The sequence below is a fragment of the Caretta caretta genome, chromosome 4, assembly GCF_965140235.1.
Source record: "Caretta caretta isolate rCarCar2 chromosome 4, rCarCar1.hap1, whole genome shotgun sequence".
Classification (NCBI taxonomy): domain Eukaryota; kingdom Metazoa; phylum Chordata; order Testudines; family Cheloniidae; genus Caretta; species Caretta caretta.
In genome coordinates, this window is record NC_134209.1 from 117,544,779 (window position 1) to 117,683,481 (window position 138,703).

At 42.2% G+C, this 138,703-nt stretch overlaps 2 protein-coding genes across 5 annotated transcripts; both read right to left on the reverse strand.

The window, feature by feature from the left end:
* Nucleotides 1-5,900: 5,900 nt before the first annotated feature.
* SLC34A2 (solute carrier family 34 member 2) lies at nucleotides 5,901-59,096 on the reverse strand. 4 transcript variants are annotated; one of them, XM_075127993.1, is made up of 14 exons: nucleotides 59,075-59,096; nucleotides 58,927-58,982; nucleotides 34,438-34,546; nucleotides 34,204-34,326; nucleotides 33,461-33,589; nucleotides 29,708-29,851; nucleotides 28,941-29,052; nucleotides 26,689-26,884; nucleotides 25,756-25,851; nucleotides 22,145-22,265; nucleotides 20,125-20,292; nucleotides 18,602-18,718; nucleotides 18,393-18,517; nucleotides 5,901-8,996 (listed from the first exon to the last, which is right to left on the reverse strand). In XM_075127993.1, the coding sequence occupies exons 3-14, from the start codon at nucleotides 34,541-34,543 to the stop codon at nucleotides 8,415-8,417; spliced, it is 2,019 nt and encodes a 672-aa protein (XP_074984094.1). In that variant the 5' UTR covers nucleotides 34,544-34,546; nucleotides 58,927-58,982; nucleotides 59,075-59,096; the 3' UTR covers nucleotides 5,901-8,414. The 4 variants fall into 4 exon arrangements, with proteins under 4 accessions (XP_074984094.1, XP_074984093.1, XP_048704644.1 ...); XM_075127992.1 differs by lacking the exon at nucleotides 59,075-59,096 and adding an exon at nucleotides 43,737-43,963 and having other exon boundaries at nucleotides 58,927-59,019; XM_048848687.2 differs by lacking the exon at nucleotides 59,075-59,096 and having other exon boundaries at nucleotides 58,927-59,024.
* LOC125636102 (uncharacterized) lies at nucleotides 48,582-50,838 on the reverse strand. Its single transcript, XM_048848688.2, has 2 exons — nucleotides 49,728-50,838; nucleotides 48,582-49,140 (listed from the first exon to the last, which is right to left on the reverse strand). Exons 1-2 carry the CDS (start codon nucleotides 50,308-50,310, stop codon nucleotides 48,599-48,601), a joined length of 1,125 nt encoding a protein of 374 aa, XP_048704645.2. The 5' UTR covers nucleotides 50,311-50,838; the 3' UTR covers nucleotides 48,582-48,598.
* Nucleotides 59,097-138,703: the final 79,607 nt, after the last annotated feature.

Consider the following 138,703-nt stretch of genomic DNA (forward strand, 5'->3'; position numbering starts at 1 on the left):
AACACCATTAATTTGAGTTTGAATAGGGACTGGGAGTGGCTGGCTCACTACAAAAGCAGCTTTGCCTCTCCTGGAATTGACACCTCTTCATCTATTGTTGGGAGTGGACTACATCCACCCTGATCAAATTGGCCCTGTCAACACTGGTTCTCCACTTGTGAGGTGTCTCTTCATGTGTCAGTATATAATGCCTCCATTTGTAATTTTCACTTCATGCATCTGAAGAAGTGTTTATTTTATCCACGAAAGCCTATGCCCAAATAAATCTGTTAGTCTTTAAAGTGCCACCGGACTCCTCTTTGTTTCTGTTTACGTTGACTGTTCGCAGGCACGGCCCTCCACAGCTTCCATTGGCTGGGAACGTTGCTCCTGAGGCAAGGGTGGCCCTGCTGTTGCTCCTAAGAGGAAGAAGATGCCCCATGCTGCCTCTCTGGAAGGGGATCCCTATGCCACCACAATTCCAAGTGCAGGAGGGGGCAAAACCAAGGTCCCAGATTGCTTTAATCTGGCCTTGCCTTCCCTACAAACCTCAGTAGCTTTACTGAACAAGCTAGACCTGATTTTTTTTGGACTGCTCCCTCTGTGAGCATGGTGGTTAGTAATGCTTTTATATTGTCTTTTGGTTCATGTTCTATAAATTGTGCTGAGGAACAACCACCGCTGGGGCAAAGGGTGAGGGAGGGAATCGCTTATGATCATATAAATCACCTACTCTTCCATCTGGGATCATACAATATTCCTGTGGCAACTACAGCAACTTCTTCCATGGAAAAGTACTGGGAAAATACTTCATGCATTTTTAGCCTCTTTTCATGCAAAGTAGCAACCAGCAACAAGAAGGAGCCAGCACCAGGGACTAGATACACAAAGGCAGTTAGACGTTACAACACCCCACCAAGGAGTAGAATTCTCAGCTCTGAGTTAAGTTCCCAGGCTCCCTGCACAATGCATGGAGAAAATTAGGCTTGTGAGGAAGGAATCCTTAGAAACCCGCAATCCAACAGGGAAGCCACCAAAGCTAGCCAGGAATGAAATGCAAAGGAAAGGGGAGTGGCTTATAGCCCAAACTCAAATGGTATTTAGGCTTCTAACTTCCATTGATCAGGGCCTCAAGGTGACTAAATTGACAGGCAGAGGAAGGTGCTTCCCTCTGCTCAAGATAGTTGGGGTTGGTCCTGCTTTGAGCAGGGTCTAGGACTAGATGACCTCCTGAGGTCTCTTCCAACCCTAATCTTCTATGATTCTATGAGATCCTCAGCCATGAACCATCTCCTGGTGTTAAACACATATGCCAGGTCAGCTGCTTAAGTAACCCATGTCCTAGCAACTGAAAATCAGCAAGAGACACCTACTCTGTTATAGCCAGCAGGCCAGTAGTTAGGCCACTCACTCAGGATGTGAGAAACCTGGCTTCAAGCCTGATTTGGAACATGGACTTGACCACGCATCTGAGGTGAGTGCCCTACCGAGCAGGCTATTGGCTATTCTGGGGTAGGTCTCCCAGCTATTCACTGGGGCAGAGACTTGAACCTGGGTCTCTGTGAACAGGTTTCCCCTTCAGCTCCTAGAAACACTGGCTAGTAAGCCCTCTTTGTGAATTAAGCAGCACATAGAGTCTTGATTATTGTTTATGCGCCAGGCACAGCCCAGCATAGCAGCAGTTATGTAGAACCTCCCTCGCCTGCTCCCAGGCTCTGCCTTTTACACTGCTTGCTTTTTTCTCAGAGCTATCCAGCAAGTGAGCTAATTACTTCATTAGCTCCCCAGGCCCCCTACAGGTGCAAGTGATCCCTTCTGCCTTTCCAGACCCAAGCTACCTAAGTCCCTCATACACTAACTACACCTAGTACCCTGGCTGTTCTAAGTGACCAGGGTGCTTCCAAAGGGCTCAGTTTATAGCTGATAACAGCACCCTGTCACAGTCTCTCACGTACTAGCTGAGTGTTCTAACTACTGGGCTATAAAGCTGTGTCTGGTCATTTGATTATTTATACAAAGCGAAGTAACTTTAACAGGAGAGATTGAGCACCTTTCTGGCGCTAGCCCCTTACGACCAACTAGCTCTCCGTGGACAACAGCTTGAGAACTGATGCTCTGGGTCATAGTCAAATAGTAGAGGACTGAATTCTATCCTCAGTTACATGTGCACAGCTCCTGCTAAAGCCTATAGGAGTTGCACATTGCATAACCAAGGGCAGAATCTGGCCCATAAATTGTCCAGCTTGTAATTTATGCTTCTTGCATAGTGTAAACTAGCAGTAGTTACATGCTACTGTCATCTACTTTCAAAATATTATCTACTGCTGTAATTAAGTTGCTTGTTTATATACAGTGCAGGGCACTAATATATTAACTAGTGTATAGTGATTGGTGCCTGCAAGAAGTGTAAAAGATAATTATGAAAGTTTCACAAGGGCATGAGTAAAATTGAATGGTTTCAATATTGTCCTCCCTTCTGGTGTTCTGCTGTGTTGTAATACTGGGGTCTGATCTGCATTGTAAATCTACTTAGTCACTGCTCTAGTGAAAATCAGCATAATTACTATCCATGTGAGAAAAACACACCTTAGCTTCCCTGGTTATGGAGCATGTATTCCCCTTCAGAGTAAAGTGATGAAGGGAAGGCTACAATTCACAGAATATTCCCTATAAAAATACATTGCATGAGTTGATATGTACAGTAAAATGCCAGCCGGTCACATGGACAAAAATATTTATAGCAGTTGGCATTTGGTATGTCTAGAAATGCCCGCTGATAGAAACAAATCCCTATCAATGACATATTGAGGATGATATGGAGCACAGCATTGCTGCTTACTTACAGTACCTATATGGAAATGTGGACGGAGATTTTCTTCTGGTCTCCTTATGCTCTTAAATGTTGGCCGTGCCATCTGCAATATTCATATTTAGCACCCTTTGCTTACACACCTACCAAATCATGTGGATTTGTTCTCAGTATTATTCATTAACCATTCATTTTTTGTAGTAACGTAGAGTCAAATTTTCTGCTTTATAAATTGTCCCAGCTGTATTGACTTCAGTGGTCCTATATATTGTGCACATTTATTTTTACAAATATTCATTTCTTGCATGGTGCTTTACACATTTTTAATGTGAGTGTTTTGGGAGTTTTAAAATCGTATTCTAGCTGCACCTCCTACAGAAAACAATGACCTTGACCTTGGGTCACTTCTTTGGCCTTGCCTTCTCTAATATAACGTTAGAGCTGACTGAAAAACAGAAGTTCCATTTCTCAGGAAATTTCAACTTATCAAAACCTGTTTTGGTTCTGAATTGGCATAAGTCAACATTTCAAAATTTTCTGTGGTACAGAAATTCTGAAAAAAGTCAATTCAGAAATGGCAAAACACACAGTTTCAATAATGGCAAAACAACATAAAATAGTAAATTATACATTTAAATTCATGTTTAATAATAAAAATATAAACTAATCAAACTGAGATGGCTGAAGTGAATCATTTCAACACTTCCCCATCAAAAATGTTGTCAAATGCTAATCCTGCCCATGAATGTTTTGATTTCAACACAACTGCATTTTCCAGAAAACTCTCCAGTCAAAATTTTTTTTGACCAGCTCTAATAAACACATAGAAAGCATGTATATTTAAAAACAAAAAAAGTCTTCCAAAACAAAACACTGCACTGCAAGCACTATTTCCCCCAGGGAAAGGATGAGAAAGAGAATGAATGAGAATGCGACAGATAGTCACGTTGCTTAATGCACTTCTGGAAAGTGCTCTGATACTACTGTGATGAGTGCAGTATAAGAACAGATCTAGATTAGACTAAAAACAGTCATTTAACTATTTCCTTCCATGGTTGCCAATATGGAAATCAAGGAGAGAAATTAAGTAGTGGAGTGTTTAACCAGCAGTAGTGATAGTAGTGTGTTTAATTTCCCCTGGATTTTAAAATGTACTCAGTTTAATGCTCTGTTCTAGATATGAATACATTGTCAGGACACACTGGAAACTGAAGAAAGGGAAGGTAAACCTCCCAAATAATCCTGGTGAGAAGAAGGGTCCACTTGAAAGTGACAGCAAAGGAGCCAAAAGCTTAGAGATGAATGATGAACACTGTGGTCCAGATGCGGAGACAGATGAAAGAGGAGTACAGCAATGTGCAGAGATAAGAGCAGCAATGAGGAGTCCCTTGATGAACTTCATTCTAAGAGTCTTTAGATCCCTCTGCAGCACCTGCCTGAAGTTAAGTGTTTGCTTAAATGCTTTGCCAAAGTGAGGCTTCAGTGAACTTCCAGAATGGATTTGAAAATTGTTCACATAAGGTGGACAGCACAGGGATGGGCTTTACAAACCCCACGCTAAAGCAGAGACAAAGGAAGGGATGGAGCAATACTGGCCCAGAGAGGCCTTTCCCCCTCAGGCACTGTTGAGCATGCTCCAGGGAGAATACCAGGATAAAGAGCGTCAGCAGCCCCAGGTGGGGGGCCATTTCCTGGAGGAGCACTGCCCTGCAGCAACAGGAGAGGAAAGTTCTCCTAGGTGAACCTGACTGTGAATCTCCCCCCACCTCCCCAGCTGCTCTCCAGGAGGGAGGAGGAACCGTGGGCTAGGATTTGAGCAGGCGACAGGCATCAGCCCTAGACTGTGTGGGTTTGGAAATAAAGACTAATGCCACTGTGCCCATGCCCCAGACTGAGATGCAGTGGTAGTAGGAAGTGGCCCAGGGGAAAGCAAGCAAACAGGCTGGCCAAACTTAGGCCAGTGCATGCTGTTTAACTTTCAGGGCCCAGGGCATGGATCTGCTCCAGGGAAGGACTCAGGTCCCCTTTCCCACCCCAGAGCTATGCCTATAGCCTCAAGGAGGACAGGACGAGGGGTTACCATCAAAGGTCATTCCAGCTAACACCTCATCCAATGGCCAGGGATACCTGGAACAGGCAAAAAGGCTTAGGGTTGCCAACTTTCTAAAATTGAACAAAACCGAACACCCTTGCCCCACCCCTCCTCCTCCTCTTCCCCGAGGCCCCGCCCCTACCCCACCCCTTCTGAGGCCCTGTTCCCCACTCACTACATCCCCCCTCCCTCTGTCGCTCATTCTCCCCCACCCTCACTCACTCACTTTCACTGGGCAGGGGATTGGGGTGCAGGAGGGGGTGAGGGCTTCAGCTGGGGTGCAGGCTCTGGGGTGGGGTTGGCGATGAGAGATTTGAGTGCAAGAGGGGGCTCATGGCTGGGGCAGGGGGTTGGGGTGCGGACTCTGGGGTGGGGTCAGGGATGAGGGGCTTGGGGTGCGGGGGGGGCTCAGGGCTGGGACAAGGGGCTGGGGTGCAGGATGTGGGCTCCAGCCAGGCAGTGCTTACCTCAGGCAGCTCCCAGTCAGCGGCACAATGGGGCTAAGGCAGGCTCCCTGACTGCCCTGGCTCTGTGCACTCATGGAACTGGTGGCATGTCCTCTGGCCCTTTCACCTGGGGGCCACAGAGGCTCTGCACGCTGCCTACGTCCACAGGCTCCGCCCCCACAGCTCCCATTGGCCGCAGTTCCAGGCCAGTGGGAGCTGCGGTGCTGGCTCACTGGGTGGGGACCGCGCACAAAGCCCCCTGGCTGCCCCTGCACCTAGAAAGCACAGAGACATGCTGGCTGCTTCTGGGAGCTGCACTCTACTAGAGCAAGATGAACACTCATGCCCAGGTTACAAAGCCAATGGTACAGAATCCCAAAAGGTTGTATAATTGTATACAATATATATATATAATTGTATACAATGTATATATAAGTTGTATAATTTCCTCTAATTTAAAAAAATGATTTTTAGAAACCTTGTGGCTCAACAGTTACTCCTCACAGAAAATTCATAACTGGTTAGAAAAATAGATTTCAACATCCTTCTGTATTATAGACATAATATGAAGATATTTAGCTACACTGTAATCTTTATTTTAAGAACTCACCTCCTGCATTAGCAGCAAATCACAATGTAACTTAAACAATGGAGCCACTAACATGGCTCCACAATATGTAGTATACATAGTTACAAATACAATTTTTAAAAGCTATGTTATAAAATATACAGTGTGTCCTTTTTACATTATAGATAAACATTGCATAGTTTTCAAATATGGCATGTAAACAACTCAATCACATAAAGACATTTACGATATAACTTATGAAAATGCTGTACACTAGAACAATTATAAATTAAGTGTAAATAGCAATTATTAGAGTCTGGGAATGAATATGCTGGGACATGTGCTATCAGTTTTTAAGTAAATATCTCCACTGAAATCCATGAGTTCTGCTTAAAAATAAAGGCATGTGACACAACGTATATGAAGAGTGAAGAAGGATAAACAAGAACTGAATGTAGGACAGGAGAATAGTTACAACAAAGGAGCCTAGAGCGCTCATATGCCTAAACATAATTCCTCCAGTTCCTTTGTAGCAACTGCTTTCCCTAACCTACCCCTGGTGTTTTGATAGAGGGCTTGTTTAAGCTTTTATTTAAAACAAAGTGCCACTCTGTTAACTGACTAAGGAAAAGCAAGAAACTTCTTCTATTTTAAAGTTAGTCAATCAAAAATCTGACAGAATTTCACAAGAACATCTAGATATTATTCTAATGAGTCAAAAAGCTGAGAGTAGGAAATGCACATAAGCCGATAAAGACATGTGAGAGCACATCAGAAATATCAGCGGCAGAATAGAGATCTTGTTCATCTGAGAAGAGTGGTTCAAAGACAACAAAGTTCAACAAACATTAACATCAAGAAAACAGAAAAAGGAATGGGGTGGCTGGTCCTAACTCTGAGCTCTCTATTGAGATCCAGAGAAGCAGAGTTAGGCCTACATTGAGTCCTTTTGAAAATCCTATCTGGGCTAATAGATACAAATCGCAACTATGCTTAGCATCTTGTCATTGGCTCACAGTTACAGAAAAAATCAAAAGCTCAGCCTGAATAAAATTTAATATAGTATGAAAAAGCAGACTTTACACAACTTGTAAACATGTTAATTTAAAAATGTGAAGAACTTATTTTCACCCTCAAAATGTACATATTTACATAATAACTGAGTTCCACCTATTAAATTACATAACATTAAGAAAATAGGAAACTTGTTTCAGAAGTAAATCTATTTTAGCAGCACTGAGTAGCTATGCTACAATGAAAGGGTCTTGTCAGCATTTCCATTATAAGTCTCATTTATAACTCAGCTATAAAAACTAAAAATTAGCATAGAGCCAGGGTTGTAATTTTTCCATCCCTCATAACTGTCAACCTTCACACATTCCAACCCTCACCCACTGCATCTCCCATGATTTGGTCATTTTTAAATTACATAAAGCCAACAAAAGCGTACTGATTTTTGAAGGCTTTGCAGTACTCAGAATGGCTCATTCTGAAATGTTGCAGTTTGTCAGTCCATGATGTTGACTAGTCTTCACAGGCATTTACTAAAACATTAATACCCACAGAGAGTGAGGACAAGGGACTTCCCAGCATGTGCTGTATGATTACTTTACCTATGGATTTTTATTAGAGATTTGGATTCCTAATATGCACATGCATAATACCGATAGTACAAATTCACATCAGGCACTATGTTGATTCCAACTAAGTTGACACAGGCCATGCTGTAAATGGTTACAGTTAACACAGATTTTCTCTGCAGTAGATGTTAAAAGATTTCTTCAAGAACGTGTGATCTTAGCATAAACCCCACAGTAGGCATAATGCTGAAGTCCAAATTTCCTTGGACTTTTATTGCTCTAAATCCAATCTTTACCGCTATTTTAAAAGGCTGTTTTATGGTTTAGTAAAGAGGTTCCAGCAAGCCCTTCAGTAGGCACCCAATCCTTAACCGATTTATACTTTCAAAAGGCAAGTGCACCAGCAATTTAAAATTGTTACATGTTAGCCTTTAGCTGGAAGTCACAAAATACAGCATCTTAGCTCTCTAACATTACAGGAAATGAATATATGAAAACATTTTCATTCTTCTGATTTTTTGCCTCTTCCAGAAACTTTGTGGGATCATCGGGTGAGTGTGGTTTAATATCCCTGTAATTTGGAGAAAATGTTCTGCACATTCCAGAGTGGTTTTTTTAAGTTCATATCTCTCAACTCATTGGAGCCATTCTGCTAATGGGACTGCATAGCAATGTTTATTTGTTTGGTACTGCTGACCTTGAATTAATGTATCATATAGTAGATCCTCCAGATAAAAATCCAGCCTTAGCTTTTTACCTGATCTTAGACTTTCTGGGAACCCTGTAGAATTTGTTCTACTGCATTCCTTGATGAGTAGTATACCACTGGATACAAGAACCTAACAGAGATTTCATTCATTCCTCAGTATACTGCCCAAGCTGATTTTCAAGAGATTGATTGTCTTATACTGTATCTTTTCTATTACAGATTGATCCCCTCCTAGAAGGCTGTGTTGTCTGAGTAGGTTTTCTCATCACCAGCTGCTGGTTCTGTCTTTGTAACACAATTTTCTTCATCAGCCAATTCAACTGCGTTATCATAAACTGCCATAGCCTTTCCCTGCTTGTCTCTGGCCAGCTCATCTTCCGTCTTGTCTTTGCAGCATTTGCAGCACTTGTTGCAGAAGCAGTATCTCCCACAGAAGGAGAGTGCAGAAGTTATCACATTATCCCATGGCTTCAAAGAGTGTAACCACCTGGGAAGGAAATCCCAGTTTTGGAGCTTTGTAGGCAGTATATTTGGCCGTTTGGACTGCAGAACATTAATCACAATCACCACAATCAAAGCGAGTAGGATGGGACCACAAACACCCAGAAGGACCTGCCAGCCAGCTACCGACAAACCAAACACAGCCAACGGGATCAGGAAGAAGCAGAGGATTAGATAAAAAACAGCAAACCATCTGTACTTGGCTGTTATGTTCCCCAAGCTCTTTGCGAGGCGGATTGGTACCCGGGTGAAAGGTATTGGGTACCACAGAATAATCCCGGAAATATTGAAAAAAAAGTGACACAAAGCAATCTGAAAGCAAGCATATTTTGAACAGTTAGTTAGAGTGCCTTTAAATACTGTGTCCCAAATATCAACAAACCTATGATCTTCCTCAGAGTCTGTGTTCTGTCTTCCCTTGCTCCCCTCTTACTCTATTATCACACTTAGAGTTATGATTAGATTTAGGTTATAAGGTCTTGTCTATGCTCTGGGAAGCACTATGCACACTGTGGGTACTACATAATTAATAATAATGATTAAAAATCAAGATAATGTTTGGAAAATATCCAGCCTTCTGTGTGTTTTTGATGAGTCATCAACATAAGACAGCTAAGTTACATCTGACTTGGCCTAAGGGTCTAATTCCTTCCTCTCACACTAGCAAAATTCCCAATGAAATCAGGGCACCTACAACAAGAGTATGGGGTCAGGTCATTACAAGTGTACAATGGACAGCACATCCACATGCACAATGAGACACAGAGCTGGTCAGAGAAGCTCTGAGAGAACCAGATTCTGTTGGAATATGTGGTTTCATCAGCATCAAAATGCTTAATGAAACTGGGTCCATTTTGCCAGAATATCATTGCGGGGAGGGGGAGAAAGGTTTCAACAAATGTCCCATTTTGACATTTTTGGAACAAAACATTTTGATTTTTTGCTTTCAAACCACTTTTCATATCTAATTTTTTTTACTTTAATAAAAAATGCAAAAAGTTAAAATCAAAAAGAAACATTTCAAATGACCCAATATATTATTTTTCATTTCCCATTGTGGAGAATTTGGAAATTTTGGGTGTTTGCTCCGATTTGGAACAAAGCCAAAACTCAATATCTCGAAATCCTTCACAAAACAGAACTCTCATCCTCCACGCAGCTCTGCTGAGTAGTTCTACCATGCAGCCCTTCACCCCAGTGCTGCATGCTGGGGACAAAGCCAGTCAATTCAAACAACAAGCAATTTCTTTTTCAACTAAAAAAGATAAAAGTACAAATCAATGAGAAGGGCACACAAGTCTAATTTTTTAATGTGAAAAATGTGTGGCTTATAAGGAAATAAGGTGCTGCCTTTAGACTCCAGCAGTCTAATAAGTCAATTAGGACAAATGCAGAGTCCTCCACTTAGGAAGGAACAATCAGTTGCACACATACAAAATGGGAAATGACTGCCTCAGAAGGAGTACTGCAGAAAGGGATCTGGGGGTCATCGTGAATCACAAGTTAAATATGAGTCAACAGTGTAACGCTGTTGCAAAAAAAGCAAACATCCTTCTGGGATGTATTAGCAGGAGTACTGTAAGCAAGACCCAAGAAGTAATTATTCCGCTCTACTCCGCGCTGATTAGGCCTCAGCTGGAGTATTGTGTCCAGTTCTGGGCACCACATTTCAGCAAAGATGTGGACAAATTGGAGAAAGTCCCGAGAAGAGCGACAAAAATGATTCAAGGTCTAGAAAACATGACCTACAAGGGAAGATTGAAAAAATTGGGTTTGTTTAGTCTGGAGAAGAGAAGACTGAGAGGGGACATGATAACAGTTTTCAAGTACCTAAAAGGTTGCTATAAGGAGGAGGGAGAAAAATTGTTCCTCTTAACCTCTGAGGGTAAGACAAGAAGCAATGGGCTTAAATTGCAGCAAGGGCAGTTTAGGTTGGACATTAGGAAAAACTTCCTAAAATACAAAGGTTAAAGAAATTCTTGAGTGAACAGTTAGCAGCAGGTTTTGTGGGAGTGTGGCCTGAGAGGAGGCAATTTTGTGGTCTGGAGATGTAGTCTTGATTTTTGAATGTTTTGTTCCAGGCTTGTGGCGTGAGCCAGTGCTCATTCATATCCCTTAACAAAGGGATGGTGATGATCTAGTGGGCAAGGTTTAAAAGTCAGTCACTAGCTAACATTGGTAGAGCCCTGTGCAGATACAAAATTTATATCCCCAGATGTGGATATCCACGGATATAAAGCAGATATCCGCAGAGCTGCAGAGCTCTACCAGGAACTGCAGCGGCAAAAGCAGTAGCATGTCAGGCCGCCGCTCACAGGAGACAGTGCCCAGCCCCGGCAACTCCTCCAGCATGGCTGTACCACCCCCAACCCTGCCCATTGGGGTGGGCACCAGGCTCCCCAGCAGCTGTTCCTGATCATGCTAGTGTGTGCTAGCGGCTCACACACTTCCAAACAGGAGTCCCTTCCACACAGCAGTCTGCGTCTCTATAGATATCCATCCCCAGACATAAATTTTATATGGAATGGATCAAGGACAATTATGCTCAGCTCAGTAAGACACTTAATGAAGTGGAAACTCAGGTGATCTTCAGTGGAATACTTCCAGTCCCTAGAGAAGGCGAGTGAAGGCATGAAAAATAATGAAGATCAGCAGATGGCTCAAGGATTGGTATTATGAGGAAATTTGGGGATAACTGACCAGTAAGAGGCATTCACAGAAAGAAGACTCTTCTTGACTGATGAAATCCCCTTGAGTCCTGGGATATTAACATTCTGAGATCAAAACTGGCATGACTGATAAGAAGGGTTTTCAACTAGGAGAGAAGGTTGGAAGATACTCATTCAATCTCCACGCCTGGTTTCAATACACAGGACGAGGAAAATCAGCTAAATGAAGATATAGTCAGGGTTAAAGGAACACTAGAAAGTAAGAGTAGGGACAGCGAGGAGAAAGAAAGTACAAATGTTGATTGGAGTAGTAGTCAGGTAGGGGATACAGTTAGTTAAAGGACTATACCTAATCCAGCCAGAAAACTGGGTAAGGTCTGAAGAAAACAACTGAGATGCATCTACACAAATGCAATGAGTCTGGGTAATAAAATGGGAGGAACTGGCACGAGTGGTGCAAGAGGTCAAACTGAATATTATAGGGATTACAAAAACATGGTGGAATAGCACTCATCCCTGGAATACAGATATTGAAAGGTATGTGCTGTTTAGGAGAGAGAGAAATAAAGGTAAATGGAGAGGGGGGTAATGTACATAAATGATGCAGAAAACTGTAAAGGAATAAGTGACAATATGGATAAAACAAACTGGGTCAAAATCACTTGGGGGAAGGATTATAAAAGAGGTTCTATTGGGATAGTTTTATGGGTCTGCAATAGACCCCTTGTTTCAGACTTGGTTATGGACAGCAATATATTGAATAATGTAAGAGATAAATATTACTAAGAATTGTGTCATAAAGGGAGACTTTCAGTTCCCAGGTATAGATTGGAGAATAAATGCTATTAATATTGGTAGGGCCCACTTATTGCTGGATGTGATAGACGACAGTTTTCTTCAATAAATAGTTACTGAAATAACATGAGGTGATGCAATTTTAGACTTGGTTTTGGTAAGCAGTGAGGACATCTTGGTCATAGTGTTGGTCATAGAAAATAACCTTGGATGGAGTGATCATGAGTTGATTCGGTTTAAACTAAAAGAAAGGACAATCAAAACCAGGTAATCAGCTATGGTTTATGATTTCAAAAAGACAGTAAAGTAAGAAAATCCATTTATTCATGTCTGAATATCGGTGACATCATAGCAGAACTTTTAGAAGCCTTCATCATCCACTGCTGTCTTTGCACATTCAGAAACTGACCTTCCAGTGATCTGTCACATACCATGTATTCATCTCCTCACTGGTAGTTCCCTACTACGATGACCCTCCACTATTTCTTCCGCAACAACTTTTTCAAGGTTATTTCCATCTGCACGCCTAATGTGACCAAAGCACATAATTGTGCATCTGCTGATTTCCGACGTCTCCAATAAACATTTCCAACATAGACATTTGTCAAAGGACAGACTTTGGGAAATTAAGGGAATTAGTTAGAGAAGTCAACTGGACTGAAGAGCTCAAGGACTTAAATGTGGAGGAAGTTTTTGTATTCTTTAAATCAAGTAGACAAAAACTATCTGCAATTTGCATCCCAAGCAAGGGGGGAAAAGCAAGGGAAAGGCTCCAGGCACAACTGGATAAAAAACCACCTCAAAAAGCTTATAAGGAGTAAGCAGAGAGCCTACAGGGAATGGAAAAAAGGATTTATCAGCAAAGAAAACTATATTTTTGAGGTTAGAAAAATGTAGGGTAAAGTGTCAGTTGCTAAAAATCAAGTTGAATTAGCTCATCAAGAAAATTAAAATAAATAGTAAAAGGGTTTTTTAGTTATGAAAATAAAAGGAAAGATGAGGCTGGGCCACTATGCGGTGTGGAGGGGGTGGGGAGATTAAAAATCTAGGCATGGCCCAAAAACTAAATGAATATGTTGCCTCAGTTTTCAATAAGGATGATAATACAGAACAGGGACATGAAGGCAGTACGGCTGATGGAAATGAGCATATGGAATGGAGACTGTCACATTGCAGGTGAAAGAAAAACTTTAAGAGTTTAATGATCTAAAATTAGGGAGACAAGATAATTTCTATCCCAGAATACTGAAAAAACTGGCACATGAAATTGCTAGTCCAGTAGCAAAGATTTTAAATAAATCTATCTATTTGGCAGTAGTACCGTATGACTGGAGAATAGCTAGCATTGTTCCGATATTTAAGAAAGGGAAAATAAGTGATCCAGGAAATTACAGAGCTATTAGTCTGACCTATATGGTATGCAAGGTTTTAGAACAAACTGTGAAGGAAAGAATAATTAAATTCATGGAGGTAAATGGAAAAGGGGATGTAATGCAACATGGGTTTACCAAAAATAAAGTGTGCCAGACTAACCTGATTTATTTCTTTGAGAAGAGAACTGATTTTTTAGGTAAGGGAAATGCAACAGATCTAATACACTTGGACATCAGTAAAGCATCTGACATGGTACCACATGGAAAATTATTAGTTAAATTAGAGGTTTCAGAGTAACAGCCGTGTTAGTCTGTCTTTGCAAAAAGAAAAGGAGTACTTGTGGCACCTTAGAGACTAACCAATTTATCTGAGCATGAGCTTTCGTGAGCTACAGCTCACTTCATCGGATGCATCCGATGAAGTGAGCTGTAGCTCACGAAAGCTCATGCTCAAATAAATTGGTTAGTCTCTAAGGTGCCACAAGTACTCCTTTTCTTTTAGTTAAATTAGAGAAGATGAAGATTAGTACAAGGAACTGGCTAAAGGGGAGAAGGCAATAGGTTGTGCTGAAAGGTGAAATATCAGACTGCAGAGAGGTTACTAGTGGAGTTCCTCAAGGATTGGTGTTCAGGCCAATATTATTTAATATTTTTATTAATGACTTTGGCACAAAAAGTAGGAGTATGCTAATAAAATTTGCTGTTGATACAAAGGTGGGAGGTATTGGCAATACAGAGGAGGATCTGAATATTATGCAGGAAAACCTTGAAGACTGGAGTGATAGAAGTGGGATGGAATTCAATAGTACAAAGTGCAAAGTAGGGTCCAATAATAAGAATTTATGTTATAAATTCAGAGCTTATCAGTTAGAAGCAACAGAGACTAAGTGTATTGGTTGATCACAGGATAACTATGAGCCACCACCATGTATGTGGCTGCGAAAAAGGCAGATGCAATCCTAGGATGTATTAGGCAAGACTTTTCCAGTAGAGATAGAGAAGTATTAATGTCATTGTACAAAGTACTGGTAAAAACTCATCTGGAATACTGTGTAAAACTCTGGTCACCCATGTTCAAGAAAAATTAATTCAAACTGGAACAGGTGCAGAGAAGAGCTACTAGGATGACTGGAATATGGAGGGTCTATTTTATGAGAGGAGAATGGAAGAGCTTGTCTTGCGTGGCCTAGCAAAATGAAGTCTGAGAGGACATAAACACCAGGGAGGGTGAAGAGCTATTAAGTTTAAAGGACAGTGCTGGCACAAGAACATACGGGTATAAGCTGGCCATGAACAAATTAAGGCCAGAAATTTAAAGAAGGTTTCTAACTATCAAAGAGGTGAAATTCTGAAACAGCCTCGCAATAGGAGTTATGGAGCAAATAAGTTAATTAGTTTTGAGAGATGGATAAATTTATGAGTAGGATTGTATGATGGGGTTGCTCATGATGGCGGGGGGCCAAACTCAACAGCCCTGGGGGTCCCTTCCAGTTTATGTCTTCCGTCGGTCACCTGAAGGGGTGACCCCGACATATTCAGGGTTTTGTTTCTCCTTCCTCTGAAGCATCAGAGATGGGACACTGGACAGCTTATAGGTTTAAAAAAAAAAGTAAAAACTTTAGCCTGGTCAATTTACTCAATCAAAATCAGAAGTCTCTGGTGCTCACTACTTTGAACACCTTTTGCTTTAAGGTGGCACTGAGCATTCTCTCACTCGGGTGCTTGCTCACATGCTCAGCCTCTAGCTGATTGCCATACGTGAGGTTGGGAAGGAATTTTCTCCAAGGTTAGAGTGTGACTTTGGGTGGGTTTCCTTTGCAGGATGGAGTGCAGTTAACTTGCTGGGATCATCTCAATATGTTTCACTCAATCAATCCCTACTATGGCAAGGGCTTCCGGCATTGGTACACCTCAGTCTCCCCACTTCTCTGCCTGTGCCAGATACTAATTTAGTTTCTTGTGGGCTACAGAACTTTCATCTAATTTTGATTGTTGGGTTTAGCGTGGGGGTGTTGGGTGATGTTGGTGGCCTGTGATATACAGGAAGTCACACGACGAGGGCCAGGTCTACACTAAAAAGTTAAGTCAACCCATTTGTGTCACTCAGGAGTGTGAAAAAGCCACACGTAAGTCAGCCTAACCACCCCCTGTGGACAGTGTTAGGTTGACAGAATAATTCTTCTGTTAACCAAATTAATACCCCTCAGGGAGGTAGATTAACTACAGCAATGGGAGAAACCCTCCCATTGCCACAGCAAGTGTGTATGCTGCAGTGCTACGGCTGCTGTAGCGATTTAAGAGTGACATAGCCTAGATGATCTGGTGGTCCCTTCTGGCCTTAAACCCTACGACCTGCTTTCTAAAGCCTCAAGAAGGGGCTTGGGCAAAATAAGCCCAGTGTCTGCTGACCAAATCTGTAGATCCCTGCCCTTATCTTATTTCCCTTCAGTAATTGTTATTTGATTAAAACTAACACTTAAACTAGGGCTGTAGATTAATCACAGTTAACTCATGCAATTAACTAAAAAAATTAATTGTGATTAATCAGTTTTAATTGTACTGTTAAACAATAGAATACCAATTGAAATATATTAAATATTTTGGATGTTTTTCTACATTTTCATATAGTATTCTCTGTTGTAATTGAAATCAAAGTGTATATTGTTTATTACAAGTATTTGCACTGTAAAAATGATAAACAAAAGAAATAGCATTTTTCAATTCACCTCATACAAGCACTGTAGTGCAATCTCTTTGTTGTGAAAGTGCAACTTACAAATGTAGATTTTTTTTGTTACATAACTTCACTCAAAAACAAAAAAAATGTAAAACTTCAGAGCCTACAAGTCCATTCAGTCCTACTTCTTGTTTGTTTATATTTGCAAAAGATAATGCTGTCCACTTCTTGTTTACTACGTCACCTGAAAGTGAGAACAGGCATTTTCATGGCACTGTTGTAGCCGGTGTCAAAAGATATTTACATGCCAGATATGCTAAACATTCATATGTCCTTTCATGTTTCAGCCACCTTTCCAGAGGACATGCTTCCATGCTGATGACAGTCGTTAAAAAAAAATGCGTTAATTAAATTTGTTGCTGAACTCCGTGGGGGAGAATTGTATGTCCCCTGTTCTATTTTACCTGCATTCTGCCACATATTTCATGTTATAGCAATCTCCAATGATCACCCAACACATGTTGTTCATTTTAAGAACACTTTCACAGCAGATTTGACAAAACGCAAAGATAGCTACAGCACTCGAGCCAAGGTTTAAGAATCTGAAGTGCCTTCCAAAATCTGAGCGGGACGAAGTGTGGAGCATGCTTTCAGAAGTCTTAAAAGAGCACACTCTGATGCAGAAACTACAGAACCCGAACCACCAAAAAGAAAATCAACCTTCTGCTGGTGGCATCTGATTTAGATAATGAAAATGAACATGCGTCGCTCCACATTGCTTTGGATTGTTATCAAGCAGAAACCGTCATCAGCATGGATACATGTCCCCTGGAATGGTGGTTGAAGCATGAAGGGACATATGAATCTTTAGCACATCTGGCACGTAAATATCTTGCGAAGCTGGCTACCACAGTGCCATGAGAATGCTTATTCTCACTTTCAGGGGACATTATAAACAAGAAGCGGGCAGCATTATTTTCTGAAAATGTATATAAACTTGTCTGAGCGATTGGCTGAACAAGAAGTAGGACTGAGTGGATTTGCAGGCTCTAAAATTTGACATTGTTTTATTTTTGAATGCAGGTTTTTTATACATAATTCTACATTTGTAAATTCAACTTTCAAGATAAAGAGATTGTGCTACAGTACTTGTATTAGGTGAACTGAAAAATACTATTTCTTTTGGTTTTTTTACAGTGCAAATACTTGTAATTAATAATACATATAAAGTGAGCACTGTACACTTTGTATTCTGTGTGGTAGTTGAAATCAATAAATTTGAAAATGTAAGAAACTTCCAAAAATATTTAAATAAATGGTATTCTATTATTGCTTACCAGTGCGATTAATCGTGAGATTAATCACAATTAATTTTTTTAATTGCACCATTAATTGTGATTAATTTTTTAATCTCTTGACAGCCCTAATTCATACACATGGTTTTGTTTTTTAAAGGCTGTCATAAAATGATTAATTAACATGAGATCAACTTAACTGGACTTAGCCCAACTTGAGATTGCCGCTGCTTAATCTTGTGTGGAGGTAATAAAATGACTACTGTGGTTATTTCCCTGTTTTATATGTATGTCAATAACCCAGTCAGTTTATTAATTAGAGTTATTGAAATGCATTGATACTGGTTATAGAGAAGACCTCATTACCATTTTCCCCCTTGACGTAGAAAGGTAAATTCAGACATCACCATATACGTGGAAAATCATTTACCATTTTAAAATATAGGTTTCCAAACCTAGGCTCCTAAAATCAGCAGTGTGCTTTTCACAAGGGCTGAGCCAACAATGAAGTCAATGGGAGCTATGTGGTGTTCTGCATTTTTGAAAATAGGCCATCAGTGTAGATGTCTACATTCTGACTTCGGGAACCTAACTTCAGACTTTCATTTCTGAAAATCTATAAACAGAATCAAGACAATCTCAGGAAAGCCATTATATAACAGAATTCTGTGAACATTTAATGTACCTTTTTGCTCTGGCCTCAGTATGAGAGACTGATGAGTGACCCTTAATAACCTGAAGAGCTCAGGTTTGAAAGGCAATAGTCTGCTACTAGTATGGGATATTTGTACACCAGCATCATTAGAGCTAAATCCTCCTTATGCCTTAATCCTCCTTATTCTGGCAAAATTCTCACTGACTTCAATCTGTAAGTAATAATAAGCATGATTTATACTGACCTGTAATGAATATCTTAATGTACTGCCTGGACTTGCTAAAGCAGCAAGTATAGCCGTCGTGGTCGTACCAATGTTAGACCCCAACGTAAGGGGGTACGCTCGCTCGATGCTTACAACACCAATACCTAGAAGAAGAAAATAGGACTGAATATTTTGGACTGAAAAACATAAAATATGAGGCTTTCGAAATAAAAGACCAAAGAACTTACCAACAAGTGGCGTAATAGCAGATGTGAAAACAGAACTGCTTTGAACAACGAACGTCATACCAGCTCCAACAAGCATTGCCAGGTATCCGGTTACCCAAGAAAAAGGATATGGGAAATCTGAAAAATAAAAAAGGGAGGGCACGACTTTTAGAGTCACAAAATATTTGATGCTATATGTAATACAGATGTGAAAATATTATTATTATTATTTATTATTTATTAGATGTTAGAGCTATTTGGGGCAAGGACCATTTTTTGTTCTGTTAGTACAGCACCTAGGACAGCAAAGCCGTGGTCTTTGACTAGGGCTCCTAGGTGCTACCACAGTGCATATAATAATAGAAGCATTTCAATGGAGATCAACACAACATATAGGTGCCTTTCAAGTTATAAACTGAAACAACAAGGCCTACGGTTTCCAAATTTCAGTTGCCTCAATTTTGGCAGCTTTTCAAAAAGCACTGAGAACCCATTCTGTGAAAAATCAGGTCTCTTTAATGTGTCTCAAGTTGGAAACCCAAAAATCACTAATAACTTTCGAAAATATAGGCCTAAAGATCCTAATTAGAGAGATGATGCACCATGTTTCCCTGAAGCCTGCAGCTTTGCCAGTCAACTAAGAAATCAGGACTTCATCAGTTGTGAAGAGGTGAAATAAGAAACCCAGGAAACTGACCAGTTCCAAATTAGATGTAAACATGGGAACTGACTAATTTTTTTCCTGAGCTACTGGTGCCTTGTGCCCCAGAGGAAGGAAGGGCCAGCAGCAAGTCCTGTTTGTTTAACCTTCTCCCCATGCAGAGCACCATCTCTTCTTCCTCACTCAGACCTCTTTCAGGGCTGTGTCCCACTGCTAGTGGGGCCCACCCCGCTCCTCAGTCTAGAAAGCGAAAGGGGATGGTGGCAAAAGCTGCACCTGAGCGAATGTCCTAGCGCAAAGTGACTCCGTGCTAGAAATGCAGCTGGCTTTTTAATGAGACAGGTGGTCATAGGGATTGAAGCTGGCTGCTCAGTCAGGAGAGAGAGTGGTTCTTTTGGCTGTCATACCTCACTTAAGAAAAGGCTAGAGGGGTGTAGCAGGGCAAGGGAAAGAATGGTAGGAACTGGGGAGGGAAGGGAAAGCACCAAAAAAATTGTCCCTTTTTTCAACTAGCTCTAGCAGTAACATGAGGTGCAGGCCCCATGCCAGAGCAAGCAGTCAGCACTTCAGTGGTATTTACTGAGGATATATATCTACTAACCCCTAGGATTCTAACAGCTAATGATTATACAGTACATCAAAAACAGAGTCTGGACTTTGGTTTCTACAACTTAATCAGCCACACTTCACAAGTGAAACATTCACTCACCAATTTATAAAAAGAAACAAAAGAAACACACTGACAAGATGAAATATTATTCTAGAATTTCAGCTTCATATTGCTTTACTCATGCCATCACTTTGGATTGGCCAGTGCAAAGCGTCAGTACAGATGCTTATTGCCACAGTTATTCATAGTTATACAGAAACAACACATAGTTACCGGTATTGAGCGTCTTCTTGATAACTGAGGCCACTTGTCCTTTAAGCACAGAATTCAGTAACTTAACTATCAGCACCAAACAGATGCACAAAATTATCAAAGACCCTGCAAGCAGGATGAGACCGACAGCAAGATCAGCAAGATTTGTTCCTGCAAAGAGATGCTGGCCTAAAAAGGAAAAAGAAAGTCAAAGTCAGACTAGCCAGAATTTTATTTCTGTCACTAGGCCATACAGCTGTTCTTCCATAAATAGGCATGATGGCATCAATGTCAAAGGTAGCAAAGGTTTCAGAGTAACAGCCATGTTAGTCTGTATTCGCAAAAAGAAAAGGAGTACTTGTGGCACCTTAGAGACTAACCAATTTATTTGAGCATAAGCTTTCGTGAGCTACAGTTCACTTCATCGGATGCATGGTAGCAAAAAATCCTTACCTCACTGGCTGCCCAGTATAGGTGTTTTAGGGGTGGGGGGGGTGCGGATCTTCTATGGACAGGGCTATAAGATACACAGCATCCCCACACAAAGGGGCAGACACAGACAGAAACATACCCATGCATGGGTAGAGTATCTCCAGGCAACTTTGCGCAAGGGAGCGGTATGCAAAGGCAGGAGCAAATCTTAGTGTGTTCTCCATGGCAGGATGAGTGTGTCACCCCTTCTCTGCCAACTGGTACTCATATGCCAATGAAGATGATCAATCAAAATATCCAAGAAATCAGTCTTATAAAATAACCATAGGACCCTGTCACTGGACTAGTAAGGGGTGACATGACCTGGAAGACCTTCCGTGCTGATTTTAGGGCTCCTGGCAAGAGAGCTACGTGGGGTCTGAATGATGCGATGCTACCAAAAGTAAATTGGTCAATAACTCCAGAGGAGCTGGTCTGAATGTATGCAGCAGTCAAACTTCATTTTGCTTGTATCCCTTTATAATGATCTGTTGTTCACTTCACACAAAATAATCATAGAATCATAGAATATCAGGGTTGGAAGGGACCTCAGGAGGTCATCTAGTCCAACCCCCTGCTCAAAAGCAGGACCAATCCCCAATTAAATCATCCCAGCCAGGGCTTTGTCAAGCCTGACCTTAAAAACTTCTAAGGAAGGAGATTCCACCACCTCCCTAGGTAACGCATTCCAGTGTTTCACCACCCTCCTAGTGAAAAAGTTTTCCCTAATATCCAACCTAAACCTCCCCCACTGCAACTTGAGACCATTACTCCTTGTCCTGTCCTCATCTACCACTGAGAATAGTCTAGAACCATCCTCTCTGGAACCCCCTTTCAGGTAGTTGAAAGCAGCTATCAAATCTCCCCTCATTCTTCTCTTCTGCAGACTAAACAATCCCAGTTCCCTCAGCCTCTCCTCATAACTCATGTGTTCCAGACCCCTAATCATTTTTGTTGCCCTTCGCTGGACTCTTTCCAATTTCTCCACATCCTTCTTGTAGTGTGGGGCCCAAAACTGGACACAGTACTCCAGATGAGGCCTCACCAATGTCGAATAGAGGGGGACGATCACGTCCCTCGATCTGCTCGCTATGCCCCTACTTATACATCCCAAAATGCCATTGGCCTTCTTGGCAACAAGGGCACACTGCTGACTCATATCCAGCTTCTCGTCCACTGTCACCCTTAGGTCCTTTTCCGCAGAACTGCTGCCTAGCCATTCGGTCCCTAGTCTGTAGCTGTGCATTGGGTTCTTCCGTCCTAAGTGCAGGATCCTGCACTTATCCTTATTGAACCTCATCAGATTTCTTTTGGCCCAATCCTCCAATTTGTCTAGGTCCCTCTGTATCCTATCCCTGCCCTCCAGCGTATCTACCACTCCTCCCAGTTTAGTATCATCCGCAAATTTTCTGAGAGTGCAATCCACACCATCCTCCAGATCATTTATGAAGATATTGAATAAAACCGGCCCCAGGACCGACCCCTGGGGCACTCCACTTGACACCGGCTAAGTGTCAAGATAAGTGTATCTGAAACCCATAACTTACAAATAAGTGGTATTTCTACTTACATTTTTTAATATTTTCTGTGTCAGACACATTTTTGATGGTCCATGTCATGTTTCTGTCAGTCCAGCAAAGGTCAGGGGATGTACAGTTTTCTGAGGCCGGAATGGTGACATTCTGCATAGTCTAGATATTGCCATGCAAAACAGACAATTTAATCCTTTGCATTAAAAACTAACGTGCATGGGTTTTCAAGAACTGCAACAAAGCATTCCTATAATAAATTAGGAGCGGTGAACAGGGCTAAGCTCAGTCTGTAAGTAATGGCATCCCACGAAGGAAGAGGCAGACTTGCTTGTATTTTGAAAAAAGGCTGAAACTTTATTCAAGTTAATTAAAGTAATATGGTGGGTGGGAGGGCTGTGGAATTCCTTGACAATCCCTACCCACCTCACTGTTTCCTTGAACCAAATAAACTTATCTCCGCTGAGGTCCTTAATTGAAATTAGTGGAGGCAGTACTTCCTAGTGGGTAGAGCATTTGACTAGGACCCAGGACACCTGGTTCTACTGCCAGCTCTTCTTGTTGGGTGACCTTGGGCAAGTCACTGCACCTCTCTATGACTCAGCTTCCTCATCTGCAGAATGGAGACAATGCTACTGACGTCCTTTATAAAGCACTTTGAGATCTAGTGACAACAAGTTCTATAGAAGAGCTAATTACTATTAGTGGGGGACCTGTACTGGACCCTTCACCTGTTCACCAACCATAACCACACCCGTGAGGAGGGAAGTGACCAGTCCAGACTCTTGCTGTGCTGGCTGTGATTTGCCAAGCCAGTCATGTTCTGCTCTTTCAAAGCAGTTGTCTCGAGTAGATCAGACTCAGCTCTAGTGGATGCAAACAGGATTCTTCATTCAGGGTGGCAGACACACACAGACCCTGACTCTTCAGTTCACAGAGAAACAGGGTTATATAATACAAGGTCTGGACATCCTAGCCAGATTAAGAACGCATGGAATGGATTGTTTGTTGAACTGTACAGTCCAAGAAAGTGGTTACCAGCCAGTTAGACTTTGAACTCTGACTCTCTGAGCCATTGACATTGTGACTGTCACTAGTCCACGGACAAGTTTTTCCTTTTCTGTTATCTCTCACTTTGTTGCCCTTACAGCCAGTGACAGGTTGTCTGTGCCTACGCTTGTAAGGGGCTTATTAAAACAATTTTCTAATATTGTGTGTTTAAATGCACCAATTTAACAATATTTTTGAATGACAACGCAGTAGGGGTTCTACACATCTCTTCTCCTTTCCTTTCCTTCACATGAATTTTTATTCATCAGAGACACGGGACTAAGCATACAATTTAATAAACACAAGAGAACTGATTGTCTAGGATTCATAGTAGACTCTGAAACCAGGGGTTATTGTAAGTAAATCATGAAATCTTACAATGTTTAATGACTCTTCTGCAAATTCAGCAGCAATTACTGCCCATTTATTGCCAAATGTTACTTACTGTATTATTACAACATTACCACTCTCATCAGAGCTTCTGAAATAGCCACTAGCAGCAGCAAAGCCAACCAGTTAGTATTAGAGCCAAGCAATATGCTGTTGTTGTAGGACCTGATTCTAATATCCTTACTTTCATTGAGTAGAACCTTATTTCCCATCCCATCCCACTGGTTTCAATGAGATTACTCAAAGAGTAATCAGAATCTAGCCTTTAGAATATACGTTTAAAGAGGTGTGCATGGTCACATTTTTAATGGACCAGAACCTGCTCCTCTTATTCATGCTGACAGTAGCTTACTCTGAAAGTAGTCTTACTGAAATCTAGTAAGGTAGTTTTCAAAGGAAGTAAGGGTGACAGAATCTAGCCCATCATAAACTGATATTGGGCTTCAGAGTAGCAGGCTGTATTCTATTAAATAAATGGGACTTGAGTGCAAAAAATCAAAGGGGAAATATGACCTACGGGTTTTTACGGGGTCATTGCTGTGCAGGAGGGACTACAGAGAATCTAACATGACTCCTATCTTAAGAACTATTTTTCGTGCATTTTGTACTCCTGAAAGATGGTAGGTTGATAGTCCTGCTGAGTAACATTTTGTGTTTGTCGACAGAAAAGGTACTATATGGGCAGGGGCAGTGCAAGCTTTCCATACTGCCTGCTAATATACCTCAACCCTGACCTGGAGTTATCAAATTTGTTCCCATAGCTATTCAATATTTGGCCTCTCTGCTGAGACTATTTGTTTAGTTGTTTTTAAATTTAACTATTTCCTTGAGTGGCAGTTCTAGAACAACAAATGTATACATGCACATAAAATTGTATGTATTTGATTATATCCCTCTTCCCAAACGCTCCATGTAATCACTTATCTTCTTAGGCTGGGATTTTCAAAGACGTGTTTGAGAGTTGGGTGGCCAAAGCTCATTGAATATTAATGGCAGGTGAGTGACTAACTGCATTAGGCTCATCTGAAAATTTGAGCACTAGATTTTAAATTCTTCAGAGCAGGAATTGTATCTTTTTATGCATTTGGGGCCGCTGACTTGGAGACTTTGAACGTAACTGTAATACATATGAGAAATGATAACATTCTCATTAAGAGCACCAAGGAATCTTTAACAAACCAGTTTTTATTTAGATGAAGCACTGAACAAGATCCAAATCCTGCAGTCTTTAATCTAGCAAAATATATATTGAAGTTAACTACTGAAAGAAATACCTTTAATTGGGAGTTTTGCCTGAGTTATGAATTCAGTTTAAGCTCCAAGTCAGGTTGGTCACAAAGCAGTTTTCCAAGAATACTAAAATAGGCAACTGCCAAAAGACTAATGCACATCAGAATAAACTAGTTCTGTTTTGGTTTGTCAGATCAACTCACTGGAATGCTGCTATACTGCATTGGTCTCCTGCTTGAATATTTGGCTTTGCTGTTTGTACCTTCACCTCAGCATTTATAGTCACAGTCAGAGACTACTGTCAGGGGCACTTTTCTGTTCTGCTGAAATTCATGCTTCATTGCAGATGACTTTCACCTCTTTTTGTTAATTATTTTTATGCAATAGCACCAAAAGTCCCCAGTCACAGGGACCTATGGTGCTTGGCATTCTACAAACACATAGTAAAAGACAGACCATGCCCTGAAGAGCTTACAATATAAATGGACAAGACAGGAAAATGGTAGGGGGAAGGTGGTATTATTATTGCTGAGTTGCAGATATTTTCCACATGCAGGAAGTCTGCAGCAGCACCAGAAATTTAAAATAATTGTGGATTTAGGAGATTTTTCTTTTTCTTTTTGATTCAAGACAAATGACAAATGACAAATCAAAAGATGTACAGCATTGTTCAGTGTCAGACACAGTAGGCCAAATTCATACTTGGTACAACTCCTTTGACTTCAGTAGAGGTACAAGAGTGTTACACTTTGTTCATTTATTTTATGCAACAAATAAAACTAATCTCAAAATAATCTCACAAACTGTATATATTAGAATACCCTGCCTAACTACTGTAATTAGTAGTAATAGAAAAATATCTTTTTGTGCTGTGGATGTATTTATAATACTGTCAAACTATTTCCTTCTATATGAAGGAATGATAGTTAGGTGGCAATATCTTTCCTTAAGAGCACAAAAGCCGGTTTAACACAATACTCACCACATTTGTTTTAGTTTTGCACCAAGTCTTTACCAGGGATTTGTTTTTTGCTCCTTCCTCATTTGTAGCAATTGCATTTATTACTGATTTATCAAGCTAAAAGAGAAGAAACAAATAGAACACAGTCATTCCGGTCTGTAGTTTGCATCTGCAAATTAAAGCCAAGCCTGCTCATCTAACTCCTCCAAGTAGTCCCACTGAAATCAATAGGTCTGCTAACATGAGTAAAGCAAACATGATCTTGGAAAGTATCAGAGGGGTAGCCGTGTTTGCTGCTTTTACAGATCGAGACTAAGAGTCCTGTGGCACCTTATAGACTAACAGATGTATTGGAGCATAAGCTTTCATATTCACCCACGAAAGCTTATGCTCCAATACATCTGTTGATCTATAAGGTGCCACAGGACTCTTTGCTGCTTTTACATGATCTTGGAAGTGGCCTGATCTCCGGCCCAACAAGAAATTTAAACAGGGGTTTAACTCCTGGAAAAATAATCTTCCTTTCTTGTTTTTATATATCTATAAAAAAATGAAACATACATCCTTTTCCCCATGTACTAGACCAAATCAGCCATCACCTATCCCTCATTTAAACAAACACGCATAGTTGATTTCATATAAAATCAACTTCTCCATGTATCAATTTCCCTGTTCACTCTATTTTTCACCAACCGCCTAACTCCCAACCAACCCTCCCACAAGCGCCTGGCTGGAGTGTCAGCATTAAATTGACAATTTTTTTGAAATATTTGAAACATGCATCTAATACATAAGATTTCAGGAAATGTGAAACAATAAAATAAAATAAAATGAAATAAAATGAGCTTTTCTGTCATGAGTACAGTAATACTAACAGGCAGCCCAGCAGCCTGAGAGCAGTTTGATTAACTGAAGATGAATCAAGCAAGTGGCCTCATTAAAGTGAGAGCTTACCTGGATGATAAGCTTTGTAAAAGGATCTGTGATGACTTTTAGCAGCTCAGGGGCATCTTTGCCACTCTCGAGATTAAAGGATTCAACTATAACATTAGTAAGACGATAAAGATAACCAGACACTACTTCAAGGGGCAACAACACAAACACTGAGAGCCAGTTAAAGAAATCATGGACTGTAGCTCCAGCAAAGGCCCTGCAAAAAGAGATTCAAAAAGATGATTTGCTGTTTGAATAACATGTATAACATAGATAAAGGATGTAATCATATGGGTTAGAAAGGAGCCTGCACTGAGGCAGGAATGATTTCATTTTTAGGGCCACAACCTGCCATCCTGTCTCTCAGTGCACAGAATCTTACATGCAATTGGCAAAACGGGCCCTGAGGGATTAAAACGTCAAACAAGAACAGACATATGAAGCAATTCTCCCTGAAAGAGGGGTGTCATGTCTTGCCTTAACTATTTCCAGTGAAAGCCACTGCATAATCTCCATTAGCTTGTTCCATCGCTCAACTGTAGTTATACTGTTCTCCCCTAATACTTAGCCTGACTTTTCCCTGCTGTAGCTAAAACCGTTTTTTTCCCTGTCCTTACCGACTAACATGAATTATTTATCCCTATCCTCTTTATAGCAATCCTGTGTATATTTACAAACAATTATTGTAGATCTCCCTTCCAGCTTTCTTTTCTGCAGACTGAACATTCACAGTTGTTTCCTCATAGGTCTTCTTTTCCAAGTCTTTAATCACTTATTAATCTCCTTTTAATTCTCTCCAATTTAGCTATATATATTTTAAAATGTAGTTCCTAAAACTAAAAACCTAATGCTGTGAGCCGAGGAAACACATTTTCTAAATGTTAATCTGTTGGATACCTTAGGTTTGCAATATTGCTTGAGGATAGAATATTAGTGGAAGTTGGAACATTAGAATTGGACAATGGAAATGACGATGCAGTCACATAATCAGTATTATTTTGACTGCTAGCAGGCACTTGTCATTTTTTATTCTTTCTTTGAAATATGAATATATTGATGCATTTCAACCACCACAAGAGCGATGCGAACAGTACAGGTTAACAACAGATAGATATGATTATTAATAATTATATTACAAAGCAACTTTTTCATTTTACTTTAGTAATTAAAGTTTCTCCCTTCTATACATTATTTAGCTCTAACAAATTATTTGGTAGGTCATGTGTATGTCATTGACAAAGACTGGTAAGATTCAGAGGGACAACAAACACACTGAGATATGTTTTGGGTAAATGCATTTCACGCACCTGGTTATGTGCACATATTCTTTATTATTTGTACTGAATGACAAGGTGCCAAAGTCTCACTCCCATCCCATTTTTACTGCTCTCTATCAGTAAGCTAGCAGTGTACCTTTGTAGTGTCAAGTTAGTAATCCATCAACTCGTAATGGAGACAGTCAATTGTTAGAATGTTTCACTTTCCTCATCTTACCATATCTTACTTACTGTGGAATTGACAGACTTGAAAAAAATCATAAGGAGAGTAAACAATAGGTAGAAAACACTTTATTTAGTGTAACATTAACCTCTCCTGTGCAGACAAAGTTTTTCTTTGCCTTTTATAGAAATATGGTGAAATGTGGGTAGAAAAGCAGGCACTCTTCAAATTCCACTGGTTAGAAAGATTCTACTAGCTCCTGTGACATGCCTTATCTTCAAAAAGGAGGATTTTATTAAGCAAGAGTAGAATCTCTTAGAACTGTGGAACTTTTCAATGGAACCACTATGCCTTTTTTCAGATGTATTTTCAATTATACTACATTAAGTCTAGGTTGTACTGTACTTTATAGTGGCACATAGCTCATGAACAAAGGCAACATGGTACTTACAGTACTACCAAAGCTGACAGCTTTATGAAGCAGAAAGCTACAGAATTGCCATGTAATTATGTATGATGACTAAGCAGGACAGAGCCTATTGAGGTCAATCACAAAATTCCCCTTGATTTAAGTGAGACAGGATTGCATATTTTTTCATGATTGTGGACTAAACATTGACTTATTTTAATTAGTTTATATCCAAGTATATAACTGAAAATGCACAACAAATTCATTAAATGCTTTAGAAAATGGACTTTCACCTTTCCAAATGATAAAACATCCCTTTGGACAATTAAACTGTAAAGTGGCTACTGTGATGATAAGAACACAAAAGAAAGCCTGCTAGAGGAGTTGAAAATAGCTCTTAAGGGCTAAGATTAAAGCACAATACCTTCTAAATTCATTCCTGTCTCCAGCTTGCATGAGCGCCACAATTGTGTTTGTGACGGAGGTACCAATATTTGCCCCCATTATGATAGGAATAGCAGACTTTACACTCAACACTATAAAGTAAAAAAGGAGTATTAGGAGAAAATCAAATCCTTGGCACACATTTTACATTGGACCTAATCATCCTCCCACTGAAATCAATGGGAGCTTTGCCATTGACTTCAGTGGGATCGGGATTTGTCCTGTTAAGTAAGTAACTGTAATCAAGCACTATAATCTAAACAAGTTTATTTTAACAAAGCACCTTGAGAACATGCTACATGATTAATCTGATTATTTGAAGGTCATGGTCTGCATCTGAAGCATACTGGTTTTCTGCCACTGCCACAAGATGTGAAAGTAGTAGAAATTCTGTCTTATACTAAGCATTATCCTGCATGCAACTCTCACAGAACTCAACCACAGAAGCAAATCAGTTACAATAACTTTGTTGGTAGGATGAAGTATGCAAGTGCGGCTGAAGTTAACAAATCTAGTGTCAGTGTACCAAACAGATTTCACACAGTTAAGGGGTGGCTGGTTATCTATGCTATGTGTCCATTTTTAATTGCTGTTCATTTCTTGTTTTATACCAGGATGAAATAACTGTGAGGTTGTTTTCCTGCAATCCCTTTCCTCATTCTCAGTGTTTCCATACCTGGAGGTAAAAGGTGGTGAATGTAAAGGGTCTGAGGGTGATCTGCACTAGCTTATTGTAAGCAGACTTACATGTAGAAGACACCATGCTGACTATAATGGATGAGGAAGTGCTAGAGCTCTGCACCATGACTGTCACCAGAACTCCAATCACCAGACCAGCAACAGGATTTGACAGCACAGAACCATCTCGAAAAATGTCCCCTGCTGCTTTACCTATGTAAAGGAATTATTTTAGTGAGAAAGTGCCTTGTATAGTCAATAGTAAATAAGACAGCATTTTGTGAAAGATCATAAAAACAATATGCATGTGGCCATGCCTGTCAGTCTAAAGGTGATACAACCAAGGGATCCAAGTTCAGATCCCGAACATAGTCTCTAGCCTTCTGAGTGATCAGGGAACACCTTACATTTTTCTCTTTCCTTTGGTTGACTGAAAAATCAGCAACGGTGATGGTGTTATTCCAATACAATAAAAACCAGAAGGATCTTATTAAAGGGGAAAAGGCAAAATGACACATTTATTGTGAATACAGAAAGAATCATAGTAAGCAGTTAGTTGTAGATATAACATTCCATTCAATTTCATATTTATTCACACATTCATTCACACACACACACAGGTTCTGCAAGGTGGTTATCATAGTTACCAGCCTTAGAGTTGCTCCTGCCAAGCCACTGGCCAGATGGCCTGGACATGAGGAGGGAGCAGGGCCTTGTCAGATGCTCATCTGACGCTCCTGGAAGTTGGTTTGCAGAATCAGACCCCAAAGTTCTCACTTTCTAGAGTCTATTTTTATAGGAATTTCTTCCTATGCCAGTCTATGGGCATTGCTTCATCATGCTGTTGCTGAATCAGTCAGCAGATAGCACATTCCTGATGGCTCTGTGCTGCCAGATGTTATCTTGTTCTTTGGTTCTCTCATCCTTGAGGCTGTTGGGGGATTCCAGTCTGCCCTCCGGGGGTCCTCTGGTTATTTCCACTTGACGTCTTCTTCGGCCGATAGACACTGGATTCTTAGGCTGGCACCTCCCTGATCATTCAGTTATTAGCCACACCAAGCGTCCATCCACATACATCCTCTATCTCTATTTTAATCACAATTGTTAACAAAGCGAGATGAATACAACAAAAAGGCAGGGAGTCTCTAGGTGCTGTTTCTGTTGTTAGAGTATTGCTTTGAGTCTCTCTCTGTGTGAGTAGTTGTTGTTACAAAGAATTGCTTTGAGAACAGACTCTGTCTTAGAATGTACTAACACAATTAGCAGCTTGCAAGTTTCACACATAGAGGGAGAGAAACAGTACCAAAAATCAAGAGACCAAGCTGCTAAGACAGAGTCTATTCTCAAAGCAATTCTTTGTAACAACAACTACTCACTCAGAGAGAGACTCAAAGCAATACTCTGTAACAACAGAAACAGCACCCAGAGACTCCCCCCCTTTTGTTGTATTCATCTCGCTTTGTTAACAATTGTGATTAAAATAGAGATAGAGGATGTATGTGGATGGACGCTTGGTGTGGCTAATAACTGAATGATCAGGGAGGTGCCAGCCTAAGAATCCAGTGTCCATTGGCTGAAGAAGGCGTCAAGTGGAAATAACCAAGGGACCCCTGCAGGGCAGACTGGAATCCACCCAACAGCCTCAAGGATGGGAGAACCAAAGAACAAGATAACATCTGGCAGCACAGAGCCATCAGGAATGTGCTATCTGCTGATTGATTCAGCAACAGCATGATGAAGCAATGCCCATAGACTGGCATAGGAAGAAATTCCTATAAAAATAGACTCTAGAAAGTGAGAACTTTGGGGTCTGATTCTGCAAACCAACTTCCAGGAGCGTCAGATGAGCATCTGACAAGGCCCTGCTCCCTCTTCATGTCCAGGCCATCTGGCCAGTGGCTTGGCATGAGCAACTCTAAGGCTGGTAACTATGATAACCACCTTGCAGAACCTGTGTGTGTGTGTGAATGAATGTGTGAATAAATATGAAATTGAATGGAATCTTATAGCTATAACTAACTGCTTACTATGATTCTTTCTCTATTCACAATAAATGTGTCATTTTGCCTTTTCCCCTTTGATAAGATCCTGCTGGTGTTTATTTTATTGGTATAACAATGGGCTCCAGAGAGAACTGTATCTAACCTACTTTGTCTGAGGGAAGGCCATCAAAATTGGGGAAGGGGTTGAGGTTTGAGGGAGAAACCCCTGAGGGGAAAAAAGATTAATAGATTTATAGACTCTAAGGTCAGAAGGGACCATTATGATTGTTGTACAAAGATGTACTTAGTCTTAGGGGATCAGCAAAGGAAACAACTGTCTGAGGCGTAGACATGGGTAGTGCATTGATAGGTCCAAATCCTTCTATATTTTGCCTTACTTTCAGCATGACCCTGTGGTCTAATCCCACATGGGGCATTCACTCATTTAAGCATTTTTCTGCTGAGTGGTTTTATGCTTGATCAACTAAATGACTGATTCAGACATCAATAAAATGGTGTGAAAGTTGGATATGAATAAAAGCAACCATTTTCCAGCTATTATCCTAGATTTAAATAAGATCATATTGTTAATATTTCTGGTTTACAGTGTGAATAATCATGAATAATTCAGGGTTAATTTCTACTTTCCGTTACACTGGTGTAAATTCAGAGTAACTCCACAGAAGCCAACAGATTTATCCTGGAGCTACACCAATTTAACTATGAGCAGAATCTGGCCTTTATGTATTTAGATAACACCTTGCATCCTGAAAGGATCTTAGTTGTATGCTTTTATGGAGAATTTAAGGTAATGTGGTGAGTTAATGTTATTTTGTGTATGGGTTGGAGGGAAGTAAAACCTAGGGTGGACATGAGACAGTGATTTAACATCTGAGGACTCGGTAAAGGCCCATTTGGTTGCTAAGCACCACCTTTCACTCAAAAGACAGCAATTGGGAGAGGACTGGGGTAACGGAGAGTGGAGCCTGGTTGGCTGGAAGTGTTTTCTTCTGGGACCTGGTTGAAGGTGCCAGGAATGGACTCTCATGACACCAGACACTAGTCCATTGGGAACTGTAGGAGTCCACACTACCAGGAAGGTGGCACGGAGACCAGGTTAGGAGGACATGAACCTAGCAGCTTCTGAGAAAGAAGCCTGAAAATTGGGATCTGTAATAACATTTTCCTAAGCTTGAGAGGGTAAAGGGCACCTCTAGATGAAGTGGAAATTAGATCATTCATGGGTTTACTTGTAAGTAATAAAGTAAGAGTTTGTTAACCAAGTCTGGAGCTGTGGTGAATGGATTTTCCTGCATTAGCGTTGAGATAGCACCTACTGTTTTTATCAGCAAGAGCCCTGCTCCAGGGGACTAGATCCTAGAAATAAGGGAGCAGAGCAAAGGGTGACATGATATAACATTTCTATCTGCAAGGCTTGGTGTTGGCAGCAGTTACCTGAGCATGGGGCACAGGAAACCTGGGATCATGAGAGCTTTCAATAAGCATCCAGTTTTAAGTCTCTCCACGGTAAAAACATTTTCACATATTGAAGAAAATACAAATACACCTGTGTATTTAACAGTCACTAAAATAAAAGGGACTTCCAAAATAAACTGGGGTCACTAATCTCTAATGTCAACACTACTCTGGAATTCTGGAAACAAAGGCATCCTGCAAACAAAGGGAGATCAACATTCAATCACAGAGGCCTCCCTCTGTATATTTAAATGAAAGGGGTTCTCAAGGTTAATATTCTTTGATTAGTTAATTTATTTTGAATTGAACTAGATTCAACAGCCCACCCAAAGCCTAACCTGATACTTCATAAGAGTTTTCATACCTCCTACCAACTGGAAGGCAGAGCTCAGTATATCCAAGGAGCACACAAAGAAGTAGAGTAGTCCAAGCAAGACAATAAACTTCGCTATCCCTGTGAGTACACAGATGATTTTTCCTTTGTTATCCAGGTCTGCAAAACATAAGGTAAGTTTTTATGTATCACATATTGATGTGTTTGGCATTTCTTTTTGAACAGTTTAGCATTTCTAGCAAGTCTCCCATCCATAGTCCATGGAGTCAAGGACAGTATTGTGAGCTTTGTGGATGATAAACCCAAAGGAATGCTCTTGTTAATAAAATTTTAACTACAGCATCATTGCACATAAAAGCTTTTCATAAAAACTTTAAAGACTCAGGAAGTTTGAAATTCATTCTTTTTTTTTTTTTTTTAACTGTTCACTTTTAGGTTTTTACCACATATAGTGGGGTTAATGAAAGGTTGAAATTAACATACTGCTTGACAGCTTTCATCCACAGCTCTCACAGTGCTTTAAAATGGTGGGTAAACGTATTGTAATCTCAACACCCACAGGATCTGAGGAAATATTATAGCCCCATTTTACCAATGGGGAAACTGAAGCAGAGTGGTTAATGCCAACATTTTAAAACCTGTGTGCCTAAGAGGAGGATCTTAAGTTCATTTCTACAGAAACTAACATTTGAGAAGAAATGCCTAAGATAAAGAGCGCAGAAGATGAGAAGAAATAAAGACATGTAAATAAGTTGTGTATTGACAGGTTGTACCTGCCCACTTGACCCCAGTGTCCTGAAGCACTGGCATACTCCACGGGTCTTCTTGCCCTGGCTCATCTATCAAGGAAATGTTGGAATGTGCAGGCTGAAGTCCACCTTTACTTTGAACATTGTCTGTTGAAATAAAAACACAAACAAACCAAACTGATTACTTGCCATCTTTCCCCGTAGCACAAATGTAAGGTTTTTATAGCCATGTAAATTATACGGGAGCAGATAATTTACCTTTGTGATTTTCTCCATCTTTTTCAGACATGGCCTTGTCTTGCTTGGAGGAGTCTTCAGTATAGTTATTGGGTTGAGAGTTTTCCAACTCAGGCCAAGGAGCCATGGTCTGACATTAAGAAAATACATTGATTAATGTTAGAGTCTGATGAAAACACTCTTCGGTGTATGACAAGAGAAAGGATTACCTCTAAAACCAACAGATCCTTGAACTCTGTTCTTTTTAACCTTATTGAATTAATGCATTTTCTTTGTGAACCCATATTGTAGCTTTACTTGTGAAACTTAGGCCAATACAAGCTATACTGTTATGAGCTGCATAAAAGCTTGTTATGATTTGAATTAAAACCTCATTCAAGCTGATGTGTGAACATGCCCATCATTTAAGAGACTTTTAAGAGACAGTTAAGAAGTCACACCTAAAACAAGGTCTAACAGAGTCTGCCCAGAAACTAACACCATGGGGGCAAGGGGTTCCACTGGGTATTGTGACTGGGGGGAGGTATGGGAGGATGAGGGAAGGGAGAACATACAGAAACTGAGAACACACAACAACGGAGAGAGGCAGAGGCAAAAAGCAAGAAAGCCAAGCAGTAGCCTGTGAGCATAGTGTGACCCTGGGTAAAGCTAGAGATAGAGCTTTTGGATCTGTTGGCTAAAGAGGCTTGGGGCTGTAATCTAAGAAACTGCTCCTTTTGTTCTTGGTTCCTCCTGTGTTTGGAGAAATAGGACTTAGTACATTACTTGTAAATAAACAAGATTGGGTAAAAGAGACAATCAGACTCCATCAATTTCTGGAAAATCCCCAGGGCCCCAAAATTTGACTAGCCACTTGGCTCAAAAAGGGGCAACACTGGTGTCCGCCTTGGGATCCAGTTTCCAAGGAGAAAGATTGTGAGCTGGCATTTCTGCTGAACCAAGATGGAACAAATAATGAGGATGCTTGCAAAAATCAGAAGTAGCCAGAAGAACTTAAAACAAGACCCGAAACAGGAGCTGGAAGCTTCACAAATGGAATTGAAGCAGCACCCGGAGGTTTGCCAGAAAGAAATGAAATCTCTGTGGGAGCAACAACTACAAAGCATCCAGACAGATTGGTCTGGACATGTCCGTGCTGGAATAGTGATGAGGTGACCAGCAATCTGACTGGCATAGACCAGCATTTCTTCTATGAAATAGTGGAGGCTAAGCAAGCTTTAGCCAAGCTTCAATTTGCCAACCAAGATGAGCTGCAGCAAGGACTTATGGAGCTAAAAATTCACCTCTGGAAGTAAATCAAAGGGTCACAGACCAGTGGAAGGCAGCAACCTGGAGAGAATTGAGCTACCTAGCACACTTGGTTAAGATTGGACATTTACAACAGCTTTCTACCCCATTTGTAACCTACAGAGACCTAGGGGGAGAGGTCAGGCTGTCTCAGCTCAAATAAGGCAAAATCTTTGAGGAAAAAAAACTCCCGGGGAAGCTTTTTTGGCCCAGTTCAACCTTGTAGCTGAATGGCTGGGAGGAAGGATAGAAAGGAGGGTTACTAGCAGCAAACTTGAGAGACCCAGCTCTGATTGTGCTTTAGAACTTACTGTAACAATGCTGGTTCTAGCAGGACCCAACTGAGAGTGCCAATTCAGGACAAATTGCTTAAAACAGGGCAGTTACAGCCCAAGGCTAGGGTTTCTATGCACACCAAGGCAAACCAAACCAGCCAAACAGAGAAGACTTTGATTTTACCCCACTGGCTAACCACAAGTCACACAAGCAATTCCCTTAGACACTCCAGTTTCCCAGTATCACCACCAGTGCCACTCGTTACGGGAACAAATGGTTATGAAAACCAATACCCCAGGAAAAGAAAAAAGGTTCTCTCGAACCCAAAGGACAAAGCCCCAGACCCAGGTCAATATACAATCAGATCTGACCCACAAATCATGCTGTTGCCAATCCTTTAGAATCTAAAATCTAAAGGTTTATTCATAAAAGGAGAAAGATACAGATGAGAGCTAGAATTGGTTAAATGGAATCAATTATATACAGTAATGGCAAAGTTCTTGGTTCAGGCTTGCAGCAGAGATAGAATAAACTGCAGGTTCAAATCAAGTCTCTGGAGTACATCCAGTGCTGGGATGGGTCATCAGTACTTTGTTCAGTGACTTCAGCGTAGCAAAGTTCTCCAGAGGTAAGAAGCAGGATTGAAGACAAGATGGAGGAGCTGCAGCAGCTTTTTATATTCTCATGCCGTGTGGTCTTTCTTTCTTTGTTCCAAAGACAAGCAGTCCATCAAATGGCCTGGAAAAACCTCAGAGTTCTGTCCATAGGCATGTCCCTGCATACCTTGCTGAGTTACAAGGCATGTCTGCCTTCTCTCAATGGGTCAATTGTATAGTTGATGGTCCTTAATGGGCCATCAATCAGGCTAGGCAGAGCTGACACCAACTTATCTGGGGTGTCACCGAGAAGCATAGCATAAGTTTGAAATACAGTCAGTATTCATATCTTTACCTACAAAAATGATACACACATATAGACAGCATAATCATAACCAGCAAACCATAACCTTGTCTTAGACACCTTATTTGACTCCCTTTATACAAGCTTTGGTGCCACTACAGGACTTTGGTTGCAACAATGATCTATACGGTCCCAGCTTATGTCAATAGCCCCAACGCAAAATTGATTCAGAAAGGGATGACACAAACATCACTGACTGCATCCCAAGAGCTTCCTATCCTTGGTTCTGTCTTACTACAGCGAGTATTGGTGTATAAGAGAAGTGGTTTATCAAAGTCATGTTCAATAACATGATTGACCAATTTATTTGAGCATGAGCTTTCGTGAGCTACCGCTCACTTCATCAGATGCATACCGTGGAAACTGCAGCAGACTTTATATATACACAGAGAATATGAAACAATACCTCCTCCCACCCCACTGTCCTGCTGGTAATAGCTTATCTAAAGTGATCAACAGGTGGGCCATTTCCAGCACAAATCCAGGTTTTCTCACCCTCCACCCCCCCACACAAATTCACTCTCCTGCTGGTGCTAGCCCATCCAAAGTGACAACTCTTTACATAATCAAGTCGGGCTATTTCCTGCATAAATCCAGGTTTTCTCACATCTCCCCCCACCCCCATACACACACAAACTCACTCTCCTGCTGGTAATAGCTCATCTAAACTGACCACTCTCCAAGTTTAAATCCAAGTTAAACTAGAACATCTGGGGGGGGGGGGTAGGAAAAAACTGTGTATATATAAAGTCTGCTGCAGTTTCCACGGTATGCATCTGATGAAGTGAGCTGTAGCTCAAGAAAGCTCATGCTCAAATAAATTGGTTAGTCTCTAAGGTGCCACAAGTACTCCTTTTCTTTTTGCGACTACAGACTAACACGGCTGTTCCTCTGAAATAACATGATTGAATCTCTTTACAAATTCAAGGTAAAACTTGGTTAGAACAATAGTAGATTGGATCTGCTTTTGCAGCATGGTTCCTGTCAGTCTCGTGTGATCTTGCCAAGAGCTAAAGAACATAGCTACTTTATTCATACAAAAAGAAAAGGAGTACTTGTGGCACCTTAGAGACTAACCAATTTATTTGAGCATAAGCTTTCGTGAGCTACAGCTCACTTCATCGGATGCATACTGTGGAAACTGCAGAAACATTATATACACAAATATAATTAGATTAGACAGATAAAATGTTTCTGCAGTTTCCACAGTATGCATCGGATGAAGTGAGCTGTAGCTCACGAAAGCTTATGCTCAAATAAGTTGGTTAGTCTCTAAGGTGCCACAAGTACTCCTTTTCTTTTTGCGAATACAGACTAACATGGCTGTTACTCTGAAACCTGTCTTTATTCATACAAACTCTGGCAAATGTTTGGAACCCAATTAACATCAAGTCAATGTAGCTATTAATGTTGTCCATAGTACAGGAATCTTGGCATTTAGCCGTGAAAGCAATGTGGTACTGTGCCTCAGTTTCCCCTTTCATACAGCACATCAGGTTTGGAATGTCTTTTCCCCTGTGAAAAGTGTCAATACAGTTTATAGGCATTAACTTTGCATCATCAGTATTACAAGGCCTTTTAACATAAAGTGTGTTCTTATGTATCACTTTTAACGTATTCAAGGGTTTTTTCAAAAGATTAGGCACATTGTACATCTTTACAGTTCTTGGTAATAGCGACACATTAGTTACAAAAATTACCATAAGCAATAACAACAAATTCAAGTCCATCTACAGTCAGGTTTGACTTGCCACACCTCTGGCTCAATACCATTGGGGTTTGGGCCTTTTAGGGTCAGCCTGTGGCTTCCCTTTGCAAAATTAACGTCTCTCTTTCCTCCTTGACCTGAAGGATCAAGCCCTGATTTCCCTTGCTTAACAGAATTCACCGGCTGATTGGGTGTGCTCTCTCTGCTAAGGGCTATTAGCAAGTCTTTATTCTCCCAGTCAGTCAGGTAATTTGCATTCAAACAGACAGGAGCCTGTTCACCAGTGTTCAGATCCTTCACTGCTACCAATTCCAAGGCTGGACTCTGTCTTAAAGAGAAATCATCCATTTTCACTGACAAGCTAGACTCAACGTTCTGTTGTCCTTCCCTTACCAACCTCTGATTCCACATGGAATTAGATGTTAAGTTCACTGAGAGACGACAAGTCATATCCAAAGTGTCTAGAGATGAGAGTTTACCTGCCATCCCCTGCATTCTCGAGAGATTAACTGCACAGCTGTTCTGCTCTGCAGACTCAGCAACCCAGTCTTCCCTCTAAACCTGAGACACAGACTGTCCACTTACAGAATCAGCATGGAGACATTCCTCTCTCCACAACCTTGTCTCCCCAACAAGCTGGCCAAACACAGCCACTTCCTTATAGGACTGTTCAACTTTCTTAACAGCTTTCACTCCATCTGAGACCTTCTCAAAGATCCACACTGGATCTTTCAAAAGGAAAGTCATTCACACATGTGGATCCATTCACAACAGAAAATTTCTGGCTGTTAGGAACTGAAACTTTCTTGATCACATCACTTTCACACCCTTCAGTTGCAGTAAACTGCTTGCACAGACTACCATGAGGATTCCTTTCCCCAGGAGCTTTTCTAAGCAGCAATTCAACCCTCACAGAAATTCTGCCTTTACCCTCTTCACCTAGGGCTTGCTCTAAAGGAACACTTCTCTGAGCAACAACAGACTCTTTCTGGGTCTCACTTACATCCAGAATCAACTCTGGCCCATCAGGCGGATTCCTTCACAATCCCCTTTCAGGCAAACTTCTAGACTTCCTAGATAAAAGGTTAGAGGCATTCTCCTTCCCTTTGCCACACACAAGCTCAGGAATCTTTTCCTTCTTGCTACCAGTTTCCACACCATCAGTAGGTAACACAATTAAATCACCTTTCTGACCTCCTTGTGCCCTGGTTAGGGTATTACCCTGATTAAACAGAGTTGCTACACCCTTTCCCAGCCACACATTAGCAACAGGCAAAATACAAGCACCAGAATTGTCTGGTTTCTGGGATTTTGCATAGACACTAACTGGATGCAACCGAGTTGCATGCCATTTTCCCGAGGGGACACAAACTTAGGACCATTCCCTTCCTGGGCTTTAGTTGAATCCAGAACTAACTCTGAGACAACTGCACTATTCTCAGCAATCACAGGCTGAAAGGCACCTTCTGTCTGCTCCACAGACAAAGAAGAGCCAGAGACACATTCTCCTTTACCAAAAAGAAAAGGAGTACTTGTGGCACCTTAGAGACTAACCAATTTATTTGAGCATGAGCTTTCGTGAGCTACAGCTCACTTCATCAGATGTTTACAGTTTCCACGGTAAACATCTGATGAAGTGAGCTGTAGCTCACGAAAGCTCATGCTCAAATAAATTGGTTAGTCTCTAAGGTGCCACAAGTACTCCTTTTCTTTTTGCGAATACAGACTAACACGGCTGTTCCTCTGAAACCTGTCATTCTCCTTTACCAGACACACAGCCTGGGATCTCATTTCCCTTGTCCCAGCACACAGGGCTGTTCACAGACAACTGCTTGGAGACCGGGGTAGCTCCCTCCATAAGCAAGTCAATACCCCTGACAGACACAGGCACATATCCTTCACTGTCACAATTCTCCACACAGGTAACAGGTAAATTATAGGGACACTCATCTTCCACTATCCTTGCCTTCCCAAACTGCTGACTGGACAAAGCCATCAGCTCACAAGGCTGCCTAGGCTCATCCAAACTTTCCTTACCAGGCACATTGCCACTCCCAACAGATAAACTGCTGCTCTTCTCACTACACTCAGCTACTTCCAGCAAATCATAGAAACATAGAATCATAGAATATCAGGGTTGGAAGGGACCTCAGGAGGTCATCTAGTCCAACCCCCTGCTCAAAGCAGGACCAATCCCCAATTAAATCATCCCAGCCAGGGCTTTGTCAAGCCTGACCTTAAAAACTTCTAAGGAAGGAGACTTCCTAGGTAACGCATTCTAGTGTTTCACCACCCTCCTAGTGAAAAAGTTTTTCCTAATATCCAACCTAAATCTCCCCCACTGCAACTTGAGACCATTACTCCTTGTTCTGTCATCTGCTACCACCGGGAACAGTCTAGAGCCATCCTCTTTGGAACCCCCTTTCAGGTAGTTAAAAGCAGCTATCAAATCCCCTCTCATTCTTCTCTTACGTAGACTAAACATCCCCAGTTCCCTCAGCCTCTCCTCATAAGTCATGTGTTCCAGTCCCCTAATCATTTTTGTTGCCCTCCGCTGGACTCTTTCCAATTTTTCCACATCCTTCTTGTAGTGTGGGGCCCAAAACTGGACACAGTACTCCAGATGAGGCCTCACCAGTGTCGAATAGAGGGGAACTATCACGTCCCTCGATCTGCTGGCAATGCCCCTACTTATACATCCCAAAATGCCATTGGCCTTCTTGACAACAAGGGCACACTGTTGACTCATATCCAGCTTCTCATCCACAGCTTCTCGACCCCTAGGTCCTTTTCTGCAGAACTGCTGCCGAGCCATTCGATCCCTAGTCTGTAGCGGTGCATTGGATTCTTCTGTCCTAAGTGCAGGACTCTGCACTTGTCCTTGTTGAACCTCATCAGATTTCTTTTGACCCAATCCTCCAATTTGTCTAGGGCCCTCTGTATCCTATCCCTACCCTCCAGCGTATCTATCTCTCCTCCCAGTTTAGTGTCATCGGCAAACTTGCTGAGGGTGCAATCCACACCATCCTCCAGATCATTTATGAAGATATTGAACAAAACCGGCCCCAGGACCAACCCTTGGGGCACTCCTCTTGATACCGGCTGCCAACTAGACATGGAGCCATTGATCATTACCCATTGAGCCCGACAATCTAGCCAGCTTTCTATCCACCTTATAGTCCAGTTACCCTTTTCAGGTTTACTTTTATAAGCTGTACTAGCCTATAATACATTACCCATCAAAAATCTACCCTTTCCTTCCTCAGTTGAGCTTCCACTTGACCATCCACTTTAATGTGCTCCTGAGAAACATTGTCCTGACCAATGAGTTCTGTGCTTGATCTAATTCCAGATTCACTTCTGAGACATTAGACAGATATTCAGAAACTTCATTCACAGACAAACTGCTTTTTTCCACAGACAAGCAGCTATTTCCCACCTCCTCCCCCTGGTCAGAGCAATATAACATACAAACATTGTTATAAACTGAAATTTCAAGAGGATACAGTTTCTTGATTGCTTTTTTGACTTCCAACTGAATTCTGGCAGTTTCTTGTCACAGCTGGTGAACCCTCTCCTCAGCAGCAATCCTTTGCTTTCTCACCCATTGAATTTCTCTAGTTTCTGTTCATGCTCAAGTTGCCATTTGTTTGCTGCCTTTTGCATTCCACTTGCTTCTGCAGCTTCTGTAGCATCAGGTAAGGGCTGTGCTCCTGCCTCCTGATCACTGGCCGTTAACAGATTTCTCAGTTCTTGGTTTGTAGCTTTCTTTCTAAAGCTTATCCCCTTTTCTGAACACAAATTTTCCGGGGCTTTTTTGCCAAGGCCCTCATATGCTGTTTGCTCACCCGTTGCAACTGCTCTTTAACCAACAAAACTCTCAATACCAAAATTCAAATTTGGATAGCTTTGGGTTTTGACCCAAAGCTTAATTGACCTGGTTCTGTGGATCCTAGCACGACTACGTCACTGTAACGATGCTGCTTCTGGCGGGACCCAACTGAGAGTGCCAATTCAGGACAAATTGCTTAAAGCAGGGCAGTTACAGCCCAAGGCTGGGGTTTCTATGCACACCAAGGCAAACCAAACCAGCCAAACAGAGACGACTTTGGTGCTACCCCACTGGCTAACCACAAGTCACACAAGCAATTCCCTTAGACACTCCAGTTTCCCAGTATCACCACCAGTGCCACTCGTTACGGGAACAAATGGTTATGAAAACTAATACCCCAGGAAAAGAAAAAAGGTTCTCTTGATCCCAAAGCACCAAGCCCCAGACCCAGGTCAATATACAATCAGATCTTACCCCACAAATCACGCTGTTGCCAATCCTTTAGAATCTAAAATCTAAAGGTTTATTCATAAAAGGAAAAAGACACAGATGAGAGCTAGAATTGGTTAAATGGAATCAATTATATACAGTAATGGCAAAGTTCTTGGTTCAGGCTTGCAGCAGTGATAGAATAAACTGCAGGTTCAAATCAAGTCTCTGGAGTACATCCAGTGCTGGGATGGGTCATCAGTACTTTGTTCAGTGACTTCAGCGTAGCAAAGTTCTCCAGAGGTAAGAAGCAGGATTGAAGACAAGATGGAGGAGCTGCAGCAGCTTTTTATATTCTCATGCCGTGTGAGAACCTCAGAGTTCTGTCAATAGGCATGTCCCTGCATACCTTGCTGAGTCACAAGCCTTCTCTCAATGGGTCAATTGTATAGCTGATGGTCCTTAATGGGTCATCAATCAGGCTAGGCAGAGCTGACACCAACTTATCCGGGTGTCACCGAGAAGCATAGCATAAATTTGAAATACAGTCAGTATTCATAACTTTAACTACAAAAATGATACACACATATAGACAGCATAATCATAACCAGCAAACCATAACCTTGTCTTAGACACCTTATTTGACTCCCTTCATACAAGATTTGGTGCCACTACAGGACTTTGGTTGCAACCATGATCTATACAGTCCCAGCTTATGTCAATAATGTCACACTTACCCAAACTTTTGACTTGTTGTTTGGATCTAGCCATCATCTTAGCTGACCAGGGCACAGCTAGGAGCTGGAAGGAGAGGGAAAGAACCCTTACCTGAACTGGCAGGGTATCTGTGGAGACTTGTGTTCTTGGCATACCAGATATTACAGAGGCCTTCCAGGATACACTGGCATTGGACCAATTTGTAGATGTTCAACTGGACTTGGACTTGCTGATCAAGATCAGCAAAAGGAGACCAAAGACCCTCCAAGAGGCTGTGAAATTTTCCCATTGAACTTGAAGCTTTTCTTTCAATGGTGCACCAGAAGAGAAAGCAGCTGCTAGTGAGGAAGATGGAAACTGATTGTCATTAGCCCTGTAAGTACAGCTCTGAATCCAATCTATATGATGAAAGAGGGAATATAAATCTGGTACATGACAATATTGAATGATTAGAACAAATGACATATGTGGTTTGTAAAAAAGGGGAAATGGCCAATAATCCAAAAATAGGTCAGTTAAATTCTGGTACTGTGACAAAACTGGCCCAAAAAGAAGGATTATTATAAATTTAAGGCAGGTCAAGACAGAGTGTCTAAAGTGTCTAGTGAAAGCCTCTCTCCTGGACTAGGAAACAGGTGACACCAAGTTGAAGGAGCAAAGCTTATGGAGGTACAAAGATCAGACCAGAGTTTTGGCTTCATAGCCCAGATCTAAACAACAGTAAGAGGAGTTTGGCTATCGAGTGCATATTACAATCCGTGATGTGTATAGGGATAGTTAACACAGACTCAGACATAATGGTTATTAGACCAGAGATGCTAAAAAGGCTACCCAACTCCCCAGACAGTACCTTTCTAGAGATCTGCTCCTATTACAGAAAGTTCATTTGTCGGTTTCCAACTATTGCAAAACCACTGCATAGACTGCGTGAGAAAAGGAAACCATTTCAGTGGTCAGCAGTGTGATGTAGCATTTTCAGAGGTGAAAAGCCTCTTGTGATGGTGCCTTTCTTGGCCTATTCATGTTTCAAAACCCCCTTTCTATTGGACACAGATGCTAGTGCTTATGATTTGAGGAAAATATTGACACAAGAACATAAGGGACTTGAGCGGGTGGTAACTTATTATAGCAAAAATCTATGTTCCCCAGAGAGAAATTACTACACCAACCAAAAGGAACTCCAGCAGCAGTTAAATCTACACAATGTTTTCCTCACTATTTGTATGGGAGGAAGATTATGGTCAGGACCAACCAACGCTTCCCTGCAATGGCTCTTTAGATCCAGGAAGTCTTTGGGACAGCTTGTTAGGTGGTTGGAAAAACTGCAGTGTTAAGATTTCACACTCACACGCAGATGTGGCCATAGGCATAGTAATGTTCCTGCCTTGTCCAGATAGCCTTGTTGGGAGACTAATTTGAAAACACTGCCCCAAGTAGGAGAGCAAGGAATTAGTTGCTCAATGGAACAGGTCTGCCTCTCTTCCTCTAATTTGCAGAAGTGCCCAGTGTTCCCAATTTATCCTCTGGAACAATGGGGATAGGGTTGCAGGAATGGAACCCAGGACAAACTAAAAACTTCCCAAAGAGAGGATTCTGATCTCATGATAGTGTGTAATTAGAAAATCAACGGGCAAACACAGCCACCCTGGAATGTGGTCTCCTCCCATATTATTATCACCATTAAAGCTTCCTGGTCACGGGGAAAGCCTGGAATTTAAATACGAAATATTGTCTAGAAGGTGGGAGAAAACAGCAGGTGATGGACACAGCTGTTTATACCAGATATAACATCAGAACCTTCTTTTTCAGTGTGTCATGATCTTAATACTGCTGGACATTTTGGATTTGCAAAACCTTAGCCAAGCTAAGAGAAAATTTCTATGGGGTAAAATGAAGGCAGGACATAAAAAGTTGGTGCAGGAAAGGTGATGCTTGCTTTACAAAGAAGGGTCCCCCTAAAACTGGGAGAGCCCCTTTGCAGCAGGATCTTGTGGGGTGCACCAGTCCAGAGTATTGCGATTGATGCTCTTATGCTGTTGCCTGAGACAGAGGTGGGCAAACAATATTTGCTGGTAGCTAGAGATGATTTCAAAAAATGACCTGAGGTATATCCAATAAGAAATCAAGAGCTTGTGATGGTAGCAGGGGTCTTAGTGAAGGTATTCACTAGATTTGGATCCCGAGTGAGTTAGGGTATGTCTACACTACGGAATAAGGTTGAATTTATAGAAGTCGGTTTTTTAGAAATCGGTTTTATATATTCGAGTGTGTGTGTCCCCACAGAAAATGCTCTAAGTGCATTAAGTGCATTAACTCGGCGGAGCGCTTCCACAGTACCGAGGCTAGAGTCGACTTCCGGAGCGTTGCACTGTGGGTAGCTATCCCACAGTTCCCGCAGTCTCCGCTGCCCATTGGAATTCTGGGTTGAGATCCCAATGCCTGATGGGGCTAAAACATTGTCGCGGGTGGTTCTGGGTACATATCGTCAGGCCCCCGTTCCCTCCCTCCCTCCGTGAAAGTAAGGGCAGACAATCATTTCGCGCCTTTTTTCCTGAGTTACCTGTGCAGACGCCATACCACTGCAAGCATGGAGCCCGCTCAGGTAACCGTCACCCTATGTCTCCTGGGTGCTGGCAGACGCGGTACGGCATTGCTACACAGTAGCAGCAACCCCTTGCCTTGTGGCAGCAGACGGTACAGTAAGACTGGTAGCCGTCATCGTCATGTCCGAGGTGCTCCTGGCCACGTCGGCTGGGAGTGCCTGGGCAGACATGGGTGCAGGGACTAAATTTGGAGTGACTTGACCAGGTCATTCTCTTTAGTCCTGCAGTCAGTCCTATTGAACCGTCTTATGGTGAGCGGGCAGGCGATACGGACTGCTAGCAGTCGTACTGTACCATCTTCTGCCAGGCAGGCAAGAGATGGGGATGGCTAGCAGTCGTACTGTACCATCTTCTGCCGAGCAGCCATGAGATGTGGATGGCATGCAGTCCTTCTGCACCGTCTGCTGCCAGCCAAAGATGTAAAAGATAGATGGAGTGGCTCAGAACAAGAAATAGACCAGATTTGTTTTGTACTCATTTGCCTCCTCCCCTGTCTAGGGGACTCATTCCTCTAGATCACACTGCAGTCACTCACAGAGAAGGTGCAGCGAGGTAAATCTAGCCATGTATCAATCAGAGGCCAGGCTAACCTCCTTGTTCCAATAAGAACGATAACTTAGGTGCACCATTTCTTATTGGAACCCTCCGTGCAGTCCTGCCTGAAATACTCCTTGATGTACAGGCACCCCCTTTGTTGATTTTAGCTCCCTGAAGCCAACCCTGTAAGCCGTGTCGTCAGTCGCCCCTCCCTCCGTCAGAGCAACGGCAGACAATCGTTCCGCGCCTTTTTTCTGTGTGGACGCCATACCAAGGCAAGCATGGAGACCGCTCAGCTCACTTTGGCAATTAGGAGCACATTAAACACCACACGCATTATCCAGCAGTATATGCAGCACTAGAACCTGGCAAAGCGATACTGGGCGAGGAGGCGACGTCAGCGCGGTCACGTGAGTGATCAGGACATGGACACAGATTTCTCTGAAAGCATGGGCCCTGCCAATGCATGCATCATGGTGCTAATGGGGCAGGTTCATGCTGTGGAACTCCGATTCTGGGCTCGGGAAACAAGCACAGACTGGTGGGACCGCATAGTGTTGCAGGTCTGGGACGATTCCCAGTGGCTGCGAAACTTTTGCATGCGTAAGGGCACTTTCATGGAACTTTGTGACTTGCTTTCCCCTGCCCTGAGGCACATGAATACCAAGATGAGAGCAGCCCTCACAGTTGAGAAGCGAGTGGCGATAGCCCTGTGGAAGCTTGCAACGCCAGACAGCTACCGGTCAGTTGGGAATCAATTTGGAGTGGGCAAATCTACTGTGGGGGCTGCTGTGATGCAAGTAGCCCACGCAATCAAAGATCTGCTGATATCAAGGGTAGTGACCCTGGGAAATGTGCAGGTCATAGTGGATGGCTTTGCTGCAATGGGATTCCCTAACTGTGGTGGGGCTATAGACGGAACCCATATCCCTATATTGGCACCGGAGCACCAAGCCGCCGAGTACATAAACCGCAAGGGGTACTTTTCAATAGTGCTGCAAGCTCTGGTGGATCACAAGGGACGTTTCACCAACATCAACGTGGGATGGCCGGGAAAGGTGCATGATGCTCGCATCTTCAGGAACTCTGGTCTGTTTCAAAAGCTGCAGGAAGGGACTTTATTCCCAGACCAGAAAATAACTGTTGGGGATGTTGAAATGCCTGTATGTATCCTTGGGGACCCAGCCTACCCCTTAATGCCATGGCTCATGAAGCCGTACACAGGCAGCCTGGACAGTAGTCAGGAGCTGTTCAACTACAGGCTGAGCAAGTGTAGAATGGTGGTAGAATGTGCATTTGGACGTTTAAAGGCGCGCTGGCGCAGTTTACTGACTCGCTTAGACCTCAGCGAAACCAATATTCCCACTGTTATTACTGCTTGCTGTGTGCTCCACAATATCTGTGAGAGTAAGGGGGAGACGTTTATGGCGGGGTGGGAGGTTGAGGCAAATCGCCTGGCTGCTGGTTACGCGCAGCCAGACACCAGGGCGGTTAGAAGAGTACAGGAGGGCGCGGTACGCATCAGAGAAGCTTTGAAAACCAGTTTCATGACTGGCCAGGCTACGGTGTGAAAGTTCTGTTTGTTTCTCCTTGATGAAACCCCCCGCCCCTTGGTTCACTCTACTTCCCTGTAAGCTAACCACCCGCCCCTCCTCCCTTCAATCACCGCTTGCAGAGGCAATAAAGTCATTGTTGCTTCACATTCATGTATTCTTTATTCATTCATCACACAAATAGGGGGATGACTACCAAGGTAGCCCAGGAGGGGTGGTGGAGGAGGGAAGGAAAATGCCACACAGCACTTTAAGCACAGCACTTTAAAAGTTTACAACTTTAAAATTTATTGAATGACAGCCTTCTTTTTTTTGGGCAATCCTCTGTGGTGGAGTGGCTGGTTGGCCGGAGGCCCCCCCACCGCGTTCTTGGGCGTCTGGGTGTGGAGGCTATGGAACTTGGGGAGGAGGGCGGTTGGTTACAGAGGGGCAGCAGTGGCAGTCTGTGCTCCAGCTGCCTTTGCTGCAGCTCAACCATACACTGGAGCATACTGGTTTGGTCCTGCAGCAGCCTCAGCATTGAATCCTGCCTCCTCTCATCACGCTGCCGCCACATTTGAGCTTCAGCCCTGTCTTCAGCCCGCCACTTACTCTCTTCAGCCCGCCACTTACTCTCTTCAGCCCGCCACCTTTCCTCCCGGTCATTTTGTGCTTTCCTGCACTCTGACATTATTTGCCTCCACGCATTCGTCTGTGCTCTGTCAGTGTGGGAGGACAGCATGAGCTCGGAGAACATTTCATCGCGAGTGCGTTTTTTTTTCTTTCTAAGCTTCACTAGCCTCTGGGAAGGCGAAGATCCTGTGATCATTGAAACACATGCAGCTGGTGGAGAAAAAAAAGGGACAGCGGTATTTAAAAAGACACATTTTATAAAACAGTGGCTACACTCTTTCAGGGTAAACCTTGCTGTTAACATTACATACATAGCACATGTGCTTTCGTTACAAGGTCGCATTTTGCCTCCTCCCACCGCGTGACTACCCCCTCAACCTTCCCCCCTCCCTGTGGCTAACAGCGGGGAACATTTCTGTTTAGCCACAGGCAAACAGCCCAGCAGGAATGGGCTCCTCTGAGTGTCCCCTGAAGAAAAGCACTCTATTTCAACCAGGTGACCATGAATGATATCTCACTCTCCTGAGGATAACACAGAGAGATAAAGAACAGATGTTGTTTGAACGCCAGCAAACATACACTGCAATGCTGTGTTGTACAATGATTCCCGAGTACGTGTTACTGGCCTGGAGTGGTAAAGTGTCCTACCATGAAGGACGCAATAAGGCTGCCCTCCCCAGAAACCTTTTGCAAAGGCTTTAGGACTACATCTAGGAGAACCGCAAATGCCAGGGCAAAGTAATCCTTTCACATGCTTGCTTTTAAACCATGTATAGTATTTTAAAAGGTACACTCACCAGAGGTCCCTTCTCCGCCTGCTGGGTCCAGGAGGCAGCCTTGGGTGGGTTCGGGGGGTACTGGCTCCAGGTCTAGGGTGAGAAACAGTTCCTGGCTGTCGGGAAAACTGGTTTCTCCGCTTGCTTGCTGTGAGCTATCTACAACCTCCTCCTCATCATCATCTTCTTCGTCCCCAAAACCTGCTTCCGTATTGCCTCCATCTCCATTGAAGGAGTCAAACAACACGGCTGGGGTAGTGGTGGCTGAACCCCCTAAAATGGCATGCAGGTCATCATAGAAGCGGCATGTTTGGGGCTCTGACCCAGAGTGGCTGTTCGCCTCTCTGGTTTTCTGGTAGGCTTGCCTCAGCTCCTTCAGTTTCACGCGGCACTGCTTCGGGTCCCTGTTATGGCCTCTGTCCTTCATGCCCTGGGAGATTTTCACAAAGGTTTTGGCATTTCGAAAACTGGAACGGAGTTCTGATAGCACGGATTCCTCTCCCCAAACAGCGATCAGATCCCGTTCCTCCCGTTCGGTCCATGCTGGAGCTCTTTTGAGATTCTGGGACTCCATCATGGTCACCTGTGCTGATGAGCTCTGCATGGTCACCTGCAGCTTGCCACGCTGGCCAAACAGGAAATGAGATTCAAAAGTTCGCGGTTCGTTTCCTGTCTACCTGGCCAGTGCATCTGAGTTGAGAGTGCTGTCCAGAGCGGTCATAATGGAGCACTCTGGGATAGCTCCCGGAGGCCAATACCATCGAATTGTGTCCACAGTACCCCAAATTCGAGCCGGCAACGTCGATTTAAGCGCTAATCCACTTGTCAGGGGTGGAGTAAGGAAATCGATTTTAAGAGCCCTTTAAGTCGAAATAAAGGGCTTCATTGTGTGGACGGGTGCAGGTTTACATCGATTTAACGCTGCTAAATTCGACCTAAAGTCCTAGTGTAGACCAGGGCTTACAGAGCAAGGGAGAAACTTGGAATCCAAAGTGTTTCAACAGGTTTGTGAGATTCTAGGCATCCACAAAAGCAAACCCACAATCTGATGGGATGGTGGAGGGATCAATAGGACTTTGGAGGTTCAGCTGGCTACATTTGTAGATCACCACCAAAGGGACTGGGCCCAGCATATTCCATTCCTTTTGATAAAAGAAAAGGAGTACTTGTGGCACCTTAGAGACTAACCAATTTATCTGAGCATAAGCTTTCGTGAGCTACAGCTCACTTCATCGGATGCATGATGATGTTGCTTACAAAAGCTTATGCTCAAATAAATTTGTTAGTCTCTAAGGTGCCACAAGTACTCCTTTTCTTTTTGTGAATACAGACTAACACAGCTGTTACTCTGATTCCTTTTGATGGCATACAAAATAGCAATGAGAGTACAAAAAGTGTTCCCCATGTTTGGGCATGATCTATGGACCCCGGCAAACCTCTAGTATGGAGTTCCTGAAAAGGAACAAAGGGAATGGAACCCAAAACTGAAAAAACTCACACTTTTGCTGGAGAAAATTTGAGGATAGCCTCTGATAAAATGAAAAGCTTCTGTGGCATCATGGCATATAGAGAATCTTTTAGAAGCAAGGACCTAGTCTGGTTCCACATTCCTAGAAGAAAGGTAGGACCCCTAAACTGGATAAGCCTTGGGATGGACCCTATAGAGTACTGTCCCAAATAAACAAAGTGGAATACAGGATACAGTTGGATCCCAGGACTAAACCCAAAGTTATCCAGAAGGACCATCGAAGGCAATATAAGGGAGATAGGATTTCAGCAAGGTTACTCTCCAAATTGGAGAATGTAACTGTGGATACTGAGGCTGGGAATGTTGTGACAGTAATGAGTCCCATACCCAGACAGAATGGGCAGGGACTGTCACTGCCAGCAGTTCCACAGAAACAAATGACACACCTCAGGAGCACACTGAAAGGAAATCCATGGAGAAAAAAGCCCCCTAACAGATTTGGGTGGGAATAAAATTTTATGTTGGTGAAGTGAAACTACTCTGACAGAAAGACACTGTAAATAGTTATGCTTGGATTTAGTCTTGGGACCCAACTGCATTCTGTATGCCACTTCATTTATTTGGGACAGGCCTGTCTAGGGTCTATCCCAAGGATTATGTAAATAGCTACGCTTGTATCATTTGTAATAATTTGTGTTAAATTATTTGTTTTCTTCCTATTTGGAATGGGTTATTGGATAGCACCATTTTAGGCCTCATTGGGAGGATGAGTAAAATGGAGCTGAGGGGTGTTATGAGCTGAGTGAATGCTTGTTATGGGCTGAGTTAAAACCTCATTCAAACGGATGTGTGAACAAAGCCTTCATTTAAGAGCATTGTAGAGACATTTAAGGGGCCACAAAGTCTAAAACAAGGCCAATAAAGTCTGCCCAGAAACGAGTACCATGTGGACCGGGGGATTCCACGGGGTATTGTAACCAGGTGTGTGTGCGCGCAAAATGGTCGGGAGCTGAAGGAAGGCACAACACATACAAACTGAGAACACAAAAGAACAAAAAGAGTAGCAGAGGTAAAAAGCAAGAAAGCCAAGCAATATCCTGTGAGTATGGTGTGACCTGGGAAAAGCTAGAGAGAAAGCCTCAGGTTTGTTGGATAAAGAGGCTTTGGAGCAGTACGCTAAGGAACTTCTTTTGTCCTTGGTTCCTCCTGCAATCAGAAAAGGAGGACTTTGTACATTCCTTGTAAATAAATAAGATTGCACAACGAGAATACCAGACTCCATCGATTTCTACGTCCAACTGGAACAGCCTCAAGACCCCGAAATTTGACTAGCAGCTGGGGTTGAAAAAGAAGCAGAGAATATGATTTCCTCTCCCTATTTGTAAATGTATTTAGTTTTGGCTGCTACTGAAGCAAAGAATGTCACACTTTCTAAAGTTTAAGTTTACAGGTTGTTTTAATTCTTCATTCATTTTGCCTTCTGTAGAAAACAACTTAAATTACTGCTGTAACTTTTTTTCTATTTTCTGGTGCTTAACTGTGTAATTGTAGTCCTGAAATAGTATTCCAATGTATGGATCTGAAGAGGGACCTGCTATTTTTAGTGTTGGCTGAATATATGAGAATTACAACCCTGCTTTCTCCATTTCCATTAATCTTTCCAGGATGTTTATTTTAGAAGCCAAATCATAGGGCCCATTTGTGCCATTCAGGCACATTCCTATACTCCGGGTGCTGATCAGGGTTGGGTCTTGTCTTCACCTGCAGTTTAACTGTTTTTAGCATTGGTTCAGCCACATCTGTTGCTGACAGCTGTTTTTAACAAAGGCTAAATTACTGCATGTAAATAAAGCTTCAGTGTTATAAACATCTGTACAGACAGTTACCACCACGCTTAATTTGTAATGAAAGAGGTGCCGGGGCATAAGCAATTAGGTGCAGGGACTCAACAATTTTTTACATTAATAACTGATGGAACAAGCCCAGAGGTGCCAGGGCTATGAACTGCCAAGCCTAGAGGTGCCAGGGCTTGGTCCTGACACAAATTAAGCACTGGGCAGTTACAATTATAGCATGGATATAAGAAAAGAACCATGGTAGAGCCCTTCTAGCAAAAAAATGGCTAAATATTGCTCACGTTTGAGCCTTTCCTTTGACCAGGCCCTTTACAAAGTAAGGATATTCCAGAAAGTTGTTCTCTAAAGGCTATGTATGTAGGAAATATTTGCTAAAAATATCACTTGGCTGCTACCATCAATTCATCTCCAACTGTGGTAACACTAATGAGATTATTAACATGGACAAAGCTGTGGAGGCCACTGGAATTTTAAGTTCTGTATTGTATAGACCTGCTCTGAGCCATTATACAACTCAGGGATAGATCTACAAAGGGATTTAGGTGCCTAAATCCAGAAATCAGATCCTCAAAACCCCTGTGGAGTTGCCCCCTCACCCTGTAAGTGCCTAAATTCTTTAGCTGTCTAAATTTATGCCAGCAAAGTTCTCTGGGTGCCTAAATTTCTGCTGGTGGACACGTGTAAAGCCACCTCTGCCCTGAGGCTCAGCACCAAGCTCACATATAAACCCTGGCTGGAGTCTGAAACTAGATGTTCCCCTGCCTATACTGCCTATAGAGCCAGATCTGGTCCAGATCAGGGCCCACATCAGAGGAGGAGATGGTGGTGCTTCTTCCCCCCTTCTATTCAATATCCCAGTTGTTAGAGCACTCATCAAGGATGCAGGAAAACCATGTTCAAGTCCCCACTCTGCCTGTTCCCCCAGTTCCCCTGTCTCCCTGGGGAGTGTACTAACCACTGGGCTAAGGGGTAGGTGTCACGCAATTGCTCCTGTTGAAACTATTTCACTTTGTATAAATAATTAAGTGGTCATTGGGCCAGAGAGATAATGAGAATGTCTTGATAGCCCAGTAGCTAGGGCACTCATGTGGGAGGGAGGAGAGTCAGTTTCCAATCCCTCCTTCAAGGGCTATTTGTGTTCAACCATGGCTGAGGGAGAAAGTCACAGACAGTCACCGCCTTCTATAGCCAACAGGAGAGTGGGTTTGTGTGTGTGTGCAGGGGGGGAGAGAAAACCTGGATTTGTGCTGGAAATGGCCCACCTTGATTATCATACACATTGTAAGGAGAGTGATCACTTTACATAAGCTATTACCAGCAGCAGAGTGGGGTGGGGGGAGAGAAAACCTTTTGTAGTGATAAACACCCATTTTTTCATGATTTGTGTGTATAAAAACAAACATCTTCTGTATTTTCCGCAGTATGCATCCGATGAAGTGAGCTGTAGCTCACGAAAGCTTATGCTCAAAAAATTTGGTTAGTCTCTAAGGTGCCACAAGTACTCCTTTTCTTTTTGCGAATACAGACTAACACGGCTGTTACTCTGAAACCGTTCTATAGCATAGTATCATGACATTCATAAGGAAAACGTTCTCCTCCTCCCACACTGTTCAGGAAAATTATGGTAATATCCTGATAGCAACAACTGTGCCTTTACACGTTTTGTTATTAGTCAAGTTTTAACAGTAGTGTAGACATAGCAACTCGGAGGGCACACAGAAAATGATCTTTACACAGCTGGAAAAAACACTCTTGCTGTTTGAACAGTGTGTTTTCATTTGCCTGGAGCCATTCTCATAGTCCCATGCATGTCAGAACAACCCAGTCCTGTTAGACAAGCTGCATTAGTATATGTTAACTTCAGCATTAAAACAGCTTGCAACAAAATTGCTTAGCAATAGCAGCCCTCTAAAATTTAATTGCAAACATTAAAAAAAGTGTCTTAAATCTAGGTTTAGGGTTGGACTGGCAGCTTGTTTTCACCACCCATCACAGGTCCTATCGCCTACAAAATACATTTAAAACTGTTTTGCTATATCCAAATTCAAGGAGTAACTCAAGGATTCGGCCTCCCCTATTACTGAGGTAACATGAAAATGAGACTGGGGTGATCTCCAGAGGCATGAAGGGTTGAAAACTCCACTTGGTGAACAACCTCTTTCATCCCACTAAACAAGAAATCTTCGAAGATCAAGAATTTGGCAGAACACATTTTCATAATGAGGATGCCTCATAACACTAAGGTGTCTGGAGTTCCACAGGTACATCATTTATTTTTATTATTGCTTTTTTATGTTATTATTTCATTATCCTGAAGCACATTGAGCAAGTTGGGGTCGGGAGGAGTGAAGGAGGGAGAAGGTGGCAGAGGAGAGGTGCTATATAGCTAAATATATACATAAAAATATTAAATTTGATGTCTGATCAATGTCCAAGATGGAGAATACAACCTGAATACCCTAATTCCTTGAAGTAACTGCCCTCAGCAGCTGTTTCCAGGAAGAATATTACAGTAGCAGCCAACTCTGACTGCCTGATGTTATCAAGGGTCTCTGAAAATAGAATCATGTAGAGGCTGGACTTCTTAAGTGTTACCAAAAGATGTACACTTCCCCCATCCCTAACCTCTAGCTAAGTGAAACAGAAAGCATCTGAGCAAGTAACTTTCAGCCACCAGACAGGCTGATTAACAGAATTCTGGCCCACAGCTACCCACAAGTTGATTTAATAAAGGTCTTTTCTCATTCAGATGCAGAATGTAAATACTATCACTGCAATATTCACTTCCAAGTTTACTGTCTTCCCCAAGGGTAAGCACTGAAGCTTTGGAAACAATATTTCAAAGAAAAAGTGGACACTGCAGAGAAGCTGAAACCTAGTGTCATAGGGCCTCATCGTCCACTTCCTTGGCCCTTATGTTATTTACACCTGTGTAAAGTCAGTGAACACCTCCATCACCACATCAAAATAGTAGCAGTTTATATCTGTTTTGCACAGGTACAAATGCCTATAAAAAGGGTAAGGGAATGGAGAATCAATTCCACCGTCCTTAACATAGTAATTTACTTTAGTCATGATTTTCAGTGCTACTTTGAGAGGCTCCCACCTACAATGATGCAAGCACTGAAATGGAAAAGATTTCTTTTTTAAAGTAATATGTCAAAAAAGATTCTTTGCACAATGTATGAAAGTAATATTTCCAAGGTATGAAATCTAATGCTGATGCAAGCTGTGATCCAATCTGTCTCAGTGAATCTTGCAATATATCCTCACAAGTCATAAGCATATGATCCTATAGTTGTAACTCTTGCTTCCGGTTGTGCCCACTGTGTGCTAATTGCTTTCCAAATATAAACGAAGGCAAAGTCCCTTCCTTAAAGAGCATAGAGCATTAGGGTGACCAGATAGCAAATGTAAAAAATCAGGACGGAGGTGGGGAGGAATAGGTGCCCATATAAGAAAAAGCTCCCAAAATCGGGACTGTCCCTATAAAATCAGGATATCTGGTCACCCTATAGAGCATCAGAACAAAAAGTGGAATATTTTAAACCAACATTGAAATACGAGTGGCCCATTGGCATATGCCAGCAAAGGCTGAGCCCACAGTTTGCATGGAAACTTACAGTGCCACAATCACAAAAATTCAACTCTCTGATGAATAACTTGAGCAGCACTAGGCACCATGGAATTATCCTGTATTACACTGCCAAGTGTCTCATTAAACCGCTTCCACATTTTCTGTGTGGTAGAGCTAAACTTTCAGTAGTTTTCAATTCTACAGTAAAAGCAGTCACAAGTCTATTTATTTTGCTGGACTTAACACAAGGAGATATAAACTACCAATTGCCATGTGTCTACAAAGCATTGTTTGTACCTTTCCATCCATGACAGTACAGTGAAAGGGCAAGTTGTACTTGAAACAAGTACTGGAAAGCAGTAAGGTTTAGAGAAATCAAAATTACAGGGGAACGGGATAAAGTAAAATTGAGATGAAATGCTGGTGTGGAGGGGGGGGAAAGGGGCTTTCTCTGTAGAGAAAGTACCACTACCTTCATATGCAATTATTAATAAACACAATGAACAGCTAGACTATCATACATGTAAATTCTTTCCAGGTCTTTCATATTGTTTCCAAGGCAAGATATGGAAAATCTGTTTCATGCAGGCTGTTCACGCTTTCTTCTAAGTATCCTCTTTTTTTTAACTTTTCTACATATACACAATACTTTATAGTCACTCACCATGCTGTATAGATTTTTAGTTTTAAAAATGGCATTTTTTACAGCTAGTCTGATATTCAGTGCTAACTATGTGAATCAATACTATTTCATCACCTAAACATCTTAGTAGCAAGTATGCATTAACCCTTGTCAGCATACACTCTGAATAAATATTGAATATTTCTTTAAAATGTATAATCTGAGATAAAAGTTAAGACTTGTAAAGACAGAGGGGGCCAGATTGTCAGACAGCGTAAATCGGTGTAGCTCCATTAACTTTATTGAAGCGATACCCATTTATATTAGCTGTGGATCTGGTCCAAGAGTCTGTCACTTTGCTGCCCCATTCCCATAAGCGTGATAGAACAGGTAATAATTTAAATACATGCAAACAATGACTCAAACTCGCTAGGAACAAGTTTCTTCTTTGCTTTAGCAACAGTGACTTTGGTAGGACTATTGGCATGAATAAAGGGATCAGAATCTAGCCACAATGTAAAACCTCTAAACATCTCTTCATAGATGTGAATGGATGCTAAATAATGATATATTTTTTCAATTATATTGAGCCCTTGGGCCTCTGGTTGCCTCACAAAATAGAATCTAAAGCATGTCAAAACTAAAACATAGATAACATGAAATAATAAATAAAATGAATGTCTAAGCCAGTGCAGAAATAAAGCAAATCCCCAGTAATAACCCATCAACTCACGAACAAACAGAGATGCTGCTCTCTAACGGCAATAACCACACCAACTATCGTATAAAAGACTTCAATGAACTACCTGGCAGAAAGATACTTAAATAAAACAAGTTACAATTCTTAAAAATGGCAAAAAAAAAAAATCTTAATAATAAACAATGAAAATAAAACAGGCACCTACCAGTACTTAACCTGAAGCACATAGTAAAGAATCTCAAGAAAGGAAAAAGTAATGATATTAAAAGGCTTACTGATCTAATAGAAGAGCCGCTAATAAAAGTTCTTCTGATATCCGTGGACTTCTGTTTCCTGTCACATTAGTTCAGCTAACTATATTAGACTAATGTATTCCTTTTACCTCAGTATATTAAACTGAATTAGCATAAGACAATGTATCCTTGACAAATCGCCTGATACTGCAACAGTGCTGCACATAGACATTACACTATTATTTATACTAACAAAGTGAAATGCAAAGGGATATCTTTAAATAATGCTTTATTTATTACATTCTAGACTTTTTTCCCCACTATTGGATACTACTCTTCACTGTGCTGTATTTTAAAATCTCACCAAATAAAAGGTTCAGACAATACTTTCCACAGGCTATAGATAGCTGAGTTAATTCTTACTCTTTACCACTATTAAAATAACTTTTAGTTCCTTTTTAGGATTTGACAATAAAAAATATAGTGTCTTTCTAAAAATACTTATTGTGCCACAATGTATACATTTCTCCACAATGTGTACATTTCTATCCTCTGTTTTAAAATATTGTGAGTACAAATTAAAGGACAAAAGCTGAAAAGATTAAGAACTGAATTACACTGCATTGTACAATTCCACGTCCCTTTATGAGCTCTAGTTGCTGCTATCTCATGTGAGCTGCAAAAGAATTCTGTGGTGATTCTGACTTGCAAACTAAGGTAAAGTTTTTTAAAAAGGAGAGTTTGTCTGAGTGGCTTTTACTTACCACTTCTTCCTTCCCAGACAATAGAGTGAAGGGATCAACCAGGTATCCACTGAAACCTACAATATATATAGACGCAGGTATTGAGCAAAGTCTACTGTCATCACCACACACTCACATTCCTACCTTACACTCTGGAGGCACTGCCTACCTGCAATTTAATGATCTCAAATCAGCTCTTTCCAGTAGGGCAGTAACCAACAGTACTAAACTTCAAATTGTTTCAGGCTCATCATATTCTAGGAAAAAGAAAAGGAGTACTAGTGGCACCTTAGAGACTAACCAATTTATTTGAGCATAAGCTTTCGTGAGCTACAGCTCACTGAATGCATCCGATGAAGTGAGCTGCAGCTCACGAAAGCTCATGCTCAAATAAATTGGTTAGTCTCTAAGGTGCCACTAGTACTCCTTTTCTTTTTGTGAATACAGACTAACACGGCTGCTACTCTGAAACCTGTCATATTCTAGGAAATGTCTCATCACCATTAAAACAGAGTTGCTCATATGTTCCTGTGAATGCTGTAAAGTGGTTTGTTCCACTCTGACAAATTGCTGGGCACCTTATCATTCAGTAATCTCTCCAATAAGAATTTTCCAAAACTATTTTGTGGTTTCAAAAGTCTAACAAAAGGGTTCTGATTGGGATATGGTACTATTATTTGTCTATTCATCCACCTATTAATCTATCTGTCTGTTTCATCTGCCTATTGATCTGTCTAAGAAGAGAAGTGAAGGAGAATCAGATTAAAAAAAAAAAAAACAGTCTCATTGGGAAACCTGTAAGAATCCCTTTCAGAACAAAGGAGTCATTTTCATTCTTATCAGTGCTCAAGTGTTTCCAATTAAAGAGAAATTAGCATTTTGGCCATTGCTGGTGTGGTTCTCATTCTGACAGAGATTTAAAGATGTTAGACTGTTCCTGGCAATTGTATCCCGAAGTCTAGAAAGTAGGACAGATACGAAGATGCTTAGTACGATATAAAAGATTCATGAACTATACAAACAAATGACTAAAGTTAGACCAAGAGCTACTATACAGGACTGGGTTTGTAGGGAATCTGGGTACTGACCAGGCAACATCAAACATTGTAATTATTTTTTGCTTTACAGACCTACGCACTCTTAAAGAGCACCTTCATTTGGAAAAGTGACTACGTGAAGCAGTGTCTTACCCAAGAGATCTGCTTCGTTTGTGTATGCAGGTCATATCTACTGACAAAAATAGTTTGGTGACAAAACAAGTTATTGTTGCTTTTCACTCTTGTTAGCCTGCAGAGACAATACAGCTGACAAGGTGTGAGCGGGATCTTATTCTTCTTATACATTATCAGTTATTTACTAGAATTATTTACTAAATTCTAAGTTGTTAAATTCATGCCACGCTATGGAGGCACTGGGGTGGCACAGGAGTGAGTAGGACATAATTTGAAGACAAGGGACCTGTATAGGTGTAACCAAAAGCCTAATAACCTTTATTACTGATGATGATGCACTAGGAGCAAAGTATCCGGCTTTAATCTCAGATCCTAGATGGCGCTTGCAAAGTTGACTATTAAAAATACCTTTTTATTTGTAAAAAGAAAAGGAGTACTTGTGTCACTTTTTATTTGTGAAAGCTGAAAACACTTGAAATGGAAATAAATAAATGACAAAACCACACCTGGAAATCCATAATGCCATTTTTATAGTCACTTTTCCTACTAGAACTGCACTTTAATTTTGCATACAAAATAATTTTAATTGATTCCCCCACTTGTAGAAAAATACATATTAGAACAATTTAAAATAGGAAGACCCATGTGTTCTGTGAACTATGCATATATCCTCCTTTGGTTTTCTAGGTGTAAAACACCGGCTCTGATATTGGGAAAGTTATTAGATATTCAAGATTCAAACACATGGCCAGTTTTCAACCAGGTAGTTGCCTACCTTTTTAACAGTTGGTTTTTACTCAAGATACTTTGTTCTGGCTGTCAAACACAGAATGATTCTTTTAATAGAGTATACCAACCTTTTTAGATTTTAGGAGGGTGACCCCTCCTGGACCAGTATTTTGCTGTTCCAGAAACAATACCTTAAGCCTTTGAGCCAGGGGTTGGACTAGATGACCTCCTGACATCTCTCTCACCCCTAGTCATCTATGATTCTATCACCCTATTTGAGAGGAGTGGGGAAAAACATCTCGGGCAAGGAAAGATTCATAGATTCATAGATTCATAGATATTTAGGCCAGAAGGGACCATTATGATCATCTAGTCTGACCTCCTGCACAATGCAGGCCACAGAATTTCACCCACCACTCCTAAAAAAGACCTCACACCTATATCTGTGCTATTGAAGTCCTCAAATTGTAGTTTGAAGACCTCAAGGAGCAGAGAATCCTCCAGCAAGTGACCCGTGCCCCATGCTACAGAGGAAGGCGAAAAACCTCCAGGGCCTTCCAATCTGCCCTGGAGGAAAATTCCTTCCCGACCCCAAATATGGCGATCAGCTAAACCCTGAGCATATGGGCAAGATTCATCAGCCAGATACTACAGAAAATTCTTTCCCGGGTAACTTGGATCTTAGTTAACTAACAAATTCACTCCATGGATGTGGTTTTCTGTTTTGTTTGACCTGCCACAAGGTCCTGTGAGTTATTCTGTAGAAAGTGGTTACTCACAATTCAAGGTACTTGAAACAAACACCATTTGAAGTCCTTTCGTGTTTGTGTAGAAACCCCACCTCAAACAATGGCTCATTTACAGGCTGCCAGTAAGTTATGTGAGTTATGAACTCTGTCAAGACACTGTTATTGTCATCAGGAGCCTATAAAACAGTCGAGAAATATGTCTCACATGCATACATACCACAAAATGCTACAAGCTCTCTTACAACATCCCCAAACAAACTGGCGATACACAGGATTGCAGTGAGAGCAAGAAAAGTATAAATCCATCTGTCCCCAAGGGACAATATTCATTCCTGAGCATGGGCACATATGTTCCAGTAGAAAAATGTGGATCATATACAGTTAAAATAAATTTTTTTAAATCAATCTAAAAGTTGACTAACATAAATCCTAACAAAGACTCCACAGCAGCACAGGGCTTGTTTTTGTCATTAGTAACATTACAGGATCACACTGGTCATATTACTAGATATAGTCCCCATAGAATTATTATGCATCTTCAAGATATCCCTCTCACACCAGGAAGAAAATTACCTCTTATACAATATACCATTTAGTTTAATCTTTTAATGTTCCACAGATCAGAATAATATACTGCCATGCATTTATTACATAAATGAGGTAAGGCTGATGTCACTTTCTTTCACAGATAGCTATGTGGCTACTGTTGAGCATATTGTAAGATTCAGAGTTCCTGGACACAGTGTCCACTGAAACTTGTTCTGCCAAATTCTGGCCACTGATCTGTGTTTGGAAAGTGCATATATTTGGCCTAAAATGTCTTCCTTTCCTCCTCTTTCCCCTAGCCACCCACACTCCCAATCTTAAACAAAACAGTTGGCTATACGAAAAAAGAGCCCCATGCTGATTGCATTTTGGATAATGATATAAAAATTATTTGGTGCAGAGCCAGCCACTGTCAGCCTTGAAACAACCTGAAATAGTGCTCTTTCTTGACATCCATGGTACAGTTTTCAGGGTAGAATTTAACCCCAAATTATCTGTTTCATTTAAATACAGACTACTTTTTGGATGATATTTAAACAATTTTTTTGTTCAAAAAGGAAAGCACAGTACATTAAAGTTGACATGTATGAAATTCTGCATTCACATATGCTTCGGTATGAACTGGGAAATAATATTTAGACCAAATTCTGTCCTTGGTAGTATACCTGAGGTTTCCACTTCAGTACATATATGCCTCTGAGACCATTCTTACAGGGCAATATTCTACTTTTAGTTTCCCACATGACTTTACTGTCAGCTGGGTTAGATTGCAAAAATATACTGAGAGTAGTATTTGGCCCAGTATGTTTCTATTGTATTCAGAAAATAATAAGGGAGACTTCCTGAGGCTAATTTAAGACTATATAAATTATGTAAAGGCAACATAACCTAGTGGACAAAGTATCTGCATCATATTACACAGAGTAGTGTGTTACTAGGATTACCAACAGTCCCTTATTACAAGCGACATCCCTTATTGTTTCATCTCTGTACAACAAGATCAAGAGTTGCTGAGTGCTGCAAAAAAGCAGCAAGAAATACCCCTGGCGAATATAAGTAAGTACAGCTTATTAATTATTATTAATGATTATTATAATAATATTTGGTAGGATGGGTAGGCTGGGGTGCTAAGAAAACGGTATCTTATTTTTGAAATACAATGTTGGCAATCCTATGTGTTATGCAAAATGTAATTGCATTGTAGTTTAATGTTTTTAATCACATAAATGGTATCCAAAAATTCTTCAGAGTTATTGTAAATAATACACATACAGTACTCAATAATGTCAGAAAGAGAGAGCATTTGACAGGTATAGTCAAGGAGGAAATGTGAGATATGAAATGAGTGGGAGAGTCAATGAAGTGAAAAACCACAGGAAGGCTTTTCCAGATAATAAGAGGAAAGAAGGCTTTCACACCAAATGGAACAAGATTTTCTGATTGGACAGAAAGGAGGCCAGTGTTAGACAACCAGAGCACTAGGGGGAAATAGAGAGGATCTTTTAGCAACTCCATGATAGCTTTTAATAATGAGAGGACAAATTTGAACAGAATCCTGAAATAAATGGGGAGTTAGAAATAAAGTTGCTTGAGGATGGAGTTGATGTTGCATTTCTTTGTATATATGAGAAAGTGAATAGACGCAGTCTGCATGTGCAGGTCTCTGGAGAGTCAAATGGGCAGAGACATGCAATAGTCCAGGCAAGAGGAAAGGAAAGCATGGATACTAATTTCAGAAATGGAAGGCCTGGGTCAAGGAGGAAGTTAGAAAAGATAAGGTACATTTGATGATGATCTTCTCGCTCTAGAAAAGGCTCACAAAAAGGCTGAAGGTACTGAAATAGTAATGAGGAATAAGAAAAAAGCATAGCAGGCTGAGAAAATAACCAAAATGGAAGCCACAAAAGAGCTGAACTCCTGGAAAACTTATATCTTACACATTTTTATTAAGATTCCTATCAAAAACAATAATTAGATTATTTCTAACTCTTTTCTGAAGCAAAAACAGTATCCAATGATTCAGAACAATACTCATGAGAAATAAAGCCAATTTAGGAAAAGTTGTAGCCATGTGGATCCCAGGTTGTTAGAGAGACAAGGTGGCTGAGGTAAAATCTTTTATTGGACAACTTCTGTTGGTGAGAGAGACAAGATTTTTATACACAAAGCTCTTCTTCAGATCTAAGAAATGTACTGAGAGTGTCACAGCTAATTACTAGGTGGAACAGATTGTTTAGCATAAGTAGTTAACACATAGCCAGTCCTTGCCTACAGACAGCCCCGCAACCTGAAGCAAATACTCACCAACAACCACATACCACACAACAGAACCACTAACCCAGGAACTTATCCTTGCAACAAAGCCCGTTGCCAATTGTGCCCACATATCTATTCAGGGGACACCATCACAGGGCCTAATAACATCAGCCACACTATCAGAGGCTCGTTCACCTGCACATCCACCAATGTGATATATGCCATCATGTGCCAGCAATGCCCCTCTGCCATGTACATTGGTCAAACTGGACAGTCTCTACGTAAAAGAATAAATGGACACAAATCAGATGTCAAGAATTATAACATTCATAAACCAGTCGGAGAACACTTCAATCTTTCTGGTCACGCAATCACAGACATGAAGGTCAGTATCTTAAAACAAAAAAACTTCAAATCCAGACTCCAGCGAGAAACTGCTGAATTGGAATTCATTTGCAAATTGGATACTATTAATTTAGGCTTAAATAGAGACTGGGAGTGGCTAAGTCATTATGCAAGGTAGCCTGTTTCCTCTTGTTTTTTCCTACCCCCCCCCCCAGATGTTCTGGTTTAACTTGGATTTAAACTTGGAGAGTGGTCAGTTTAGATGAGCTATTACCAGCAGGAGAGTGAGTTTGTGTGTGTATGGGGGTGGGGGGGATGTGAGAAAATCTGGATTTATGCAGGAAATAGCCCGACTTGATTATGTAAAGAGTTGTCACTTTGGATGGGCTAGCACCAGCAGGAGAGTGAATTTGTGTGGGGGGGTGGAGGGTGAGAAAACCTGGATTTGTGCTGGAAATGGCCCACCTGATGATCACTTTAGATAAGCTATTACCAGCAGGACAGTGGGGTGGGAGGAGGTATTGTTTCATATTCTCTGTGTATATATAAAGTCTGCTGCAGTTTCCACGGTATGCATCTGATGAAGTGAGCTGTAGCTCATGAAAGCTCATGCTCAAATAAATTGGTTAGTCTCTAAGGTGCCACAAGTACTCCTTTTCTTTTTGCGAATACAGACTAACACGGCTGTTACTCTGAAACCTGTCACATATTTCAAGGTACCCTTCAATGTGGCCAGTTATGACTTCTGCAATAATAGGAGAGGGGAAAATGGGGAGGTGGTGGTTATAGATCACTGTAATAAGCCATAAATCCAAGTCTCTGTTAAGTCCATGATTTTCAGTGTCCAGCAAAGTTATAAATTTAAGGTCCCAGCCCAGGCTCATCTTTTGATAGTTTTAGGTAGGTGTCCTTTGAGGTTGAGGACTGAGAGGTCCGATATGGAGTAAATGTTTTATGAAAAGTGTTTGCCTATGGATGATACAATGTTTCTGTCGTATCATTTTTCTATGTGAGTTCATCTGAGAGCATAGTGATTGTCTCATTTCACCGACAGAGTTGTTATTGGGGCATTTACTGCACCAGATGAGGTATACCACATGTTGTGATAGGCATAGGTAGGACCCAGGGGTCTTGAAAGGTGTGCTCTCAGGGTTATTGATCATCACAGCAATGGAAATATGTGGAGTTTAGGTCATCTGTCCAGAGGATGAAAATATCACCAATGTATCTCAGGTATATCATTGGTTTTGTGGTGCATTTTTTCCTCCTCCTGTCACTGGAGAGGTGTTAACTGGCCACTTTGCCTTGAATGGTCCCTTGAAATGTATGTTAACTACTTATGCTGAACAATCTGTTCCACCTTGTATTTAGTGACACTCTGAGTATATTTCCCAGACCTGAAGAAGAGCTATGTGTAGCTTGAAAGCTTGTCCTTCTCACCAACAGAAATTGGTCCAATAAAAAATATTACCTCATCCAGCTTGTCTCTCTAGTGTAGGAAAAGAACAGTTCTGCCATATGGTATAAAGATGTGATATCTATAAAAACAACTAAATTAGAAAAATGTAAGCCTTTAAAGGTGAGATTTTCAAAAACAGCTAAGTGACTTAGGAACATCCAATCCCAAACTGTCAATTTAAATATGACATAATTAGGGCTACATTAGTTTCATTCCTAATGTTCATAAATCCTTTTACGTGATCTCTAAATGAGGGAGGGGATCAAATGTGTCAAATGTAGTTTTAAATGTGTCTTATTTAATGTAAGCATTTGAAAGGCCAGTGCTTTTCTCTTTTACAAAATTCTTTCATTGGTAATTTAAGAAAAAAACAAAGAAAATACTACACAATGAGTACGATATTTAAATTAATACAATAGCTATTAGAATCAATGAAAGAGTAAAACACTGAGTTCTTTTGCTTTATGCTTTTAGCACTTGTTTTGTTTTTTTGTTGGTTTGTTTTGTTTGTTTTTTAATTTTTACACAGGATCAGCCCAGTGCATGACCTCAAGATCCGTTTACACTAGTTTAAAATGGTATCTACAAATGTTGTTTCAGTAATGAGATCATATATGATTCTTGTTATATCATAACTGCACAAATGCATCTATGGGATACCAGATGTTAGTGTATTTTTTCTGTTTTCAGTGTAAAGTTATTTTCTCCATCAAAGCTGTGTTTGACAATTCTCTCTACCATGCTGAATAAACTCGAGGTGTATTTGATTTTCATTTTGAGTATTAAATATTTTGCAACTAATAGACATGTCGGTACCCATTTCTTGATGTTCACTGGAACATATAAATTCATTTACTAATTCTAGAATACAGACATTTGGATAGATAAAATTGTAGGGTTAGAAGGGACTGCTAGAGTCATCTAGTCTAACCCCCTGTCAAGATGCAGGATTTGTTGTGTCTAAACCATCCAAGACAGATGGCTATCCAGCCTCCTTTTGAAAACCACCAGTGAAGGAGCTTCCACAAGCCTCATGAGGCAGTCTGTTCCATTGTCCTACTGTTCTTAAAGTTAGGAAGTTTTTCCTGAGATTTAATCTAAATCTGCTATGCTACAGTTTGAACCCATTGCCTCTTGTTCTGCCCTCTGTAGCAAAAGAGAACTACTTTTCTCCATCTTTTTAATGGCAGCCTTTCAAGTATCTGAAGACTGCTATGTCACACCTTAATCTCCTCTTTTCCAAACTAACCATCCCCAGTTCCTTCAGCCTTTGCTCATATGGCTTTTATTCCATCCCTTTGATCACTTTGTCACTCACCTCTGGATCTTTTCCAGTTTCTCTATGATATGTGGAAAGAATTTTGTATAAATTCTGTAGTGTGGCTGGGTATCTTCCTACCCTCTAGGAAAGGAAGTGGGGTGTATGTACAGCGTACGTTTAAAACACCAAATCCACTTGCATAAAATAGCTTCATTTTTCACAGCAGCAATGTCAGCAGAAGATTAAAATAACTGGTCTGGCTATATGTTTTAAATAATTTTTAATCATGGCTGCTTTAATTTTTTTATATTTTAGCTTAAATGCTTAAGCAGGCTATTTAAGAACTACCAACCAAACTTCTTATATAAAAACTATAAAAGATTACTGCTTTCCATGCCATTCTTTGTGGAGAGGGGTATTTTTAAAGATTAAAATAACCCAACATATTTCCTCTCTTCTTCATCATTCCTCACTCTCTTTCTGCCTCCTTTCCTTTTCATCTCTTCTCCTGGAATTCCAAAAATCTAGGAAAAAAGCAATATTTTATCATTGTTGACATGGAGGACTATAAATTGGACAAAAACTAGCTGTCCTTTTTCTCTCTTTTCCCCAAAGCACCGGGCATGTTGCGGTAACCATGGACAGAGGTCCTGAATTGAGTTCCTAAAGGACAGGGAAATTGCTAGCACATCACAGCCACTGGGGATGATGGAAAAACAAAAATCCACCTGAAGCGCAGGGCTTTGAAAGCACAAACATGTGTTCACTGTAATTTATTAAGAAATCATTTAAAATATCTTTACATTTATGGTTTTGAGTCTTACACAATTCACTGAAATGCCTGGCTTCATTGTCATAAAATCCACACATTTACTATACTTAAATCCTCACATAAAGTGTGATAAAATGCACATATGAAGCATGATAAAATCCTTGGTAACGTGGTAATGGTAACACCCATTGTTTCATGTTCTCTGTGTATATAAATCTCCCCACTGTATTTTCCACTGAATGCATCCGATAAAGTGAGCTGTAGCTCACGAAAGCTTATGCTCAAATAAATTTGTTAGTCTCTAAGGTGCCACAAGTCCTCTTTTTCTTTTTGCAGATACAGGCTAACACGGCTGCTACTCTGCACATACACGTGAAGCTGTGCAATAATCATGATTAAAGCCTTATACAAAAGCAATACATTGTTCACATGCAGCCCCAACACTCAGGTTAGTAGCAAAATGCATTGCTAACTGTGCCCCTGAGTAGTTATCTAGTAGAGTCTATAGAGGTCGCCTCTCTGGCAATTCAAAACATTCAGCAAATCTGTCCACTTCCTCCTCCCATCCAGCCGCAAGGCTTTCTCCCTTGCTCTCACAAAAGGTTGTGCAAAACACAGCAAGCAGGTATCATAAAGAGGCAAATATCTCATCAGCCCCCAACCGCAACAACAGGCTCCTTCATCTACATCTTAATCTTCCTAATGCACATTCCAATGTCATTCTACAAATACTCAGGATATAGTTAAACAGCTCTTTTTTCTCATCTAAGTAAAAAGCTCTGCTTCCCTGGGGGAAACAGAGAGTAAGCAGCATCTTCCAGATGACTGGAAGAATGGCAACAATATCAATTTTCAGAGTAGCAGCCGTGTTAGCCTGTATCTGCAAAAAGAAAAAGAGGACTTGTGGCACCTTAGAGACTAACAAATTTATTTGAGCATAAGCTTTCGTGAGCTACAGCTCACTTTATCGGATGCATTCAGTGGAAAATACAGTGGGGAGATTTATATACACAGAGAACATGAAACAATGGGTGTTACCATACACACTGTAACCAGAGTGATCAGGGAAGGTGAGCTATTACCAGCAGGAGAGTGGGGGGAGGGGGCAGAAAAAACCTTTTGTACTGATAATCAAGGTGGGCCATTTCCAGCAGTTGACAAGAAAGTGTGAGGAACAGTAGCGGGGGCGGGGGAGAGGGGAGGAGGGGAGAATAAACATGGGGAAATAGTTTTACTTTGTGTAATGACACATCCACTCCCAGTCTTTATTCAAGCCTAAATTAATTGTATCCAGTTTGCAAATTAATTCCAAAGCTTATGCCCAAATAAATCTCTTAGTCTTTAAGGTGCCAGCGGACTCCTTGTTGTTTTTGTGGATACAGACTAACACAGCTACCCCTCTGAATATGGTGAATACAAACCACTCACTCAACAGTTGTTGTGGATCGCTTAATGTGGATACACAAAACCTGCAACAAGTTTCAAGTGCAGACATGCCCTATAGGGTTCTGATTGCCTAGTTGGCAGGGAAACCGACATTCCAATTGTTTATTCAATTGAATCTAGAGGAAAGAGATGAATTACTTTGAACACCACATCCAGTTAATATTACAACCATTTAACCAGAGCAGACAGGTCCATATTCTGAAATTTAATGTGGTTGTGCAAAACCAAAATATCCTTCTCCTTACCTTAAAAACAAAAAATAGACCACTTTGACTTATTCCATGTGGTGGTGTTTTTTTCCAGCACGATATTTATGTGAGCAATTTTGTAAAATATAGGGAAGAACCCACTACTATCTCAGCCATCCTTAAGTCTAATGGCACAATATTTTTACCCATTATGATATCAATAAAGATTCTGAAGCTTTTAAACCATACACATAGGACACAACTTTCATCACACAGATTAGATCCATCTCATTGTAGCTGCAGAACTCCCTAAATTATAAGCGGTGGAATACATCTTAGATGGCGAAGAACTTCAACAAGTAACCAAGATCACGGCAGTGGATATAGCCCAGAACTGGATAATCTAAAGTGAAATTTTATGCGTTATCACCCCAGTTTTGTTAATGTGTTATCACCCCATCTTTGCTCTTTTTCCCCTCCCACAGTATTTGGAGAAGAATCTTCCCTGCGGGAACACTGAAGGTTAGACTCTGTTCACTCTCTCTCACACACACTCACACAAAAAAGCAAAGATCCTGAGCTTTGTGCTTCCTGTAAGCCTATATCACTTATCTACAAAGATATAAACATCTGGGACAAGGTCCTAGCTGTTCAGCTACAGGTCATTCACACTTTAACTGCTCCTACCCAGGTAGGTTACATTAATAGCAGTTTTCTGGCAATGATGTCTGACAACTAGTCAACCTTATCAATAGGTTTTAGAGTAGCAGCCGTGTTAGTCTGTATTCGCAAAAAGAAAAGGAGTACTTGTGGCACCTTAGCGACTAACAAATTTATTTGAGCATGAGCTTTCGTGAGTTACAGCTCACTTCATCGGGGATGCATCCGATGAAGTGAGCTGTCGCTTACGAAAGCTCATGCTCAAATAAATTTGTTCGTCTCTAAGGTGCCACAAGTACTCCTTTTCTTATCAATAGGGTAATTTAGAGCACATCCACTCTCTTCATCTCCACAGAAGCAGAGAAAGTATTTGCCAGGGTGAATTGAAATTTTGTGTTTGGCACTTAGATGTTGTTACATTCTGGGGTGGAATCCAGACTGGTGAAGGGTTGTGTCACCTCTTACACTGTAACTCTGAGTGCTTCCCAATGGCTTGCTACTGTACCTCTCTGCCTGGGAAGTCCACAGTCAGCGACACTGGGGCTATGGGGCAATAGACAGGTTGCTGGGGCAAAGCTGCTGAACCAGGGCTGTCTACCACATAGACCTTCAGGACGTGACCTGCATGCTGGAAATCTGGCTGTGAGATCCCAGGCTAGGAGCTCCAGCAGCAGAGCATTGCAAGGCACCCAGATTGCAGGGCACATGGTGACACAACCCCTTATCAGTCTGGAGTGCACGATGAACTACCATCACAGATGCATTTCCATTTTGGTAAGAGATTCATTGAACTTTAAGAAAACTATTATAAGTTGCAAGATCCTAGCATGTGTCTTCTAAACAGCCTTCAGGGGGTTGTTTCATGTGGGCAGAGTTGACCAATATCCTGAGTGTTTCTCATCCACTTAGGGCCTGATTAAATCCACTGACATTTGCCAATAGTGAACAACCAAACATTACACAGTACTCAAACAGACAGAAAAGACAAATTATCCTTGGGTGCTGACAATATACTGCTCGATGTCATCAACCCAGCCACTTCCATTCCTAAATTACACACCCATATTACAGACTGGGGAGGATATTCCATTTTAAAGATTAATTTAGATAGATGGCATTCAGGACAGGGTAGGGTAACATTAAAAGACTTCCCCTTTAGGTAATCCCCCAATGTACTGTCAATATTTTGACACAAGGCAATAACAATATTTTCCCGACGTAGCCTGTGAAAAATCCTGTGAAATCAGCATACATATGTTCACTGAGAGGGTGAACTGGTAAATCTATACACTTATTTAGCAATTTAAACAAAAACACTTTTTCATTACCATAAAGAAGGAAGGAAGGAAGTGTCACTTGACAAGAGTCCCAGAAAGAGTTTTCTCTTCTAATATCAAATAAGGAACGTAGGGATAATAGTGTTGTTCTTATTCTAAAGCCTGCCCCCCCCCTCATAATTTCCTGAAAACTATTTAAAGTGAAATGCTGCCCCTGACAGATACATGAGTAGAGCTCCCATTAACTTTTGTAGTAGTTGCATGTGTGTACCTAAGAGCAGAATGTGGCCCTTAGTGTTTCAGTGTTTTCCATTATTAAAATCTAATATGGCACCAACTTCAATAGGACTTCCTTCCAAAGTAAGGGTCCAGTCCTGCAAACATGTATGCATGAGTACATTCGCTCACATTAGTAGTTACACTGATGCTACCCATGCAAATGAAGTTACTCATGTGCATAAATGTTTGCCGGATCAGGACCTTGCATACCACTCAGCATACAGGTTGGCAGAATCCAGCACTAAAATTTTGCTATGGCAAAATCCTACCCACAATCTTGTCCATAGATATACAAGCTTATAATATCCTGGGTTGTGAAAATCAGCTCCTGTTATTGGGCAGCAGCTGATTTTAAAAGATACGTGCTTGTGTTTCCACTGGCAGGCAGTAATGGAGACATCTATTTAAATCTTAATGTAAACACAGCGCGAGAACAACTCTTTGTGGGGAAACATCACACAACTCTGCCATTGTGAAATGTGTAAGGTGTAAGATACTTACAATTATAAAATAATTTCCAGGCTCAGGAAAATATATCTTTACATTCTTAAAACATAGCAACCAACAAACCTCCTAAACAAAGGTCTGCCCTGATTTCTAATCACCAAACCTTTTAAAAAGCCAAACTTAGGGCCTGATTCTGCAAACACTTATCTATCAGTATAAATTTACTTGCAGGAGAAATCCTAATGACCCCAATGCAAGTAAAGTTATATGCCTATATAAGTGTTTGCAGGATTATGACCTTAAGAAGAATCTGTTGTTGGAAAGTTTTGTCAGAGTGGTCATAACATTAGAAAGACCACAGATAAAAAGACTGTTCCTTAAAAAAGTCATTTAACTACTTTCACAGCAATGGATCACCCATCAAGTGATGCAGCTCAGCAGGCAAGAATTACTTGTTAACTTACACTGGCGAGACAATTTTTACCTGAAGGCAACAAGTGTGTTTTAGCATATATTACGATTTAAACAGATGTGTCTGTTACAGCTGATGTGTAACTAAGGACCCACAGAGTCTGCAAAACTGTACCATTTTAGGTTAATGTCAAATTATATAAAACACATTTACAAAGATGTTCTGTACTGTCCTTGATCCCTGAACCTTTATCTGATTGATCTGTATTTATAAATCCTCTATCAGTTTACAGAGTAGCTGCCGTGTTAATCTGTATCCGGAAAAAAGAGAAGGAGTACCTGTGGCACCTTAGAGACTAACAAATTTATTTGAGCATAAGCTTTCATGAGCTACAGATCACTTCATCGGATGCATTCAGTGGAAAATACAGTGGGGAGATTTATATACACAGAGAACATGAAAAATGGGTGTTACCATACACACTGTAAAAAAAGTGATCAGGTAAGGTGAGCTATTACCAGCAGGAGAGAGGGAGGGGGAAGAAACCTTTTGCAGTGATAATCAAGGTGGGCCATTTCCAGCGGTTGACAAGAACGTCTGAGGAGCAATGGGGCGGGGGAGGGGATAAACATGGGGAAATAGTTTTACTTTGTGTAATGACCCATCCACTCCCAGTCTCTATTCAAGCCAAAGTTAATTGTATCCAGTTTGCAAATTACTTCCAATTCAGCAGTCTCTCCTTGGAGTCTGTTTTTGAAGTTTTTTTGTTGAAGAATTGCAACTGTTAAGGGCTGTAATCGAGTGACCAAAGAGATTGAAGTGTTCTCCGACTGTCCAGGAGACACCACTGACTTCCTGAGGAAACTACAATCCATCGGTGATCTTCCTGAAAACATCATCCTGGCCACTATGGATGTAGAAGCCCTCTACCCCAACATTCCACACAAAGATGGACTATAAGCCATCAGGAACAGTATCCCCGATAATGTCACGGCAAACCTGGTGGCTGAACTTTGTGACTTTGTCCTCACCCATAACTATTTCACATTTGGGGACAATGTATATCTTCAAATCAGCGGCACTGCTATGGGTTACCACATGGCCCCACAGTATGCCAAGATTTTTATGGCTGACTTAGAACAATACTTCCTCAGCTCTTGTCCCCTAATGCCCCTACTATACTTGAGCTATACTGATGACATCTTCATCGTCTGGACCCATGGAAAAGAAGCCCTTGAGGAATTCCACCATGATTTCAACAATTTCCATCCCACAATCAACCTCAGCCTGGACTAGTCCACACAAGAGATCCACTTCCTGGACACTACGGTGCTAATAAGCAATGGTCACATAAACACCACCCTATACTGGAAACCTACTGACCGCTATTCCTACCTACATGCCTCCAGCTTTCACCCAGACCACACCACACGATCCATTGTCTACAGCCAAGCTCTACGATACAACCGCATTTGCTCCAACCCCTCAGACAGAGACAAACACCTACAAGATCTCTAACAAGCATTCTTACAACTACAATACCCACCTGCTGAAGTGAAGAAACAGATTGACAGAGCCAGAAGAGTACCCAGAAGTCTCCTACTACAGGACAGGCCCAACAAAGAAAATAACAGAATGCCACTAGCATCACCTTTAGCCCCCAACTAAAACCTCTCCAACGCATCATCAAGGATCTACAACCTACCCTGAAGGACGACCCATCACTCTCACAGATCTTGGGAGGCAGGCCAGTCCTTGCTTAAAGACAGCCCCCCAAGCTGAAGCAAATACTCACCAGCAACTACACACTACACAACAAAAACACTAACCCAGGAACCTATCCTTGCAACAAAGCCTGTTGCCAACTGTGTCCACATATCTATTCAGGGGACACCATCATAGGGCCTAATCACATCAGCCACACTATCAGAGGCTCGTTCACCTGCACGTCTACCAATGTGATATATGCCATCATGTGCCAGCAATGCCCCTCTGCCATGTACATTGGTCAAACTGGACAGTCTCTACGTAAAAGAATAAATGGACACAAATCAGACATCAAGAATTATAACATTCAAAAACCAGTCGGAGAACACTTCAATCCCTTTGGTCACTCGATTATAGACCTAAAAGTTGCAATTCTTCAACAAAAAAACTTCAAAACCAGACTCCAACGAGAGACTGCTGAATTCAAATTAATTTGCAAACTGGATACAATTAACTTAGGCTTGAATAGAGACTGGGAGTGGATATGTCATTACACAAAGTAAAACTATTTCCCCATGTTTATTTCCCCCTTCCCACCCCCCACTGTTCCTCCTTGATTATTACTACAAAAGGTTCCACCCCCCGCCCCCAGCTCTCCTGCTGGTAATAGCTCACCTTCCCTGATCACTCTGGTTACAGTGTGTATGGTAACACACATTGTTTCATGTTCTCTATGTATATAAATCTCCCCACTGTATTTTCCACTGAATGCATCCGATGAAGTGAGCTGTAGCTCATGAAAGCTTATGCTCAAATAAATTTCATAGAATCATAGAATCATAGAATATAAGGGTTGGAAGGGACCCCAGAAGGTCATCTAGTCCAACCCCCTGCTCGAAGCAGGACCAAATCCCAGTTAAATCATCCCAGCCAGGGCTTTGTCAAGCCTGACCTTAAAAACCTCTAAGGAAGGAGATTCTACCACCTCCCTAGGTAACGCATTCCAGTGTTTCACCACCCTCTTAGTGAAAAAGTTTTTCCTAATATCCAATCTAAACCTCCCCCACTGCAACTTGAGACCATTACTCCTCGTTCTGTCATCTGCTACCATTGAGAACAGTCTAGAGCCATCCTCTTTGGAACCCCCTTTCAGGTAGTTGAAAGCAGCTATCAAATCCCCCCTCATTCTTCTCTTCTGCAGGCTAAACAATCCCAGCTCCCTCAGCCTCTCCTCATAACTCATGTGTTCCAGACCCCTAATCATTTTTGTTGCCCTTCGCTGGACTCTCTCCAATTTTTCCACATCCTTCTTGAAGTGTGGGGCCCAAAACTGGACACAGTACTCCAGATGAGGCCTCACCAATGTCGAATAGAGGGGAACGATCACGTCCCTCGATCTGCTCGCTATGCCCCTACTTATACATCCCTAAAATGCCATTGGCTTTCTTGGCAACAAGGGCACACACTGCTGACTCATTTGTTAGTCTCTAAGATGCCACATGTACTCCTTTTCTTTTTGCAAATACAGACTAACACGGCTGCTATTCTGAAACCTAACAACTTTAAATGTTTAAAGAAGATGTTATAGGAGCTGCTTGGGAAGTTGACTAGGAAACACTTATCAGGGCAGTCTCTACGTAAAAGAATAAATGGACACAAATCAGATGTCAAGAATTATAACATTCATAAACCAGTCGGAGAACACTTCAATCTCTCTGGTCACGCAATCACAGACATGAAGGTCGCTATCTTAAAACAAAAAAACTTCAAATCCAGACTTCAGCGAGAAACTGCTGAATTGGAATTCATTTGCAAATTGAATACTATTAATTTAGGCTTAAATAGAGACTGGGAGTGGCTAAGTCATTATGCAAGGTAGCCTATTTCCCCTTGTTTTTTCCTACCCCCCCCCCCCGACATTCTGGTTAAACTTGGAGAGTGGTCAGTTTGGATGAGCTATTGCCAGCAGGAGAGTGAGTTTGTGTGTGTGGTTTTTGGAGGGGGGTGAGGGGGTGAGAGAAACTCTGGATTTGTGCAGGAAATGGCCCACCTTGATTATCATACACATTGTGAAGAGAGTGGTCACTTTGGATGGGCTACTACCAGCAGGAGAGTGAGTTTGTGGGGGGGGCGGAGGGTGAGAAAACCTGGATTTGTGCTGGAAATGGCCCAACTTGATGATCACTTTTGATAAGCTATTACCAGCAGGAGAGTGAGTTTGTGTGTGTATGGGGGTCGAGGGGGTGAGAAAACCTGGATTTGTGCTGGAAATGGCCCACCTTGATTATCATGCACATCGTAGGGAGAGTGGTCACTTTGGATAAGCTATTACCAGCAGGAGAGTGAGTTTGTGTGTGTGGTTTTTGGAGGGGGGTGAGGGAGTGAGAGAACCTGGATTTGTGCAGGAAATGGCCCACCTTGATTATCATACACATTGTGAAGAGAGTTGTCACTTTGGATGGGCTATTACCAGCAGGAGAGTGAGTTTGTGGGGGGGGTGGAGGGTGAGAAAACCTGGATTTGTGCTGGAAATGGCCCAACTTGATGATCACTTTAGATAAGCTATTACCAGCAGGACAGTGGGGTGAGAGGAGGTATTGTTTCATGGTCTCTGTGTGTATATAATGTCTTCTGCAGTTTCCACAGTATGCATCCGATGAAGTGAGCTGTAGCTCACAAAAGCTCATGCTCAAATAAATTGGTTAGTCTCTAAGGTGCCACAAGTACTCCTTTTCTTTTTTCAGAAAATACTGAATCATCAAAACCAGAACTTTTTGCAGAAAGGTATTGGGAGGGTTTCTTGGGTCCAGAGTAGAATTTCTAGTCAAAATGAGAGACAGAAAAAAAAAATCCAAACAGCCCGGTGATTAGGGCACTCTGCATGATTCAAACCAGGGATTTGAACTTGAGTCTCCTACATCCGAGGTGAGTACCTTAACGCCTGAGCTTTTGCCTCTTATAACCCCACTGCACTCTGGGGTGAGTACATATCAATCTATCAAGCATCTAGTCTCTCTCCCCACCAACTCTTTCTCTCCCCATTCTGAGGAAGATCTCTCTCTTGCTTGCTTGCTCTCTCTCTCTCTGAGGATTGTGGGAGTGAGATGGAGAGTGGTGTGCTTTGCTGTTCTCTGTGTTTCTTTCTGTTAGGGAAATGGGGTTTGAAGTTTATTGTATGTTTGTTTACTTTTGTGCTCATTGTGGGTTCCATTTCAGGCTTTCACTTTTTTAGCAGGCTATCTGCCTGCCCTTTGGACTGGCGAAGATGAGAGCGATCTCCATTTATTGTGGATTGTGAGGGTTTAACCTGTGGCCATGGGCTGCTTGTTTTGCTTCCAGACTCGGCCTCTGTGGAGGAGTATGTTCCAGTTGTGGGGAAGGTAACTGGGTTTAACAATGTGTGGTATGTCTCCTGCATGAGCAAGACTGTTGTGTTTGTTGCCTTGTTAGCCTTGTTGAGCTGGTGGTTGTGGAGGCGATTTTGTGCAGGGTATTTTTGTCCCTGTAGTGCTCCTCGCAACACCTGCTGTTAAAGTCACTATCACTAACGTTCCTCCTTTTTTAGAAAATGGGCAACTGGCTAGAGACCTGGTGAGTTATGGTAAGATCACCAGCCCTATTAGGAGGATTTGGCGTGTCTTGCCCTTTCGTAGGGAAGTTTATATACTATTAAACAATGCTTCCAAAGTTTAAGTTTACCTGAAGTATAGGATTTGGGGGTGTGACTATGTTGGGTTTGTTAATTAATGATCTGGAGGATGGCGTGGACTGCACCCACAGCAAGTTTGCAGATGACACTAAACTGGGAGGAGTGGTAGATATGCTGGAGGGCAGGGATAGGATACAGAGGGACCTAGACAAATTAGAGGATTGGGTCAAAAGAAATCTGATGAGGTTCAACAAGGACAAGTGCAGAGTCCTGCACTTAGGACGGAAGAATCCCATGCACCGCTACAGACTAGGGATCGAATGGCTAGGCAGCAGTTCTGCAGAAAAGGACCTAGGGGTTACAGTGGACGAGAAGCTGGATATGAGTCAACAGTGTGCCCTTGTTGCCAAGAAGGCTAACGGCATTTTGGGCTGTATAAGTAGGGGCATTGCCAGCAGATCGAGGGACGTGATCGTTCCCCTCTATTCGACATTGGTGAGGCCTCATCTGGAGTACTGTGTCCAGTTTTGGGCCCCATACTACAAGAAGGATGTGGAAAAATTGGAAAGAGTCCAGCGGAGGGCTACAAAAATGATTAGGGGGCTAGACCACATTACTTATGAGGCGAGGCTGAGGGAACTGGGATTGTTTAGTCTGCAGAAGAGAAGAATGAGGGGGGATTTGATAGCTGCTTTCAACTACCTGAAGGGGGGTTCCAAAGAGGATGGATCTAGACTGTTCTCAGTGGTAACAGATGACAGAACAAGGAGTAATGGTCAAACAAGTTGCAGTGGGGGAGGTTTAGGTTGGATATTAGGAAAAACTTTTTCACTAGGAGGGTAGTGAAGCACTGGAATGTGTTACCTAGGGAGGCGGTGGAATCTCCTTCCTTTGAGGTTTTTAAGGTCAGGCCTGACAAAGCCCTGGCTGGGATGATTTAGTTGAGGATTGGTCCTGCTTTGAGCAGGGGGTTGGACTAGATGACCTCCTGAGGTCCCTTCCAACCCTGATATTCTATGATTCTATGTTGCCACTGAGGCCAGGGCCTGTTTTTGTACTGGTAGTCTGAGACATTTGGTTAATCAGTGCCTTAAGAAGGCTGCTTGGTGACCCTGCGCCTGGGAATGTGGGGGTTTGAGAATAAAGCACAAGGTGGGGTGGGTGTGACAGAGACTGTGTCCCAACAGGCTCCAGCTGTCTCTGGGGATGTTGGTTCTGGGAGGTCAGTGCCCCCTTTACACTCTGGGAGAGATGGTATTACTGGTTCTGTGGCTCCTGACTCAGTGGCCTCATGGCCTGAGCCTGATTGCAAAATGGAAGTTGAGCCTGTTGCTATGGAAACTGGCTCTGGCTGAGGATTCTGGCTTGTTGGCAAAGCCCCTATGAAGGGGTATTCACCCCCACACTAGCCCAGGAAGGGTTAAGGAAGCTGAGAAAGGGCCAATTAGTGAGACAGATCACACATATGGGAATTAGGCTGGAGAAGCACCCCTGATCAGAAGATGAAGCTCAACTGAGCAGGTATGGGCTGGGCTAGCATAAAGCCAGGAAGCTGGCAACAGAAATGGCTGCAGTGAGAAAGTCTGTAGCCGCCCTCTGCTTTAGAGACAGAAGGAGGGAACACAGGGAGAGAGTAGGAGCCTGGCTCTGAGTAAGGGCATACCCAGAAGAGAGAATGGTGGAGAAGAAAGCCTGTGGGTGGTGGGTAGAGAACAGCAAGATTGGCAACTGAGCAGACCTTAGCTGCGTGTTGTAGGGTTCCTGGGCTGGGCCTGGGATCCCCTACCAGCCACTGATTGACTGGCATTGCCCGAACAGTGGGTCCAGTGAGACTCTATATTCCAGGAGCAGAAATCACATAGGGATCTGGCCAAAGGGTCAAATCACAAACAGGAAGCTGCAGCTCCTAGAGTGAGAGAGGGGCTGCTGAGCGAAAAAGACAACAATGGGGAGAGACCGCAAGAGGAGGCGTTGGACCTGGAAGAGAGCTAATCTCCAGAACAGCCAGGAGGAGGCACCACCCACAGTGAGTGAATACCCTGTGACAGCTTCAAAGTAAAATATGGCCGTTGAAGTTGGAAGAAAATAGAAAAGAGCATAAACTCTGACAAGAGGGAGCTCCAGTTTCTGAGGGTGCTGTAAAGCAGACTAGTTTGGTCAGAGCAATAGGGAAGCATACTGTTGAGGGTCCTGCTGAGGGTGGTTCTTTGGTTGGGGACACAGAGAATTTTCAAGTGTTAGTTTTGCCCCCTTGGTCCCAACAGCCCCCTACCTCTGGTTTCTCTTTTGTCTCTCTCTCTCTCTCCCCTCTCAAGGTCAGTAGTGACTCTGAGTCTGAGCGTGTGGGGTCTGACGAACTCAGATTCTTTTGGATCCTGAACTCACGGAGGGGGGATACCCCCAGATACTATTAGTAGACTTCCAGATGAGACTAATGGAAAATGTGGAGTAGAGGTGGCAGATAGATTAAGATCAGGAAACCTGTTTTCGTTATCTGCTTAGTATACTGTGTGATGTGTTTCTGTGTCTGAGTTTGACAAACAGAAGTGGTACAGACTGGGAAAAAAAAAACTGATGACCAAAGTTTGTGTCTGTGGCCAATGGCAATGTTGGGGTTTAATGGATGTAGGAGAATGTGGTGTTTTTGTTTGAGGGGGGTTTTTTTTTGGGGGGGGGGGTTCTGTGTCTGTCTTTTTCTTATTTTTCCTGATGAGTGCTGGTCTGATGGATAATTTTATATATGGTTCTCTGAATGTGAATGGGTGCAGGGCCATTAAAAAAAATACGGCTCTTTTTGAATACCTGTTCCGGAAAAAGGTAGACATTACATTTTGCAAGAGCCGCAAACAGAAGCAGGCAACCAAACCGACGGGCTTGCTGATTGACAAAGAAAGGTTTTTTTTGAGTCATGGTTCCACTGCAAGCCCAGGTGTTCCAATTTTGGAGGGGGGGATAGGGTGAAGCCTGATTCAGTTCGGTGGTTGTACAGGAAGTTGTTCCAGGCCATTTATGGATGGCTCAAGCTACTTTTGAGCAATATCATCTCTTTTTGATTTAATGTCTATGCTCCTACAGTAGGAAAAGACAGGGTGTGGGGGGCTTGGGGGCCAGTTGTTTTTGGGGGGGTTCAGAGCTTGGGGTGCTCTTTTGACAAATTGTTTGACAAGTGATATTTTAATTTTTAATTGTAAACTTAATAAGAGATTGGATAGGAATCATTTGGAGCCACATCCACTGTCTGCTCAGTGACTTGCAACTCTTTTACAGGCTTCTGACCTGACTGATGTAAAACGACATTTTCACCCTTACATGCAACAGTATGCCTGGCTGAGTGAGAGAAACCAGCTCTTTCTCTATGGCTTGTTTGGACCATTTTTATGTTTTTACCCTATTGGGATTTCAGATCATGGTTTGGACTTATTTGTGTTTCTTCCTTCTGTACACAAAAGTCATCCATATTGGCATTTTAACACTCACCTTTTACAAGACACTCACTTTTGGGACTCTCTCAATTATTTTTAGGGAGCCTGGGTTGCCTCAATGGATGTTTTCCCCTCCTTGAGGCTATGATGGGAAGTGGGTAGAGTTTAATATTAAATGTTTACATCCCTGAGCCTGTGTCAAACTATGGAGGAGTTAGTGTTGGGGACTGTAGAAAGAAAAAATCTTTCATGGCAATAATGATGCTAGTTCACCTGAGAGCTTGAAATGTAGAAAACAGCTCTTGAGAGACCTGTTGAATAGTAAAGTTCAGAGTGCACTGGTTAGGCCCTGAAATTGGCTCCTTTCTCAAATGGATGCCTGGAAAAGAAACATGCAGAAAGGATGGCTGGTGTAGTCATACAGCCTGATCAGACCTGCTGCGCCCCCAACAGGTCCATTTTTAATAATCTTTTCCTATGGCAGGATGTAATTTCAGCCTCAAAAATGTTTGATTTGCACATTGGGTTGATTTTCCTTGCCCACAAAAAGGCTATTGATCCTGTAGATCATGGATATTTGTTTTGTACCCTTTTTGCTTTTGGTTTTAGCCCAGGTTTGTGTCCTACATTCAGTTACTCTATAATGATATATATAGTCTATTTAAAGTGAATAGTGTTGTGAGCACTTTCTGGCCTTTTTCTCCCTGTTCCAGTTTATACTCCAGTGAAAGTGTCTGCATATGCTGTCAATGGGACTGTGTTTATTACTCATGATTGTGATGTCCAGGTTTTGACTGAATGTCAGCTCTCTTAAGCAGGTTTCCTCAACTCCCATAAATTGGGAGAAGAGTGACACACTCCAGCTGGGGGCTTGGGTGATCTCCTGCATTCTGACTTTTCTGGACTATTGTGGAACCAAACTGGCTTTAAGGCAGTGGAAATTATGCTGAGACCAGAAGATATTTTGGGTAAGAATTGAGAGGGAGTTATGGAAAAATTGGAGGAGAGGTTGCATATGTGGAAGTAGTATTTGCCTTGACTTTCTTTCCAAGGGCAGATGTTAGTCATTAATTAAATTGCCTCTATGTTGTGGCATAAGTGTATTGTTTTGGATTCCCCTCCACTCTTTAGAAAAAGTTCAGAGGGTTCTTTTGGGCTTTTTCTGGGATGGCCATCATTGTCTAAGACAGAGTATTTTGTATCTGCTCATTGTGGAAGAGGTTCAAAGTTTCACTGATTTTTTTTTGAGCGGAGTCACTACTTTTCAGTTAGTCTCTGCAGCAGCTGTTGTTTGGGTATGTGCCTGTTCCTTGGAAGCAACTAGCCTTTCCTTTTTCTTTGGTCGGGAGGGGGATTGGGTTTTGATTGAGAATGTTTTTGTTGGACCCTGGGTATCTCAATTTTGAGGTGTTACTCAGTTCTTATCAAAACCTTTTTAATGCTTGGAGATTTTTTTTAAAGCTTTTACTACAGGATAGGTGGCTGGAGTTCCCAGGACTGCTTGCTGATCCCCTTGTTTATAACCCTGCCAAGAGAATTCTAGTTTTGTCCCTTATTGCAGCAGGTGTAACAAAACTTGTTCATTTAATTGATTTTATATGGGTCTCACAGGATATCTTGGCTGTCAAGCTTCGTTTTCATTCTGTTTGCTGGGGTTCTCGGTTTTTATCACAGGTGGAATCAGCCCGTCCAAGGGGCACTATTGCCAGGCTAGACAGTTGCCTCCTTGAGCGAGCCATTCCTGATTACACTAGCATTTCTATTTTCTTTCCTGTTGTGGATTGGAATGTTGACAATCCTGGCACCTTGCTTGCCTTCAGTGTGTCTTCTGAATTTACTTTTAATAGCTTAGGCCATAAGTCATTGTATATGCTTGTGGTAAAAATTTGTCATTTTCAAATGCTTGTTGATGATCCCAATACGATATTAGAAAACAGCTTCTGGTGATGGATGCCAGTCTGGCACACTGTATACAATCTTCCAATTGAAAAGAGGATGGGTGGCCTCCAATGGAGAATTCTTCACGAGGCTATTGCCATGAATGTGTCTATGCATCATTTGATTCCAAAGGTGTCCATGTCATGTCCTTTTTATGACATGGAGGAGACTGTTTTCATATGTTTCTTATTTGTTCCAAGTTACAGCCATTATTTGTTTTACTTCAGGGTATTTTTTGTTTATTGTCTCAACAGTAAAAATAAATACAGGAGAAAAATTAAGTATAGGTTCATAAATAGATCTGTGGGATGCCTTGCAAAGTTTATGTTGGGTAAAGCAAAGATGGCCATTTCAAAAAGTAGACTATGTAAATTATTTGGTACTGGGGCTTCCGATGTTCTTTGTGTGTGTGTTTTAAGATTTTTAGTGGTTTTACACTTTGATTTGAAGTTTAGATATTATACTCTTATAAGCTATTTGGATCAATTCATTCAACTGTGGGCTATTGGAAATCATTCTGTACTAGTAAGGATGGGCAAATATTTTTTTCTTGTTTTTACTGTGCTTGTTTTAAAAGTTTCTCTCTCTTCTTCTTCCCCCCCCCCCTTCCCATTCTGGGGTAGATCTCTCCCCCAGCCCCAGAATAGATTTCTCTATCCTCTTCCTCTTGCAACCCCTCCCTCCATGAAGTTCCATCCTGGACTGGAGAAATCTTCCTTATAAAAGTTTAATCCAAACCAATAGAGGAGTGCAGATTCATATCAGAGACTTGCACCTGGTTCTCCCACATCCCAGGTGAGTGCCTGGGGCACGCTTGTTGGTGTTGTGCCTCTTTCTCTCCCTCTCAAAATTTTGAAATGGTTGGTTTTGTGCCACATCAAAATGGAAACAAAGGTCAAAACCTCAACATTTTTCGTGAAACAGTACTCTTGCTTTCCAGCCAGCCCTAGTTATAAACAAACATTTTAGGCTTCCATAGACATTTATTTTACTACAGAGTCCAGAAACACTTAAATTAAGCCAATTGAGGTCTAAAATAAATGTGCACAAAAAGAGAGAAATGTGCATGTTGTTCATCAAACATCAACTTTTTAGGAAGACAGTATGTGAACCAATAAAACTTTGGGAACCACTGCTCTAGATCCCTTTCCCCTCCCCACCCCCGATAGTTCTTATGAACTTTGTTACCAGGTGTGATTAGACACCAAATAAGTCAGATGTACATTAAAAATGTCATTGATAAGATAAAACACTGAGTATAAGGATACAGATATTATGGAGGTTACAGGTGATAGAACTAGGATCCTCAAAGCAAGGCTTAGCTTGAGAGGGAAGAAACAGAAGTATTTGGTATTTATAAAGATAAGCATCAAGTATAAGTGAAGTTTAAAAGAGAGGGGAATGGTCTAGGTGTTTGAGCACAGGAACTTGTAATCCTAGCTCTGGCACTGACTTGTATTATCTTTGCAAATGTATCAAATCCACAACTTTAATAGGAAGAATACTTACCTAGTTCAGGGGAAGACGAGTTAATATTTGCAGCACTTTGAAGATTAAAGTGCTACGTAAGTATTGTTAGTACTAAACCAAGCAAAATTTATTCTGGAACTTCCCAGCCATAAAGCTATATCTTTCAAGTAGTTTGCAAGGAAAATGCATATCTTATGTATATATAGCACTTCCATCCTGAAGGAATACAGTTTTGTAACATGCTGAAGATGTCAGGTTGGCAGATGTATGGTCATTTTATGATTGTGTGTAAAGAGCAGTCACAGATCAGAGGGCAAGTTAAGTTTGTCTGGGTTACTATAAGACCAAATTTCCATATTTTACAATATTTTTGTTTTACATTCCTGGATTTCAGATGCTTATGATTTTTAAAACTACTTTTTCCAACAAAGGCTTTATTATGGTGATAAATTAACATCCTTAATTCTTGTTTAAACAAAGCTATTTGGTTTGGGGCTTAAAAAAAAAAATGGCCCTCAATGTTAATTTGATGTATATTATTAACAGGGGAGTTCCCAGGTGGCCAGCCTATAGCTTTGAAACTTCACACTAGCTTTCTGGAATGTGCCACCCTGGAATTTGTTTAATCAGACATAAACTATGTAAATTGCACCACACACCCTTCCCATGTAGCCACAGCCTTGTCTGGATTGAATCCACTGGGCTGTGTCCTCCTTACTACTGCATGTGAAGCCACAGCTGCTAAAAATACTTTCTTTTGTCTGGGGCTAGGCGGGAAGCTGCACATCACAATGTTAGAAAAATGACCTGGCCCCAAATGATCCATACTTCTATAATCCCCAAGATGGACTACTGCAATTCATTATAATTTAGGAATAAGCACACAGACTTTAAAGAAATTTAATTTGAATGCAGCAGTCCATCTCCTCATCAAAAATAGCTGCTGAGATCACATCACTCCAGATACTCTGGTACACTGCCTACTGCTGATACACTTGCTCAAATTCAGAGTCTCAGTTATAATCTAAAAGGCCCTCCATGGCACTGACCAAGCATCTCTCCCCACAACAGTTACATTCCTCAGGAACTATGAAACTGTCAACTCGGTCAAGGATGAAACTTACAAGAGCATGAGAGTTCTTGAAAGCTGGCCTAAGGCTAGGAAAATCACTGTGATGAAATGAAATACCTACAAATGTCAGTACCTTCATCCATTTAATCTTCCCACAAACATATCGTAATAATTCTGTGCTCCAAAATGCAACAGGAGATGGCCTGTTTGGTTGCAAGAATTTTTTTTTTTTTTTTTTAAAAAGGTCCTCAAGCATTAGACCAGTGGTTCCCCAACTTGTTCCGCCACTTGTGCAGGGAAAGCCCCTGGCGGGTCAGGCCAGTTTGTTTACCTGCTGCGTCTGCAGGTTCAGCTGATCGCAGCTCCCAGTGGCCGCAGTTCGCTGCTCCCGGCCAGTGGGAGCTGCTGGAAGCGGTGCAGGCCGAGGGACATTCTGGCCACCACTTACTAGATAAATAGGACTATGGTGGTCCTTAAAATGGAGGTTTCTGGGTCTGGAAGAACTATGATAGATTACACAAGACGAAGATACAGGTAATCTCATAACCTTTGGTAGCCAACAAAAAAAATCTTAGCGACAAAGTAGCTTAGGCTATGTCTACACAGGGATAAAAAAAATCTGCAGCTGCCCCAGGTGAGCTGACTTGGGCTCACGGGGCTCGGGCTCCATGGCTGAAATACTGCTGTGTAGATGCTCTGGCTGGAGCCTGAGCTCGGGGACCCTGCGAGCTCCATGAGCCTGAGTCAGCTGACCTGGAACAGCCACGGCTGTACTGTGGGTCTTCTGTCCCTGTACAGACGTACCCTTAGAGGGCACTTCAGTGGATCTTAGATGCTCCATTAACGTTCTGGCTAACAGGACACCCAGGTCACAGATTTAGCATATATGAATACATTTTAAAAAGCCACATGCCTAAACGTCATGATCACAAACACCACCTGATCCTTCTCCCACCTAAGCTAACTTTACACTGGTGTAACTCAATGGAGGTACTTCTCATTTACACCAGTGTAGCTAATATGGGGAGAATCAGGCACAACGTCCCCAAGCTTCCCCTCTAATGTCATTTACATTTAAAGCTTTGTCCACACACAGACTTGCACCAAAATAACTAAAAAAAAGTTTAAATTAAATTAATACCTTGTGTTATTTCAATAGAAGTCTATATGGACACTCATCTTTCAAAATAAGTATCTTTTTTTAGTAGATAAAATAGACTTGTTCTGAAATAAAGTGTCCTCACACAAACTTGTACCAAACCAAACTAACACAAGGAGTGAATTAAAGCCAATAAAGTTATTTCAGTGCAAATTTGTGTGCAGACCAGCCCTCAGTGAATAGATAGCAAAACATAGCAGAGCTTTCACTGTTCTATTAGCACTGAGATAGTGAGTTATTTTAACTGCTGCTCTTATACTACAAAGGATAGGTGAGAGGTAAGAAAATACCGTGTTATTGGAGATCCTTGGATATTATGGCTTGAGTAGCAGCACACTTTAAGAACTGTCATGTAGTCAGTGTTAGGATTGGTGGGTAAAGACAAGGGGATATGCATTTGAGCAACATTATTTTTATTACAGTAGCACATAGGAGACCTCATCCTGAATCAGGACCCTACTGTGCTAAGCACTGTACAAACACAGAACAAAGGATCTTACAATCTAAGTAAAGACAAGAGACAACAAATGGATACAGACTGGGAGTACAAGGAAACAATCAAACAATAGTGGTCGGCATAAGAAGCAGTGCACAGCTCTCTCACATAAGAAATCTAGAACCCTGCTTCAACCTTATTAGCAATTCTCTTTGGAGGAAATGTATTTGTATTGCATTCTTCCTTTTAGTGGTGAGAGGAGCCTGAGGCTCAGACAGGATTTGTCGGCTTTGATTTGAGAGCCCTGAAATACGTGGAAATCCTGACAAACATGAGAAACAACTATGAAGTTATTTATCCTATGTTCCTAAAGTGTCTACGTTTAGATCAATGTTTTCAAAAGTGAATGCCAAAACTAGGCACTTAAGTCCAGATTTTTAAAGGTATCTAGGTGTTGGCTGCTTTCAGCATAGCAATGTCTAACTGATTTAGGAGCCTAAATATTTTCAAAAGGGACAGTCAATGGGATTTTGGCTCCTAAGTGCCTAAATCCCTTTTGAAAGTGAGACTTACATGGTTGCAATGCTGAACCCAGCAATACCTTTAAACAATCCAGGCCTTACATCCAAATCTAAGTACCAAAATAAATAGTATGGGTTTCAGAGGTCTAATCACAACAATTCCCAATGACTTCAGCTTCTTTATTACCACCACCAAACAGTTTATCCATAAGGAAAATGGAGCATTTTTAGAGATTGCAACATAAAACATGACAATCCCAGTATCACAGACTTGGACGAGGACTTCTAGAACAATGAGAGAACCCTGCTGACTTTCCAGTGAACCCACATTTTTGTGGAGAACATTGGAATGGATTTATGGGCCTGCCAAATACATGCCTAATATAACTCCACAGCCTTCAAAGGTTATATGGAGGATCAATACTGCTTTATTTGTATTTGTGAAATACAGAACCCAAAAAGCTCTTATGTGAGAAAAGCAAATTCAGCTTTAGAGCCACCACCATGGTTTTTGTTTGTTTGTTTGCTTATTTGGTTTTTTTTGTTTGTTTGTATGCATCCTTTAAAGACCAAATTTTCTAAAATTTTACATAAAAGCCTGGGAAGGCAAATGGCCTGGTAGGATTCATTGTCTTGTTGCATTATAATACTACAAGGTGCCGTAAGTGGTAGCACGCATCATGTAGTTGTTCTTTCGCATTAGAAGAAGGATTATGGAGGAAATTGCAATGAATGCAATTGTTAATCATATTAAGAATTCTCACTTCACCTTCACTGGACATTCAGGAAATTGTACTGTATGACTGTTGCTTGTTGTGTTGGTGTACCCATGTTAGTCCCAGGATATTCAAAAGACAAGGTGGATGAGGTAATAACTTTTACTGCACCAGTTTCTGTTGGTGAAAGACAAGCTTTTAAGCCATACAGAGCTCTTCTTCAGGTCTGATATAGAATGTATCAATTTATAGGAAACTATGGTCTGTTCATTTGCTTGACACATTGAAAGCACTTGACACCGCATTGCATACAAAAAAGGACTGAGGATGTGAGTAAGGTCTGGTAAACTAACATTGTAACCTAATGACTTAAGAAAACACATGCTGGGAGCTTAGAAAGTCAACAACGTTTATACTCAAACACAAAAGTCATGATAAATGAAGAACAAACCTATTTTTAAAAGTTAAAGTAGTAACAGAGAAGGGTAAAATGTGTAGTAATTTAAAATATTTACTCTTTTTGTGTCATACTCAGGTACAATCTGGGCTGATTGGCAGCTGTGTCCCCTCAATTCTCCAACCTGGGGTACCTATTACACTGCTTTGCTGTGAGATCTACTACTCCTGGTCTCCTCAGACAGCCTCGAGCATGTAATTTACTCCCTGTCATATTATATGAGTGCTACTGCCAGCCACCTTTGAATTACACTGCAGAGTGACACCAGCAAACTCCCAGTCCCAGACTTTCCCTAGAAATGTACGCCTTGTACTACCCAGCTCTCTCCTGGGCAATAGAAGCTCATATAAAAATCTGTCATTTTATTCACAGTAAATGATATGCACAAATCCTGTTATCTCAAGTTGAGTTTCCCAAACATTTAAATTCAAACACACTGGTTTAGATAAAACTATAAAACAAGTTTATTAGCTACAAAGAAATAGATTTTAAATTAATGCAAGTAATGACATAAGAGTCAGAACAGGTTACACGAAAAATAAAAGTAAAATGTAACTAATGCCTAACTTAAACTAGACTGAATTCAAAGCCAAGGTCTCTCTCACCACAAGTTTCAGCAGTCTTACTGGCTGAACTTCTTTCAGTCATGATACAACCCCCATTCCAATGCTGCTTCCTTTGTTCTTCAGGTGTCATGAATGCCATAGGTAGAGGGAAAAGGAGAGATGATTTGGGGTGTCCGCTTTCCCTTCTTGTAGTTCTCTCTCTTCTTCAAGAAGCATCTTCAGCTGAGGTTCAGGAGACAGAAAGTCTCTGTGGATGGGAACCCCAAGCTATAGATTTTTTGCCCACCCCCCTTTTCCTGCCAAAGAGTGGCCACTTATACTGGTGATGGTCCATTTGATTTTGTGGACACCTGGCTGAGGTATCAGCATTCCTTTTGTCTCTGGGGAACTGGAACACATCTTAGTAATATGATACAGAAGAATCTTCTAACTTCATATAGAATGTTGCCACACATATAATGCCAGGACAGTAATGATCAGCAAATTATGAGTTTTCAAACAATACCTCAACAAGGCATACTTTAGACACAATTTATCATAACCCTGTGAAATGGCTGGACACAGGGGTACACATCTGTTCTTGACTTTACTGAACATGTTACTGGTTTCATCTTGTATAATTTGAAGTGACCTTGTAGAGAGATTTAGGGGTAACTTTCCCTCAGATTTGTTTTTAACAATACATACCATCTGATGCAATCCGATCCATTTAAAAGGCAAACAACTGCTTTTCAGAAGTATTTTTATGAGCATCAGGGACCAGTCATCTCTAGCTGGGATGAATTAGCAGCAGCCTGGTAGTGGGCAAACTCCATCCATGGCAGGTATGTCATCCTTATTTTACCTTCAATTTGTCACATTTGTAACTAGTACTCTATGGGTATGTCTACACTCCAATTAGACACCTCTGGCTGGCCCATGCCAGCTGACTCGGGCTCAGGCTAAGGGGTTATTTAACTGTAGTGTAGATATTTGGATTCGGGCTTGAGCTGCAGCCTGAGCTCTGAAACCCTCCTAGCTAACAGGGTCCTAGAATCCAGGCATTTTGAATCCAGTGTCTTATGACTTATTACAACAATCTGTAACCCACTAACCTCCCTTTTTTGTCCTGTGACTGCAGAGGTATTAACAGGCCACTCTACCTTGAATCGTCCCTTAGAATATTATGCTAAACAATCTGTTCCATTGTGCATTTATCTCTGACACTGAATATATTTCCCAGACCTGAAGAAGAGCTCTGTGTGGTTTGAAAGTTTGTCTCGCTCACCAACAGAAGTTGGTACAATAAAAATATTACCTCACCCACCTTGTCTCTCTAATATCCTGGGACCAACACAGCTACACCTACTCTGCATACATCATAATCATTATTTATACTTGGTCATATGTATGTTAAATTTATACTTTATATGATCCATTGAAATAACAAACAATGCAATCAAATCTTGTCATGGTTGTTATTATGAGTTGGAGGTGTTGACAGTGATTAAACAAGGAAATACCATGCATAGGCTATACATAGCTATTGCAAAATTCAAAGAATTCAACCTAAACATTAAGGACAGATATTGTATCTACAAATGTGGAAAGATATGCAAGTGTCAATAATGTGTCTAGCTTTGTGATATTAATAAGTGACCAGGACATCTTTAATTTAGATCAGACTGTATAATACTAGATGCCAAGTCCTGCTCACCTGACTCACATAAGTAGTCCCACTGACTTCACTGAAATTAGTCCTGTCAGTAAAGCAAGCAGGATTTGGAATTAAGGAGAATCACAAGATTCAGGTTAACATTCTTAAGCACTTAATGCCTAAATTACACCTAAATCCCAGTGACTTTCAGTGAGGCCTAGGCTCCTAAGGCTCCAATCCTGCAAATACTTACGCATGTGTTTAACTTTACTACCATGAGCACTCTTGTGCTGGCAAATATAAACAGTCAAGTAACACATACACTTGAAGAGCTACATGTTCAAAGTTCCTAAGTCCCAGGCTACTACTTAGTCCTTGTCTATATTGGTGGCAGCGTGTAGCTACATGCCACAGTGAAAGGCAGGCTGCATCCACACTGTGGTGTGTAGCTACAGGCTGCAATGAAAGGCTCTAGCAAGGGGAAGACGATGAGGAAAGCTCTGGCAAAGGGAGCTGCTGGAGAATAGTTGGCAGAGCTCCTCATACTGCCTTGAATTATAGGGACTATTTAGATTTTAAACAAGAGCTTAAGTTGTGGGAAGAATAAACTATTAGTGGATAGACAAGAAGAGGCTGTATCTCACTGGAAAAATAAAGCATAAATTTGTAGTTGGAGTCTGGAGCTTTTTTGTGGAATGACTGGTTACATATATAGATATATTTTCTATAACTGAGTTTCTGCATACAGAGTAAGAACTGGTCGGGCAGGGAGGCTGGAACTGGTTGAGCAAAGAGACTGGGAAAAAAGGAAGGAAAAAGGGGTGGAGCCTGGGAGCCAGTGGTTGTAGGGGGTAACACAGATCGGAAGAGGAGGGAAAGGAGGAGGAGAGAAGGGACACTGGGACTGGCTGGACAAGGCAACTGCAGCTAGGAATTAGTAAGGGAAGGGAAATAGGGGGGAAAAGGGAGGGAGACAAATCTGACAAGCAGCTGGGGTCAGGAGAGGAAATGGGAATGGCTGAGCAAAGATTGGAACCAAAGATGGGAGAGACTGGGGCAAGGAGCCAAGGAAAGGGGTTCAGGGGAGACAGATTGTAGGAGGACTCTAAGGAGGGAGACTAGGCCTGGGAGCTAGTGTGGGGGAGGGAAGAGACAGATTGGACAATGGGCCAGAAGGCTGAACTGGGACCGGCAGGGCAAGGGGCAATGATTGGGACTAGGACAGTGAGCCCAGAGCAGGAGACTAGGACTGGGTGGGCAAGGAGACTGGGACTGGAATGAGAGTTCAGGAGGGGAGAGACAGGACTGGGACAAGGACAGGTTTGACACAAGGGGACAGAAGGTATCAAGCTTGGGGAAAATGGACAGCAGGGTCTCTGCCCCTTAGGAACACATTTCCGTCCAGAGCCTGTAATAGAACCCAGATTCCTGAGTCTCACCATTCTTCTGCTGTCAGCAAATAGTTGTGAAACCTACTGGTAAAGTGTGTGCATCATACCCCTGTAGTGGTGGGTCCACATAGAGGATGACAACCTGCTGCGGCTATCAGTTTCTCTGTTAGTTCAAGTAGCAGAGGTCTGTCCAGTGGGTTTGACCCTGCTGATGACCCATGTGGGTGTAAATATGATGCCACTTGATGGAATTTCTGTTTTTTCAGGTTGCTTTTTTTTAAAAAAATTAGCAAATTACACTCAAAAAAGCTTACATGAAAGAAGCATTATTAAGGTTGCTAACTCAAGCCCTCAAAAGCTGGGAAATGCCAGAATTAAGGTTGTTTGTGCAAGCTTAATTCAGCCCTGTTGCATATATGTGTTATGATACAGTCTTCAATTACATGATCACATACTAGTTTTTCCATAGGACCCCTGCCTTATTCAGTGCTCGGCACGGACCTGCTCTAGTTATTGAGCAGTGTTGTGAAATGAGGGAGGGTGTTATCTGTAGAACCCATGCCTCATTTGTTGCAGATGTTGGAAGGTACGCAGTGAATGAGGCAGGAGATTTCAGGAAGAGAAAGGAGGGTCTCATGTTACCCTGGAGAACTTTGAATTCTAACCCAGCCTCTGCCAAAGTTCCTGTGTGATGCTGGGCAAGTCACTTAAACCAAACTTTTCACAAGTGATCACTAACTGTGTGTTCCTCATTTTCTGTGTGCTCAACTTGAGACCTGGGAGTCTGATTTGCAGAAAAGCTGGACACTTACTGCTGCAACTGAAGTTAATAGGAGCTGTGCTTGAATATATGAAGTACCATATAATGCTAAGAACTCTGAAAAATCAGGTCCTAATCATCTCAAATTAGGCACCCAAAATTAGTGAAAACATCTGACCTTAATTTCTGGGCCTCAGCCCTCCAGCTGTAAAATGGAAATAATGCCACCTCCTCGCCTCTTAGTGGTTTTGTGAAGACAAAATAGTTAATGTGAACTGAGGTTGGCATGGATGTGAATGTTGTATTAACTGGTAATTTCTTGACCTTTGTGTTGATAAGAAAAGCAGATTAACAACCTAAACTCAAGTGAATTAAAAATATGTTGTGGGAGAATTTTCCAATTTTTGTAAGTAGGATGCATTGTCATAAATATAAAGGGAAGGGTAACCACCTTTCTGTCCACAGTGCTATAAAATCCCTCCTGGCCAGAGGCAAAACCCTTTCACCTGTAAAGGGTTAAGAAGCTAAGAGAACCTCGCTGGTACCTGACCAAAATGACCAATGAGGAGACAAGATATTTTCAAAGCTGGATGGGGGGGAACAAAGGGTCTGTCTGTCTGTGATGCTCTTGCCGGGAACACATCAGGAATGCAGCTCAGAACTCCTGTAAAAAGTTAGTAAGTAATCTAGCTATAAATGCTTTAGATTTCCTTTTGTTTAAATGGCTGGTAAAATAGCTGTGCTGAATGGAATGTATATTCCTGTTTTTGTGCCTTTTTGTAACTTAAGGTTTTGCCTAGAGGGATTCTCTATGTTTTGAATCTGATTACCCTGTAAGGTATTTACCATCCTGATTTTACAGAGGTGATTCTTTTACTTTTTCTTTAATTAAAATTCTTCTTTTAAGAACCTGATTGTTTTTTTCATTGTTCTGAAGATCCAAGGGTTTGGGTCTGTGTTCACCTGTGCAAATTCATGAGGATTTTTATCAAGCCTTCCCCAGGAAAGAGGGTGTAGGGCTTGGGGGGATATTTTGGGGGAAGACGTCTCCAAGTGGGCTCTTTCCCTGTTCTTTGTTTAACACGCTTGGTGGTGGCAGCATAGGGTTCAAGGACAAGGCAAAGTTTGTACCTTGAGGAAGTTTTTAACCTAAGCTGGTAAGAATAAGCTTAGGGGGTCTTTCATTCAGGTCCCCACATCTGTACCCCAGAGTTCAGAGTGGGGAAGGAACCTTGACATGCATCAATGTAGGTAAACATTCACACTAGTATCTACAGAAGTTGATAATAGAGGGAATAATACATTCCAAGCTATACAGTTTGAGATAACATGTTCTGACATCACTTTTTGAAATCTTTTGCCTTAACAAACAAATACAGTATGTCCTGCTGATACAGTCACTTGTGAATTAGGTTAGTCTCCTTGGATGACAAACTGTATCTTTGTTTGTTCAGTGCTAAGTACACGAGTTGGAGCTTAACAAATAATCAATTATAATACTACTAAAGTATGTGAATGCTACTCATTGTACCCAGCATGTGCTGTCTCATGACTAGGTACAGCCACAGAGGAGTACAGACATTTTAGCACTTTAAAAAAATGCAATCCCTGCCACATCAAAGTAGTGGCTGAACTCCATTTTGAAGGCATTAATCTCTAGTAGAGAAACAAGAGCTGTGTGGGCTCCTCATTCAACTAAGTCCAGCTCTAAATCTGTGGAAGCCATTACTACCTGTGCACGCTGTAGGAGGGAGTAGAACAGGTGAAACCAGTGAGATAGGAGGAATGTGAATTGGTCCTGACAGAAGAGGAGCAAACTATTCTCATAAAGAAGGAGCAAGCTGGCTTTGACAGACAGAGGAATGTTTGGTTGCACTAGATGGAGGGGCGGGGGGAGGGTTTATCCCATCAGCATACTTAGTTCACTGGGATTCTTGAAGGAAGTTCACATTTTAGAAAAAGCTGGATGGTTGGGAGAGATATGGACTATTTTCAATCTTTGCCAGTGGGAAAATGCACCAAGTAGTTAGCTGAAGTAGGAGGGTAAGAGTCCTGTCCATTCATCCCTGTCTCTGCCATGGGCTCTCTGCATGATCTTGGGCAACTTGCTTAATCTGTGTGTCTTGGTTTCCCCATTTGTAGATTTGTGATAATGTTTCCCACCTCACATGGGATGTTGTGAGGCTTCCAAATGTCATGTTAGCAAAGTGCCCTGTTCTATAGAAGTGTAAAGCATTAAATTACAATAGTAGTCCAACAATCTCACTAAAAATGCACATGCACTACCCATCTGACGGGTTGAAACCTTCACTGTCCTTAACTGCGGACAGATGAATTAACTCACAACTTGTTAGATGCCCATAATCACCATGTGTTGTTATGTCTCGATGCTCAAATCAAATAAAGTAGAGGGTGCAGTTTCTTGCTCTCATCTGCAAACCAAGTACCTGCTTTAATTGAAGTTACTTAGATTATTCATCTAGGATCTTAATAATCTGAGATGGTCTGTGCTGAATTTGTTGCTATCAGTCCAGGATTTTTTTTGCTGCACTCCTCACCATAGTAAATTAAGAGACTTGATGTTGGTGTGGTAATTGCTACACAGAAAGGGAGAAGCAGGAATATTATTTATGTTTCTCAATGGGACAGTACAGGGAAGTATTCAGAGTACTGTACTTCCCTGTCTTCATGAACGAAGTATCTGAGACACTCTGTGCACAGTTGCTAACAGTTAGATTAACAGATTCCAAATCCAGGTGGGACCATTGTGATTATCTAGTCTGACCTCCTGTATAACACAGGCCATAGAACTCCCTCAAAATAATTCCTAATGAGACTTGTTAGCTTTAAGCTGCAGCAGCCACACTAGGAGAAGCCAAAAGAGGTCAGATTTAGTCTAGTTTACATTTTTCTAGATGCTTGTTACAAACAGGGATTATCCATTTGACAGTGGATCAGTACTGCCTTAAAAACCGGTGCTTGCCCATACCACTTTAAAGAACAGATCTTTCATTATGTCCAGATTTGATTTGCATTGCATATCCTTTGAACAAGAATTCTCTTACGTTGATTTGCAGCCACCTACTATTGGATCTAGGAAAACATTACACACCTTTAAAACTACCTAAGACAGTAAATAGTGCATAAATAAAAAACAATAGACCTTAAGCCTACTGCCAATTTCCTCTTAGCACCTGAATACAGGCATTGGTGGTAACTTTAGAGTTAATTTCATTTTCTGGCACTGATAATCTTACCAACAGACTGAGGTAAATCATCATCTTTTAAACAGCAAACACTAAGACACAGAGTTTCCTCAATTGAATTCCACACAGTTGCTCACCAATGTATACCGATCTTGGCTAAGAACAGAAGTTTGTTTGACTCTCCTGTCCAATGGGGCTATTGTAAGGAAAGGGCTAATGTTTTTATTGACATTTTGTTAATTTCATGTTTAAAAAAAATTCCTATAGCACACTCCATGCTCAAAGTCTCAATATTCATGGAAGGCAAACATGAAAGGATTGGGAAACCAGCTAACATGAACAATTTTCCATTTACTGGTCTGTCTCTTGAGAATGTTTGGGTTTTTTTGAAATGTGCCCTAAATCCAGAAGAGAACACATAGGTGCTTCTCTCGTCTTAACGGTCAAGAGGTTAAATCTCCAAAGGCAGCTTCTAACTGAGCCTGGAATAAAATGAACCTGGTATGAATTTCCTTATCAATTGTTCCTAACAACCTAAAATGCCTCCTTCAAATTCCTTCAGAACAAACAAGAGGCCTAACTATGTTGACATCACCACATGCTCTTATTTTGTGTAAGCCTCGTCCTTCCCTCTCTAGTTACTTCTATCAAGTCAAAAAGACAGGTTTGTGAATTCTAACAGCAATGCATCCACATATCCCTGGTCTATCAGTGTTGTTAAAGGTCCATCACCAGAATCATGTGCGAACAATTCCAAGAGCTCAGCTAGCCTCAGTGTAATTTTTTATTGAAACTGTAGAAAGATTTATTTCTCTGTGGTGCAGAAAACTCTGCTGCCAAATCGGTCAAGTCTTGGTCATTCTTGAGTTCCTTCACTCGCTCCCATTCTCAAGGAACAAGGTTCCACGTTCTAGGCTCTGCATAATTCTTCCCACACCTACGTCTCTTCTCCATGTCCTTCTACACTCACCACCCACTCCATATGCACTGCCCAAGCTAGTCTCTATTTTTCCCTTAGACACGTTTGTCCACGCCCAAGTCTGGGCATCTTTTTATCCCACCCATTACATTAGGAACAGCCTCCTAATTATTAGTCACCAAGCACCATCACTTCCTTTAAAAACTCCTAAGGACACACCTGTTCTATGAAACATTCTAGCTCTAAAGATCCCACCCCATTCTGCGTTTGCGCTGTATTGTATTGTACTGGCTTGTGCCTTGGACTGTAAAATCTGTTCTATGTTTGGCACTATATACAGTAAATAATAATTATACTCGGACATTTTCATACACCCCTCCTCCATTTTCTACACCTCTCCATTGTCTGTCCATTGTAATTATGTTATACCAATAAAATAAAAACCAGCAGGATCTTATTAAAGGGAAAAAGGCAAAATACCACATTTATTGTGAATACAGAAAGAATCATAGTAAGCAGTTAGTTATAGTTATAACATTCCATCCAATCTCATATTTATTCACACATTCATTCATTCATACAAACACACACACACACACACACACACACACACACAGGTTCTGCAAGGTTGTTATCATAGTTACCAGCCTTAGAGTTGCTCATGCCAAGCCACTGGCCAGGTGGCCTGGACATGAGGAGGGAGCAGGGCCTTGTCAGATGCTCATCTGACGCTCCTGGAAGTTGGTTTGCAGAATCAGACCCCAAAGTTCTCACTTTTTAGAGTCTATTTTTATAGGAATTTCTTCCTATGCCAGTCTATGGGAATTGCTTCATCATGCTGTTGCTGAATCAATCAGCAGATAGCACATTCCTGACGGCTCCAAGATGTTATCTTGTTCTTTGGTTCTCCCATTCTTGAGGCTGTTGGGTGGATTCCAGTCTGCCCTCCGGGGGGGGGGGGGGGATCCTCTGGTTATTTCCACTTGACGCCTTCTTCAGCCGACGGACACTGGATTCTTAGGCTGGCACCTCCCTGATCATTCAGTTATTATCCACACCAAGCATCCATCCACATACATCCTCTATCTCCATTTTAATCACAATTGTTAATACAACAAAAGGGCATGAAAGTCTCTGGGTGCTGTTTCTGTTGTTAGAATATTGCTTTGAGTCTCTCTCTCTCTGTGAATTGCTTTGAGAATAGACTCTGTCTTAGAATGTACTAAGACAATTAGCAGCTTACAAGTTTCACACATAGAGGGAGAGAAACAGTACCAAAAACCAAGAGACCTCTTAATTAGTAATACCCTGGAATTTAAACTCTGGGGAATCAAACTCATTTGTGATTTTAATACAGAACTTCTTTAATATGATCCAACAATTACACTTTGAATTTGTTACCAAATGCATGTTTTGAAACACTTATATATTTAACCATTTAACCCTCAGTATTGTCATGGGACAATGGTAAAGCATTATAAAAAGTGTCGTTTTCTTAACACTTTGTTAGAATATTGATTAAAAAACCAATATATATCCTTACCTCTTTCCTCTCCCCTTTTTATTCTTACATAAACAATCTTAAATAAGAATTCATATTGAATAAACAATACAGCTAAATGAGTCACTCATCACATGATTAGATCTACCATCTTTTGGCCTTGAGGAGGGTTTTGTCCAGTGGGTTCACTTGGATTATCAAATCCAAAACTGCAGATTCTTCTTCAGAAGGTTTAAAACTCCTCTGAACACAGTTATCTCCCTTCTTTAAGGCTGTGGTGTAAGTCTCAACAATTCAGTTGGTTTGGAACCAGATGAAGATGCTGCCCACTGTCACTGACTAATCTTCCTGCACACCAAAAACAGAAAAACCTGCCTTTTAACTTTTCTATGACCTTTTGACTTGTAGGTCCAATGAAAAACAGAATTTAGAGCTGGTCAAAAAAATCCCATCACATTTTTTTGTTGCAAGTGAAATTTTCACTAGAAGTACCAATTTTCAACAACATTTTCCAGGTTTTCATCAAAAAATTAAAACCCCCAAACTGAAAAAAAAATTAGATTTTTGGCCACAGAAAATATGTTGGTTTTCATTTTTATTTTTTGTGGGGTTTTTTTATGAAACCTTGAAAAATTTCAAGAAAAATTCACTTTTATTTTTGTTTTTCCCCAGACTACTTTGGTTTCATGTCTCAGTATTGGCCTATGACCTATGCTTCACAAAACTTTGCACCTCCCAAAACTCACCTATCCACGTGCCCCTTGTACTGTAAGGAGAACAATTCTTTCCTGGTCTCCCTGCAAGTGAACAGCTTATATCCTGAAGAACTGAGGTATGGATCTAAATTATTTAGCTTATTTATCTTACCCTGTAAACAGTCATCTGAACATAAGGTATGTTGGCTGCAGTGAGGGCAGTGTAACTCAGGAAGAAATTGTTTCAGGGAGCCACAACCGCTCCTTGAGTTTCTTGGTATGCTTAGAAAGCATTGAGAAAGAATGGATTTTCCCTTTATTATCTATATTAATCTAAGATACTTGAAGCTGGGGATATTTCTGGATTGTTTACATTACAGACTAAGACATTAGTTTCCATCCAAACACTGGAGCAGCTTTGCGTATCCAGTAATGAAAATAATGCCTCCCTTACGTTGTTATTTTCTTAAATGACTGAAAGCAATACAACAATAGTGTGTCTCACCAGGAAATGATCAGCACAGCAAAGGCTGAAACATCCGAATCAGAAATTCTTTCACCATAATACAGAGAATGTCCATTTAACAATAGATATTCTGTACATAGGCTGTCAGTTTCATTTCCTGTGGATGGTATCTATAGTCTCCAAAGTTGCTTTCTGCTTTTGCCAAAATAAAACTTCAAAAATTCAAGAATCCCTCAACTCTGCAAAAACAGTGTTTGGGGAGCCCAGTGCAGTGCTCATACTAATTTTCCCACTGGTCAGATTGGTACTATGGAAAATAACATTTTCCCCATTTTATTCTACAGACTCTCACAAAGAGAAGAAACAAAATATTGGAAATAAAAATGACTTAATTTTTTTATTTTTAAAAGACTACAGATTTAGTCAATCACAGATGCAGCCTGCTATATATCACTCTCAAATCACCAACCACCAATTCCAACAAAATCATTCGTCTATGGGAAAACTCATGTGCTTAAAGTTAAGTGCATGCTTAAGTGTTTTGCCAAGTCAGGATGAAATTACCCATGTGCTCACATTAAAACACATGAGTAATTTCATCCTGACTTGGCAAAACACTTAAGTGGACAAAATCAGAGCTGATCTGAACCTTCAACCAAAACTAAATCAAAATTTTAAGATCAGAAAAAAATTGCATGGTTATTTTTTCCTCTCATATGTCTAAAGTTCGAGGGGGGAGGGCAAATTGACATAGTAAATTTACCAAAAATGCATTTTTGGGGGGGCACCAAAACTATTCACGAATTCAGGTTAAATTCAGAAAATTGTTTCGGCCAAACTCACTCTGATTTTTGTTTTGGATATATCTAAACATGTCATTTCAAAAAACATCATTTCAAAACACCATTTAAAACTTTTTGTTCAACTTGAGCAACATTGTTTTGGTTTTTCATTTCAAATAGAAAAACTCAAGGGGGGGAATAGTTTGGGTTAAAAAATGGGGGAGGTGGTATTTTTTCAGATTTTTTAGTTCAGCCGAACCAAAAAAATTATTATTCACTCAGGTCTACATATATTACTCAACTGTTTTCAGCCAGAACCAAAAGACAAAATATCAAAATAATAAGAGAAAGTCTATTCAACCAGCTAGAAACAGGAAGTCTGTTGGATAGGTTCAGATAAGCATGTGTAACCCTTCTGCCCGTCAGAGTTGGCAGCAACAAGGGCCGGGTTCAATATCTAGGGGTTCCATTCCAATAACACAATGCAAACCTGCTCGAGCCCCCACCCAGTGACCTGGGACAAATATATACCACCCCCGCTGGGCGCCTCCAAGAGGCAATACTTCCCCTCTCGCAAGGACATAGTCTGAGTGTAGCAAAAGCCTTTTAATAACAGAGAGAAACAATGTGGCATTATGTTGGGGAAACACCACCAACAGGATTCATAACACAACCCATGAGCAAAAAAAAAAACCCACCCCAGGCAAATTGGGGCATGCCCTTTTCCCTTTGGTTCTTGAGTCCAGCAACCCCAAATCACCCAAAGTCCCAAAAGTCCAATGCCCCAAAAGTCTCTGTCCCTGGTCAGGGCAGCCCCAGAGTTCGAAAGTTTATCTGCGGAGCTTTACCTCCCAACCTGGGTGGAAATGGGACAGGGGTAAGAGGCACCTTACGTGATCTGAAGCTGACCGCCCCATAGCTCCATAGCGGCGCTCCGCTCCGCCAGCCGCCCCACAAACTCCTTCGCTCAGCTGCACTCCGCTCCGCCAGCCGCCCCACGAACTCCTTCGCTCCGCTTCGCTCCGCCAGCCGCCCCACGAACTCCTTCGCTCAGCTCCATGGCCCACAAGCAGCTCCTGCCATCCACACACTGCTCCGCATCGAACTGCTTCACCAGCCGTCCCACAAACTGCTCCACAATATATCTTCAGGCTCCCCCACTACTTAACACAATACTCAGTGATTTCAGCTCTTAGGTGAATTCAGCTTGTAGTAGGGGAGCCCCAGTGCTGGTGCACTGTCAGCCCAAAGTGAGCTCAGCAGCCTATAACTAGACTTCTAATGAAATCAAAATTAGCTCTGATATTCCACAGTGGAGAGAGGAGGAAGTGCAATTAGCATGTAAGGCCCTCACCAAGGGGCCCATGCCACCAAGTATTAATACTTGTCCCCAGCCTCTCTCCATTCACACAGTTTTGGAACCCATGACCCTTGCCTAGCGAGTGCTACTTAGTTGATGGTGAATCCCTCCATCATAACAAAAGGCCACGTACAGTTCCAAGCACAGTTCCCATAATCAGGGTAATAACAATTTATTCTTCCTGCCCCAATAACAGAGACACTGGGGATCCCACAGCAGCCAAAGTGACCATTTGGGCAGCTATGGTCTCATTCTAGGCGGGGTGGGTGTGCCTATGCAAATGAGATCGGCCCCTGAAGTTCTTTTCCACAACTTGCCACACCTCACCACCAGATGTCAGGGTGGAGCTCATCCTGACACTGCTTACACATGTAAAAAGTTTGGTGGTTTGTGTTTTCAATTTAAAGCTACAGAAAACAGTTCTAAAACAATATGCTGCTGGAAATGCAAGAATGTGGGAGAGTTTCTAAGCCAGGTCATGTATGGGGCATAACAGTGAGAGAGTATCTCTTCAAATATTTGACATAATTTGACAATGGGAGTCCAAAATGCAAGTAAGAAAGAAATGCACGCAATTACACTTAGTTTCTTTTACTTATCCATCAGTGTGAGTGGTTTTGATTTATTCATAGACATCCCTTTGAATGCTAAGAAATTCTGTTAATCTGGCATGTTACTGGAAGCCTCAAATTCTTTGAGCTCCATCATCCCTTCTGCTTTCATGCTTTCTGCCATCTACAGTGACGTCACCACCATCCTTTTTACAGTGCTGCAGACGTCCCTTGGTATTGCAGCGGTAAATATTCAGGTGGGAGAAAAAGGAATCTTGCAGCATTTTTCAAGCATGTGGCAGTGGACAGCTCAGATCTAAAGTAACATTAACTCAGTCTCTGTATCAGCCCATCCCTCAGAGGAAGTTTGCACAGGATGCTTGGTCAACAACAGCACAGTTCTTGGATAGTCCAACATTCTGCAGGACCATTTCCCATCTCTCCATATTTCAGTCATCAACAAGGTTAGGAAGCCACCTTTCCTGCCTGCTCAGCAGGCCCTCTAAGATTTGCATACACTGGGGATTTGCCCCAGTTGCAAACGTTGGTGTGGCTGTATGAGTGCAAACCCTTAGAACGTAAAGGAAAAGCGGCCATTTGCACCAGTGGAACTTACTCCAGTTTTAAGCAGGCGTTACTAGGGATTTCACCAGTGCAGCTATATTGGTAGCTACCCACACTGGTGGCTGCAACTGTGGCAAAGCTAGAGTATAGATAAAGCCATCATCATAATCCAAATAGCAGAGGGAACAGTAGGGGCAAGGAAGTTTGCATATTCTATTATCCAGGCCACAGCACAGTTGTTTCCCAACCTGTAAAACTGAGATAATAATACTTCCCAACCTCACAGGGTATTGCAAAGAAACTGATTAGCATCTGTACAGCATTTGGAGTCTCAGATGTTGATGGACATGTGCAAATTATGATTAATTACCTGAACTGGAATTTGACAAGGTCACCAAGTTTAACACCTCTACTCTGCAAAAAATTTTATAGGATCTTTAAAACCACATATGGTCAATCTCAATTTCACATCTTACCCAAAAACAGGCACCTGCAGTAACACAGGGTCTAATAACACTAATAACATGCTACAGCCTTATTTTAGTGAAGGCTCACAAGGCAGAATGCCACCTACTGAATCACCAGCACCATTCCCTTCAGCACCCATGTTTTTTTTCGTTGGAGGTTTCCCATGCAACTCCTGACTCAACCCAATCATATTTAGTTTGTTAAATCTGATATAGCCCACAGTAGTTTGGCTGAATGCCATAAAAATTACCTTTTAAGGACTGGTAAATTTGAAGTTAGTTATTCACTTCAGTAAGATTATATTTCAAAATAGGTTTATCATGAAATAATTTAATATAATCACCGTGCATCCTGGCTAAAAATCCATAGAGCTAGATTATGAAACCAGTTGTAATAGTCACATCTTATCAAAACGACAGGAGTAAAAACAAGGAAGGAATTGGCATTCACATTACAGTACCATCGTGTTGCCACCATTTCCTGTTGGATGCATCCCAAAATATTGACAACATCTAAATGAAAACAGGAGATTCAAAGTTAAGACCAGGACCTAGCTAGAGATGGGCAAAAAAATCAATGGTGATTGTTTTGGCTTTGCAAATCATCAATCAGGTGTTGATTCTTCAAAACCAAGATCAGAATGGGGTTTGGACCTGCACCTTATTTTAACTGCAAAGTTCAGTGGGGGGAGGTGGCTACAAGAATCTGATTTAAACCCCTCTCTAATCTTAATTCTTTTTTAATGTCTTGTTTATTTGAATCAAAAGTTTAGACTTAGGCTGTCCTCTCTGAGGTGGTAGGAGTACTTCTGAGAAAGCATACCTCGGTTCCTCAGGTTACAGTGAGGGAGGAATTTGCTTGGTGCTGCAATGAACCCTCTAGCTAGCTCAGGAAGCGGTGTTGATGAACTCCAAAGGAATGAAGTTCAGGATTCCAGTCAGATGAGGGCCACGGGGTGGAGGAGAACAAAGAAGGGAAATGGTGACGATAGCTTCTTGCTAGCAGCCACTCTTGTGTTTTCACAATAGGTCATCTCAGTTCAACAACTGACTGACAGGTATGTTGCGTCTTTTCAGTTGATCAAAATTTCATTTTGAGCAACAGTTAATAAGAGATCCAATGGTCCCTTTGCCATTCTAGACAGTTTTAATCAGTAGATTTCAGAGTCACTCAAGCAAAGGACAGAGGTGTAGCCACGCCTCAGATAAAGTCCCATCGACGAATAAGGGTTTAGACACACTACACCTTTTGAAGGGGTGAATAGTGAATGAACATGATTGTGACAGGAACACCATACACTGGAGGAACCCAAGCTGCTCAGTTTTAGTAGGGTCCACATTGCACAATATGTAATCCTCACATCATTTGCACGAGCAGATGCCTGTTCTAGCTGAGTGTGACGACACTGAAAATATTCACGCACAATCTTTTGACATCTGAATATTTAAAGATATCCTATTTTATACATTTTGTATACTGTGGAGGCAGCACAATCACAGCAAGCTGAGAGTTAAATACTGGTAATTCAGAAGATGACTTTCAATAGAGGGTGGGCACATAATTCTCTTAAGTGCTTTTGAAATTCCTACCCTAAGAATCCAAAGGAAAGTTAAGTAACTATTGAGTTTAATAAGATCTTATCTGAACCTGATATGTGCTATTACTCTTATACATCGTCTAAAGTGTGTTAGCAAAAACAACGAGGAGTCCTTGTGGCACCTTAGAGACTAACAAATTTATTTGGGCATAAGTTTTTGTGTGCTACAACCCACTTCATCAGATGCATGGGGTAGAAAATACAGTAGGAAGATATATCCGTCCGTCTCTAGTCTCTACGCAAAAGAATAAATGGACACAAACGTGACATCAGGAATCATAACATTAAAAAACCAAGAGGAGAACACTTTAGTTTCTCTGGTCACTCAGTAACAGACCTAAAAGTGGCAATTCTTCAACAACAAAAACTTCAAAAACAGACTCCAACATGAAACTGGTAATTGATTGTATCACATGATGCCCTGCTGTAGGGGTAGGTGTCCACAACTTTGAGGAGAATCATGTTTGAGCAGCTGGAAGCACAGCACCAGGTCTACAGCACCATAAATACTATGATGCTAGTCACCTCTATTTCAAGGACGACATTGACAGTCATAGTTTGTTCTAATGGGTCTTCACATGACTGATTGATTTTTCATTGTTCTTAAGATCCAAGGGTTTGGGTCTGTGTTCACCTGTACAAATTGGTGAGGACTCCCTAGACCAAATCAGGAAGAACAAAATTTACCACTTGCCACATAGCCATTTGCCTAGCTGTGTTGGTTGAGCTGCATGTTGTTTCCATACCTGGTGCATGAAACTGCAGAACTGGAATTAAATTTGCAAACTGGACACCATCAGATTAGGCCTGAATAAAGACTGGGAGTGGATGTGTCATTACACAAACTAAAAACTATTTCCCCATGCTAATTTTTCCCCCTACTGTTACTTGCACCTTCTTGTCAACTGTTTGAAATTGGCCATTCTGATTATCACTACAAAAGTATTTTTTCTTCTGCTGATAATAGCCCATCTTAATTGATTTGTCTCATTAGAGTTGGTATGGCAACCCCATCTTTTCATGTTCTCTGTAATATATCCCCTCTTAGCCATCTCTTTTCCAAGCTGAAATGTCAGTCTTTTTAATGTTTCTAATATGGCTAATTTATAGTAATAGATAGAGTCAGCAGTGGCAGCTTAAAGGTGGGGGAAATCAAATGGCTTGACTACAAGGGAGATTAAGCCAAATTAAATAGAGGTGTGAATTTAAAGTGCCTTAGTTAAAGTACATTAAACTTCTATGTAGATGTTTTCATTCAGAAGTAAAGTGGCTTTAGGTTGCTTTATCTTAATTCACTGTTTCTCTAGAGTTTTAAATGGCAAAGATAATATACTCCAAATGTAGCTGATTTGGAGATGCAGTATGGTATCTTCAATATTAGCACAAGATAGCAACCAAGTATTTTTGCTGAGAGTGACTGTGGAGCTAGTTAAGCAGAAAAAAGAACAGTGATTTACTGAACAGTTGGTTTAAAGGCCAGACTTTGGATTTTTTCCAATTTATTTTGTACCCATTTTTAAAAATTGTCCAGCAAACTAAAGTTAATGGGGGATCAAAAGCATAGAATCATAGAATATCCGGGTTGGAAGGGACCTCAGGAGATCATCTAGTCCAATCGCCAGCTCAAAGCAGGACCAATCCCCAATTTTTGCCCCAAATCCCTAAATGGCCCTGTCATAAATATAAAGGGAAGGGTAACCACCTTTCTGTATACAGTGCTATCAAATCCCTCCTGGCCAGAGGCAAAATCCTTTCACCAGTAAAGGCTTAAGAAGCTAAGGTAACCTTGCTGGCATCTGACCCAAAATAGCCAATGAGGGGACAAGATTCTTTCAAATCTGGAGCGGGGGGGGAATAAAGGGTTTGGTCTGTTTGTGTGATGCTTTTGCCGGGAACAGATCAGGAATGCAACCTCACAACTCCTGTCAAGTTAGTAAGTAATCTACCTAGAAATGCGTTAGATTTCCTTTTGTTTAATGGCTGGTAAAATAAGCTGTGCTGAATGGAATGTATATTCCTGTTTTTGTGTCTTTTTGTAACTGAAGGTTTTGCCTAGAGGGATTCTCTATGTTTTGAATCTGATTACCCTGTAAGGTATTTACCATCCTGATTTTACAGAGGTGACTTTTACCTTTTCTTTAATTAAAATTCTTCTTTTAAGAACCTGATTGATTTTTCATTGTTCTTAAGATCCAAGGGTTTGGGTCTGTGTTCACCTGTACAAATTGGTGAGGATTCTAATCAAGCCCTCCCCAGGAAAGGGTGTGTAGGGCTTGGGGGGATATTTTGGGGGAAGATGTCTCCAAGTGGGCTCTTTCCCTGTTCTTTGTTTAAACGCTTGGTAGTAGCAGCATATGGTTCAAGGACAAGGCAAAATTTGTACCTTGAGGAAGTTTTTAACCTAAGGTGGTAAGAATAAGCTTAGGGGGTCTTTCATGCAGGTCCCCACATCTGTACCCTAGAGTTCAGAGTGAGGAAGGAACTTTGACAGGCCCCCTCAAGGATTGAACTCACAATTAGCAGGCCAATGCTCAAACCACTGAGCTATCCCTCCCCCTGTGTACAAACAGAAGATTTATGGGCAGGTGCTAATGCCAATATAAAACAGGAGGGGAAGAAGGGCATCCTTGTCAGTAAGTTAAATCCTTTCTGTCCCAACCAATGCCTTGTCACTGCTCCCGTGTATACAGCATCCTGTTCAAACAATCAAATGCCCCTTCACCACCCAGGAAAACAGCAGTGATGGCAATATTTAGATTTTTTTGCATCAAATTAATTCACAAACTAAATTTTGTATTTTCTAAATTTAAAGGGGGAAAAAAATCTGAATTGATCATGGTTTATATCCTGGCTCGATTCCAACCTCGCTGCAAGGACTTTGGCATAGCTCTTACAACTAAAAGAGATAAAGGAGATTGGCTGGTAGCTTTTGCAATTAGACTTCCTGATAGACTTCTTTGTAAGTTTCAGAGTAGCTGCTGTGTTAGTCTGTATTTGCAAAAAGAAAAGGAGTACTAGTGGCACCTTAGAGACTAAGTGTAATTCGTGTTTTTGTTAAAACATTTGTTTAGGGTTTTAATAAAAAATAAAATAAAATTGGCTTTTCGGGTTGCTTTCCCGCATGGATTGGAGCTCTCTTGTCTTTTCCTTTGGATATTATTAACTCTAAAGGATTACTGCTTCCTGTTCTCCTTAATCGTTTTAGCTCCACCAGACTGGGATGTCCATTATCACTTCTATTATAAACTTTGCTTGTGCAGCTACCAGCCATAAAGATTAACAGTCAGATTTCATTTAGGTGGGGGCAGGGATTGTTAGGTCCTTAGAATACCCTCACTAGGGTTGCAACAAGGACTTTAGACCAACTAAAAAGAGACTATGTCTCAGTGTTACCGGGCCCCAGGACATGCTGGCACAGGACTTTGGTTAGTGCTGTGTATCTGCAAACACTCTGTAAATGCGCTCAATGAAGAGATAAGGTTGTTTCTTTGGCTTTAGACCAAGAAGTTCTCAGTAACTTAGAAAACTTTGCAGTATGTTATATGCTGTGAAAAAAATTGATTGCCAAGGCTGCAATCAGCCCCAAAATTCTCCCCTCCCATTTCCACAAACTATGACAGGCCTCTTAATCCCACATTCCTCCTACTCTTTTCAGAGTATGAATTACATTTAAATACAGAGGTTGTTTATCCTACTCCACCCAGTATCACATTGGTCATCTCACACTCTTTAAAATCTCTTTGGCAGTTACAACAATTGTTAATATGGAAAGGTATTTTTAGCTATCTTTTATGCTTACTAACAGCTGGAAAAGGGAAGAGAACAAGCATTGTGATGAGCTGCCTGGTTGCTGATCCACAGATAGGTGGTCCATAGACCTAATATGAAAATGAATGGGTATTTATGCTGCAGCAACTGTTCTTTATTATGGGTTGTCCACATGTATTATATTTCTGGGGCGCATGCACCCATGGACATAAGATCAGAATGTTTTAGAGCACCAGTGTTCATTGGGGCGATGTATGCACTCTGCATAGTCTCTGGCTTCCTGTAGCTTAGGTCATAAAGCCCAGCATCTTTGCTAAAAACAGGTGCCAGATTGGCAAAGGTGAGGTTTTAATGTCATTTATTCTTATGGAAAACTGTATGCAGTGGCCCCACTACAAAGGCCCGAATCTCTCCTGTCTGGTTGAGGTTATGGCCACTAGGAAGACAGTCTTAATGGAGAGGTGGAACAAAGGAGCAGGTAGCCAAGCATTTGAAGGGAGATCCCATTAAACTTGTTCAAACTATGTTGAAGTCCCAAGAGGGAGGTTCTCTGACTGATGAGAAAATATGAACAGAAAACCTTGGGAAATCTAATCACTGTCAGGAAGGTGCAGGCCTCTGGTATAACATAATGGAGAGATGCAATGAGTAAAGCACCATTCCCAGAGGTAGATTACCTCCTGGCAAAGCAGCAATGAGCAAACTCCTCCTTCTTTGTTAATGTATTACATTGCTGTGGTGTCATCCATGAGCACCTGTACTGTGCACCTCAAAGTGTCAGGAGGAAAGCCATGCACACCATGCCAATGACTCTCAGGTCCACAATATTCATGTGAAAATTCATCTCCTGGGAGGAACAGGGGACTTGGGTCCCAAGATGGCCCAGATGAACTCTCCATCCTACTGTGGACACACCTGACACCAGTTGGAGAAAGGCAAGAAAGAACCTCTTGGGGAATCATGATCAACATGTCTATGTGATAGCTGCCTGGCATACACACTTATTTCAACCACCTAAGTATGGAGCACAGGTGAAGCCTGGCAAATGGCATCATACTGGTGCAAGGGGCCCAGTGACCCTGGGGTTTCAGGGAAGTTCTGACTGATGTTCTTGGGTGAGATTGAAGCTGGTTGACAAGATTTAGAATGGTGAGAAATGTTATGTGGCAGATAAGCTTTTCCCACTAAGGAGTCCATCACGGTCCCTATGAACACTTTGCTCTGTTGACTCTGAGGCCAAATTCAGTTAAAAGGATGAGGATTACTCAGATTAGGATGTTCACTGTTGCAGTGACTGGCCTCAGATTAGCCAGTTGTCGAGAGGGTAGACTTAGATCCCTGGCCTTCTCAGGACTACTGCCACCACTGCTAGGCACTTGGTGAATACCTTCAGGAGCGTGGATAGACTGAATGGAGCACCCTAGATTGGTAGTGACACTTTTCAATGAGAAACCTGAGACATTTCCTGTGGGCCAGCTGAAAAGCAATATGAAAGTACCGGTCTTATAAATTGAGACCTGTGAACTGGTCTACAGGATCTAGTGTAGGGATTATGGATACCAATGTCACCATCCTGAATTTGAATCATTGGGTGAAATGGTTGAGGTCCAGGATAGGGTGCCATCCCCTTTTCTTCTTTGCTACCAGGAAATAATGAGACTAGAATTCCCTTCTGTGGAATTCCAAAAGCATTTCTTCAATGACTTCAAGTTATAGGAGGGAGTCTACTTCTTCTGTGAGCAATATTTCATGAGTGGGGTGCCTGAAGGGGAAAAGGGTCAGGAAGGATTCAAAACTAGAAACAGTATCCCTTATCCACAATCTCTACAACATAATCTGGTTTCATGACTCCCAAAAACAAAAAACTTAAACATTTCCCATAGATTAGGAAAGGACAGGAGAGGAGGTGGAATTGGATCCACTAGCTCTGCAAGGCTCTCAGCAGCACAATCAAACCTGCTGTTCTGAGGTAGCTGGGAAGGTGTACAGCAGAGGAGGAGAAAGAGGTAGATAGTCTAAGGTGCCACAAGTATGCTTCATTGAATCTGAGGACCCTAACAAATTTATTTGAGCATAAGCTTTCGTGAGCTAAATTCCACTGCATGCATCTGATGAAGTGGGCAATACAGGAGAGAGAGAGAGAACATGAAAATAATGGGGGTTACCATACCAACTCTTAACACCACCAATCAATTAAGATGGGCTATTATCAGCAGGAGAAAAAAAAAACACTTTTGTAGTGATAATCAGGATGGCCCATTTCAAACAGTTGACAAGAAGGTGTAAGTAACAGTAGGGGGAAAATTAGCATTGGGAAATAGTTTTTAGTTAGTGTAATGACTCATCCATTCTCAGGTGATATCTGCTTACTGTAGTAGCATGAGGATGGTTACCTCTACCGCAAATAATGCTGAGGCTTGTACTGTCTCTTTCTGGAAGCCATGACACAAGGTAACCCAAGTCCTTCAATGTTAATCAGTGTTTGTACTGAAAAGGTTGCAACCCTCAAACAAGAGGTCCTTGATTGTTATGTGAATCTCCCTCAGTGTTCCCAAGAACTGTAATCGGGAGACCCTGCCGTCATTATCACAGGAGCCATACCCTTGGCCACCATATTGGAGATGTTAAATGTGGCCTGCAATGAGGTGCGTGCATCCAGCTGTCCCTCCTGCATCAGAGATTTGATTTCCTGTCTGTTTTTCTTTCAGGAGTCTGTCAGCACATTGAGAAACAGGGTCTCAATTCAGGAAGTCATATTTGGCCAGGAGTACTTGGTAGTTCATAAAGCACATTTGTAGACTGACTGAGGAATACAACTTCTGACTGAGGAATAGAAGGGGTCCAACATTGTTTTGTTCCTTATCCTTTGGAAATGCTTATGGGGATCTGCGGACTTCTCTTGGACATGGCTATGACTAGAGCCCAGTGTCAGGTGGTAGAAGAAATCCTCAAAACCCTTGCAGGGGTCTTCATAGCACCTCCCTGCTTTTTCTAGATGTAGGCACTATAGAGGCAGCCACTGGGAGCTGCGGGTGGTCATGCCTGTGGACGGTCAATGTAAACAAACCGCCTCACAGCCTGCCAGCAGATTACTTTGATGAGCCGCAGGTTGCCCACCACTGTTCTGGAGACTGTGCAAAGGTCAGTCAGTGACCTGTCAGTGTTCAGGCACCATCAGCACTTGATCTAGGCTTTCGACTGCTTGCTAGGCTGTATCTGCTCCTGATCAGAGAGGGAGATCTACATCTCCAGTCACCATGTCAGCAATGCTTTTTCCATCCTGTCTTCAGAGGGTTCTGAAGGAGTGAAGAAAGTTCTGGCCAATTCCATGGTGGAGTAATGGGATTTCCTCAATGTTGAATGGGCTGTGGAGCCCAGGATGGACCATAGCTTATCAGGGTGCTTGGAGAACAACACTGCATTATAAACTCCTAAAAGTAAGTTAGATCTAAGGGACTCATACTGAACATGCCAACTTTGTTTGTAATAGCACTTCATTTGGAATCTGTGAAACTGAGCAGTATCATCAGAATGCTCCTATAATGTTATGAGTAGAGGATAGATAAACTAAACAAGTTAAATAGATTAATCAGACAGAGGGGTGGAGCAAGACGGTTGCACTCAGCAATGATAATTCTGAGGCAAAGGAAAGTCATCTAGGCAAAGGAGAGGGGAAAAATAAGCATTTTATCGAAAGTGTACAGCTGCACCCAATGATAAAAATATTCCATGAGGCTCAGCCATAACGTTGGTTAAGGTAAATCAATTTACTGCATGCTAGTAAATAAATAACTTACAGTATCAAGAATACAGCAATGCAGTTACTGTACTTGGAAAATTAGTAGGACTGTACTTAGTAGCAGCTGTATAAAGTTATAATAAAGATTTACAGTTCACACACACACAGAGCTTAGCTATGGAAACAGTATGTGTTTTGGATGAACAGCACTGATCTGGCATTCATTAAAGACACAAGACCATTATTAAAAATGAATTATAATAACTTTGCTGAAAAATGCAGTTTTGATCAACACAAAACTATTCAAGAGTTTGTATCAAGTTTACTCAATAGAAACTAATATACAAAACATTTCATTTCAACCTGACTCAAATTTTCTCATTTAAAATTTTGGGCATTTTGACAAAAGCAAAGGGGGGGGGGACTAGATTCACAAAACGCTGGGGGGCCAGAAAGATAAGCTCCTTTATAACCTTTAGCCCAGTGATCAGGGTACTCTCCTAGGACATAGGAGCCTCAGGTTCGATTCCTGCCCCACCTTCTTGGGGAAGGGTTTGAACAGGGCTCTCCTATATTACAGGCACATTCCTTAACCACTGGGCTATGGAATATTCTGGTCTGGAGTTCAGCCTCTACTTTTTATAAATAAATAGTCATTGGAGCAGGGGCACAGACTTGGGTCTACCACATCTCAGGTGAATAACCTGGAATTTTGTGCATTTAGTCCTTCTTTGCTTTTGTTAAGATGCCTGAAATCTAAATGAAAAAATTCACATTAGATCAAAATGTTTTGTTTCAACCCAGTGTGAAATTTTTCTATTTTTCAAATACCTGAACATTTTTTGGGGAAAAAGTTAATTTGCAGTTCAACCCAAAGCAAAACTTCTTTGGATTTTTCAGAATTGTCAGTAAACCAAAACATCTATTAGTCACCCAGCAGTTCCAGGCTTTACTTTTGACCCCAAGTTCAGATTCCAATTGTAATGGTTTTACAATATTCTCCCTTCTATCTCCCCGGCTAACATGTGAAATATCCACACACACAAACAGGAAATTTACAAACTATAAAGGGGAAACAGTAGAATACTTTACAAAGTGCTGTCAAATGCACAAAATAAACTAACTGCAAAAATAGATTTTCTTCTAATCTTAGGTTAGACATGTACCAACAGTAGGTAAAAAAATTTTAGACAGAAGTGTGATTTACAAATTGATGGACTCCCTCCAGCCAGCTTTAACATCTCAGAATATTTAACAGAATATTATTTCCTTCCCTCAGAGCCAGCATAATGAAAGGATGCACAAAATTGCTGCCTTGACACCTTTTGGCTGAGAGAAAAACAATTTAATCAGCCTTGAGTTGTGTCTACAATACTTTCTGGGTCCTTCTTGCCAATATTTCCTGGCAAACAGAATGATTTCTGTTATGCAGTGGCTCATAAACAGTATGTCTGATTACATGATGCTTTCTCTCCCCTAGCAGATTTGTCAGTTTATTGAGGAGTTATACAGTGAATGTTAGTATACTCACTAACAGATACGATAAAATGCCAACTTAAGAACTTGGAGCAAGTCCACCTTTTTATAGCTGATCTTTGAACTGGAAAAAAAAGTAACTTTCACATTGGACTTCAGTTTAACTTAACGGATCGCACAAATCCTTTTTGACTAAATTAAAATTTAAGGCACACTTTTGGTATATCCACCAGAGACATAAAATTTTGAGAATACACTATACACACACATATATATGCGCATTTCTACTCATGATTAGTATCAAGTCATCAATATACAATTTGTAAGGAAACTCTCTCTTTCTATGGAAATTGTTGTATCTGAGAAGTTAGGATTTAGGTAGATACTTGGGGAGCAGAATTTTGGGTCCGTGCCACAGCTCATTTGATTATTCAGATGCCCTCAGATAGAGATGAGACTTGCCGTAGAGACTGCAACACCGGTTCAACATGATCTCCTGTGGCAGCGTGTCCTTGACTTGAGAATACCAAGTGTCTGGGTCCTGAGAGTTGCTGGGCACATATGTAGCACTCCTGTAGAGTGTACTTTCAAAATAGAGGAGGAGAAAAAAAGGCTGTCGAGGTAGCCAGGTTCTAGTACATTTAGAGCTTTAGAAATAAGGAAAGGATATTAATGTAGGCATGGAAGTGAATTAGAATTCTATAGTGTGATGTGTTCCTATCTGTTCATGTTGAATAACTTGTAGTTTCCAAGCGGTTTTTAGGTCAAACAAAATGTAGACTAGATTGCAATAGTTCATTTCAACCTGACTCAAAATTATCAGCATCAACATGTGGTAGAATCCTGATTCATGAGATAACAGCGCAATCTCCTGGCCAGACAAACAAAAGAAAGACAGTTCTAGCAACTGCTATGAACTGAGGGCATGTTCAGAGCACTTGTTAACTTGCCAAAGTGTTTCCTATTGCCAACAGATATCATGTCCCTATTTTATCTGGATTGAACTTGATCCAGATCCCTAATACTGGAATAGCAAGAAGTCAGCATTGCTTGTGCTTATAAGAGGATACTGAAGTAGGTGTTTTCAGAATATTGGTGCTACTGCAACCCATAGCACCTTATACTCTCCCACAGTGGCTTCACATATACTGTCTGTCAAACAGGAAAAGTGACAAGATTGAGACCTGCAGAACTCTCTAATGAGGGCCCTTGCTGAGCAGAAGCAGCCGCCTATCAAGTTGGAAGGATATGAGAGAAGAGAGCAAAGCCAGCTTGACACTCTTCCATTATTACATATAACCAGCTAGGTCCCTTTGGCAGATCTGCAGTGTTGCATAATAGATGGTTTCAAAATTAGCAAATAGTTATAGAACTACTAGGATGGATGTTTGACCTCTACATACTTCTAGAAAATCCATCACCACACTATCCATGCACTAAATACACTAAGATTAACATATCATGGTCCAAAACAGACTTCATAATGAATCCTGCTTCTTTCCTCTCCTAAACTTTCAGAATCTTTGCTTTTGTTCTTTTTTTTGGTTTGTTTTTTGTGGTTTTATTTAGGATTATTGGTCGGAGAGTGGAGAAGATGGCATGTATGAGAATGAATCTAGTGATTATGCATGAGTGTCAGCAATTCCTTATCTTTGATAATAGCATGAAAGACTATGGAAAAATAGATGAGTTTTGCAGAGTCCTCTGAAAAAGGGCAGAGTTTAATTTAATCTACCCTTTCTGGTAGCTTGTTCCAAACTAGACCACTCTCAACCAAGAACACTTTGCATCTGACTTTCACAAGCTTTGTTTTGGCCTTGCTGTTTGAATTGTCCCTAAAGAATGCAACTGTCTTGATGGATCATGACGTTGTCAGATCCTGACAACAGGACCTTGAAGATTAAGACCCATTAAAAAGAATATTAAAACCCAAAGCAGACAGCAGAAAGCAACACAAAGTAAAACTGATGCTGATCCGCACAAGCTCTGTTGCTAGTAAAAAAAAAAAAAAACACACACACGATAGAGGATCTTATGAGTGATGAAACATCTAATATAGCCTGCATCACTGAGACCCTGCTGGATGATGATGCAAGCCCAGAGCTAGTACACCTCTGCCCCCCAGGATACTCAGTACTTCACACACCTAGACAGGACAGTTAGGCAGGCCACCTTGCATTCATCTTCTCTGCAAAGACCTAATACAAAGAAGGTGTCTCAGGTACCACAATTTTATTTAAATTGATTCATCTGACAGTAGAAACCAGAACCAAAGCTAATATTGATTCTGTGCTCACTTACAGACCACCATAGCCAAAAGAATTTGTAAAGGAGCTCACCAATACCTTGTTGGTGATGGTGGTGAAATACCCCAGACTTGTTGTCCTGGGCACATGCATATTGACAAGGCCAGAGATGCAAAAGCCCAAAACAGTTAATCTCCTCACTTGCCTCCCTAGTACTTCACAGATCATTTCTGGCCCAACCCACACAGTCGGTCACACCCTGACTCTGATTTTCAGCCTAGATGTCAAAATGGTGGCTGGGTTGTGATGTCCTCTGTCTTGGACAGCCCATCACATCATTAGGGCAGTGGTCAGAGACCTTCTGATGAGCAGGCAAAAGGCAAGACAAACCATCCTGATTCAATCACAAAGACTGATGGAGTGCAACAAATTCCAAACCCTGCTAAGGGACAGCACCTCACTCACAGAACAAGAAGTCTAGGACCTGCTTACTCATTACCAGTCTACCCTGGTCTTGGCCGTTGACACGCAGGTCCTGAAACAGCCTCTTCTCCCTCCCCACATCACCCACACAGATCTCTTTGGTTTTTGATGCCGTGTGCCAGATGAAGAGAGGGCCAGAAACTTAGTGCAAATATTGGAAAACAAAGGCTGATTCAGAGAGGACAAAACAATGAATGTGACAAAGCCTATACTGAGGCTGTATTACAGGCTGAGAGAGCCTTCCTGTCAGCTTCCATTGAAAGTGCCAAATCCAGCCCAAAGGAGCTAACCAAGGTGGTAAACTGCTTCATCAGTCCTGAATGCCTTCAGCCTACATTAGAGCTGAGCACCAGGCAAGGTGAAGAACTACTTCACTGAAAAGACCACACACATCTGAGAAGACTCAACCAATTTGTTGGTTGGTCGATGCTGTGTGAGGAAACTATAGTAAAGAACAAAGTTATCAGACACATAGATTAACATAATATGTTGGTAAAGAGTCAACAGGGTTTTTGTAAAGGGAAATCATGCCTCACCAATCTACTAGAATTCTTTGAGGGGGGGGTCAACAAGCATGTGGACAAGGGGATCCAGAGGAGACAGTGTACTTAGATTTTCAGAAAGCCTTTGACAAGGTCCCTCACCAAAGGCTCTTAAGCTAAGTAAGTGGTCATGGGATAAGAGGGAAGGGCTTCTCATGGATTGGTAACTGGTTAAAAGATAGGAAACAAAGGGTAGGAATAAATGGTCAGTTTTCAGAATGGAGAGAGGTAAATAGTGGTGTCCCCCAGGGGTCTGTACTGGGACCAGTCCTATTCAACATATTCATAAGTGATCTGGAAAAGGGGGTAAACAGTGGAGGTGGCAAAATTTGCAGATGATACAAGACTACTCAAAAAGAAAAGGAGTACTTGTGGCTCCTTAGAGACTAAAATTTATTTGAGCATAAGCTTTCGTGAGCTACAGCTCACTTCATCGGATGCGTGCAGTGGAAAATACAGTGGGGAGATTTTATATACACAGAGAACATGAAACAGTTACCATACACACTGTAACGAGAGTGATCAAGTAAGGTGAGCTATTACCAGCAGGAGAGAGAGAGAGAGAGAGAGAGAAAGAAAACCTTTTGTAGTGATAATCAAGGTGGGCCATTTCCAGCAGTTGACAAGAATGTGTGAGGAACATTAGGCGGCGGGAAATAGTTTTACTTTGTGTAATGACACATCCACTCCCAGTCTTTATTCAAGCCTAAGTTAATTGTGTCCAGTTTGCAAATTAATTCCAATTCAGCAGTCTCTCATTGGAGTCTGTTTTTGAACGTTTTTTTTGGTTGAATAAAGACTGGGAGTGGATGTGTCATTACACAAAGTAAAACTATTTCCCCATGTTTATTCCCCCCCCCCACTGTTCCTCACATGTTCTTGTCAACAGCGGGAAATGGCCCACCTTTATTATCACTACAAAAGAAAAGGAGTACTTGTGGCACTTGAGACTAAAAAATTTATTTGAGCATAAGCTTTTGTGAGCTACAGCTCACAAAAGGTTATTTTTTCTCTCCTGCTGGTAATAGCTCACCTTATCTGATCACTCTTGTTACAGTCTGTATGGTAACACCCATTATTTCATGTTCTCTGTGCATATAAAATCTCCCCACTGTGTTTTCCACTGCCTGCATCCAATGAAGTGAGTTGTAGCTCATGAAAGCTTATGCTCAAATAAATTTGTTCGTCTAAGGTGCCACAAGTACTCGTTCTTTTTATGGATAAAGACTAACACGGTTGCTACTCTGAAAACTACTCAAGATAGTTAAGTCACAAGCAGACTGCGAAGAGCTGCAAAAGGATCTCAAAACTGGGTGACTGGGCAACAAAATGGCAGATAAAATTCAATGTTGATAAATGCAAAATAATGCACATTGGAAAACATAATCCCAACTAAACATATAAAATGATGAGGTCTAAATTAGCTGTTACCACTCAAGAGAGAGAACTTGGAGTCACTGTGGTTAGTTCTCTGAAGACATGCACTCAACGTGCAGTGGCAGTCAAAAAAGCTAACAGAATGTTGGGAATCATTAAGAAAGGGATAGATAATAAGACAGAAAATATCATAGTGCCTCTATATGAATCCATGGTATACCAACATCTTGAATACTGCATGCAGATGTGGTCGCCCGATCTCAAAAAAGATATATTGGACTTTGAAAAGGTTCAGAAAAGGGCAACAAAAGTTATTAAGAGCATAGAACAGCTTTCATATGAGGAGAGATTAATAAGATGGACTTTTCAGCTTGGAAAAGAGACGAATAAGGGGGGATATGCTAGAGGTATATAAAATCATGACTGGTGTGGAGAAAGCAAATAAGGAAGTGTTATTTATTTCTTCTCATAACACAAGAACTAGGTGTCACTAAATGAAATTAATAGGCAGCAGGTTTAAAACAAACAAAAACAAGTATTTCTTCACACAATGCACAGTCAACCTGTGGAACTCTTTGCCAGAGGATGTTGTGAAGGACAAGACAGGGTTAAAAAAAGAACTAGATAAATTCATGGAGGAGATGTCCATCAATGACCATTAGCCAGGATGGGCAGGGATGGTGTCCCTAGCCTCTGTTTTCCAAAAGCTGGGAATGGGCGACAGAGGATGGATGACTTAACGATTACCTGTTCTGTTCATTCCCTCTGAGGCGCCTGGCATTGGCCACTGTCAGAAGACAGGATAATGGGCTAGATGGACCTATGGTCTGACCCAGTATGGCCGTTCTTATGATCTGTTCCACCTCCACTCACCAACCAACAGCCCACATGCATTTATAGAGTTCAGTAAATACACTCATCAAGAAATTCTGGGCACCCTAAAGGAGTCTCCACCCAAGACCTGTGAATCTGACCCATTCCCTTCCTGGTTTGTGAAAGAGCATCATGAACAACTGGTGCCATCCTTATCTAAAGAGCCAATGACACATGAAGAGAATTTTACCTTCCTCCTTCAAACACACAGTAGTCTAACCAACACTGTAAAAATCCACCCTAACTATTAGAAATCCTACCTAACTATTGCCCAGTGTCAAGCCTCCCATTCCTGAGCAAGGTCATAGACATCTTTTGATAGATTGTCAAGTATTAGGGGGTAACCGTGTTAGTCTGTATCCACAAAAACAACAGGAGTTTGGTGGCACTCCATGCATCTGAAGAAGTGGTGTTTTACTCACAAAAGCTTATGCCCAGATAAATCTGTTAGTCTTTAAGGTGCCACCAGACTCCTTGTTATCAAAAGATGGACTACATGCTCACTTAACTGAAGACAACATTCTACCCCAGGCAAAATCTGGATCCATAACAGGACATGGAACCAAACTGCTTTAGTTGCCTTGATGGATGATGTCACAGGATGCAGCCCTCGTCACCAGACTGGAGCCTCCTCCTGGTAATGCTGGGGATTAACTCAAGGCAGACACCCACAGCCACAGTCTGCACACTGGCACTCTGTCTCTGCTCCTGCCTACAGCTCCTCCGTCAGCTCCCAGGACCACAGCATCCTCTTCTCAACTCAGCCCTCTGGCTAGGTCATCATCTGTGTTTCCCCCTTCCAGGGGTGAGCATCTCTGTCCAACAGTCCAGTCACTTCCCCAGTGGCAACTGGGGCAGGGGGGACCCAGGCCCACCCCCTACTCTGGGCTCCATCCAGGGACCCTCTAAATAGCAGCCTCCTACTACTCCTCTGTCAATGCTGTTCTATTTCCCTGGGCCACTTGCCCATGGCCCCAGAACCTTCTTTGCCCTCACCTCAAGGCACTTAGCTGCTGATTCCCAGGAGCCAGCCACTGCTCTATCCAAGGTGGTTACAGTTCTAAGCTCTCCAGGGACACAGTGCTTGCTCTCCAAACTCCCAATAGCAACTGACCCTGCTCTGCCCAGTGGCTCTCTTTATATGGCCCTGCTGGGCCCCGATTGGCTGTTCTCCACAGCCCCCCTCTGATTGGCTGCTTCCAGTGCAGCCTCCCTAGGGCTCTATTAACCCCTTCTCTGCCAGTGTGGGGCAGACATCCCATCACAGATGATCTCCTGTGAATGGATAAAAGACAAACATCCATTTTCATCATGCTGGATTTCTCTGTAGCATTTGACACTTTTGACTATGAGATTCTGCTGTCTCACTTGAGAGGGGTGGCAGGTTAATGTGCTAACACGGTTTGAGTCCTTCCTGGAAGGATGATCTCAATGAGTTGTGATGGGAAACTGCACCTTCACCACTATACCCCTCACTTGTGGAGTTCCACAAGGATCAACTCTCTCTGGTCCTTTTCAGCATCTATATGCAACCACTAGGTGAACGGGCCAGATGACAAGGACTAAAATGCCAGCAATATGCAAGTGATACACAGCTCTGCCCATCCTTCACCACATATCATAGAATCATAGAAGATTAGGGTTGGAAGGAACCTCCGGAGGTCATCTAGTCCAACCTCTTGCTCACAGCAGGACCAACCCCAACTAAATCATCCCAGACAGGGCTTTGTCAAGCCAGGCCTTAAAAATCTCTAAGGATGGAGATTCCACCACCTCTCTAGGTAACCCATTCCAGTACTTCACCACCCTCCTAGTGAAATAGTGTTTCCTAATATCCAACCTAGACCTCCCCCACTGCAACTTGAGACCATTGCTCCTTGTTTGGTCATCTGCCACCACTGAGAACAGCCTAGCCATCCTCTTGAGAACCCCCCCTTCAGGTAGTTGAAGGCTGCTACCAAATCCCCCTTCACTCTTCTGCAGACTAAATAAGTCCAGTTCCCTCAGCCTCTCCTCATAAGTCATGTGCCCCAGTCCACTAGCCATTTTCATTGCCCTCTGCTGGACTTTCTCCAATTTGTCCACATCCTTTCTGTAGTGGGGGGCCCAAAACTAGATGCAATACTCCAGATGTGGCCTTACCAGTGCTGAATAGAGGGAAATAATCACTTCCCTCGATCTGCTGGCAATGTTTCTACTAATGCAGCCCAATATGTTGTTAGCCTTCTTGGCAATAAGGGAACACTGTTGACTCATATCCAACTTCTCATCCACTGTAATCCCCAGGTCTTTTTCTGCAGAACTGCCACTTAGCCAGTCCGTCCCCTGTCCTTGTTGAACCTCATCAGATTTCTTTTGGCCCAATCCTGCAATTTGTCTAGGTCACTCTGAACCCTATCTCTACCCTCCAGCGTATCTACCTCTTCTCTTCTGAAGCACTTAGACAAGAGGAAAGTGATCAGGAACAGTCAGCATGGATTCACCAAGGGAAAGTCATGGCTGACTAATCTAATTGCCTTCTATGATGAGATAACTGGTCCTGTGGATGAAGGGAAAGCAGTGGACGTGTTATTCCTCGACTTTACCAAAGCTTTTGACATGGTCTCCCACAGTATTCTTGTCAGCAAGTTAAAGAAGTATGGGCTGGATGGATGCACTACAAGGTGGGTAGAAAGTTGGCTAGATTGTCGGGCTCAACGGGTAGTGATCAATGGCTCCATGTCTAGTTGGCAGCCGGTATCTAGCGGAGTGCCCCAAGCGTCAGTCCTGGGGCCGGTTTTGTTCAATATCTTCATTAATGATCTGGAGGATGGTGTGGATTGCACCCTCAGCAAGTTTGCAGATGGCACTAAACTGGGAGGAGAGGTAGATACACTGGAGGGTAGGGATAGGATACAGAGGGACCTAGACAAATTGGAGGATTGGGCCAAAAGAAATCTGATGAGGTTCAACAAGGACAAGTGCAGAGTCCTGCACTTAGGATGGAAGAATCCCATGCACCACTACAGACTAGGACTGAATGGCTAGGCAGCAGTTCTGCAGAGAAGGACCTAGGGGTGACAGTGGACGAGAAGCTGGATATGAGTCAACAGTGTTCCCTTGTTGCCAAGAAGGCTAACAACATATTGCATCTAGTTTTGGGCCCCCCACTACAGAAAGGATGTGGACAAATTGGAGAAAGTCCAGCAGAGGGCAATGAAAATGGCTAGTGGACTGGAGCACATGACTTATGAAGAGAGGCTGAGGGAACTGGACTTATTTAGTCTGCAGAAGAGAAGAGTGAGGGGGGATTTGGTAGCAGCCTTCAACTACCTGAAGGGGGGCGGGTCTGAAGAGGATGGCTAGGCTGTTCTGACCTTCTACCGTCTCCACTTGGCTAGGAAATGCCATTCCATCCTACCAGGCAAAGATCCAGCCTTGGTTATTCATTCCTTCATCACCTCTCAGCTGGAATACAGCAATGCAATATGCCTGTGCATGAAGCCTTCAACATTTAGGGAACTCCAGCTAGTACGGATTGCTGCAGAACATCTTCTTAGCAAAACAGGCTACCAGGAACACATCAGACCTGCCCTCTGCTCTCTACACTGGCTTCCCACAGAATATCAAATCAAGTTCAAGGTCTCTGTCCTTATGTTCAAATCACTCCACAACTTGGGCCCAGCATATTCCAACTCACCTCTGAACAACATACTAACCCACAGAGAGCTTCCTACCAAGACTACAAAAAGAAGGATTCTGGGTGGACTCCTCCAGAAGGTCGAAACAACAGACTGGACTTCTACATAGAGTGCTTCTGCCGACGTGCACGGGCTGAAATTGTGGAAGAGCAGCATCACTTGCTCCATAACCTCAGCCATGCAGAACACAATGCCATCCACAGCCTCAGAAACAACTCTGTCATCATAATCAAAAAGGCTGACAAAGGAGGTGCTATCGTCATCATGAATAGGTCGGAATATGAACAAGAGGCTGCTAGGCAGCTCTCCAACACCACTTTCTACAAGCCATTACCCTCTGATCCCACTGAGGGTTACCAAAAGAAACTACACCATTTGCTCAAGAAACTCCGTGAAAAAGCACAAGAACAAATCCGCACAGACACACCCCTGGAACCCCGACCTGGGGTATTCTATCTGCTACCCAAGATCCATAAACCTGGAAATCCTGGACGCCCCATCATCTCAGGCTTTGGCACCCTTACAGCAGGATTGTCTGGCTATGTAGACTCCCTCCTCAGGCCCTACGCTACCAGCACTCCCAGCTATCTTAGAGACACCACTGACTTCCTGTGGAAACTACAATCCATCGGTGATCTTCCTGAAAACACCATCCTGGCCACTATGGATGTAGAAGCCCTCTACACCAACATTCCACACAAAGATGGACTACAAGCCGTCAGGAACAGTATCCTCGATAATGTCACGGCAATCCTGGTGGCTGAACTTTGTGACTTTGTCCTCACCCATAACTATTTCACATTTGGGGACAATGTATACCTTCAAATCAGCGGCACTGCTATGGGTACCCGCATGGCCCCACAGTATGCCAACATTTTTATGGCTGACTTAGAACAACGCTTCCTCAGCTCTCGTCCCCTAATGCCCCTACTCTACTTGCACTACATTGATGACATCTTCATCATCTGCACCCATGGAAAAGAAGCCCTTGAGGAATTCCACCATGATTTCAACAATTTCCATCCCACCATCAACCTCAGCCTGGACCAGTCCACACAAGAGATCCACTTCCTGGACACTACGGTGCTAATAAGCGATGGTCACACAAACACCACCTTATACCGGAAACCTATTGACCACCATTCCTACCTACATGCCTCCAAGCTTTCATCCAGACCACACCACACGATCCATTGTCTACAGCCAAGCTCTACGATACAACGCCTTTGCTCCAGCCCCTCAGACAGAGACAAACACCTACAAGGTCTCTATCAAGCATTCTTACAACTACAATACCCACCTGCTGAAGTGAAGAAACAGATTGACAGAGCCAGAAGAGTACCCAGAAGTCACCTACTACAGGACAGGCCCAACAAAGAAAATAACAGAATGCCACTAGCCATCACCTTCAGCCCCCAACAAAAACCTCTCCAATGCATCATCAAGGATCTACAACCTATTCTGAAGAATGACCCATCACTCTCACAGATCTTGAGAGACAGGCCAGTCCTAGCTTAAAGACAGTTCCCCAACCTGAAGCAAATACTCACCAGCAACCACACACCACACACCACACACCAGAACCACTAACCTATCCTTGCAACAAAGCCCGTTGCCAACTGTGTCCACATATCTATTCAGGGGACACCATCATATGGCCTAATCACATCAGCCACGCCATCAGAGACTCGTTCACCTGCACATCTACCAATGTGATATATGCCATCATGTGCCAGCAATGCCCCTCTGCCATGTACATTGGTCAAACTGGACAGTCTCTACAGAAAAGAATAAATGGACACAAAGTGAGCTGTAGCTCACAAAAGCTTATGCTCAAATAAATTTGTTAGTCTCTAAGGTGCCACAAGTACTCCTTTTCTTTTTGCAAATAAAGACTAACACGGCTGCTACTCTGAAACCAGTCACTTATTGTGAATCCTGAGATGAGACCAAAGATTGGTGTTGCAAAGACAGTAGGGATTTAAAGCCAAAGTCTGTTTTCAGTTATAACCAGCCATTTTCAGTGAGATGTTACATGTATAACTGAGGGTTGCATTTGGCCTGTAAGGATTTCTGTTTTGTTTCTGTTTAACCAGTGCAACAACACTTAGATACCAAGATCATAGATACTATAGAAAACCCTAAAAGCTAACCACATCATTAAGAAGCATTGCCTCAGTTGTCTGTTCCCCAGTTTCATTTTATATTCTCTCCAAAAGTGATCTAAGGTTTCAAATGACCTTTTTCTGACCATATCTTAGCTTGTTTTTCTAAAAGATCTACTCTAGGAATTATTTTGGGGAAGTTCTATGGCCTGTGTTATACAGGAAGTTAGACTAGATGATCATAATGGTCCCTCCTGGTCTTAGAAACTATGACTGTATGAGCAAATCCCGTCACATCTGGAGAGAAACTCAGCAACATTTAACAGTACACAGAAAAACTACACAACTATTTAGGGCAAGAAATGAAAAAAGCAACTAACTAGAATTTAGTCATCGATAATGTTAAATTGTAGGTTTAGAGTAGCAGCTGTGTTAGTCTGTTTCCGCAAAAAGAAAAGGAGTACTTGTGGCACCTGAGAGACTAACACATTTATTTGAGCATAAGCTTTCGTAAGCTAAAGCTCACTTCATCAGATGTATGCAGTAGAAAATACAGTGGGGAGATTTTATATACACAGAGAACATGAAACAATGGGTGTTACCGTACACACTGTAACAAGAGTGATCAGGTAAGGTGAGCTATTAGCAGCAGCAGAGTGTGGGGGTGAAGAAACCTTTTGTAGTGATAATCAAGGTGGGCCATTTCCAGCAGTTGACAAGAACGTCTGAGGAACAGTGGGGGGCGGGAAATAAACATGGGGAAATAGTTTTACTTTGTGTAATGATGCATCCACTCCCAGTCTCTATTTAAGCCTAAGTTAATTGTATCCAGTTTGCAAATTAATTCCAGTTCAGCAGTCTCTCGTTGGAGTCTGGTTTTGAAGTTTTTTTGTTGAAGAATTGCCACTTTTAGGTCTGTAACTGAGTGACCAAAGAGATTGAAGTGTTCTCCAACTGGTTTTTGAATGTTATAGTTCTTGACATCTGATTTGTGTCCATTTATTCTTTTACGTAGAGACTGTCCAGTTTGGCCAATGTACATGGCAGTGGGGCATTGCTGGCACATGATGGCATATATCACACTGGTAGATGTGCAGGTGAACGAGCCTCTGATCGTGTGGCTGATGTGATTAGGCCCTATGGTGTGTCCACATATCTATTCAGGGGACACCAGCTGGCAACGGGCTTTGTTGCAAGGATAGGTTCCTGAATTAGTGTTTTTGTTCTGTGGTTGCTGATGAGTATTTGCTTCAGGTTGGGGGGCTGTCTGTACGCAAGGATTGGCCTGTCTCCCATGATCTGTGAGAGTGTTGGGTCATCCTTCAGGATAGGTTGTAGATCCTTGATGATGTGTTGGAGAGGTTTTAGTTGGGGGCTGAAGGTGATGGCTAGTGGCGTTCTGTTATTTTCTTTGTTGGGCCTGTCCTGTAGTAGGTAACTTCTGGTACTCTTCTGGCTGTGGCAATGGCCCACCTTGATTATCACTACAAAAGGTTTCCTTCCCCCCCACACTCTGCTGCTGCTAATAGCTCACCTTACCTGATCACTCTTGTTACAGTGTGTACGGTAACACCCATTGTTTCATGTTCTCTGTATATATAAAATCTCCCCACTGTATTTTCTACTGCATACATCCAATGAAGTGAGCTGTAGCTCACGAAAACTTATGCTCAAATAAATGTGTTAGTCTCTAAGGTGCCACAAGTACTCCTTTTCTTTTTAATGTTAAATTGTGTTTAATCAAACAGAATGCCTATAAGATTTTACATTTACCTCATTATATAATTTCAGGTTCTCAAAGGATTAATACATATTGAAATAAGCTCCAGAAAACGGGCCAATTTAAAGGAGATTATTTTTATGTACTGTAATGATAGCATTTCAACTCTCATCTGCTCTACTTCACCAGCTTGTTTTCTTACCTTAGTACTTTTTAAAAAATAATTAAAAGTTAGTATTGATTTCATTTAAATGATCAACATGTAAAATGAACCCACTTTGAAAACAATTTAAATCCATATTTAAAAACAGTATCACATCATAAAATCCCAAACCTAACTCCCAATATTCTGAGGACTGACTAAAGGATGGAGACGTAGATGCTAATATAGTTGTATTACTGTAGGATAAAAAAATTAAAAAATATGTATCTAAAAGAGAAATCTGAACAATTTTATCCATTTTGTTTTAATAAGTCATCCCTGTCCCCCCACCAACTGATAAATAGGAATTAATCAATTCTGCATCCAAGAGATAAAGTTTATTGTTCTTCAGTTCACAGTAACATTTTAAGCAGCTGCTCTTTGAGCTTCCCTTAGGAAATGGTTGGTTACTTCATAAAAAAAAGGCATCCAATGAAGTGAGCTGTAGCTCATGAAAGCTTATGCTCAAATACATTTGTTAGTCTCTAAGGTGCCACAAGTACTCTTTTTCTTTTTGTGAATACAGACTAACATGGCTGCTACTCTGAAACCTGTCATCAAAAATTTAGTTTAAAATAAATATCTCATCAGGTATTTCATTACCTTTGCCCCTGAATGCTTATCTGTATATACTGACCAGATAAGAGAAGGATGTGGAATGCATCCTAGGAAAGGTGTACAGCTTAATTAATAGACTCTCTTATAAAGGAGCTCACCTATGGAAGTCTGGGAGGTCCAGCAAAATAAGTCTCTGAGGAAACTCTTGAATTTAACCAATTCATTTTCAAGAAGGAGGCACCTTTGGGCCCCCAGAGCCTCCTCTGCAGCAGAAGGGAAGCCCAGCTACTTCTGTTAAGGATTATGTATGCAGACACCAGTTGCTAATACGTAGGCAATTATGTAGGAGGGCTGGTGGCTACTAAGGCCCAGCTGTTCTGGTGATTTTTCAGTAATAGCGTGCTGTGACACTTGTGTATTTTTATGCCTGATTTTGTAAGCAAGCAGTTTTTAAGTGAGGTGAAACTTGGGGGTACGCAAGCCAATCAGACTCTTGAAAGGGATACCATAGTCTGGAAAGGTGAGAGTCACTGCCATAGACCATGCCTATAAGGAGAGAGGAGATCCAGCCCCTCCCACTCGCCATAAGGCTACAGCTACCTCTAGAGTGTCAATAGGTACTTTCGCAAATGCCAGATCCCTGGTTATTGCCTCTTCAGCTGCCAAATCCTCCAGTCCCTCCACTACCCATCTCCAGTGACTTCTACAAATTAGTTAGGTGCTTTCACTACAAACATTTCAGTACAGCACATAGAAAATTTGTGGAATAGCTCATCCCGCTTCTCCCCTTATGCATATACTGACCCACTCACCTCCAACACAGCCTCTCTTATAAATCCTTCCCACTCAGTCAGATTTGTCACTTCCTCCTCCCACCAAAAGACCCTCCACAAATCAAATCAACCCCCAAATTCAAGTGAAATGCCCCCTCCCTGCAGGTACTTCCCAGGCTGCTTTCTCACCTACCTCGGCGTCCTTGGACTGCAGGACCGGGTTCCTTGTTGCCGCTGCTGCTAGTCGCCGCCTATCAGCCCAGTCTGCCACACGGTGCCAGGGCATAGGCTAGAAGGTGGCTGCTGTGGTTACTGCCCTCTGCCTAAGTGCCTTTGGCCCATAGCATTGGATCCTCTCTTGAGGCGATCACAGCGCTGCCCACCATCGCAGGGCCTTTGGGGATCACAACACCCAAGGCAGGCAGAAGCTGCTAAACTAACCTTCCAAGATACAGAGGTAGGTGCATGGTGCCCCCTGGAGGCAGGGAGAATGCCAAGAGTCCTGGCTCTGTCTGTCTTAAAAAGGCAGTCCTCATGACACCATAGCATAAACTACTTTAAACCTGCACTTTTGCTGGGGCCAAAGGTCTCTTGGGTGATTTCACTGGTGGTCAGTCTGACATAATTGTATTCTATTGCCTGGGTAGCTAGAGCGATACTAAAGCAGCATATAATTAAATACAAGTCACTAACCTAAAGGGTGAAGGTGGGTGAGATATGTTTTATTGGACCAACTTCTGTTGGTGAGACAGCCTAGCTTTCGAGTCACACAGAGCTCTTCTTCAGGTCTGGGCTGTCCTAAAGGGAGTGTCACAGTTCTCCTCTCCCACCTCCACACCATTCTCTTTTTCTCCTTATTGTTCTCTCTCCTCTTTAAAGCTTCCCTTTCTCCATTCTCTTCCACTTCCCCCTTTGAGACGTTCCATATAGCAACACCTTTCTTCGTCTCCTCTCACTGAGGTTCATCCCTCTTCTAATTACTTAGACTCCAAGGAGGGTGCCAACAGCAGGTTGTGAAGACCCCATTCCTCTTCCCCCATGCATCCTAGGACTAGGATGCCTGAGCCAGCATTGATAGTGAGTGAGTCCTTGTGGCTGGAGATCAGCTCAACAGAGGAGCTAGCGCAATGCAGATGGCCCATTTAAGTCTGCAAGCAAGCTCTTCTCAAGAGGCAGCAGGGGAAGCGTAAGCAGCTCCTACACCCACAGATCAGCCAGAAGTCCCAACAAAATGTAGGTGATCTACTGCCACAGAATGTGTGGGTGCCAAAGGCTTGGACTGGGCAGCATGGTTTTTAGTGAAAAAACCCCACAGTGTAACATCCAACCCTAGCAAGCACTAGGTTTATATTTTGCAGATTTTGTTCTGAAACAAGACAAGGGCTAGAATTTTTTTAATTAGATTAGCACGGACACTTTTGAGAGCAGAACAGGCTTCCTTCAGTAACAACATACATAAGAGTCTGACTCAAAGGAACACATACTGTTCATATAATTACACAATGCTTAGTGATGTGTCTATATCCTTGAGTAGTAGAGTTTACAAAAGCCATTTTTCTTCTCTCCAAAATTTCTGAAAAAATAAACAGGCAAAAGGTTCATTTCCCACACTTCCAAACTCAAACTGTGTCAAAATAAATGAATTTAATTATTCAGAGCCTTAAAACTGCATCCCTGATAAGTAAAGCTGGTCAAGTATTTTTCAACAAAATGTGTGTGGTCAGTTGTTTTTTTGTTGTTGGGGTTTTTTTGTCTTTGGGAGTCAATTTCAACAAAATGGTTTCTCAGATCCAGGATGGAACTGCTGATCAAAAACCACAGGAAGCCCTACCTCACAATAGCCAAAAGGCCCTCTGGTCAGGGCACTCCATTGCAATGTGGGGAAATCAAGGTTCAAGTCCCTGCTCTGCCCAATTTGGTAGCAGGGATTTGAATCTGGGTCTCCCATCTCCCACTTGAGTTCCCTAACCACTTGGCTATAGAGTGAGGTCTGGTTTCGTATCCCAAGTGTGAGTTTAGAACAGCTCCAACCAGAGAATTTGAGTAAGCTGGAAATTGACTCTATAGCCTACTGGTTAGAGCTCTCAGCTGGGATAGGAGAAGACCCCAGTTCAAGTCAGGAAGAGATGGGAATTGAAGCTGGATTTCACAAATCCAAGATCAGCACCAATGCTATAGGCTAATCTAGAGTCAGACTCTCTCTTGCTCTGGTTTTTGCGAAAGACTTCAAAAGGTCTCACTTTTGTCCCATTGTGGAACAGGAAAGTTTTTCAAAATCTCAAATTTTTGCAAGCTGAAAAACTGTTTCCTGCCCAGCTCTACAGTCTATGTACCTGGAAAACGCTCCAAAGTTATTATTAGCAGGATGGAAAAAACCAGACTGTGGGGCTGGTTTAAAAGTACTTAGCTTTTCAGGGAGTTGTTAAATTCCATCTTTCCCCCGATCCGCCACCTCCAAAAGCAAATGATGTATGACAGTCAAGGGTTGGATTTTTGAAGGGAGCGCATAGGTGATCAGATGCCGTAATAAAGAGACCTATAAGATCCTGAATTATACATAGCATACTTGTATTCTGAAGGGAAGCAGAGGACCGTAAGGGTTTGAAAAGGAAAGGAAGTCATATAATCTGCATGGGAGCTAGCAAAATTAGGAGGGGGATAGGTACAGTTAGGCAGAATGAGGGGTTAGAGATGAGCAGCTGAAGAACCTCAGTATTAGCCCTGGTCTACACTAGGACTTTAGGTCGAATTTAGCAGCATTAAATCGATGTAAACCTGCACCCGTCCACACGATGAAGCCCTTTATTTCGACTTAAAGGGCTCTTAAAATCGATTTCCTTACTCCACCCCTGACAAGTGGATTAGCGCTTAAATCGGCCTTGCCGGGTTGAATTTGGGGTACTGTGGACACAATTTGACGGTATTGGCCTCCGGGAGCTATCCCAGAGTTCTCCATTATGACCGCTCTGGACAGCACTCTCAACTCAGATGCACTGGCCAGGTAGACAGGAAAAGAACCGCGAACTTTTGAATCTCATTTCCTGTTTGGCCAGCGTGGCAAGCTGCAGGTGACCATGCAGAGCTCATCAGCACAGGTGACCATGATGGAGTCCCAGAATCGCAAAAGAGCTCCAGCATGGACCGAATGGGAGGTACAGGATCTGATCACTGTATGGGGAGAGGAATCCGTGCTATCAGAACTCCATTCCAGTTTTCGAAATGCCAAAACCTTTGTCAAAATCTCCCAGGGCATGAAGGACAGAGGCCATAACAGGGACCCGAAGCAGTGCCGCGTGAAACTGAAGGAGCTGAGGCAAGCCTACCAGAAAACCAGAGAGGCGAATGGCCGCTCTGGGTCAGAGCCCCAAACATGCCGCTTCTATGATGAGCTGCATGCCATTTTAGGGGGTTCAGCCACCACTACGTCAGCCGTGTTGTTTGACTCCTTCAACGGAGATGGAGGCAACACAGAAGCAGGTTTTGGGGACGAAGAAGATGATGATGAGGAGGAGGTTGTAGATAGCTCACAGCAAGCAAGCGGAGAAACCGGTTTTCCCAACAGCCAGGAACTGTTTCTCACCCTAGACCTGGAGCCAGTACCCCCCGAACCCACCCAAGGCTGCCTCCTGGACCCAGCAGGCGGAGAAGGGACCTCTGGTGAGTGTACCTTTTAAAATACTATACATGGTTTAAAAGCAAGCATGTTTAATGATTAATTTGCCCTGGCATTCGCGGCTCTCCTGGATGTACTCCCAAAGCCTTTGCAAAAGGTTTCTGGGGAGGGCAGCCTTATTGCATCCTTCATGGCAGGACACTTTACCACTCCAGGCCAGTAACACGTACTCGGGAATCATTGTACAACAAAGCATTGCAGTGTATGTTTGCTGGCGTTCAAACAACATCCGTTCTTTATCTCTCTGTGTTATCCTCAGGAGAGTGAGATATAATTCATGGTCACCTGGTTGAAACAGAGTGCTTTTCTTCAGGGGACACTCAGAGGAGCCCATTCCTGCTGGGCTGTTTGCCTGTGGCTAAACAGAAATGTTCCCCGCTGTTAGCCACAGGGAGGGGGGAAGGTTGAGGGGGTAGCCACGCGATGGGGGGGGGAGGGGGGGCAAAATGCGACCTTGTAACGAAAGCACATGTGCTATGTATGTAATGTTAACAGCAAGGTTTATCCTGAAAGAGCGTAGCCACTGTTTTATAAAATGTGTCTTTTTAAATACCGCTGTCCCTTTTTTTTTCTCCACCAGCTGCATGTGTTTCAATGATCACAGGATCTTCTCCTTCCCAGAGGCTAGTGAAGCTTAGAAAGAAAAAAAAATGCACTCGAGATTAAATGTTCTCCGAGCTCATGCTGTCCTCCCACACTGACAGAGCACAGACGAATGCGTGGAGGCAAATAATGTCAGAGTGCAGGAAAGCACAAAATGACCGGGAGGAGAGGTGGCGGGCTGAAGAGAGTAAGTGGCGGGCTGAAGACAGGGCTGAAACTCAAATGTGGCGGCAGCGTGATGAGATGAGGCAGGATTCAATGCTGAGGCTGGTGGAGGACCAAACCAGTATGCTCCAGCGTATGGTTGAGCTGCAGCAAAGGCAGCTGGAGCACAAACTGCCACTACAGACCCTGTGTAACCAACCACCCTCCTCCCCAAGTTCCATAGCCTCCCCAAGTTCCACCCAGATGCCCCAGAACGCGGTGGGGGGCCACCGGCCAACCAGCCACTCCGCCACAGAGGATTGCCCAAAAAAAAGAAGGCTGTCATTCAATAAATTTTAAAGTTGTAAACTTTTAAAGTGCCGTGTGGCATTTTCCTTCCCTCCTGGGCTACCTTGGTAGTCATCCCCCTATTTGTGTGATGAATGAATAAAGAATGCTTGAATGTGAAGCAACAATGACTTTATTGCCTCTGCAAGCGGTGATTGAAAGGAGGAGGAGCGGGTGGTTAGCTTACAGGGAAGTAGAGTGAACCAAGGGGCGGGGGGTTTCATCAAGGAGAAACAAACAGAACTTTCACACCGTAGCCTGGCCAGTCATGAAACTGGTTTTCAAAGCTTCTCTGATGCGTACTGCGCCCTCCTGTGCTCTTCTAACCGCCCTGGTGTCTGGCTGCGCGTAACCAGCAGCCAGGCGATTTGCCTCAACCTCCCACCCCGCCATAAACGTCTCCCCCTTACTCTCACAGATATTGTGGAGCACACAGCAAGCAGTAATAACAGTGGGAATATTGGTTTCGCTGAGGTCTAAGCGAGTCAGTAAACTGCGCCAGCGCACCTTTAAACGTCCAAATGCACATTCTACCACCATTCTGCACTTGCTCAGCCTGTAGTTGAACAGCTCCTGACTACTGTCCAGGCTGCCTGTGTACGGCTTCATGAGCCATGGCATTAAGGGGTAGGCTGGGTCTCTAAGGATACATACAGGCATTTCAACATCCCCAACAGTTATTTTCTGGTCTGGGAATAAAGTCCCTTCCTGCAGCTTTTGAAACAGACCAGAGTTCCTGAAGATACGAGCGTCATGCACCTTTCCCGGCCATCCCACGTTGATGTTGGTGAAACGTCCCTTGTGATCCACCAGAGCTTGCAGCACTATTGAAAAGTACCCCTTGCGGTTTATGTACTCAGCGGCTTGGTGCTCCGGTGCCAAGATAGGGATATGGGTTCCGTCTATGGCCCCACCACAGTTAGGGAATCCCATTGCAGCAAAGCCATCCACTATGACCTGCACATTTCCCAGGGTCACTACCCTTGATATCAGCAGATCTTTGATTGCGTGGGCTACTTGCATCACAGCAGCCCCAACCGTAGATTTGCCCACTCCAAATTGATTCCCAACTGACCGGTAGCTGTCTGGCGTTGCAAGCTTCCACAGGGCTATCGCCACTCGCTTCTCAACTGTGAGGGCTGTTCTCATCTTGGTATTCATGCGCCTCAGGGCAGGGGAAAGCAAGTCACAAAGTTCCATGAAAGTGCCCTTACGCATGCGAAAGTTTCGCAGCCACTGGGAATCGTCCCAGACCTGCAATACTATGCATTCCCACCAGTCTGTGCTTGTTTCCCGAGCCCAGAATCGGAGTTCCACAGCATGAACCTGCCCCATTAGCACCATGATGCATGCATTGGCAGGGCCCATGCTTTCAGAGAAATCTGTGTCCATGTCCTGATCACTCACGTAACCGCGCTGACATCGCCTTCTCGCTCGGTATCGCTTTGCCAGGTTCTGGTGCTGCATATACTGCTGGATAATGCGTGTGGTGTTTAATGTGCTCCTAATTGCCAAAGTGAGCTGAGCGGCCTCCATGCTTGCCTTGGTATGGCGTCCGCACAGAAAAAAGGCGTGGAACGATTGTCTGCCGTTGCTCTGATGGAGGGAGGGGCGACTGATGACACGGTTTACAGGGTTGGCTTCAGGGAGCTAAAATCAACAAAGGGGGTGGCTTTACATCAAGGAGTATTTCAGGCAGGACTTCACGGAGGGTTCCAATAAGAAATGGTGCACCTAAGTTATCGTTCTTATTGGAACAAGGAGGTTAGCCTGGCCTCTGATTGATACATGGCTAGATTTACCTTGCTGCACCTTCTCTGTGAGTGACTGCAGTGTGACCTAGAGGAATGAGTCCCCTAGACAGGGGAGGAGGCAAATGAGTACAAAACAAATCTGGTCTATTTCTTGTTTTGATCCACTCCATCTATCTTTTACATCTTTGGCTGGCAGCAGACGGTGCAGAAGGACTGCATGCCATCCTCATCTCATGGCTGCTCGGCAGAAGATGGTACAATAGGACTGCTAGCAATCCATATCACCTGCTTGCTCACCATAAGACAGTTCAATAGGACTGACTGCAGGACTAAAGAGAATGACCTGGTCAAGTCACTCCAAATTTAGTCCCTGCGCCCATGTCTGCCCAGGCACTCTCAGCCGACGTGGCCAGGAGCACCTCGGACATGACGAGGACGGCTACCAGTCGTACTGTACCGTCTGCTGCCAGAAGGCAATGGGTTGCTGCTACTGTGTAGCAATGCCGTACCGCGTCTGCCAGCACCCAGGAGACATACGGTGATGGTTACCTGAGCAGGCTCCATGCTCGCCGTGGTATGGCGTCTGCACAGGTAACTCAGGAAAAAAGGCGCGAAACGATTGTCTGCCCTTGCTTTCACGGAGGGAGGAAGGGAGGGAAGGGGGGCCTGACGATATGTACCCAGAACCACGTGCGACAATGTTTTAGCCCCATCAGACATTGGGATCTCAACCCAGAATTCCAATGGGCAGCGGAGACTGCGGGAACTGTGGAATAGCTATCCACAGTGCAACGCTCCGGAAGTCGACTCTAGCCTCGGTACTGTGGAAGCACTCCGCCGAGTTAATGCACTTAGAGCATTTTCTGTGGGGACATATACACTCGAGTATATAAAACCGATTTCTAAAAAAACAACTTCTATAAATTCAACCTTATTCCGTAGTGTAGACATACCCTTAGTGATAGAATAAGAGGAAGGAAAATATGGTAGATCTTGTCTAATTTTTGGAAGAAGCTGGAAAGATCAAGTGCAGGGAGAAGAACATAAGAAAGGAGGGGGCAGCTTTTATAATAAAAGGTTACCATTAAGCAACTGGGATTCTGGACGTGATTGTTGCTGAAATGGTTTTGTCTGACCAATAAGAAGTTATTAAAACTGAAGTAGGAAAGAACGCATCTGTAGTAGAGGAAGACTGCATGAACGAGGGAATTTCCTTCAGTGGCACAGAATGGAACAAATCAGATGTTGGAGGTAAAAGAGACAGACTTTAAAATGGGAGGGAGAGGCAAAGGAATTTAGGAGAAAGCAGAATAGAGGGATTTAGCAACTGAGTCAACCGTGGAGCAAGAAGAAAGTGGGAACAGAACAGCAGTTGTGAAATCACAGAAGGGCTACATGGCAGAGGGATGATAGTTGAAGAGATAAGATGGTACCCAGAGTAGAAATGCCACTAGTGTGACTCGAGAACAAGCAGTTTTACTCTTGAGGGCATTCTGCACCAAAAAGTTAAAATTCTGTGCATATTTTAAAATTCCAAAAAAATCTGCAAGTTTTATTTGTCAATAAATAAATGCAAAGGCTCCAGCATGGCAGTGCGGAGCACAGGCCACTGGCTGTACGAAGGTGGGGAGATCACCCTGCAGCAGTGATGAGCTGCCAAAATCTTAACAACTGGTTCCCTCCTCACCCCATGAGGGGGTCATTGCCCACCCCTGCCCCCCGGGACTCCTGCCCCATCCAACCCCCCTGCATTCCTTGAGGCCCCCCTCCCCATCCACCCCACTTCCCTGACCGCCCCCAGAACCGGGCAGGAGGGTCTCGTGGGCCACCGTAGTGGGTGCCCACCCCACCCCTAAGAGCCAGAAGGACATGCCGGGGGGCAAGGTGGGGAGTCCCGGTGGTGCTTACCTGGGGCAGCTCCCAGGAAGCATCCTGCAGGTGCCTCCTGGCTCCTAGGGGCGGGGGAGCATAGCTGGGGGGGGGAGTAGCCATTCCCTCCACTGATCACATCAAAAGTGGCGCCTTAGGCACCGACTCCGTGGGGGCTCTGGGGCTGGAGCACCCACCAGCAGCTCCCTGCCCCACGCCCAGCCCACCTCACCTCCGCTCCTGAATGCGCCGCCCCGCTCTGCTTCTCCCCCCCCATGGAACAACTGGTTCTAAAAGGGCTTCTAAATTTAACAACCAGTTCTAGCAAACCGGTGGGAACCGGCTCCAGCTCACCACTGCCCTGCAGCCTCCCCACCCCAGGACATGGACTCAGGGGTGAGGCTGCACCTGCAGTGGCACAGAATTCCCCCAGGAGTACAAGCAAGTCCTAGAGAAGATACGATCAAATGACTGGCCACACACCACCCATCAAAATGAAAGATATGATAGCAACAACTGGGCTGATTGGAGTCCTGTCTGCTGGTGATGGGCTCCAACAATCAGATTCAAAGATTAAGAGGTACAGGCAGTCCTCGACTTGACGTTTGAGTTATGATGAAGGGCACTTATGCTGTTTATAAATTGACACACTGTTTCAACTTTACAATGTTGGTTTTGACTTTACGATGCTCCATCTACAATCATACGTGCTCAGTGCCAACTTACAATATTTCAACTTAAGATGCGATTTTCAGGAACCAATTGTATCGTAAGTCCGAGGAGTGCCTGCAAAGAAATATCAGCAGGAAAGACTAAAGGCTCTAAATCAGTGTTTCTCAACCAGTGGGTTGTGACCCC

Excerpts from the sequence above, each read along its gene's own strand:
- SLC34A2 (XM_075127992.1), bottom strand. The coding sequence starts at position 43,778 with ATGCCAAGAACACAAGTCTCCACAGATACCCTGCCAGTTCAG. Across the intron at positions 29,053-29,707 it reads CAGCATGGTGTCTTCTACAT|TGTTGAGTGTAAAGTCTGCT; the intron begins GTAAGTCTGCTT and ends TTTACTTTATAG. Across the intron at positions 26,885-28,940 it reads GACAGGAATGAATTTAGAAG|GGCCTTTGCTGGAGCTACAG; the intron begins GTATTGTGCTTT and ends CTCTTTTTGCAG.
- LOC125636102 (XM_048848688.2), bottom strand. The coding sequence starts at position 50,310 with ATGCAGAGCTCATCAGCACAGGTGACCATGATGGAGTCCCAGAATCTC. Across the intron at positions 49,141-49,727 it reads AGGCGGAGAAGGGACCTCTG|CTGCATGTGTTTCAATGATC; the intron begins GTGAGTGTACCT and ends TTTCTCCACCAG.